At 45.0% G+C, this 144,179-nt stretch overlaps 6 protein-coding genes across 16 annotated transcripts in view; 1 reads left to right on the plus strand and 5 right to left on the minus strand.

Moving 5' to 3' along the window:
- Positions 1-26,422: 26,422 nt before the first annotated feature.
- On the minus strand, positions 26,423-52,654 carry LOC137534737 (zinc finger protein ZFP2-like). Its single transcript, XM_068256360.1, has 3 exons — positions 52,614-52,654; positions 47,779-48,277; positions 26,423-28,156 (listed from the first exon to the last, which is right to left on the minus strand). The coding sequence occupies exons 2-3, from the start codon at positions 48,191-48,193 to the stop codon at positions 26,967-26,969; spliced, it is 1,605 nt and encodes a 534-aa protein (XP_068112461.1). The 5' UTR covers positions 48,194-48,277; positions 52,614-52,654; the 3' UTR covers positions 26,423-26,966.
- A 9,202-nt stretch (positions 52,655-61,856) lies between these two features.
- Positions 61,857-74,548, minus strand: LOC137536410 (oocyte zinc finger protein XlCOF22-like). Of its 2 annotated transcripts, none has more exons than XM_068258602.1 (5): positions 74,449-74,548; positions 71,530-71,608; positions 71,304-71,401; positions 70,761-71,199; positions 61,857-62,928 (listed from the first exon to the last, which is right to left on the minus strand). In XM_068258602.1, exons 2-5 carry the CDS (start codon positions 71,561-71,563, stop codon positions 61,916-61,918), a joined length of 1,584 nt encoding a protein of 527 aa, XP_068114703.1. In that variant the 5' UTR covers positions 71,564-71,608; positions 74,449-74,548; the 3' UTR covers positions 61,857-61,915. The 2 variants fall into 2 exon arrangements, with proteins under 2 accessions (XP_068114703.1, XP_068114704.1); XM_068258603.1 differs by lacking the exon at positions 74,449-74,548 and adding an exon at positions 74,204-74,319.
- A 4,139-nt stretch (positions 74,549-78,687) lies between these two features.
- Positions 78,688-91,778, minus strand: LOC137534723 (gastrula zinc finger protein XlCGF57.1-like). The gene is made up of 4 exons (XM_068256340.1): positions 91,727-91,778; positions 87,676-87,833; positions 85,720-86,281; positions 78,688-84,496 (listed from the first exon to the last, which is right to left on the minus strand). Exons 3-4 carry the CDS (start codon positions 86,201-86,203, stop codon positions 83,403-83,405), a joined length of 1,578 nt encoding a protein of 525 aa, XP_068112441.1. The 5' UTR covers positions 86,204-86,281; positions 87,676-87,833; positions 91,727-91,778; the 3' UTR covers positions 78,688-83,402.
- A 2,960-nt stretch (positions 91,779-94,738) lies between these two features.
- Positions 94,739-108,732, minus strand: LOC137534729 (zinc finger protein 271-like). 4 transcript variants are annotated; one of them, XM_068256349.1, is made up of 5 exons: positions 108,646-108,732; positions 100,621-100,706; positions 100,406-100,503; positions 100,021-100,312; positions 94,739-96,651 (listed from the first exon to the last, which is right to left on the minus strand). In XM_068256349.1, the coding sequence occupies exons 2-5, from the start codon at positions 100,652-100,654 to the stop codon at positions 94,859-94,861; spliced, it is 2,217 nt and encodes a 738-aa protein (XP_068112450.1). In that variant the 5' UTR covers positions 100,655-100,706; positions 108,646-108,732; the 3' UTR covers positions 94,739-94,858. The 4 variants fall into 4 exon arrangements, with proteins under 4 accessions (XP_068112450.1, XP_068112449.1, XP_068112451.1 ...); XM_068256348.1 differs by lacking the exon at positions 108,646-108,732 and adding an exon at positions 102,027-102,070; XM_068256350.1 differs by lacking the exon at positions 108,646-108,732 and adding an exon at positions 102,009-102,032.
- On the minus strand, positions 106,216-119,432 carry LOC137534725 (zinc finger protein 605-like). 2 transcript variants are annotated; one of them, XM_068256342.1, is made up of 5 exons: positions 119,020-119,432; positions 112,965-113,385; positions 110,966-111,063; positions 110,782-110,878; positions 106,216-108,888 (listed from the first exon to the last, which is right to left on the minus strand). In XM_068256342.1, the coding sequence occupies exons 1-5, from the start codon at positions 119,023-119,025 to the stop codon at positions 107,099-107,101; spliced, it is 2,412 nt and encodes an 803-aa protein (XP_068112443.1). In that variant the 5' UTR covers positions 119,026-119,432; the 3' UTR covers positions 106,216-107,098. The 2 variants fall into 2 exon arrangements, with proteins under 2 accessions (XP_068112443.1, XP_068112444.1); XM_068256343.1 differs by lacking the exon at positions 119,020-119,432 and adding an exon at positions 117,884-117,938.
- Positions 119,433-119,621: 189 nt separating this feature from the next.
- Positions 119,622-144,179, plus strand: part of LOC137534742 (zinc finger protein OZF-like) — a 33,559-nt gene continuing 9,001 nt past the window's right edge. Inside the window, exons 1-8 of one of the 6 annotated variants that reach the window (XM_068256369.1) lie at positions 119,622-119,697; positions 122,378-122,497; positions 123,611-123,784; positions 124,376-124,454; positions 124,707-124,804; positions 124,893-125,124; positions 126,912-127,055; positions 143,248-143,331. In XM_068256369.1, the coding sequence (XP_068112470.1) occupies positions 122,420-122,497; positions 123,611-123,784; positions 124,376-124,454; positions 124,707-124,804; positions 124,893-125,124; positions 126,912-127,055; positions 143,248-143,252 (810 nt within the window). In that variant the 5' untranslated portion in view covers positions 119,622-119,697; positions 122,378-122,419 and the 3' untranslated portion in view covers positions 143,253-143,331. Of the gene's footprint in view, positions 119,698-122,377; positions 122,498-123,610; positions 123,785-124,375; positions 124,455-124,706; positions 124,805-124,892; positions 125,125-126,911; positions 130,141-141,962; positions 142,010-143,074; positions 143,148-143,247; positions 143,513-144,179 lie in introns of those variants that run through there. The other 5 variants (XM_068256368.1, XM_068256365.1, XM_068256366.1 and 2 more) reach the window with 5 other exon arrangements.

Below are 144,179 nucleotides of genomic sequence, written 5' to 3' on the forward strand. Positions count from 1 at the left end.
CAAAAAGTCTAGAACTGACCCGAACGGTTCTCACTCACTTCTTTACAGTCCCATAACCATGAAAAACTTTTTGACATCTTCTACTCTCTTCTTCACCCCCTTCAACTATCTTCTCCATAGTCCTGCCTCATCTTCCAACTAGTGTTGGGCGAACATCTAGATGTTCGGGTTCGGGCCGAACAGGCCGAACATGGCCGCGATGTTTGGGTGTTCGAGCTGAACTCCGAACATAATGGAAGTCAATGGGGACCCGAACTTTCATGTTTTTTAAAGCCTCCTTACTTGCTACATACCCCAAATTTACAGGGTATGTGCACCTTGGGAGTGGGTACAAGAGGAAAAAAAATTAGCAAAAAGAGCTTATAGTTTTTGAGAAAATCGATTTTAAAGTTTCAAAGGGAAAACTGTCTTTTAAAAGCGGGAAATGTCTGTTTTCTTTGCACAGGTAACATGCTTTTTGTCGGCATGCAGTCATAAATGTAATACAGATGAGAGGTTCCAGGAAAAGGGACCGGTAACGCTAACCCAGCAGCAGCACACGTGATGGAACAGGAGGAGGGCGGCGCAGGAGGAGAAGGACACGCTTTGAGACACAACAACCCAGGCCTTGCATGCGGACAAGAAGCGTGCGGATAGCAATTCGCTTTTTGTCGGCATGCAGTCATAAATGTAATACAGATGAGAGGTTCCAGGAAAAGGGACCGGTAACGCTAACCCAGCAGCAGCACACGTGATGGAACAGGAGGAGGGCGGCGCAGGAGGAGAAGGCCACGCTTTGAGACACAACAACCCAGGCCTTGCATGCGGACAAAAAGCGTGCGGATAGCAATTTGCTTTTTGTCGGCATGCAGTCATAAATGTAATACAGATGAGAGGTTCCAGGAAAAGGGACCGGTAACGCTAACCCAGCAGCAGCACACGTGATGGAACAGGAGGAGGGCAGCGCAGGAGGAGAAGGCCACGCTTTGAGACACAACAACCCAGGCCTTGCATGCGGACAAGAAGCGTGCGGATAGCGATTTGCTTTTTGTCGGCATGCAGTCATAAATGTAATACAGATGAGAGGTTCCAGGAAAAGGGACCGGTAACGCTAACCCATCACAGATGTTCATTGTTCATGTTACTTGGTTGGGGTCCGGGAGTGTTGCGTAGTCGTTTCCAATCCAGGATTGATTCATTTTAATTTGAGTCAGACGGTCTGCATTTTCTGTGGAGAGGCGGATAAGCCGATCTGTGACAATGCCTCCGGCAGCACTGAAACAGCGTTCCAACATAACGCTGGCTGCTGGGCAAGCCAGCACCTCTATTGCGTACATTGCCAGTTCGTGCCAGGTGTCTAGCTTCGATACTCAATAGTTGAAGGGTGCAGATGGATTGTTCAACACAGCTACGCCATCTGACATGTAGTCCTTGACCATCTTCTCCAGGCGATCGGTGTTGGAGGTGGATCTGCACGCTTGCTGTTCTGTGGGCTGCTGCATGGGTGTCAGAAAATTTTCCCACTCCAAGGACACTGCCGATACCATTCCCTTTTGGGCACTAGCTGCGGCTTGTGTTGTTTGCTGCCCTCCTGGTCGTCCTGGGTTTGCGGAAGTCAGTCTGTCGGCGTACAACTGGCTAGAGGAGGGGGAGGATGTCAATCTCCTCTCTAAAGTCTCCACAAGGGCCTGCTGGTATTCTTCCATTTTGACCTGTCTGACTCTTTCTTCAAGCAGTTTTGGAACATTGTGTTTGTACCGTGGATCCAGAAGGGTATAAACCCAGTAATTGGTGTTGTCCGGAATGCGCACAATGCGTGGGTCGCGTTCAATGCAGTCTAGCATGAATTGAGCCATGTGTGCCAGAGTCCTGCCAGAATCCTCATCATGCTCTTGTGAGCGTTGTGATAGTTGTTGTGATGCATCATAGTTGTCACCTTCTTCCTGGTCTGCTTCTGCTGACCATTAGCGCTGAATTGTGGAAGTCCAACGTGCACCACTCTGGCCCTCGTCAGTGGTGGCATGAAATTCCTGCTCCAACTCCAGCTGTTCCTCCTCCTCTTCTTCGTCATAGCTGCTGGGGCCAGCGTTTCCTGAGGCGGATGGCCTGATGTTGGTATCATCACGCTGATCGTTTTCTCCTTCAGATTCCCCCAGTTGCATCATGACAGCTGTTTCCTTGATTTTCAACATTGACTTCTTCAGTAAACACAGCAGTGGTATGGTAATGCTGACTGAAGAGTTGTCACTGCTCACAAGCAACGTGGATTGCTCAAAATTTTGGAGGACTTGGCAGAGGTCCAACATGTTGGCCCAATCGGATCCACAGAAGCTTGGCAGCTGTCCGGATGCGCCTCGGTACTGCGCCGTCATGTACTGGACCACTGCACTCTTCTGCTCGCAAAAGCGGGCTAGCATGTGCAGCGTAGAATTCCAGCGCGTAGGGACATCACACAGCAAGCGATGGTGGGGGAGATTGAAGCGCTCCTGCATCTTGGCGAGTGCCCCCGAAGCAGTACTGGAATTTCTACAATGTTTGGCCACTCGTCGCACCTTCAACAGAAGATCGGCCACGCCTGGGTATGTCCTCAGGAACCGCTGAACTACTAGGTTCATCACGTGCGCCAGGCAAGGGATGTGTGTCAGCTTAGCCAACCTTAAAGCGCGAATGAGATTACTCCCATTATCACACACAACCATGCCCGGTTTCAGGTCCAGCGGTGCCAGCCACAAATCCGTCTGTTCCTTTATTCCCCTCCAAATTTCCTCCCCTGTGTGCTGCTTATCCCCAAGGCAGATCAGCTTCAGCAACGCTTGCTGACGCATGCCAACAGCTGTGCTGCACTGCTTCCACGATCCTACTGCTGCTGGGTTAGCGTTTCCGGATGAGGTACAGCTTTGAGATGCGTTGGAGGAGAAGGAGTCAGAGAGGTAGGTGCTGCTGTTGTTATCCAGTGGGAGGGACGGCGGTGCAGCTGTTTGCGGCGTGGGCAACACCCGCGCCGTAGCAGGTGAGGAATCGCTGCTAGGCTCCACAAGGTTCACCCAGTGCGTGGTAAGGGAGATGTATCGACCCTGGCCGAACGCACTCGTCCAGGTGTCAGTGGTGAGGTGAACCTTGCAGGCAACGGCATTCTTCAAGCTTCGGGTTATTTTGCTGACCACGTGCTCATGCAACTCAGGCACTGCAGAGCGCGCAAAGTGGTAGCGGCTGGGAACCACGTAACGTGGGATGGCCACTGACATCATGCCCTTGAAGCTGTTTGTCTCCACCACTCGATATGGCAGCATTTCGCAGGCCAGGAGCTTGGCTATGCTGGCTGTTAGTACCACGGCCCGGGGGTCATTTGCTGGCAATTTCCTCTTGCGCTCAAGCATCTCCGAGACAGACAACTGAACCGTAGGGCTGCACACTGAAGGGCTGTTGGTTGTTGTGTTTGATGAAGACTGGGAGACCTCAAGAGCTTTATTCCGGAAAGTGACAGTGTCAGCGTCGTCTGATGTTTGTGAATGTTGTTGTGAACCACGCAATGGCTGGGCTACTGCTGCTGCTGAGGAGGGTCTGGTGGTGAGTCTGGTGACCCCAAGGGAGGCAGTGTTGCTGGTACCCTGTCTTGGCGCCCACAGAGTGGGATGTTTGGATACCATGTGGTGGGTCATGCTGGTGGTGGAGAGGTTGTTAATATTTTTCCCCCTGCTCAGGCGGGTCTTGCACACCTTGCAAATCACCATGGTACCATCCTCACTGCAGTCTTCAAAGAAAGGTCAGACTTTGGAGCACCTGCCTTGCTGGCGATTTCTGTTTGCGCCTCTTTTGCGTCTCACTTGAACTTCCACGCTTGTGGTGCCTGAAATTTCGCGCCGCCTACCTTGTGGCACAAGGCGAACTCGTGCAGCAGTGGGTTCTTCAACCGACTCATCTGTGCTGCTACGACGGCGATGTTCTCCTTCACATACAAAATCTGGGTCTGTGTCCACATTGTCCATACCCTCCTCCTCTTCCATCTCCTCAAACTCGTTATATATGATTGTGGGCCGCCGCCGTGGAGTAGAGCTCCCCAGAACAACCTCTGCGCAGCTCACTCCAACGTCGTCTTCCAGATCTTCTCGGCCGACCTCCTGCAATTGAAACCCCTCCTGCCCAACTTGCTCTGGGATTTGGGTTTCAAAGTCCTCAGACTCGCCTTGCATTTCAGTGCGCGGTGCATTTCCCACAGTAAATGGTTGTGAATCCGGGCACAACATTTCTGGCTGTTCCATTGACCTTTGAAAGGTGGAAGTTTGTTGGGCTGGGAATAGCTCCTGCGAATACCCCATTGTGTCCTGAGGAAATTCTTCGGACTGGTTATTTGGCAGTTGTGTGCGTGGTGTCGCTGCCGGTTGTGTCAGCTTTGTGCCCACTGGCTCCTTGTAACTGGCTGAGGACTCGGACCTCATGCGTGATGTGCTGGTGCTGCTTAACCCACTGCTGGACGCTTGAGAGGTCATCCAATTAATTATCTGGTCCTGTTCTTTTGGATTTGTGAGGGTTGATTTCCTGGACAACATGGGCGGTATTGAGTGGGTTTTCTTCGGTGCTCCACTGTGGCCTGTACGTGAACCGTCAGGGGAAACACCTCTTCCCTTGCTCCTCCCTCTTTCACAGGATTTCTTCTTCATTTTACTTATCCTTAAAGTACACGCTGACTGGCAGCAGTACAGTGGCAGTACAGAAATGCTATACAGTGGCGGGTGAGCGGTGTACTACTGTTCCCAGCAGAGACACAGAGTGGCAGTAAACACAATGCTATACAGTGGTGGGTGAGCGGTGTACTACTGTTCCCAGCAGCGACACAGAGCACAATGCTATACAGTGGTGGGTGAGCAGTGCACTACTGTTCCCAGCAGCGACACAGAGCACAATGCTATACAGTGGTGGGTGAGCGGTGTACTACTATTCCAAGCAGCGACACAGAGCACAATGCTATACAGTGGCGGGTGAGAGGTGTACTACTGTTCCCAGCAGAGACACAGAGTGGCAGTAAACACAATGCTATATAGTGTGGGGGAGCGGTGTACTACTGTTCCCAGCAGCAACACAGAGCACAATGCTATACAGTGGTGGGTGAGCGGTGTACTACTGTTCCCAGCAGCGACACAGAGCACAATGCTATACAGTGGTGGGTGAGCGGTGTACTACTATTCCCAGCAGCGACACAGAGCACAATGCTATACAGTGGTGGGTGAGCGGTGTACTACTGTTCCCAGCAGAGACACAGAGTGGCAGTAAACACAATGCTATATAGTGTGGGGGAGCGGTGTACTACTGTTCCCAGCAGCGACACAGTGCACAATGCTATACAGTGGTGGGTGAGCGGTGTACTACTATTCCCAGCAGCGACACAGAGCACAATGCTATACAGTGGCGGGTGAGCGGTGTACTACTGTTCCAGCAGAGACACAGAGTGGCAGTAAACACAATGCTATATAGTGTGGGGGAGTGGTGTACTACTGTTCCCAGCAGCGACACAGAGCACAATGCTATACAGTGGTGGGTGAGCGGTGTACTACTGTTCCCAGCAGCGACACAGAGCACAATGCTATACAGTGGTGGGTGAGCGGTGTACTACTATTCCCAGCAGCGACACAGAGCACAATGCTATACAGTGGTGGGTGAGCGGTGTACTACTATTCCAAGCAGCTACACAGAGCACAATGCTATACAGTGGCGGGTGAGTGGTGTACTACTGTTCCCAGCAGAGACACAGAGTGACAGTAAACACAATGCTATATAGTGTGGGGGAGCGGTGTACTACTATTCCCAGCAGCGACACAGAGCACAATGCTATACAGTGGTGGGTGAGCGGTGTACTACTGTTCCCAGCAGCGACACAGAGCACAATGCTATACAGTGGTGGGTGAGCGGTGTACTACTATTCCCAGCAGCGACACAGAGCACAATGCTATACAGTGGTGGGTGAGCGGTGTACTACTATTCCCAGCAGCGACACAGAGCACAATGCTATACAGTGGTGGGTGAGTGGTGTACTACTGTTCCAGCAGAGACACAGAGTGGCAGTAAACACAATGCTGTATAGTGTGGGGGAGCGGTGTACTACTGTTCCCAGCAGCGACACAGAGCACAATGCTATACAGTGGTGGGTGAGCGGTGTACTACTGTTCCCAGCAGCGACACAGAGCACAATGCTATACAGTGGTGGGTGAGCGGTGTACTACTATTCCCAGCAGCGACACAGAGCACAATGCTATACAGTGGTGGGTGAGCGGTGTACTTCTGTTCCCAGCAGAGACACAGAGTGGCAGTAAACACAATGCTATATAGTGTTGGTGAGCGGTGTACTACTGTTCCCAGCAGCGACACAGAGCACAATGCTATACAGTTGTGGGTGAGCAGTGTACTACTGTTCCCAGCAGCGACACAGAGCACAATGCTATACAGTGGTGGGTGAGCGGTGTACTACTATTCCCAGCAGTGACACAGAGCACAATGCTATACAGTGGTGGGTGGGTGAGCGGTGTACTACTGTTCCCAGCAGCGACACAGAGCACAATGCTATACAGTGGTGGGTGAGCGGTGTACTACTGTTCCCAGCAGAGACACAGAGTGGCAGTAAACACAATGCTATACAGTGGTGAGTGAGCGGTGTACTACTATTCCCAGCAGCGACACAGAGCACAATGCTATACAGGGTGAGCGGTGTACTACTGTTCCCAGCAGAGACACAGAGTGGCAGTAAACACAATGCTATATAGTGTGGGTGAGCGGTGTACTACTGTTCCCAGCAGCGACACAATGACTGGGGGGACCCTGGCTAGCCTGGCTGGAGAGAGAGCTACCCTGCCTGCCTACCCAAAGCTAAACCCACAGACAAATGGCGGAGAAATGACGTGGATCGGGTATTTATTTACCCGAACCACGTGACCCGTTCGGCCAATCAGAGCGCGTTCGGGTCCGAACCACGTGACCCGTTCGGCCAATCACAGCGCTAGCCGAACGTTCGGGGAACGTTCGGCCATGCGCTCTTAGTTTGGCCATATGGCCGAACAGTTTGGCCGAACACCATCAGGTGTTCGGCCAAACTCGAACATCACCCGAACAGGGTGAAGTTCTGCAGAACCCGAACAGTGGCGAACACTGTTCGCCCAACACTACTTCCAACCACACGCTTGTCTGCAGAAGACTTTGCATCATACTTTGGGAACAAAATTAAAACAATACCTTTAAAAGGAAAACCTTCAGGGGCGGCACCAGGGGGTGCTTTGGGGGCTGTGCACCTGGTGGTCACTCAGTAAAATGAATCTGTGTACTGCAACTAGCCAGTAGCCAATCAGAGAAGAGTTAAAGTTTACCTGAGATGAAAGAAAAAAAAATGATACACACATTGGGCGTCCTTCACCTCCCTCGCTGTCCTCCCGGGCAGCCTCAATCCTCTGCTAGCCTGCCTGGTTATTCCTCAGGCTGCACATGTGCAGTATTCCCCAACTAAGGGACTTAATGGGCCAGCCACCAGCTACCTTCAGTTACCTGTTCATATCTACTGTCTGTGTATTACACCCCTGCTAAATTCATGAACATTTGGCCCTGCCCATGACCCATCATTACCACGCCCATTTTCTAGTACATGGACACGCCTAATATCTGCAGCTTCGTGCGCTGCTGGTCAACAGCTACCCCAGTAGTGGATCCAGACTAGTGTTGAGCGAACAGTGTTCGCCACTATTCGGGGTTCGGCAAAATTTGGGGTGTTTGAGTTTGCCGCGAACACCATCCGAACAACTCAGTGTCCGTGATAAATGCTCGGCGCCCGGCTCGAACTTGCCCCTGATTGAACGCTCGGCAGAACGTACCAGAACGTTCTGACGAACACGCGCCTCGCGCTGTGATTGGCCGAGCGGGTCACGTGTTCGGGTGCATAAATAGCCAAACGCGCATAATTGGCGCCACTTGGTTTGGGGTTTAGCTTTGGGTAGGTAGGGAGTTTAGCGTAGCGTACTGTCTGCCAGTGCCAGCCACAGGGCCCCAGCCTCCAGCCTCACCACTGACAGCAGCACCCAAAGAGCCTCACTGCTAGCCAGGCCAGACACAGGGCCCCAGCCTCACCGCTGACAGCAGCACCCACAGAGCCTCACTGCTAGCCAGGCCAGCCACAGGGCCCCAGCCTCACCGCTGGCAGCAGCACCCACAGGCCCTCACTGCCAGCCTCAGGGCCCCAGCCTCACAGCTGACAGCAGCTGCAGCACCCACAAGGCTGTTAAAAATCCACACGTATTTTCAGTGACTTTTGCAGCATATTGTTTATTAAAAAAAACACTTTCAGTGCCGCCAAGTGTGATCACTTGTGTACCACCAATCCACACGTATATTCTGTGATTTTTTGCTGTATATTTTTTTTATTAAAAAACACTTTCAGTGCCGTCAAGTGTGATCACTTGCGTACCACCAATCCACACGTATATTCTGTGATTTTTGCTGTATATTGTTTATTAAAAAACACCTTCAGTGTCGCCAAGTGTGATCACTTGCGTATCACCAATCCACACGTATATTCTGTGATTTTTGCTGTATATTTTTTATTAAAAAACACTTTCAGTGCCGTCAAGTGTGATCACTTGCGTACCACCAATCCACACGTATATTCTGTGATTTTTGCTGTATATTGTTTATTAAAAAAACACTTTGAGTGCCGTCAAGTGTGATCACTTGCATACCACCAATCCACATGTATATTCTGTGATTTTTGCTGCATATTGTTTAATAAAAAAACATTTCATCTTGTCTCCTTTATATTGATCATTGTTCAACTTCTGTATGTTTAAAAAAATCTTTTCAATAAACAAAAGTATAACGAAAAAAAAAAAATATTTCATCTTTGTGACAAGTAATGACCTATGAGGACTCGGAGATGGAAGAGGTTTTGGACGATGATCGCACAGACCCAGATTGGTCACCAGCAGCAAGTGGCCGTCAGGAAGATAGCAGTACAGATGAGTCAGCTGAAGAACCCACTGCATGAAGAGTTTGCGTTGTGCCACAAAGGAGTCAGGGAACATCGGCCACAACAAGCGCACAAGTGAGAAGCAAAAGAGGCACGCGCCAAACTCCCAAGCAAAGCAGTAGGTCCTCCAAAGTCTGGGATTTCTTTGAAGACAGCAGCGAGGATGTAACCATGGTGATTTGCAAAGTGTGCAGGAAGACACTGAGCAGGGGAAAAAATGTGAAAAAGCTCAGCACCACCAGCATGCGCCGGCACATGGAAGTCAAACATCCCACTCTGTGGTCAAACGCTCGCTTCCAGCCCCCAGCAACACTGCCTCCGGTGTGGACACCAAAGTTTCCTGACACCCAGGCAGCAGCCCACAGAACAGCATTCACCCAGTTCCACCTACAACACCGATCGCCTGCAGAAGATGGTCAAGGACTACATGTCAGATGGCGTAGCCGTGTTCAACAATTCATCAGTCCCCTTTAACTATTGGGTCTCTAAGCTAGACACCTGGCACAAACTGGCAATGTACGCAATAGAGGTGCTGGCTTGCCCTGCAGCTAGCGTTATCTCCGAACACTGTTTCAGTGCTGCCGGAGACATCGTTACAGATCGGCGTATCCGCCTCTCCACAGAAAATGCAGACCTTCTGACACATATTAAAATGAATAAATCGTGGATTGGAAATGACTTTGCACCACCTCACGACCCAGCACCATTAACATCTGTGTTGAGTTAGCGTTGCCGCTGTCTTGTTAAGGAATATCTCATTCTACTATATTTATCACTGCATGGCGACAAAATGCTTTGCTGTACGCATGCATTTTGTCACCATGCCAGGCCTGGGTTGTGTCACAAAGCATGGCCCTGTGCTCCTGTAGTACCTCCTCTTCCATCCTGTGTGCTGGGTTAGCATTGCCGCTCTCTTGTTAAAGAGTAACTGTTAGCCCCAAAACTGGAAAATTAAATCTCTCTTGCAATGTTTTATTTACTATTTAAATGAGCCAAAAAGGCATTGTAGAAGTTAAAAATCAATATAATTTTTTTACTATGTATCCTTTTACCCCAGCTCCGGACGCAAAGCCGCATATCAGATACTGCTGAGCATGCATAGCATACCTAGCTCTGCCCGACCCCCCTCTTCCCCCCAGGACCAGGTGCCGATATATGCTTACCCCAAACAGCTGACCGCTCTGACACGGAGAGAGAGTGGGAGCACTTCCAGCGCCGCCACCGCAGAGCAGCCGCCGCCGAGTCACATGTGAGAGATGCACGTGCATCTCTCACATGTGACTCGGCGGCGGCTGCTCTGCGGTGGCGGCGCTGGAAGTGCTCCCGCTCTCTCTCCGTGTCAGAGCGGTCAGCTGTTTGGGGTGAGCATATATCGGCACCTGGTCCTGGGGTAGGGTTGCCAGGTCGGCTGATGGAGAAAACCGGACAGGGGGTGGAGTTAGGGGCGGAGTCAGAAGCGCACTTTTATGTAGAGTGGGGCTAAGCAATGGGCTTTTTAAAAAATTTTTTTACAGTATTTATTTCGCACTGACATCTTCTGCAGCACATTACAGAGTACATAGCCATGTCACTAACTGTCCTCACCAGTACATGCACATAAGAGACCACTTTTCACCAGTAAATGCACATAATAAGAGACCGCTTTTCACCAGTAAATGCACATAATAAGAGACAGCTTTTCACCAGTAAATGCACAAAAGAGACAGCTTTTCACCAGTAAATGCACAAAAGAGACAGCTTTTCACCACTAAATGCACATAATGACAAACAGCCAGTGTTCCCAGTATATGTAGCCAGGGATATATGTGCCCAGTATATGTGGCCAGGGGGTATATATGTCCCAGTATATGTAGGCAGGGGTGTAAATGTCCCAGTATACGTAGGCAGGGGTATATATGTCCCAGTATATGTAGCCAGGGGGTATATGTGCCCAGAATAGGTAGCCAGGGGGTATATGTGCCCAGAATAGGTAGCCAGGGGCTATATGTGCCCAGAATAGGTAGCCAGGGGCTATATGTGCCCAGAATAGGTAGCCAGGGGCTATATGTGCCGGGAAGCAGGGGGCTATATGTGCCCGGAATAGGTAGCCAGGGGGTATATGTGCCCGGAATAGGTAGCCAGGGGGTATATGTGCCCGGAATAGGTAGCCAGGGGGTATATGTGCCCGGAATAGGTAGCCAGGGGCTATATGTGCCCAGAATAGGTAGCCAGGGGCTATATGTGCCCAGAATAGGTAGCCAGGGGCTATATGTGCCCAGAATAGGTAGCCAGGGGGTATATGTGCCCGGAATAGGTAGCCAGGGGCTATATGTGCCCAGAATAGGTATCCAGGGGCGGGGGGAAGGGGGGCAATCTCCCCCCCCTTCTTCCCTCACCTTAGGGTGCTGTCTCTCTCCCCCGCTGTCTCCCCCAATATTGATGTGCAGGCTGGCGGGTGGCTGCGGGCGGAACTAACCTCTGTGTCGCAGGCGCCAGAAGTTCGGGTCCCGCAGCCACTGAGTTTCGACTCAAAAAAGATCCGGATCAAAGATCCGAATCATTCATGAGCCGGACAACACTATTCAGACTGATAGTGTTGTCCGGCTCATGAATGAGATTCTCAGCGGCTGCGGGACCCGAACTTCCGGCGCTGGAGCGACACAGAGGTAAGTTCCGCCTGCAGCCACTCGCCAGCCCTGCACATCATATTGGAGGAGACAGCGGGGGAGAGAGAGCACCCTAAGGTGAGGGAAAGGGGGGGAGATTGCCCCCCTTCTCCACCGCTGCTCCCAGCTCTCTCTCTGCTGCGCTGTTCTCCTCCTGCGCTGCGGGGGGGCTCTAAAACCGGACAACTTAATTGTCCGGTTTAGCATGTTTTTTTACACTGGACACAGCGCACAAAAACCGGACTGTCCGGTGTAAAACCGGACACCTGGCAACCCTATCCTGGGGGGAAGAGGGGGGTCGGGCAGAGCTAGGCATGCTATGCATGCTCAGCAGTATCTGATATGCGGCTTTGCGTCCGGAGCTGGGGTAAAAGGACTTATAGTAAAAAAATTATATTGATTTTTAACTTCTACAATGCCTTTTTGGCTCATTTAAATAGTAAATAAAACATTGCAAGAGAGATTTAATTTTCAGTTTTGGGGCTAACAGTTACTCTTTAAGGAATATCTCATTCTATTATATTTATCACTGCATGGCAACAAAATGCTTTGCTGTACGCATGCATTTTGTCGCCATGCCAGGCCTGGGTTGTGTCACAAAGCATGGCCCTGCTCTCCTGTAGTACCTCCTCTTCCATCCTGTGTGCTGGGTTAGCATTGCGCTCTCTTGTTAAGGAATATATCATTCTATTATATTTATCACTGCATGGCGACAAAATGCTTTGCTGTATGCATGCATTTTGTCGCCATGCCAGGCCTGGGTTGTGTCACTTACAAAGCGTGGCCCTGCTCTCCTGTACTACCTCCTCTTCCATCCTGTGTGCTGGGTTAGCGTTGCCGCTCTCTTTTTAAGGTTGTAGTACTACAACTGCTTTCCAGGATCTCATTTGCCCCCCCCCCCACACACACACACACACACACACACACACTATTCCCAAGCCATTTTGCAGAAGTTTCCCTCATTTTTAATGGTTTTTATGACCTGCAATGCATAAATATTCGGGTCCCCATTGACTTTCATTGGGTTCGGGATTCGGCACGAACACCCCGAACATCTGGACGATGTTCGCCGAACCGCCCCGAACATTTTGATGTTCGATCAACACTAATCCAGACCAGCACCTGCATAGCACCCTCAATAAAAAAAAATCTTGGAGAAACCCCTGCAACCCTGTCCAATCAGCTCCATCTTTCTTCATTAATCTCTAAAGCACACCTCATCATGGCTCCCAACTATCCCTTTTTTTGGAGGGACAGTACCTCTTTGGGAGCCCTGTCCCTGTTTCCTCCTCCTTTGTCCCTTTTTCATGACTTTCTCCCTCTTTCTATGCAAATATATATATTTCTCTACTAAAAAAAATGTGTTTGATTACCTCTAAATGTTATTCCCATCCTTTAAATTAATATATTATTAATTTTAAAATGTTAATATGAAGGAAAATGAACCAGGATAGAAAGGACCAGTGTGGTTTGAATTATAAAACAACCTATTTTTCGAATGAAATCTTTCTTTATGGTATGTGTGATTAGGGGTGTGATGAGGGCGTGATCAGGGGTGTGGCAGGGGCGTGGCTAAAGTATCCCTCTTTCTCATCTCAAAAAGTTGGGAGGTATGCCTCACTACCTGTGCTCTGGCCCTATTCCCTCTTATCTTATCCCCCAGCCCTCCTCTCCTTCATTCCTGCTTTAACAATTATTTTCAACCTATTCATCTCAACTGGCATTTTCCTTTCTTCATTTAAAGCAGAACTGTAAATTGCTTTAACAATATGAGTTTCACTTAGGTGGGGCTTTTGCCAGCCCCCTGCAGCTCGGCCACCGCTGCTTTGCTATGCTGAAGTCATGGATTGTTCATGGATTTTTTTTATGTAAACTAAAAAAAAGTGTTTCTTCAAATTTGATGCCCTTAAATATTTGTTTTCTACTTGCTCACATAATAAAGGAAATAGTGATGGTGAAATGGCTTAGTGATTCATGCTGGTAGTTGTATTGTACGAGTAGAGTACGCACAGGACACCAAGATGCCCTGAATTGTGAACAAAGAGAAGACTGGCAGCCAGAGCTGTATTTATAAAAAGTTAAACTAAAAAGCAGCAACATAAGGGCCTTCATTCAATTTAGTTTTTCTCCTAGATAGTATTTTTACAACTTATCAGTAAAATGCCTCTTGCCTCGATCAGTAGGTGACACCCCCTTTCCTGCAAGAAATCTTTGCCTTCTCTCAAATACAGCATGGGGGGTGGGGTCTGTATGGCGGATATTGTGGTGAAACTCCTCCCACCGTGTGATGTCATGACCATGGTCCTGACAGTTGCTGTCTGTGAACCTCATTGCATTGTGGGAAATAGCAGCTTTTTCCAACTGCCAAGCAAGAAAGTATCTCCCTCTGTGCCCAGAACTCTCAGTAACAAACATTCGGTACAGCTCACCTGGCAGGACTAATGATGCCACCACCGGCAGTGATACATTTCAGAATGTAAATCAGGGAGAGGAAAGATTTTACAATGGGCTAACACTGACTAAATAATCTTTACATGAATATTGTAAAAAATAAGCCATTTTATTCAATATGGTATTTTCACTGCAGTTCCTTTTTGAGCCACCAGCAAATAAGAAAATAATTTTGAAAGCACTTTTCTTTGTGTACTTTTTTGTTTCAATTGCAGAGTGCTGAAAAATATTTGAAACAAAAGATAACAAGGTTTCTCCTTGGAGAAAAATTGAATTGAACTGAATAAGTGCCATGGGGCCTGATGCATGAAGCAGTGGTAGAGATGTTGGCGAACCGTTCGCCAGCGAATCTCTATGGGCCGCTACTACTTCCAGGTTGCTATTAGTCCTTGTAAGATTGCCATGTGCTGCTTGCCCATGGTAATGTTACCACTAGAGATGTAGGCGTACGGTTCCCGAACCGTTTGCCGGCAAACACCTCACCCTGTACTACTTCCGGATCGCTATGACCCATAGTAGTACGGCTGCGCTGGGCCGGCGGTGCGCGTCTTTGATCGCGTGCCTGTTGCCGGGCACTCTCTGTGCATGAACGTGACATCACTCATGACGTCACACACATGCGCAGAAAGTGCCCAGCAACAGGCGCGCGATCAAGGACACGCACCGCCGGCCCAGCGCAGCAGTACTACTCCGGGTCATAGCGACCGTAACCAGGGTTACTTGTGTGTTGCTATGGTAACGCATGGTACACGTGTGGTGTACCACACATTACCATTAACATTGCTAGCAATTAGTATTAGCGTTGCTATGGTAACACGTGGTACACCACATGCTGCCCTAACAGAGTAACACTCATTGCCCCCCTGCCATTATTACCAGTAAAATCGTTGTGTACTATCTGTGCATGACAATTTTACCACTACTTTGTGCATCAGGCCCAAGGTTTCTTATTGGAGGCAAGGTGATGATGCTGAACTGTAGCTGCAGTGCTGACCACAAAGAGTCCATCTCTCTCAGTAGTAGGAGGAGTCGGGCTGGATCAGGTGATCTGCTCTGTGCTGGGTAAGGAAGTGGAGGCTCCTCAGTCTGTCAGTCCATGGGGGACAAGTATCAGTGGTGGTCATTACCTATAAAATGATTTCTCAAAATAAATAAATACATTATCTTTTCTTACAAGGCTTGTAGTTTTCCACTGAGAAGAGGTCCAGGGGTCATCTGCAGAAATGGATCTGTGCGTCAGGCTTTTGTAGGCTCCTCATTCATCACTTCTGCCTTTACATTATCCTCCAAACACGTTTCTTCAGCATTTTGAATAATGCCGTTGCCATCCCATAGTACAGGGGTCAGGAACCTTGTTGCCTGAGCGAGCCATAAACGCCACATATTTTAAAATCGAATTCCGTGAGAGCCATACAATATGTTTCAAACTGGGGCAGTGCACATGTGCAGCAGAGGGCTCACGTCCCTGTTTCCATGGTGATGTGTACACAGTTGATCCTCTGGGACACGGAAGTGTCAGACACGTCTTCAGCTTCTCTTGGGTTCAGCAACATCAGCAATTTCCCAGAGAACCAGACAGGAGAAATACCGACTAACAGCTTGTACAATTAGCTAGCTGACTTGGGGGTCGATTCACTGTGTAGGACGAGATCGCCACACTTTGGCATAATAGGCTGCCTTGTCAAGTGACAGACAGTCTAATGGGCCAATCAAAGTGCGGGGATCTCGTCCTTCAAAGTCACTGGACCGGACAGGGTCCAGGGTGGGACAATTGGAGCAGCTGTTAGTTTTGGGGGGAGTGCGAGTAAGTTAGTGGTGCATGCTACAGCAGTAACATGCCTACTTTGAAAATTTTACATGCGCTGTCACACTAAGCTGTGCTGCTTGAGCAGTGAAGCTTAGTGAATCAACCCCTACTGATTTGTCTGTGAGCCAGATGCAGCCATCAAAAGAGCCACATCTGGCTCCCGAGCCATAGGTTCCCTACCCCTGCCATAGTAGAACCAGCCAAGCTCCACATCATAAAGAAGTGGTTTAGTAACAGCCGTACCTGATTATCAGGCATTCTGGCATTTTCCGCTTTAAATATTTCATATCCGGTTTCCAGTGTTTAGCCAAAGTCTAATTTTGCTTAAAGTGGACCTGAACTCAGAACTTCCTCTCTGTTCTAAAAGATACACAACAGCATAATAACCTTTAGGCTGGTTTTACAGTGGGACGTTACAGGTGCACGTTAGAGCAGCCTTTAACACACCCCACCGCACAGCAATGAAAAATCAATGGGCTGTTCACAGTGCCCACGTTTGCGTTACAGTGTAATGCTGCGCCATAATATAACGTACTGCATGCAGTACTTTGTAAGCGGCAGAGCCGCGTTAGACTGTTTGCACATGCTCAGTAACGTTGGGGAGAAGCGGAGAGCGGCCAGGCACATGGCTAATTAATATTCACTGCACTCAGTGACGTGCAGTGTTTACTTCCTGGAGCGGCCGCTCTGTGCGGCGATTGGCCAGCGGGACCACGTGATGCCGCATGCTTCCAAGAGTGCACATCACGGCATCACGGACGCCAGAGTGAGCTGCACAACGCGGCTCACTCTGACGTCCAAAGCAGGAAGCACCAGGCGTTGCGTTAGGGGCACGTTGTGCGACCATAACGTCCCCTAAAACGCAACGTCCTGGTGTGAAACCAGCCTTAAAGAAAAACATTTCTTTGTTACAGCCGATACAAATCCTACAGTAAATCTGCAGTGTTTCTACTTCCTGCTTTCATGGAAGCAGACATTTTGTTAACATACCGTGTTTTCAAATGAGCTTACCTGCCTTATCTGCCAGGGCAGTCAGCTGACACAGGAAAGAGATCAAATGACAACTTGTGATTAGACACAGATGAGAGGGGGGGGGGATTAGACAGGCTAAACTCTCTAAATACATACAGGGTGCATTTCTCTATGTTTTCCTTCAGGAGTTCAGGTCCACTTTAAAGGGAACAAAGTGGAAGGCATATGGAGGCTGCCATATTTATTTCTTTTCAAACAATACCAGTTGCCTGGCAGTCCTGCTGCAGTAGTGTCTGGATCACACACCTGAAACAAGCATGCAGCTAATCCTATCAGACTTCAGTCAGAAACTCCTGATCTGCATGCTTGTTCTGGGTATTAAAGGGATACTGTAGGGGCGTCGGGGGAAAATGAGTTGAACTTACCTGGGGCTTCTAATGCTCCCCCGCAGGCATCCTGTGCCCACGCAGCCACTCACTGATGCTCCGGCCCCGCCTCCGGTTCACTTCTGGAATTTCAGACTTTAAAGTCTGAAAACCACTGTGCCTGCGTTGCCGTATCCTCGCTCCCGCTGATGTCACCAGGAGCGTACTGCACAGGCACAGACCATACTGGGCCTGCCCACTACTCTCCTAGTGACATCAGCGGGAGCGAGGATACGGCAACGCAGGCACAGTGGTTTTCAGACTTTAAAGTCTGAAATTCCAGAAGTGAACTGGAGGCGGGGCTAAAGCATCGGTGAGTGGCTGCGCAGGCACAGGATGTCTGCGGGGGACCATTAGAATCCCCGGGTAAGTTCAACTAATTTTCCCCCGACCCCATCTACAGTATTCCTTTAAGCGGTGTGCACACTTTAGACTATAGCTGTTTGAAACAGCTCCAAAACGATTGATCGTAAACAAATTTGCATGTAAAAACTTCACAAATGATCATCTAAACTAACGACTATCGAGAGACATCAGTGGAAAATGCTGGTATATCTTACCAGATCTGATTGAATGACAACAGTGTATATGGATATCGTTAGATAACAATCAGCATGCGCAAGTTCAGAATCCATCATTCAACAAACTGAGTCTGACATCACTTCTCTATGCGCAACACAAAATTCAGAATTAATTGTTTGCTTTACTATAAAGCCAGTTGTTATATGTTGGATGAGGTTGTTGGTTTATGAGATCTGCATTCCAGTTGGGGGGTCGATTGCTTGTGAATCTGTTATTCCTAATGATCATTATCACAAGTGTGTACATAGCTTTAGAGGATCAGCAGGACAGCCAGGTGCTGCAAAAATCATCATTCCATCTCTTATAGTTTTTGAGATATTCAAATTCTTATAAAAGTGAAAAGTTCACTCAGCTTCCCTACAACATCGCAAAGGCTGAGTGAACTTTTGACCTTAATAAAAACATAAATATCTCTTAAAGTATAAAGAGAGAGAATGACGATTTATGCAGCTGAAATGAGCACAAACGCAGCATTACCCAACCATACCAGTTTCAAGTATATAGGCTACTGTAGGGGGTTTGGGGTAATGTTTTCTGGGAAAAAAAACAAGGGCTATTATCTTTGATATAAAAGCATCATAAAGCATCATGCGCCCTATGGAAGAAAAGCGCTTCACAAATGTTATTGTATTGTGTTATTGTATTATCACAAATCTCAATTTTTGCAATAACTAAGCTGCACAGAGTTGGTAACAGAGGATGGATGGTTTGTTGGCATGTGTTTTGGGAATGAGTGGTGAATCCTTGAATTAAAGGATAACTGATACGAGAAGTATATGATGGCTGCCATACTGATTTCCTTTTAAACAATACCAGTTGCCTAGCAGCCTTGCTGATCTATTTGGCTGCAGTAGTGTCTGAATAACAGCAGAAACAAGCATGCAGCTAATCTTGTCGGATCTGACAATAATGTCAGAAACATCTGATCTGCTGCATGCTTGTTCAAGGTCAATGGCTAAAAGAGGCAGCGGATCAGCAGGGCTGCCAGGCAACTGGTATTGCTTAAAAGGAAATAAATATGGCAGCCTCCATATACCTCTCACTTCAGTCGTCATTTAATTCAAAGTTGCTTCTGTAGGTGAAACACTTTCAAGAACATCTGATCCGACTGTTCCTTATGCGGATCCCGTGATGATAGTTAGGTTAATCTCCATCTTCATCCTCTTTCCACCTTTTTCAGATGTTCTGTCTGCATAATTTTGGGGGCCAGTATATCTCTTAAAACTCTGATTATGGGGCCTACTCCCATATATAGCATACTAGTATTTGACATCTTAAATATTGTTATAGTAAACTCTGATATAGTAACTCTGGCTATACTAAACTCTGTCCCCAGGACTTCTCTGCAGAGGAGCACAACAGGCTGTAATGCAACTATTAGGCTTGGTTCACACATAAATCTGTGCATTTGTGGTCCAGTCCAGTACTGTCAGTTTTACATCAGTTTTCTATCAGTTTTACCTAACTGGACCAGAAATGTACACCTTTTATGTGTAAACACACCCAAAGACAACTGAGAGCATTCATAGAAATACATACAAAACTGATGTCAACTGTCAAAAACTGACAGGACAGGATTGGACACCTTTTTCCGTATGAACCAAGCCTTATGTGTGGCAGAGCCTATAGGGAAGCATGGACTCTCCCTGCATGCTTATTTCACATCATCAAACATAGGGCTTGATTCACTAAATCGTGATAACTCAAATATCACACCTTATCAAGATATCACACCTTATCAAAGTTAACATGCCTTACCAGAGTAGCATAGTGAGCGCTACAATCTTATGCCTGCTAATTGGCAATGGCACTCGTCCTGCCCTGAGCCCCTGCGGGTTCGTAGCACTCGCTATGCTACTCTGATAAGGGGTGTTAACTAAACATAACATAATGGGCTTGATTCACAAAGCGGTGCTAACCTACTTAGCACGTCTAAAGTCTTTACACGTGCTAACCAGGGTGCTAAGTAGGTTAGCACCGGATTTCTCAATCAGATCGCGCGCTAAGTACCGCACGCAAAGTTTTACGCGCACAAAGTCCTATGCGCGCGCTAAGTCCCATAGGGTTTAATGGGCACTTCGCGCGGAGCGCCCTGCGCTCTGTGCAGTGCGCGCGTAAAGTTTTGTGCGCGAAAAGCTCATTTAGGCGTGCTAAGGGTGTTTTCACAGGCGTGCTAACAGTTAGCACCGCTTTGCGAATCAAGCCTAATGTGTGATATCTTTGATAAGGTGTGATAGCTTTGATAAGGTGTGATATTTGAGTTATCACGGTTTAGCGAATCAAGCCCATAGTGTGAAAAGGCTTTAGGATGCTAGTGAAAGTCAAATATGACTGTGAGGCCTCATTCACACCTAAAATCAAAAATGCAAATGTTTTGCATTTTGTGCGCTCCCCCCCCCCCTCCCGGCGCTCCACTGCGCGCTCATTTCTGGTAAAATCGCTTTTCGAAGCGCTTTACCAGAGTGGATTTGTAATTCACTCCCTGACGCAAGTCAGGTAGTGAACCCTTTGACCCAGAAAAGAATAAATACAATGGGCCTGATTCACAAAGCGGTGATAACTCAGTTATCACGCCTAAAAGACTTTAGGCATGATAACCTTTGCACCGCTGCGGGAGTTTCGTGCGAGTTTCATTTTATCACGCCTAAACTGAGTTTAGGCGTGATAAAGGGCTTTTCACAGGTGTGCAAACACTTTGCACCGCTTTGTGAATCAGGCCTAATGTATTTATCCTAAAAAACCGCGAAGGCAATAAAGCGGTTTTGTGAGTGTTTAGCGCTCTTTCTATACCTTCCATTATAGCAAAAACGCCCCAGAAATGGTACAGGCACCGCTTTGCTGAACGCACAAACCTTGCTGATATGAACCTTCTCATAGAGATTCATTGCACAAGCGTTTTGTGGGCGATTTTAGAAATCACCTGCGCTTGAAAAAAGGCCGAAAACGCCCCTAGTGTGAACGAGCCCTTAGTGAGAAAACAAGTTGCAGTTGTTCCTAGTGCTTGTGTTCTCTTTTATGGTTTCAGCACCTTTGCCCCAGTTAATTCAAACCACTGAAAGTGAGCCCGAAGTGAGAGTGATATGGAGGCTGCCATATTTGTTTCTTTTTAAGCAATACCAGTTGTCTGGCAGCCCTGCTGGTCTATTTGGCTACAGTAGTGCCTGAATTACACACCTGAAACAAGCATGCAGCTAATCTTGTCAGATCTGGCAATGTCAGAAACAGCTGTTCGGCTGCATGCTTGTTCAGGGTCTATGGCTAAAAGTATCAGAGGCAGAAGATCAGCAGGCAAGCCAGGCAACTGGTATCCCTTAAAAATGTACGCATTTAACCAGTAATGCGTAAAAATGTATGTGTAAATGTTCCTGCACTAGCGGGAATGCGTAAGAATGTATGCAATGCGGCCCGCTGACCTCCGAGGTCGGCAAGCTGCCAGCGGGGGACTGGAGCAGCAGTGAGTGACTATGAGGGCACAGGATGGCTGCATGGGGCTGGTAGAAGCCCCAGGTAAGTGAAACTCATTTTTTTTATTTTGCTTGGACCTTCCCTTTAAGAGGAAATAAATATGGCAGCCTCCATATAACCCTCACCTCGGGTTCACTTGAAAGAGCAAGCCGCATGCTGAGACAAGGTAATCCCTCCCACTAAACAGAACACTCTTCAACAGCAGTGCATTGCACATGAGGAATGATGATCTTAATGTGGCTTAAAACTGAGAATTCTATCTATGCTTTAAAACATTAAGCACGGCATAAAACTAGCAAAAAGCTAATTGGAAGGCTTTGTTCCACTTCACTAAAGCTAATTGATAACTTTACCAATGTGGTGTCAAGCCGTGCTTGATCATGAGCAGTTCACATTTACAAAGAAGGCTAAATCAACACTACAACAGCTTAATGCACAAATGATCAGACTGTCTACTGTAACTAAAGGCTCGTACACACGCGCAATTATTCCGCCCAACTATCCTCCAAACTTGGTCTGCTGGATGATAGTTGGGCGTGTGTATGCATGGCAAATGACTAGACGAATGACTGATAACAGAGTTTGCCCGATCCAATAGGCGGATCAATACACACAACTGCTGGGCTAATATTGTGCAGTCAGCTGTGTGTGTACAAGTTGTCTGAATGATCTGTACTTGCTTTGAATGCGGCCATATCGCACAGTCCGTCGTTTTGGTATGTAAATGAGTTGGTCATTTAGTTGCTTTGGCCGTGTGGAAATACAGTTCATGTAGCGGGTTGTTGTGTGGTTGGTCACGTTGTCGTGTGCTTTGTTGGATGTGTGTACAAGCCTTAAAGTGTACCAGAGATGACGGATATTAAAGATTTTTACTTTTACCTGGGGCTTCCTCCAGCCCCATAAGCACGGATGCAAACCTCGCCGTCCTCCTGAGTGCCTCCGTTAAGCAGCAATCAGCCCCGGTATTCGGCTCAGTGACCTCAGCAGTGCCCTCTGCGCATGCATGGACCTTCTGCACAAGCGCAGAAGACCCAGGCTGACGTCACTAAGTAAGACTGGGCCCGGCTGAGCCGAATACTGGGAGCTGATCACGGAGGCAAGCAGGAGGACGGCGAGGGGCACATCCGTGCTTATGGGGCAAAAGGAAGCCCCGGGTAAGTAAAAATATTTAATATCCGTTGTCTCTGGGTCACTATAAGCAATTACTGACCATATAAAGTAGAGGCATTTTTCTTCTCCCCCTTTTCTGGATACAGGGAAACTTCATATTTATTTATCCTGCACAATCACAATCTGATGGTTTTAGAAGGAATCTGATCAGTTAGCTCCTGTGTGAAGACGAAGCGTGAACTTTTAAACCTTCTAATAACTTGGAAAGCCTTTACTGCATATATATTTGTCTATTATTTTTATGCTGTGTTTAATGTTTTAGACCAAATATGAAATTTGAGTTTCAAACAATGAATGACGACACTATTAAATTAAGAGACAAATTAAACAAAATGTATGTATTATTCTACTAAATATTAGAAGCCTATGCAGTTTTGCTCAGATTACTCCCACACAGGCCTTCCTGGCATTTAACGTCCCCAGGATTTCTGTGCAAAAAGTGATCCAGTTAATTTTCATAGCTTTTTTCCCCTGTAACTTGCCAAAATGTGTCAAGCAAGGGTCTTCTACACAGTGCAGGAGAGTATTGAGTGTATGCATGTTTATACTGTTCACAGCATATTTTGTATTGACGTGTATAACTGCCAATACTGCTAGGGAGGCTAGTTAGGTTGATGAAAGGAAAGCTGAAGTGAGAGGAATAGGGAGTCTGCCATACCCCTGGCCGCTGCGTTTCCCAGCCTTATGCTTCCCCCGCTGCATCACCACGCAAGTCTATGGAGACTTACACACCTAAAGGACCACTATCGTAAAAATCGTAACATTTAAAATAAACGTAAACACATACAAATAAGAAGCAAGTTTATTCCAGAGTAAAATGAGCCATAAATGACTTTTCTCCTAGGTTGCTGTCACTTACAGTAGGTACTAGAAATGTCACAGAACCAACAGGTTTTGGACTAGCCCATCTCCTTATGGGGGATTCTCAGGGTTTTGTAAATTTTCAAAAGCACTTAGTGAATGGCGGTTGCTCCGACCAACTGCCAAAAAAGTGTGCAGCAAGCAAGGAGGCTGGCCAGCATCTTTGTATAAATCATTTTCAGGGAATGTCTTTATAAAGATAAGAAACCGTGCTGAGAATCTCCCATGAAGAGATGAACTGGTCCAAAACCTGTCGGTTCTGCCAGATTTCTACTACCTACTGTAAGTGACAGCAACACAGGAGAAAAGTCATTTAGGGCCCGATTTAATCTAGAAGAAACATACTTCTTATTTGTATGTGTTTACATGTATTTTAAATTTCACAATTCTTTGCGATAGTGGTCCTTTAACCACTTTGTCCTCCTTGACGTATTTATACGTCAAGGAGGACAGGCGCGCTCCCGCGGCCGATTGCGCGCAAGCACGCGCACTCCCGGCCGCGGATTCGGTAGTCCAGGAATCAGTGAATCGGGCTATAGTGCCCGATCACTGATTCCTCTCCCCCGCAGAAAAAGTGACAGCTTCTCTCGGAAGCTTCGCTTTTTCTAATTACCATGTCCCTCTAAGCGTACATTGTACGCTTAGAGTGACGCAATGTAAACAAACTCAAGGTTGCCATCTTGTGGCCAAAAAGTAAAACTACACCTAAAAATAAAAAAACACATAAATATTTACCTAAGGGTCTAAACTTTTTAAATATCTATGTAAAGATGAAATATTTCTATTTCTTTTTTTTTATAAGCATGTAAATAGTGATGGATGCAAAATGGAAAAAAAGCACCTTTATTTCCAAATAAAATATTGTCGCCATACATTGTGATAGGGACATAATTTAAATCGTGAAATACCCCAGACAAATGGGCAAATACAATACGTGGGTTTTAATTATGGAGGCATGTATTATTTTAAAACTATAATGGCCGAAAACTGAGGAATAATGAATTTTTTCCGTTTTTTTCTTATTCTTCCTGTTAAAATGCATTTACAGTAAAGTGGCTCTTAGCAAAATGTACCCCCTAAACAAAGCCTAATTGGTGGCGGAAAAAACAAGATATAGATCAGTTAATTGTGATAAGTAGTGATAAAGTTATAGGTTAATGAATGGGAGGTGAACATTGCTCAGATGCATAAAGTGAAAACGACTGAGAGCTTAACCACTTGCCGACCGCGCACTCATACCGTGCGTCGGCAAAGTGGCAGCTGCAGGACCAGCGACGCAGTATTGCGTCGCCAGCTGCAGGCTGATTAATCAGGAAGCAGCCGCTCGGGCAAGCGGCTGCTTCCTGTCAATTCACGGCGGGGGGCTCCGTGAATAGCCTGCGGCCCGCCGGTAGCTCGCAGGCTAAATGTAAACACAAGCGGAAATAATCCGCTTTGTTTACATTTGTACGGCGCTGCTGCGCAGCAGCGCCGTAAGGCAGATCGGCGATCCCCGGCCAATCAGCGGCCGGGGATCGCCGCCATGTGACAGGGGACGTCCCGTCACTGGCTGCACAGGACGGATAGCGTCCTGTGCAGCCCTGATCTCCGGGGGGGGAGCAGGTAGGAGAGGGAGGGGGGAATTTCGCCGCGGAGGGGGGCTTTGAGCTGCCCCCCCCGCCAGCCACATGCAGGCATGAGAGATCGGACCCCCCCAGCACATCATCCCCCTAGTGGGGAAAAAAGGGGGGTGATCTGATCTCTCTGCCTGCTACATGATCTGTGCTGGGGGCTGCAGAGCCCACCCAGCACAGATCACTCAGCACAGCGCTGGTCCTTAAGGGGGGGTAAAGGGTGGGTCCTCAAGTGGTTAAAGAGAACCCGAGGTGGGTTTATAGAATATTATCTGCATACAGAGGCTGGATCTGCCTATACAGCCCAGCCTCTGTTGCTATCCCAAACCCCCCTAAGGTCCCCCTGCACTCTGCAATACCTCATAAATCACAGCCATGCTGCTGACAAACAGCTTGTCAGAGCTGGCTGTGTTTATCTCTATAGTGTCAGTCTGCTGCTCTCCCCGCCTCCTGCAGAACTCCAGTCCCCGCCTGCATCCCTTCCCTCCCTGCTGATTGGAGGGAAGGGACTGGGGGCAGGGACCGGAGCTATGCAGGAGGCGGGGGAGCAGCTGAGACTGACACTACAGATGTAAACACAGCCTCACAGCATGGCTGTGATTTATGAGGGATTGCAGAGTGCAGGGGGACCTTAGTGGGGTTTGGGATAGCAACAGAGGCTGGGCTGTATAGGCAGACCCAGCCTCTGTATGCAGATAACATTCTTTAAACACACCTCGGGTTCTCTTTAAGTGGTTAAAGTGTAACTGTCGGACATAAAATCAAATAGCAATTCTTTATTTTTATCTGGTAAACAAGTAATGAGGATGCTAACCAGGCAATCTAAAAGTTAAAATCAGTATTACTTTTCTTGTTGATCAATGATCATTCCCCAGTTTACCGGACTCTTATTTGGTACACACAAAATTTGGTACACAAAAAGGAAGTTGCAGGTAGCATGCTGGGTTGTCCCTTTTTGCTTCTCTACTTCTCCTCAGACTTTGCTAATGCAGCCTGATTGGCTGAAGCCTCTTTCCCTCCTGTTTCCCCTCCCACACCTCTGTTCCTCTCTGATTGGCCAATATTTTTCATGCCGAGACAGTGCACTTTCTATAGTGGAGGGTGGCCAATGCATACACAATCAGGTAGAGGAGAGTAAGGGAGGAAAGGACATTAGGATTGGCTTCATAAAAGCCACAGGTAAAATGCTAAGAAGCATTTTCTCTTTTTTTACTGTAGAAAAATCAAAACGCGGACAGTGCAATACATATGTTATGTAAGTAGAGCAAGTGCCGGTATTTATCTACTTATATATGTGTTTTTTTTCTGCGATAGTATAATTGACAACTCCTCTTTAAAAAGAAACAGATATGGCAGCTTTCATAGCCCTCTCACTTCAGATGTGCTTTAAAGTATTTGTCTTGCGAGGATAACCCCTCCCACTAGTGAGCACGCATTTTCAGTTTGCTTAAACGGATGGATTAAAAAAATTAACAAAGACAGGTTGCACAACAAAAAGGCACTGTATTGAAGGTACAACAAATGAAACAAAATGAATCAATTCTCTCACCAATACATAGCAGCAGTATTAGCAACGTCTCCGTAGTTCAGTTCAGATTACTAGCACAATAAAAGTGTCCTTTCTTAGATAAACATTTCCCACTTGATGAACAGGTGATCTAAGCAGATGTCCCTTGTGAAAGAAACATTTCCCACATCCTTAGTGGGAAAAAGGATACTCACGTCTTTGCCTTTTCTGGTGCGTAATTAGGTTTCCTTTGCAAGCAAAAGATTTCCCACACACTGTACAGCAAAAAGGACGCTTCCCTGTGTGTATTGTCTCATGCAGAAGAAGATGTGCCGTCTGCTGTTTTTCCCCGCAGCTATCCTCCAGTCTTCCTGCACTCCTTCCCTCCGTTCTCTCAGGCAGGTAAACGGGCACGCTAACCCCTGATTCGCACCACTGCCTCCATTCCTCCGCTGCTTGCACAACAGTCACAGAGAGCGGGGAGACACTCCCCCTCACTCCGTCATGCCTGCTTTCTCCCCCCAACGCCTGTGCCTTTTCTGGTGTGTGATAAGGTTTCCTTTGCAAGCAAAAGATTTCCCACATTCTGTACAGCAAAAAGGACGCTTCCCTGTGTGCATTGTCTCGTGCAGAAGAAGATGTGCTTTTCGAATGAAAGACTTTCCACATTCTGAACATTGGAAAGGACGCACACCACCGTGAATTCTTTGGTGTCTAACGAGATCTCCCTTCCTAAGAAAACATTTCCCACACTCTGAACAGGCATATGGACGTTCGCCTGTGTGACTTATCTGGTGCTTAAGAAGGCTTCCTTTACAAATGAAAGACTTTGTGCACTCTGTGCAGGAAAATGGTTTCTCCCCTGTATGACACTTGACATGGCTATCTAGGCTTTGCCTGTCTAAAAAAGATTTGTAACAGGTGGAACATGAAAAGGGTTTTTCCCCAGCGTGAACTCTCTGGTGCTTAACAAGGCTTGACTTTGCTCCATAAGATTTCCCACACTCAGAGCAAGTATATGGCCTCTCGCCAGTATGAACTCTCCGATGTGATATAACTTCTGGTTCTGTTCTAAATGATTTCTCACACTCAGAACAGGGAAAGGACTTCTCTCCGGTGTGAATTCTCTGGTGCATAAGAAGTTTTGACTTTGTTTTGAATGATTTCTCACACTCAGAACAAGGATAGGGCCTCTCGCTGTTGTGCACTATCTGGTGAGTGTGAAGATTTGCCTTTGTTCTGAATGATTTCTCACACTTAGTACAAGAATAAGGCCTCTCGCCGGTGTGAACTCTCTGGTGTGCAACAAGATCTGATTTCCACTTAAACCACTTCTCACACTCTGAACAAGATAATGGCGGCTTGTGTGCGTGCGTCTTCTGATGCGCAGCTAAAGCTGCTTTGGATTTACAACATTTGCTGCATTCAGGACAAATAAGTTTCCGATTGTGTCTACGTGTGGCATGATGCGGTTTGTCACAAGGAAATTCCTCCACATGAGTCTGATCTGTTGGTGTACAGGCTCCGGGGTATACATGAGTCTGATCTGTTGGTGTACAGGCTTTGTGGTATACATGATACATAACAGAAGGGGCAGTTCGTGATTTCTCATAAGACTGCTTGTGCGCCTTTTGTTTCTCTCTCGGAGGACACAGTGTAGCTTGTTTATATTCTGTGGATTCATCTAGATGGAGAAAAAAAATGACTGATACATTCACTCATGTTACAGTTGCATCTTCTGCAGTTAGGAGTCAAGTATGCTAATCTAATGTCATTAAAGTGAACCCAAGTTGAAAGTGATATGGAGGTATGTAGATCAGGTGTTTCTGACAATATCCAGGCAATTGGTGTTGTTTACATGGAAATAAATATGGCAGCCTCCATACTACTCTCACCTCAGGTTCACTGTAAAGGTAGTCTGAAGCAGATTTAAACACAAAAAAAAAAAAAACCAAATACTTACCTAAGGAGAGGGAAGCCTCTGGGTCCTATAGGGCCTTCCCGTTCTCCTCCTGGTGTCTTCTTTCTCCTGAAGGCTCCCCAGTTAGCAGTCCATGGCAACTCATTCGTGAACTACTCTCTTCCGCGTTGGGTGGCCTCGGGCTTCCGAAGACAGGCCGCTCCGTACTGCGCACGAGTGAGCGCCCTCTCTAGCAGACTCGCGCATGCGCAGTACAGAGATGTCAGTCTTCGTAAGCCCGAGTGCTTCTTCAAGATTGCTGAAGTCTCCTGCGGCGGGAGATTGAAATGTAGGAGCCTGCGGGGAAAGAGGACCCCAGGAGGAGAAAGGGAAGGCTCTATATGGCCCAGAGCCTTCCCTCTCTATCTGTATGGTTTTGTTTTTTTAAATACGTTTCAGGCTCACTTTAAGTAAAAGATCTATGCACACATGGACACTTTGCACATTATCAATAGTGATGGTCGTGTCTAGAACTCATGGAGAAGCATGTGATCAGTTTGGTCAGGTGACAGATATGTAAGTCTCTGATTTGCTAGTCATGATTGTGTACTAAAGCTGGATGTGATCACAGCAAATCAGAGCTGTGTACATCTATCAGCTGACTGAATAAATCACATGCTTCTCCATGAGTTCTCCTAGACATGACCATCACTAATTACCAAGAAAAGATATAGCCAATGCGATGCTAATAATTTTTAAAGTGATGCTGATGTATCTTCATAAATAACCAGTAACCACTGACCACACAGTGCTCTCCACACTTGGCCACCCACCATAATATTACCATAAATTACTGGCCTACCACTACCTCCTAAGTGTCAGACAGGAAGACCGCTTGCAATTTCTTCATACACTGGTGGTGCCTGGCCATCCCTCTACAGGCCAGTAACCCAGGAATAGTACAAGAGTCTGCAGCACACCCTACATAGGCAAATCCTGATTACTTTATTGGCAAGAAGTGAGGTGCAGCATCTGAGGCATTTCACAGCTATGACTAAAGACTTTGGGTTATTCACTTGATCTCCACACTTTTCTTCTAGAAGATAATTTTTTAATCTTCTGTTGGAACTAATTTTTTATCTATCTGTTATTGAAAAAATACTAAGGTCCCATTTCCACTACAGGGAGTGCAGAATTATTAGACAAGTGGTATTTTTGAGGAATAATTTTATTATTGAACAACAACCATGTTCTCAATGAACCCAAAAAACTAATTAATATCAAAGCTGAATATTTTTAAAAGTAGTTTTTAGTTTTAGCTATTTTAGGGGGATATCTGTGTGTGCAGGTGACTATTACTGTGCATAATTATTAGGCAAATTAACAAAAAACAAATATATACCCATTTCAATTATTTATTTTTTACCAGTGAAACCAATATAACATCTCAACATTCTCAAATATACATTTCTGACATTCAAAAACAAAACAAAAACAAATCAGTGACCAATATAGCCACCTTTCTTTGCAAGGACACTCAAAAGCCTGCCAGCCATGGATTCTGTCAGTGTTTTGATCTGTTCACCATCAACATTGCGTGCAGCAGCAACCACAGCCTCCCAGACACTGTTCAGAGAGGTGTACTGTTTTCCCTCCTTGTAAATCTCACATTTTATGATGGATCACAGGTTCTCAATGGGGTTCAGATCAGGTGAACAAGGAGGCCATGTCATTAGTTTTTCTTCTTTTATACCCTTTTTTGCCAGCCACGCTGTGGAGTACTTGGACGCGTGTGATGGAGCATTGATGCAGACTTCTTCCTGTGCCACTGCTTGAAGAAGGTGTCTTCCAGAAACTGGCAGTAGGACTGGGAGTTAAGCTTGACTCCATCCTCAACCCGAAAAGGCCCCACAAGCTCATCTTTGATGATACCAGCCCAAACCAGTACTCCACCTCCACCTTGCTGGCATCTGAGTCGGACTGGAGCTCTCTGCCCTTTACCAATCCAGCCATGGGCCCATCCATCTGGCCCATCAAGACTCACTCTCATTTCATCAGTCCATAAAACCTTAGAAAAATCAGTCTTGAGATATTTCTTGGCCCAGTCTTGACGTTTCAGCTTGTGTTTCTTGTTCAGTGGTGGTCGTCTTTCAGCCTTTCTTACCTTGGCCATGTCTCTGAGTATTGCACACCTTGTGCTTTTGGGTACTCCAGTGATGTTGCAGCTCTAAAATATGGCCAAACTGGTGGCAAGTGGCATCTTGGCAGCTGCACGCTTGACTTTTCTCAGTTCATGGGCAGTTATTTTGCGCCTTGGTTTTTCCAGACGCTTCTTGCGACCCTGTTGACTATTTTGAATGAAACGCTTGATTGTTCGATTATCACGCTTCAGAAGCTTTGCAATTTTAAGAGTGCTGCATCCCTCTGCAAGATATCTCACTATTTTTTACTTTTCTGAGCCTGTCAAGTCCTTCTTTTGACCCATTTTGCCAAAGGAAAGGCAGTTGCCTAATAATTATGCACATCTGATATAGGGTGTTGATGTCATTAGACCACACCCCTTCTCATTACAGAGATGCACATCACCTAATATGCTTAATTGGTAGTAGGCTTTCGAGCCTATACAGCTTGGAGTAAGACAACATGCATAAAGAGGATGATGTGGTCAAAATACTCATTTGCCTAATAATTCTGCACTCCCTGTACAGCGAATCTGCATGCGTTTTATGCATGCAGATTCGCACAAGCAATAGAAGTGGATGGGCCTGTTTCCACTTCTGCGTGATTCTGTGCGGTTTGTCGTGCAGAAAAAATCTGCACGGCAGGCCCATCAGAATTCGCACACCGCACACGGCACGAGATTAGTCGGTAATGTAACTAAATAGGAAAACCCCAAGCGTTTTAGTCTTGCAGTTTTCCCGGCGTTTCTGCATGCGTTTTCGTTTAAAAACCCATGTCAATGCCTGCCGGCATTGATATGGTTAAAAACGCATTGTGAGAACCGCGAGCGATTCCGCATGAAAATCCGCAGAGAAACGGCAACGAAAATGTAACCGCATGCGGATTCGTTGCCGCGATTTTCCCCTTAAAATCGCGCCGCACAAGTGGAAACTGGCCCTAAAAGGTAGGTGAAAAAGTACTGTCAAATTTATTCTGACTATTTTCTTGCTTGCTGGTGTTTCAAAAGCCATTTTATTACTTTGGGCCCTTTTTCACTAGCTGCATTTTTGCCAAAAACGCATGCACCTGCTGATTCTGAAGTGCAGCCTGTTTAAAATAAGAATCTTGGGTGGCCTTTTCTACTGCTGCGTTCCGATTTTTAAAAAACCACAAACGCAAGTCTGTGCGATTATGATGCGTTTTGCGTTTAAATGTAAAGTATAGGAACGCATGAAAAACGCATTAAAAAGGAATTTTGCGTTTTGTATTGATTTAACCACTAGTATCTATTTTCAAGACACTTGCCAATCAGAAAAACGGAAACCGCAAACTCATAAAAAACGCACATCAAAATTGGGAAAAACGCATGCGTTTGCAGTTGCGTTTTGCAGTGAAAAACGGCCCTAAGGCAGGGTCTCTCAAATCTGTCCATGTGACTCCCCAACAGTGCATGTTTTGCAGGCATCCTCACCTATGCAGAGGTGGGGTAATTAGTGTCTCAGCTAGGTGGATTCCATGAAGCTGAGACATTAATTACCCCACCTGTGCATAGGTGGGCTGCCTGCAAAACATGCAGCTTTGGGGAGTCACGAGGGCAGGTTTGAGAAACACTGTACTAAGGTGTTACATTTTCACCTAGGAGAAAAAGTGAATTTGCCCTTTGCATCTGAAACACGTCAGCTGCTGTATCTGTCTTCTTGGATGTGCCAATAAAGTATCTGGATTTTACCTCATCAAGGAGTTCTTCGGGCTGTAGTACTATTCCCACCACCTAAAATGTCACACATAGACACCAATAGAATATGAAAGTTACTTTTTTTTAAGGAACTCTTCGTTTATATAGATGTCACAGTTCTCCTGACCAGAATATTGCACACGGTCTCTCCACAGTCACTGATCTTTAAACAGCAGTTCCTGCAGATGATCCAGTCCTTCAAATGACAACAGTAGACTTACCATTAGAGCAAAACAAATCCAGATCACAGTGCCCTTCACCCAGAGGCTGATGGGATCACACCAGTGTAACATACTACAGGATATCCCCTTTCACCGGGCTTCTTTGTACACCATCTTAGTTACAGGACAGCAGTATGCACATAGGGATTACTCTCACTCCAATCTCTGGGTCCCCAGACTCCTCCACTTAGCTTATATCATCCTCCGTAACTTCTTACAAACTGATTGTGAAAGGTGGTGTGCTGTAGTAGTATGATCCCATCAGCCTCCCGGTGGTGAGTGTTGCGGTCTGGCTATGGACAAAGTTGCACTATGATTGATGCTTTGTTTTTTGCTTTGTGGTGGATATACACCATGCAATTTTTACTTCAGATTCTACTTTTGATCCAGAAAATGCTAAGATTGGCCCAAACATTGTACAGCCTACTGATTGCCTACAACTGATTCCAGTTCAAAATCAATCTCATTCTTGATTAATAGACTGGAAAAAAATTCATCTCAAAGGTTCTTTTCTGGTGATATCGATCAAAGTACCGGCTATTGTTCCATGTGTATGTCTTTTTGATCCATTTTCGATCGATATCCAATTGGAAAAATGAACAGACATCTGATTGGAATTTGAAAAAAACATGTGTACACTAGCTTTCTTCTATAGCTGATCTATGTCAGATCTGAATATCAATCTGATCAATTGCTCACATAGAATGAGAAGTAAAAATTGCATGGTGTGTACCCAACTTTAACTTGAGGGGCATCATTGAAACTGTTGTGATCTGGAAGACTAGATCTACCAGAGGAACTGCTGTTTAAAGTGAATCCAAGGTGAGAGTGATATGGAGGATGCCATATTTGTTTCCTTTTAAACAATACCAGTTGCCTGTCAGCTCTGCTGATCTATTTGGCTGCAGCAGTGTCTGAATAACACCAGAAACAAGCATGCAACTAATCTTGTCAGATCTGACAAATGGCAGAAACACCTGATCTGCTGCATGCTTGTTTAGGGTCTATTGCTGAAAGCATTAGAGGTAGAGGTTGAGCAGGATAGCCAGGCAACTGGTATTCCTTAACCACTTGCCGACCGCACACTCATACCGTGCGGCGGCAAAGTGGTAGCTGGAGGACCAGCGACGCACATCTGCGTCGCCAGGTGCCTCCCTAATTAATCAGGAGCGGCCGTTTCCTGTTAGATCACGGAGCGGGTCTCCGTGAATAGCCTGCGAGCCGCTGATCGCGGCTCGCAGACTAAATGTAAACACAGGAGGTAGGTCAGGTAGGAGAGGGAGGGGAGAATTTCGCTGCGGAGGGGGGCTTTGAGGTGCCCCCCCTGAAAACCTCAGGCAGGCAGGAGCGATCAGACCCCCCCTGCACATCATCCCCATAGGGGGGAAAAAAGAGGGGTGATCTGATTGCTCTGCCTGCAACCTGATCTGTGCTGGGGGCTGCAGAGCCCACCCAGCACAGATCATAAAAAACAGCGCTGGTCCTTAAGGGGAGGGGGGGGGTAAAGGCTGGGTCCTCAAGTGGTTAAAAGGTAATAAATATGGCAGCCTCCATATCACTCTCACCTTGGGTTCACTTTAAAGTACGTATGATCACAGATATGTAAATTGTTCAGCCCTTGTGGCTTTTATCCACAATTGTTCTACATGATCTACAGGGGCTAGGATTATCACATGGAGTTTTTCACTAAGAACAGTGGCATTAATGATGCACTGTTCACATTGCACATATCAGCACATTTTTATTCTATGGGATGGAGATGCACCTTCCTCAACATCAGCTGCTGAAATAGAAGCAAGATATTATACAGAAGAATATGGTGTACAGTATCTCCTCCTCATGTGTTGGTACTATGATGTTATACTGAGGAATAGAGATGGACCTTTCATATGGTGTACAGTATCTCCTCATTTGTTGGCACTATGATGTTATACTGAGGAATGGAGATGGGCCTTTCATATGGTGTACAGTATCCCCTCCTCATTTGTTGGTACTATGATGTTATACTGAGGAATGGAGATGGGCCTTTCATATGGTGTACAGTATCTCCTCATTTGTTGGTGCTATGATGTTATACTGAGGAATGGAGATGGGCCTTTCATATGGTGTACAGTATCTCCTCCTCATTTGTTGGTACTATGATGTTATACTGAGGAATGGAGATGGGCCTTTTATATGGTGTACAGTATCTCCTCCTCATTTGTTGGTACTATGATGTTATACTGAGGAATGGAGATGGGCCTTTCATATGGTGTACAGTATCTCCTCCTCATTTGTTGGGAACATGATGTTATACTGAGGAATGGAGATGGGCCTTTCATATGGTGTACAGTATCTCCTCCTCATTTGTTAGTACTATGATCTTATACTGAGGAATGGAGATGGGCCTTTCATATGGTGTACAGTATCTCCTCATTTGTTGGTGCTATGATGTTATACTGAGGAATGGAGATGGGCCTTTCAAATGGTGTACAGTATTTCCTCCTCATTTGTTGGTACTATGATGTTATATTGAGGAATGGAGATGGGCCTTTCATATGGTGTACAGTATCTCCTCCTCATTTGTTGGTGCTATGTTATACTGAGGAATGGAAATGGGCCTTTCAAATGGTGTACAGCATTTCCTCCTCATTTGTTGGTACTATGTTATACTGAGGAATGGAGATGGACCTTTCATATGGTGTACAGTATCTCCTCCTCATTTGTTAAGAACATGATGTTATACTGAGGAATGGAGATGGGCCTTTCATATGGTGTACAGCAGGGCTGCCCAATAGGTCGATCGCGATCTACCGGTAGATCGCGACCGCCTCCTTGGTAGATCGTGGCCTCTTGGCCGCGTCTCGTTAATGTTTGTTGCGGCCAGCAGCTCGTGTTTAGCTGCTGGCCGCTGGCCAATAGAATGCATGCAGGCGAGGAGAGAGGGAGGAGAGAGGCGGCGCGTCCGCTGCGTCATGGCTGGGGGCGGCGGCGGGCAGCCTGTGTAATGTGCGTGTGTAACGTGCCCGGCGCCGCCCCCAGCCATGACGTAGCGGCCGCGCCGCCTCTCTCTTCGCCGCCGCTTCTCTCCTACATCCCATTGGCCTGCCAGAGTCTCTCCTCGCCGCCTCTTCTCCTCCGCCTGCAGGTACATATACCTGGCTAACCTACACTGGGGGGCCCTATACCTGGCTAACCTACACTGGGGGGCCCTATACCTGGCTAACCTACACTGGGGGGCCCTATACCTGGCTAACCTACACTGGGGGGCCCTATACCTGGCTAACCTACACTGGGGGGCCCTATACCTGGCTAACCTACACTGAAGGGACCTATACCTGGCTAACCTACACTGGGGGGCCCTATACCTGGCTAACCTACACTGGGGGGCCCTATACCTGGCTAACCTACACTGGGGGGCCCTATACCTGGCTAACCTACACTGAAGGGACCTATACCTGGCTAACCTACACTGGGGGGCCCTATACCTGGCTAACCTACACTGGGGGCCCCTATACCTGGCTAACCTACACTGAGGGCCCCTATACCTGGCAAACCTACACTGAGGGCCCATATACCTGGCAAACCTACACTGAGGGCCCATATACCTGGCAAACCTACACTGAGGGCCCATATACCTGGCTAACCTACACTGAGGGCCCATATACCTGGCTAACCTACACTGAGGGCACGCAACCTATGCTGCAGGCACATATACCTGGCTAACCTACGCGGCGGGGGGGGGGCGTGCTTAGCATTTGAGACGTTGGTAGATCTCCTGGCCTCGGCAAATTTAAAAGTAGCTCGCGAGCCGAAAAAGTGTGGGCACCCCTGGTGTACAGTATCTCCTCCTCATTTGTTGGTGCTATGTTATACTGAGAAATGGAGATGGGCCTTTCAAATGGTGTACAATATTTCCTCCTCATTTGTTGGTACTATGATGTTATATTGAGGAATCGAGATAGAGCTTTCATATGGTGTACAGTATTTCCACCTAATTTGTTGGTGCTATGATGTTATACTGAGGAATGGAGATGGGCCTTTCAAATGGTGTACAGTATCTCCTCCTCATTTGTTAGTACTATGATGTTATACTGAGGAATCGAGATGGACCTTTCATATGGTGTACAGTGTCTCCTCCTCATTTGTTGGTACTATGATGTTATACTGAGGAATGGAGATGGGCCTTTCATATGGTGTTATTTAAAGGAAAATAGAATGGTGTGGCACTTCTCCTTTAAGAGGTATACTGCTTCCAGTTTCTGAGCGAGTTTGGTGTGGCCGAAGTGGTCAATCTGTTGCTGACAGGCTGTATGCTGCATGTGATGTTTACATAAGACGTGTGCTCCGCTCTAACAGTTGAAGGAAGGAACTTGAACATTGCATAAAAAGAAACAGGATGCGTGCATCTTCCGTCTATAGCATATACATTTATTGCCAGTGTTCAACATTCAGGTCGTACATCATCAATTTATACAGATATAGGTGTGACCAAGATTCTTCGGGGACTGTCACCCTATATATTATCACCCAACCCATCTTTCATGGGTCCAGCATACTTGAGAGTTCCACCTTATCGTTCAGGCCTAACGGGCCCAGGGCTTCAGTTTGTAGGATCAACCACGTCTCCCTTCTTAGCAGAAACCTATCCCTGTTGCCACCCCGTCTCACCTTGTCTATCCTCTCCAAGCCTGCAAATTTCAAGCCCTTGACATCCCCTTTATGTTCTTCCCTCATATGAGCAATCAAACGCGCACAACCTTTACCACTCTTAACTGATCCTAAATGCTCCCCCACTCGTTCTTTTAGAGGACGTGTGGTCTGACCGATATAGAAACGTTTGCAAGGGCAGAACAGGACGTAAACCACATACTTGGTTTGGCAAGTGATCAAATCATTAACCACCAACCACTCTTTTCCCACTTGAACCACCTTCTGAGGAATCATCCGAGGGCAGAACTTACAATGTCCACAACGGTAGTTGCCCTTTGGCATATCTCTGTTTAACCATGTGTCCCTCTTGGGAGAAACAAACTCACTTTTTGTGAGCATGTCTCCAAGGGTTGGTGCTCTTCTAAAGGCCACCCTCGGGGGACCACCCACAACCTGTTTTAGGGATTCATCTCTCTCTATCAGCGACCAATTAGTGAAGATAGCTTTTCTAACCATATTTGCCATAGGTGTATAATCAAAAGTGAAGGTCATGCGGTCCTGCGTGGACTTCGATTTATGTCTGGGGACCAAGAGATTGTGTCTAGATTGACATTTGGCCCTTACATACGCCTGCTCTAGTAATGCGGCGTCATACCCCCTAGCAGATAAACGCCTGGTAAGATCCGCTGCCTGTATTTCAAATTGTGTCTCATCTGTATTGTTTCTTCTCAATCTTAAATATTGGCCATATGGGATGGCCTTAATGACATGTTGGGGATGAAAACTTTTAGCATGAAGGAATGAATTAGTTGCTGTCGGCTTTCTGTATCCCTCACAACACAACACATCGTTCCTGACCATAATTCGCAGGTCAAGGAACGTCACCGCTGTATCACTCTTCTCAGCGGTGAATTCCATGTTAATTGTGTTGTTATTAATATATTGTAGGAAGCCGTCAAACTGTTCGTCCGTCCCAGACCACACCACCAGGACGTCGTCCACGTATCTCGACCATTGTCTGATGTGCCCGCGGAATGGGTTTTTGTCCGAGAGCACAGCAGACTCCTCCCACGCCCCCAGGAAGAGGTTCGCGAAGGAGCATGCCACAGGGGTCCCCATGGCCGTACCCGCTATCTGATGGTACCAATGTCCATCAAACAGAAAGGCGTTGTGTCTCAACACAAAGCCTAGGCATTCACAGACAAAGTCGATGTACTCATCGTCTCTGTTCGTGCGAGTCAGAAATAGTCTGACGGCCTTAATCCCCAATTCTTGGGGGATACGGCTGTACAGACTGACCACATCAATGGTGGCCAGTCTGTCCCCGGGGACCCACGTGGCATGCTCCACCATCTGCAGAACCTCCAACGTATCCCTCAGATATGAGGGCACCCCCTTAAGGAGGGGGCGCAGGAGATGGTCGAGATACCTGGACAGCCTCTCCGTGAGAGACCCACAGCCAGAGACAATGTGACGTCCCGGCGGCGCGGTCACAGACTTGTGCATTTTGGGTATATGGTACCATACCGGGCGGCGAGGATAGAGAGGAAGTAAATCACACGCCAATTTTTGCGAAAGATAACCCCGCTCTGCGCCCCTGCGAAGCAGAGAACGCAGTTGAGTTTGATACTTAAGGGTTGGATCTCCTTGGAGAGGACAATAGGTGGATGTGTCGCTCAGTTGCCTCTCGGCTTCATTCTTATACTGAGTTGCTGACATAATAACCAAGTTCCCACCCTTGTCCGCTCCCCTTATCACCAACTCCTCATTTTGTCTCAACCACCTAAGGGCCTTTCTCTCCGCGCCGTCCAGATTGGGCACCATAGCTTGGTATATCTCAGCCTTTATGTCCTTCATAACTTTGTCGAAAAAATGATCTATACTTGATCCCGGGGTAACTGGGAATGGTTGTATAGACTTACAGGCTCTAAAATCACTATTACTACCCAGACTAAGTGTCTCTGGCCCCCCAAAGTCTGTCCAGTCATGCCGGCCTCCTTCCACCCATAGTTCCTCCACTATCTGTCTAAGCTCCTCATCCGTGGGGTCCCACTGAACCAACGGGCTGAACCCCAAGGTATCAGTACCATTCCCCTGTCATTTGAGGAGGCTGGGCTGAAAGCAAGAGTTGAGAGAACCCCTCTACTGGTCCACTGGTAGCTTCGGGTAAAGACCCTTGCAAGCCAGTGTTAAGACCTGTTGTCACTGGTGTTTAATTCTGATCAACATCCGTCCGGGTGGGCTCTTTTTTAAATCTCTGACAGATCACGATCTTCCTCGTGGACTTATAAAGATCTATCATGAAGGCGACTATATCGAAGTTCCTTGTTGGACAAAAATTCAAGCCTTTAGACAGGAGGGAGAGACATGCTGATGGAATCTCTATCCCAGAAATGTTCATGACTGGTGGACCATCCGTGACTACATTCCCTTCCGTTTCTTGCTGTTGGGCTTCGTGTTCCCTCTCCCTTCCCAATGTACGGTCTTGGACCTTATTTCTGTGTCTACGTCCTCGTCTGGCTCTACGTCTAAAGGGCCAGACTCTCCTTTAATTACTGCTTCGGCCCCTTGATTATTTTCTTCTTTGTTACTCCCACCTTTTGGACCCTTTAAAGGTTGTTTCTTCTGTGGTCTCCTCTTGGGTTGGGTGATAATATATAGGGTGACAGTCCCTGAAGAATCTTGGTCACACCTATATCTGTATAAATTGATGATGTACGAATTGATGATGTTAGGTGTGAGCATCTCGCTAGGGAACATTATGAGCTCTCTTGTGTAACGATTGTGGAACTTTCCCCGTGATCAGCGCACAACGTGTGCGCTGACACGGCGGAAATCCTCCACAAGCGTATAATTTGCAGGAACCCAGCAAAAGGTGCTACGCACCCGTAGAGGGAAAATTCCTGTCGGCAGATGGCGCTGGGGAGTGCAGAGGAACCAATCCTCTGTACCTCCACAAATGCCAGACAGGAATTGTACAAAACGCAGAACGCAATCGCAAGAGAGGCGATTGCGAATGAGAATGAGCAAAGGGACAGGTTGTATGTGTGTGTGCCAATCCAGTCGCCACCCCGCAACCGCACACACACAACAGCAGATATGAAATAGGAACGCGATCGCGAGAGGTGCGATCGCCAGACAAGACACAAGGCAGAGCAGAAGAGAATACGAGGGTAGCAAAGGCACAGCAAATACAATAAGGAGATACGGAAAATAACAACCGCTAGCTAACCGCGAACACCGCACTCATTCGCAACAGTGCACGCGGTTATGCGCGATCTCCACGTGATAAGCACAATAGAGACAAGCACGCCTAACTAACCATAAACAGACAAACATGAAACAGGGGACGCGAGCGCTTGCTTAACAGTTACCTCACCGAGCCTGTAGCAAGTGCAGCGGACAAGACAGACACACGAAAAACAAGAACTAGGCAGGAAGGATCCACCGCTCTTCCGCCAGAGCAAGTGTGATCCAAGCAGGAACACAGATCAGAAAGATCCACAGCCGCTAACGCTAGCGGCTAGTGCGATCTCAGCAAGACAGAACGATTCGCTATCAACCGCCGCTGGTGACAGCGCAATCGCGACCGACAAGACAGAACAGAAGGATCCCCAGCGCTCGCACAAAGTAGCTAGCGCGATCCCAGGAGACAGAACAGAAGGATCCCCAGCGCTAGCACAAAGTAGCTAGCGCGATCCCAGAAGACAGAACAGAAGAGATAGCTGGTAGCAACCGCTGCACCAGCTATACTCCAAGAACATAGATCAGAACCATTTCCTGTCAACCACCATAGGGACAGGACAATGGCAAACAGGCAAGACAAGACAGAACAGGCAATACAGATAATACAATCCTAACAGCACTAGGGAAATCTGCCTAGCGCAGACTTAGGAATTACTCTAAGCTGATGTTCAAACAGAGAGCAAGGCTGACACCCCACCAGGAGTGTTACATAGGACGAAATCCTTATGAATAGCGAAGCATTGTGGGAAAGACATAGTACTTATAGTACACGCCTCCAATGACTGTGGCCAGGCAATTTGCATGACAACATATGCAAATTCCTCTGCAAGCACAAGCTGCAAAACTGACAGAAGCTGTTCTTTCCAGAGTCCTGCAGCATGCAAACCTACACAATGGTCAAAAGGCTGGCTGCCTGCACAGGCAGCTGAGCAAATCATCACAGTACCCCCCCCTCCAGGGTCGAATTCCAGACGACCCTCAAAACTGCTATTAGCAACAGACTCAAACTGAAGACTCATGAAGGTCGGGGCAGCCCGACAAGGTCCAATTCCAGAGTCAGTCCACCCGAAACCGACCTCATCGGAAACAGAAGCCACCGAAACATGCCCATCAGTACTACCAGTCTCAGTATAACACCCATCAGGACTGTGACCGCCAGAGAAGAAGCCATCGACACCCTCCAGACAATACCCACCACCTTCCAAGGAGCGTCCGAAAATACCAAACCTGCCACAATACCTGTTCGAAGTGTCCCTTACAACACAAAAGCCATCGTTGATCTTATCCAGGGGACCAAGCAAAATTTCTCCCGGAATCTCCCAGAACCTTTTGAAGCTCCACAGAGATCCCAAGAGGGCAGAACAATCACCAGGCTCACATGGAGAATTACCAAGAACCCCCATGGAACCAATGACAATTCCGGATTCAGAATTACGAGGACACCCATCAAGATCAAGACTTTCAGGGACCACTTCTGGGCATGCAAGCAGGCAGGCTAAATCAGAACATGTCTCCACCGAGGAAGCATCTGAGTATGCTGGTAACCGAGGCACACTTGGGCTTTCTGGGTCACAGAGCACACTGGGGTACACCAGCACAGGAGAAACCTCAGGACATGTCGGGGAACTGCCAACCTCAGAGTCCGGCATGAGGAAACCAAAACCAGGACCGGGCAGAGAATCATCACGAGCATTGGTCTCAAGCACTGGACTTTCAAAAGAAGACTCGGATTCAAATTCGGAAATTTCTGTGACTGCAATATCATCATTGACTACACATGACTGAAGCTCCACCAGAGCTGAAAAGGTAGCCAGCAAGGCAGCAATGCCTACGGAAGAGGGCAACACCTCAGAAAGACTTGGGGGACAGGAGACATCTCCTACAAGTTCTGCACCCTTTGGGAGGAACTCGGAGACCTCCAGAACATCAAACAAGACCTCAGGAACATCATTTTTCAAGTTTTCTAGGAAGGATTCTGAACTATCCATGTTACAGGGCAAAACTGGAACTTTATTTTGTGGACAGGGCAGATGTCCCAGGAATGGTTCCACCATAACCTGAGACTGGATCTCATCATCATGAGGGGAATGTACAGGTATATTTACTGGAACACACACTGACTCCCTAACTTCATTCTCACTGTACCCAGAATTCTGTGTGGCAGTCAAACTAGCTTTTAACTCCAAAACTGCAGAAAAACAAGTAAAAATAGCAGCAATACCTAGACGAGCCTCTAGGGGCAGGGCAGGAGATATTGTACAAGGCAATGTTGACTCATCCAGAGTACAGGGTGGAGAGTCAAAACTTCCCTCAGAGCAAGAAAGGGACTCACAAATGTCAGTGTGATTGGACATCATATTGTTATTCATGGTACAGGGCAGGTTCAGAGAAAGCGTCTCTGAATAAGGCAAATAGGGTTCAGCATCAGATTCGCAAAACCGAAGCGCTGTCTCACTCTTAGATTCGGCTAACAAAGTCGAATCCGAGGAATCAGAACGCAAAACCTGCGAATCAAAATTCACTTTAGGTTGTGAAACTGACGCTTCTATAGCGCAAACCTCCGCGATCTCCGGAGCAGACTGCAAGGCATCTAGGACCGAAACGCTGGAGCAACTGTCCCCAGGCAACGGGCCCTTACAGGTGTGAACAGGGTGAGACAGAGACTTATCTGCAGAAGAAATAGTGACATCAACAGGACAAACTTTATTAGGCATAATAATTTTACTTTTGACGCTGCATGGTCGAGAAATTTTCCCCATAGCAGGGTCACAGACGGAAGATCTCAAAGATCTGTTTCTAAATGACAAAGGATCCCACACATCCTTGAGGAAACCGGCAGACTCATGCCGATCACAATCTGCAGGAACATCCGAGAAACAGGCATCAGATCGCACAGATTAAACTGCACACTGTCAGGAGCGAATCCTTCAGGATTCGCACAGGAATCAACCACAGCGGCACACTCATTCATTTCAGATTGCACAAAGTCAAGACTCACATGCTTTACCCCAGAAAGGCAGGAACAATCATCCGACAACGATGTCTCTTTATTGGAATCAATTGGTTGGTGTGTGTGCAACTCATCCAAAATCGTTTGCCATACATAGATCACCAGATCCACATCATCCTTGTCACATTCATCGGAATCAATCAGCAGGTACATTGAATCGAGACAAGCATTCAAGACATTTTCGCTTTTTGCGATGTAAAAATCGCAAAAGGCTTTCCAATCAAAATCGAATTCCTCCAGCAAGGCCCCAACATCCCAGGAAGCAAATGGGGGTTCAAACAGGCCAGTATCCAGATAATCTCCATAGGGTTGGAGTTCAGGAACAAGAACAGATTTTTTAACTGCTTTAATGTAGTGTGCGATCCTACCTATAGCAGGATCCACATAAGCTTTGGATTGGGGCAAAAAAGCCGGAGACGGAACAACATCATTACAAACATCAATAGGGAGTGTTTTATTCCGATGCTTGCGTTTTTTAGTTTTTCTCTTTTTCGCCACTTTGCATGTCTGCTGTTTAAAACCTGAAGTGGCAACAGACACATTGAACTGATTGTCATACTGAAAAGTTTTGCATGGAAGGGAAAGATCAGCTGACTTATCAGCAGCTACACACTCAATCAGAGCAGGTGGTAAGCCAGGCAGTTTAAACCAGTGAGAGAATATCTCTGCAAGCAACTGATACAGATTACCATTCCAAGAATTGATTTTTAACAGATTATAAGCCCAGGTGAACAGATCGTCTTTTAAGAGCACATAGGCAAACAGAAGAGCCGACGTGGACGGATCAGAAATCTGAAAGGTGGGATTCAGACAAAACCTCACACATTCAGAAAGAAATTCCGCCTTGGTCTCTGAATTAAGCCTTTTAAAGCTCTTAAAGACACAGGACCCAAACTCTACAAAATCGTACAAATCGGAATTTCCGTCTACACTGGGGTTTTGGGTTGGGCTGTTCATACTGTAACGATTGTGGAACTTTCCCCGTGATCAGCGCACAACGTGTGCGCTGACACGGCGGAAATCCTCCACAAGCGTATAATTTGCAGGAACCCAGCAAAAGGTGCTACGCACCCGTAGAGGGAAAATTCCTGTCGGCAGATGGCGCTGGGGAGTGCAGAGGAACCAATCCTCTGTACCTCCACAAATGCCAGACAGGAATTGTACAAAACGCAGAACGCAATCGCAAGAGAGGCGATTGCGAATGAGAATGAGCAAAGGGACAGGTTGTATGTGTGTGTGCCAATCCAGTCGCCACCCCGCAACCGCACACACACAACAGCAGATATGAAATAGGAACGCGATCGCGAGAGGTGCGATCGCCAGACAAGACACAAGGCAGAGCAGAAGAGAATACGAGGGTAGCAAAGGCACAGCAAATACAATAAGGAGATACGGAAAATAACAACCGCTAGCTAACCGCGAACACCGCACTCATTCGCAACAGTGCACGCGGTTATGCGCGATCTCCACGTGATAAGCACAATAGAGACAAGCACGCCTAACTAACCATAAACAGACAAACATGAAACAGGGGACGCGAGCGCTTGCTTAACAGTTACCTCACCGAGCCTGTAGCAAGTGCAGCGGACAAAACAGACACACGAAAAACAAGAACTAGGCAGGAAGGATCCACCGCTCTTCCGCCAGAGCAAGTGTGATCCAAGCAGGAACACAGATCAGAAAGATCCACAGCCGCTAACGCTAGCGGCTAGTGCGATCTCAGCAAGACAGAACAATTCGCTATCAACCGCCGCTGGTGACAGCGCAATCGCGACCGACAAGACAGAACAGAAGGATCCCCAGCGCTCGCACAAAGTAGCTAGCGCGATCCCAGGAGACAGAACAGAAGGATCCCCAGCGCTAGCACAAAGTAGCTAGCGCGATCCCAGAAGACAGAACAGAAGAGATAGCTGGTAGCAACCGCTGCACCAGCTATACTCCAAGAACATAGATCAGAACCATTTCCTGTCAACCACCATAGGGACAGGACAATGGCAAACAGGCAAGACAAGACAGAACAGGCAATACAGATAATACAATCCTAACAGCACTAGGGAAATCTGCCTAGCGCAGACTTAGGAATTACTCTAAGCTGATGTTCAAACAGAGAGCAAGGCTGACACCCCACCAGGAGTGTTACATAGGACGAAATCCTTATGAACAGCGAAGCATTGTGGGAAAGACATAGTACTTATAGTACACGCCTCCAATGACTGTGGCCAGGCAATTTGCATGACAACATATGCAAATTCCTCTGCAAGCACAAGCTGCAAAACTGACAGAAGCTGTTCTTTCCAGAGTCCTGCAGCATGCAAACCTACACAATGGTCAAAAGGCTGGCTGCCTGCACAGGCAGCTGAGCAAATCATCACATCTTGGAATTAACATCTCGTTATCTGATAATTTTAGACTAAGGAGGATGTATATGTATGTTTCAAGGTGTTGAAATTTATTATTAGGTCCCTTCCTTGTCCCATGCTATTTCCCCCTCTTCCCCCCCCCCCTTCCCCCCTCTTTTTTGCTTGTTTGGAACTAATTGCTCCACAAGTTTGAGTGACAACTCAGAGATATATTGAATGAATTTACGAAGTTTTTGCTCCCCAGTCCCAGTACAAATTTTAATGGTGTGTCACTTATGCACAATCACTAATTTTATTATTCCCCAGTGGGCGAGCTGGGGACGCTCATTTTTGGGTTACTAAAATATATGTGATGCCTAAAAAATAGGGCGCCAGATAGGGAATAAAGTACATATACCTTTTTCTTCTATATTTTAGTTGGCGCACTCTACTGGCAAATTATTGCCATGCATGTGGACTCCCCAGCGATATGACATAAATATGCATGTGCTGAGGTTGAGCCGCTTGGGATGCGCGATATAGTACATATAGCCATGCGACCAATTTTCAGCATGGATTGATCCCCGCCGGGCACCGTTCGCATCACGTAGCGTCCCCCGCCTGTTCCCATTGGTGGAATTCAGAGCTCCAATCAGGGCCGGCGCTGTGACGCCATAGTGGAGGCGGACCCTCCCGTATGTATACAGTGGCCGAACAGCGCCGGCCTGTAGTGGAACACGGCGTGACCAAGCATCCAGGAGGACGCGAAACGGCCGTCGCCAGGCCCACATCTGTCCCGCACTCCCACCTCCCATGCTGACAGGCTAGTATCAGGAACTGTAAGGTACCACATCTTTAATATTAACAAGTTGTTTATGCAACGATGGAATGATGCTATGCACAGAATTCACCTGAATGTTGAACACTGGCAATAAATGTATATGCTATAGACGGAAGATGCACGCATCCTGTTTCTTTTTATGCACCTTTCATATGGTGTACAGTTCTCCTCCTCATTTGTTGGTGCAATTATGCTATACTGAGGACTGGAGATGGGCCTTTCATATGGTGTACAGTATCTCCTCCTCATGTGTTGGTACTATGATGTTATACTGAGGAATAGAGATGGACCTTTCATATGGTGTACAGTATCTCCTCCTCATTTGTTGGGAACATGATGTTATACTGAGGAATGGAGATGGGCCTTTCATATGGTGTACAGTATCTCCTCCTCATTTGTTGGTGCTATGTTATACTGAGGAATGGAGATGGGCCTTTCAAATGGTGTACAGTATTTCCTCTTCATTTGTTGGCACTATGATGTTATACTGAAGAATGGAGATGGGCCTTTCATATGGTGTACAGTATTTCCACCTAATTTGTTGGTGCTATGATGTTATACTTAGGAATGGAGATGGGCCTTTCAAATGGTGTACAGTATCTCCTCCTCATTTGTTAGTACTATGATGTTATACTGAGGAATCGAGATGGACCTTTCATATGGTGTACAGTGTCTCCTCCTCATTTGTTGGTACTATGATGTTATACTGAGGAATGGAGATGGGCCTTTCATATGGTGTACAGTTCTCCTCCTCATTTGTTGGTGCAATTATGCTATACTGAGGACTGGAGATGGGCCTTTCATATGGTGTACAGTATCTCCTCCTCATTTGTTGGTTCTATGATGTTATACTGAGGAATGGAGATGAACCTTTCATATGGTGTACAGTATCTCCTCCTCATTTGTTGGTGCAATTATGCTATACTGAGGAATGGAGATGGGCCTTTCATATGGTGTACAGTATCTCCTACTCATTTGTTGGTTCTATGATGTTATACTGAAAAATGGAGATGAGCCTTTCATATGGTGTACAGAATCCCCTCCTCATTTGTTGGCACTATGATGTTATACTGAGGAATGGAGATGGACCTTTCATATGATGTACAGTGTCCCTCCACCACACACACACATACATACACTTCAGTTAGGCTTTAGTTTTAAGTTTTTAAATGGAGAAAATACATTGTCATATTCATTTTGTAGGATGTACAGTATATCTTACCCATGCTGGTATGTTCATAAATTTCCTCCTGTTTAACTGTCACCATTAGTATGTCATCTACCATAGGCTGTTGATCACTCCTCACACATGTTTCTTCTTCTTCTTCCTTTTTAATTGATCTCATAATTTCACCCTTCCCTGTAGGCTGCTGATCATCAGTCACATCCAACTCTTCTTCTTTAACTACCACACTTATTACACCATCAGCAATGAAATGCTGGTTGCCCTTCAAATTAGTCTCATCTCTTTCTTCTGGAGTCATCATCATCATTTCACCAGTCTCTGTTGGCTGTTGGTCACCTCTCACAAATGTCTCTTCTTCCTTTCTAATTGCCTCCATCATGCCACTCTCCTCCATAGATTGCTGATCACACCTCATATACAGCTTTTCTTCTTCCTTTTTGATAGTCTTCATCGTGTCGACCTCGTCTGTAGACTGCTAGTCCCATCTCACATACATGCTTTCTTCCAAAACTTTCATATGCCTCCGTTTTTCAACCTAAACCCACAAAAAATAATACAGATATAAAATATTTTGGTCTCCCTCAGTTAATACCTGCCTCCTGCAGGCATTAAATACTAGTTTTAACTTAACCTCTTACCGACTGCCTAACGCAGGACAGAGGTGGTGGAGAGGCTCTGTTGTTCCTCCACGACACCATATGGCGTCCCCATCAGTAAATACAGCAGGCCCCAGTGATCAGCCTGCCAGCCAGCGATTGGTGCTGGCAGGCCGTTTCTTTTTATTTTTTAGTGCAAATGTATTTATATAGCGCTGACATCTTATGCAGGGCTGAGTATAGCCTTATCACTTAACTGTCCATACCATAGGCATATGTCTATGTATGTATTGTGTAGTTTATGTATCGTAGTCTAGGGCCAATTTAGAGGAAAGCCAATTAACTTATCTGTATATGTTTTTTTTTTTTTTTGCTCTTTTCTTTTTAATATAATAAAAACTACAAATAGCAGCAGCAATCCAATAACACCAAAAAGAAAACTATTTGTGAGAAGAAAAGGAGGTAACATTTATTTGGGTGCTAAGTTGTATAACTGAGCAATAAATCATTAAAGTTGTGAAGCTCTGAATTGTAAAAAATAGCCTGGTTACTAGAGGGACATAATATCTGGTATATTATCTAATATATCTGGTTGTCAAGTGGTTAAAGGAAACCCGAAGTAAGAGGGATATGGAGGCTGCCATATTTATTTACATTTAAACAATACCAGTCGCCTGGCAGCCTTGCTGATTCTGTGTCTCTAATACTTTCAGCCATAGACCCTGAACAAGCATGCAGCAGATGAGGTACTCTGACTCTAGTTTTACTGGATTAACCATATTCTTGTTCCAGGGTTTTGAAACCACCAGATGCCAGAAAATCAACAAGGCTGCCAGGTAATTGGAATTGTTTATAATGAAATAAATATGGAAGCCTCCATAGCCCCCTCACCTCAGGTGCCCTGATTTTTCTCGAAAAAATGGGATAATCGAATCGAATGAAAGTTGAAAATATTTTTTCTTTCGATCAAGAAATTCGAACGATCATTTAGATCGAATAAAAGGGATAATCGAACGTTTTTATTGTACCATGTATGGCCACCATTAGAATAGAAAGAGGTCAGTTTTTGAACATAGATTGATGTTTCTAAGGCTCATACACACATGCAACTTTTCCACCCAACAATCGTCCAAACTTGGTCTATTGGACGATAGTTGGGCGTGTAAATGTGTGACAAACGACTAGACGAGAGACTGACAACAGGTGGTTTGCCCGATCCAACAGGCGGTTCGACTCACACGACTGCTTGCTATCGTGCAGTTTGCCGCGTGTGTACAAGACGTTTGAATGCCGCCATATTGTGAAGTCCGTCATTCGCTTGCGTGAACAATATGCAAGTGAATTGGTTGTTCAGTTGGTTGGTGCGTTGGTGCGTGGAAAATACATGTCGTTGGGTTTATTGTGTGGAAAAGTTGCATGTGTGTACGAGCCTTAGCATTCTATCCTGATAAGCAGACCCTGCAAGGTCTAAAAACTTTGGTTGTCTCTAATCTTTGCAAACAATAGTGCACATAACAGGCTGGGGCCTGAAACCAGCATATAGCACAATAGGGCAGCGCAGGCAAGTCCTGGAGCTGCCACCACCAGGAACTCGCCCCCAACTCTCCTTCAACTTACCAAACACAAAAGGAATTGCTCACTCCCAGACAGCACTCTGCCACAGATTAAAAAAAAACAGTAAAAACTTAAAAAGTAGATTTAAATATAAAATAAAACTTTGGAATATCTTAAAAAGTCATTTTTAGGAGGAGGAGGATAGATACAATGGTTAATTTCATTAATTCATTTTCACCTCGGGTGTCCTTTAACCTCCTGAGCGTTATGCTGCTCAGGAGGTTTTGTTACTTTTTGCCCGGAAAGTAAAATAATAGTCTCAAATGACTGTAAACCCTTTAGCTAGCACTAGGCTAGCTAGTAAAGGTGTCCGGCACCCCCTGATCCCTGCCGCTCCCCCGTTTATACATTACCCAGCCTGGATCCAGCGATCGGCGCAGCCTCCCCGGACAGCTCCGGTCTTCACTTTGGGGAGGATCGCACATGACGTCATGTGCAAACCCGATCCTCCCCATAGAGCTGTGCAGGGAGGCTGCGCGATCGCTGGATCGGGGGGGGGGGGGGGGGGAGGAGGAGGGTAATGTATTAACGGAGGGGATTGCAGGGAGCGGCGGGTGCCCGTCACTTGTACTAGCTAGCCTAGTGCTAGCTAAATGGTTTACAGTCATTTGGGTCTATTATTGTATTATGGGGGAGTCCTGGGGCCACAGACCGGTATGCCCAACACAGTGTCGGGCATACCGCTAAGGAGGTTAAAGCAAATCTGAAGTGGGGAAATCCACTTCAGGTTGGATACATAACTATGTAGAGGGAAATTTCTGGATACCATAGAGCCTTCTCCATCCGTGGTCCGACCCATCGTTCCTGCGCCGCCCGATTGAAGTCACTCGTCCTGCTAGTTCTCCTACACTCCTCAGGCAGCCTTCGGAACGTCTCACGTCCCCAAGTACAGATGTGCTGGTCTTCAGAAGTCCTCAGGGACACAAATGGTTCCGAGGCTGCTCAAGGAGTGCCAAAGAGCTATTCCTGCTAGCGGGTCGAAATAACTTCAACGGGGATGGCAGAGGAACGATGGGATGGACCGAGGATCGGGATGGATCTATGGTGTCCAGAGCCTTCCCTCTACTTAAAGGACACCTGAAGTGAGGGGGATATGGAGGCTGCCATATTTGTTTCATTTTAAGCAAAACCAGTTGCCTGGCTATTCTGCATGCAGCAGATCAGATGTTTCTGACATTATCGTCAGATTAGCTGCTTGCTGGTTTCATGTCTATATTAAGACACTAATGCAGCCAAAAGGATCAACGACAGCCAGGTAACTGGTATTGTTTAAAAGGAAATAAATATGGCAGCCTCCACATCTGTCTCGCTTCAGGTTCCCTTTAAGTATGTATAAAACCTGTAGTGAGATTGATCACTTTAGAATCCCTTTAAGGTGCCTGCTAATGACACAATCTTTACAACACATAATACCCATTCAAAAGTATATTCACTCTTCTGCTACAATTGAACAACAAAAAGGGGATATTTTTAGTGGGCATCATCAGAGTGAAAAGGGGAGTTTTGAGGGCCTTCTTGAAGATGTTGAAGGAGGGGGCTGCCCTAATGGGTGGAGGTAGGGAGTTCCATAGTGTTGGAGCAGCTCTTGAGAAGTCCTGGAGGCGTGCATGGGACTGGGTGATGCGGGGGGCGGTCAGGCGAAGTTCATTGGAAGAGCGGGGCTAGGTGTGTACCTCTGAGTAAGATCGGAAATGTAGGTTGGACAGGTTTTGTGGATAGATTTGTAGGTCAGACACAGGATCTTGAATCTGATTCTGGACTGGATAGGAAGCCAGTGGAGGGATTCAAGGAAAGGATGCGCCATGGTGGAGCGATGGGAGAAGTGGATAATTCTGGCTGCCGCAATTATGATGGACTGCAGTGGGGCTATTCGGGTCATAGGGAGACCAGACAGAAGGGCATTGCAGTAGTCAAGGAGGGAAATTATGAGGTCATGGGTGAGGAGTTTGGTGGTGGCAGAGGTCAGGAAAAAGTGAATCTTACAGATGTTACGAAGGTGGAAGTTGCAGGACTTTGTGAGGTTTTGGATGTGGGGAGTGAAGGAGAGTGCGGAGTCCAGGCTGACACCCAGACAGCGGGCTTGAGAGGTAGGACGAATTGTAGTATAGTTAACAGTGACATGCACATCTGGGAGGTTCATGGATGGCCGGGGTGGAAAGATCATAAATGCCGCTTTGTCTAGATTTAGTTTCAATAAGTTATATTGAATAAGGATGTGGGAGCTGCTCATACTTTGGATGAGCTGCACTACAGACATGTTACCCTATCATGCACCATAATCATTATGCACTGCTTTCACACTACTATCTCACAGCTCCCAAGATTATGACTTGGTATTTACATTTTCACTGCAACTCCCCCCAACCCCCACTCACTCTTCTCCTCCATTGCACACTTTTTACAGCTCCCTTTCCCATTCATTGGCTTACTGTGAACCACAACACATATTTGCCAGTGAGCATAACTGTGAGGTCATTAGAGTGTAAGCTCCTCTGATGCAGAAACTGATATGCATGGATCATTGATCTCTGTACAGAGGTGTGGACCATAATGAGCGTTATTCAGATGAACTTCAGGCAACAAGGGAAAGCATTACAGTATATTCAATGTGAATATATTTGTTTTACATAGCGTGTTAAATATAACACAATCTCTCATTACCTTTCCTATTGCCAGTTCCAGCTCCTCTCTCTGCCTCTTCCCACTTTACTGATAAGCCTTCCTGTCTGTGCGTTCCACTTAGTATGGGTGAGATCACCACCTTGTGGAGAGTAGAGGCACAGCAAGCACAAGAAGTAAGCTGCCTTTGCACTGGCCACCAGATGCGACTATCAGATCACATCATATCAATCCCTGCCATGCACTGATGAGGACCAACAGTCCGAAACAGACTGTGTGCATGTTGGGTTGATGTGGTTCTGTAAAATGTATAAGCTATAGGTTTGCTATATACCAGCAATTCTGGGTGTAAGCCTGGGTTCAGGGGCATATAGAGATAATTTGCATATTAAGTAGTTATGCATTGTGGGAAGCCACAGTTGCTCCTAAATTATCACAAATACCTTCTGTTTTAACCACCCTGTCGTTCAATTTCCCCAGGATTTCCGTGCAAAAAGTGTTTCAATTAATTTCCAATAATTTTCAACCATTTTTTTGCAATCAATTTGCAATCAATACAGGTTATAGCATTGAATTCAATTAAAAAAAGTGTTTGCTAGAAGATGTTGATGATGCTGTGTGACCCTGGTGTCATCAACACCGATCGACGGGGGACATGTGATCGCCGAGGGAGAAGCAAAATCCGCCAAGGGACATTGAAGAAGGCACTGGGGAAGCTTGAAGGGATCAGCACGCCAATGGTGAGTATAAGACCCAGATGTATAGGTAGCCAGATGTGCAGCCAGGTATAGTTAGCCAGATGTGGAGCCAGGTATAGTTAGCCAGATGTGCAGCCAGGTATACAGTGAGCCAGGTGTTTAGCCAGATTTATAGGTAGCCAGATGTCCCCCCCTCCCCGTCTCAGCCCGTTGAGTAAATTGATCTACTTACCCGGGGGCTCTCTCCAGCGACGGCTGCAACAGCACTTCCTCTTTCACCAAGTCTCGTTCTCTGTACAGTTACATTACGAGACTTGGTGACATCACCAAGCCTCGTAATGTAAATGTTCAGAGACCGGGACTTCGGAGATGGAGGAGGGTGTGCGCCGCAGCCGTCGCTTGGAGAAAGCCCTCGGGTGAGTAGATCTATTTACTCAGTGGGCTGAGATGGGGGGGGGGGAGAGGATCGGGAGTGGGAAAGGATCAGGAAGGAGGGGGGAGGAGGGGGATAGGCCACCCGCACGCCGCACAGAAGGGGGATCCCCCCCCCACCTGCATAGCCGCCGCACAGAAGGGGGAACCCCCGCACGCACATTCTCTGCCCGCCGGTCCGCTGCCCAGGGATTCGCCAGGGTGGTTGGATGCTTGTTCTGCACGCTGGGGTAGCACAGATCGCTACCCACAGCGTGCAGACAGGCATCCAGCCATCCTGGGGAATCCCTCCGATGAGAAAAAAATGCAGCCGGCGGGGCAGAGAAACAGGAAATCTCCCTGTCGGCATGGACGTTTTTTGCAAGTTTTTGCTGGACGAGCTCAGCTCGTCCATACCGCCAGAACGTTTAAAAAGGCATAGATCCCTCACTGATCAAAATGTAATCAGAGAGGGAACCATTAAGAACTGGATGGAAATTGGAGCGGTAAGAAGCGGTAAGAAGCATGCCTGGTTGACAATTGGAGAGACTTCTGCCCGAAATCAGTCAAATTTATCGATCCAGTATGTTCTCAGGCCGACGTGGTAAATTGGGTGCATGGCGGTAACAGCGTGCAATATTGCAACGACCAATGAAAGCGACAACACCCCTGACCACTATCCCTCCTAATGTCGTGCCTCCCCCATCCTCGGTGCCATGCATTCAAATCTCACCTGTTCCAGCTGCCGCTAGGGATGATCAATGAGATGCAAATTGTTCCAAAATTATGCAAATATGTATGCAAATGTATGCAGTTTAAAATTGGACCAATCAATTTAAATCCAGGTTTAAGGCCTCATTTCCACAAACTTTTTAACTATGTGCTCAGCAAGCAGTTGCCAGGCAGCAGTGAGCAGTTGCCAGGCAGCAGTGAGCAGTTGCCAGGCAGCAGCGAGCAGTTGCCAGGCAGCAGCAAGCAGTTGTGAGAGTTTGAGAGGCATTTCACTGCCTGTAAACAGTTTGTGGAAAAGAGGCCTTAGGGCCCGTTTCCACTATCGCGAATCTGCATGCGTTTCCTGTATTCAGATTCGCACAGCCAATACAAGTAGATGGGCCTGTTTCCACTTGTCAGTTTTCCTGAGCCTTTTTCTGTGCAGGATTTTTCTGCACGGCAGAGCCCTCAGAATTCGCCTGCGTGTGGAATGCATGCGAATCGCTGCTAATGTATTTAATAGGGAAATCGCCTGCGGCTTTGGTATGCGAATTTTCATGCAAATTCGCATGCGAATTCGCATGGAAATCAATAGAAATGCACACCGGCACTGCCATGGTTAAATTCGCATACAGCGTCATTTATGCGAATTCGCATGAAAATTCGCATACACCCACATGCGAAATTCACATCCGAATTTTTACTGCGGCGATTCGCACCGCACAAGTGGAAATGGGCCCTAAATGCATTGGTCTATTTTCAAGCTGCATGCATTTGCATAAACTCAGAGCATTTTGCATATCTGTGATCATCCCTAGCTGCTGCAAGTGTTCAGCTGCTCCTGCTTCCCCATTCACACCCTATGAGGCCGATTCCAAATAGATAGCAGGATGAAATCAATTAAAAGTCTGTTGAAAGTCTGTGGAGCCACCACCACCTGCCAGGCCCCCAGGTCTCCCCTATTTAACCACTTGCCGACCGCACGCTTATACCGTGCGTCGGCAAAGTGGCAGCTGCAGGACCAGCGACGCAGTACTGCGTCGCCAGCTGCAGGCTGATTAATTAGGAAGCAGCCGCTCGCGCAAGCGGCTGCTTCCTGTCAAATCACGGCGGGGGGCTCCGTGAATAGCCTGCGGGCCGCCGATGGCGGCTCGCAGGCTAAATGTAAACACAAGCGGAAATAATCCACTTTGTTTACATTTGTACGGCGCTGCTGCGCAGCAGCGCCGTAAGGCAGATCGGCGATCCCCGGCCAATCAGCGGCCGGGGATCGCCGCCATGTGACGGGACGTCCTGTGCAGCCTGGATCACCGGGGATGAGCAGGTAGGAGAGGGAGGGGGGAATTTCGCCGCGGAGGGGGGCTTTGAGGTGCCCCCCCCCGCAACACCCAGGCAGGCAGGAGAGATCAGACCCCCCCTGCACATCATCCCCATAGGGGGGAAAAAAGGGGGGCAATCTGATCTCTCTGCCTGCAACCTGATCTGTGCTGGGGGCTGCACAGCCCACCCAGCACAGATCACTCAAAACAGCGCTGGTCCTTAAGGGGGGGTAAAGGGTGGGTCATCAAGTGGTTAATGTGCTCCCCTCCCATCGTATGTACTCCCCAAGGAGCATAACTACACTAAGCCAGGCTCCCCTGCAGAGAGCTGTCAACTAGCCAACCCCCCCCCCCCAGTATTTTAATTATCTGAGACTGATCACCATCACCGTGGGCCTGCTCCAGTATGTAATGCAGAACAGTAGCTGGGCTTTATACATTACCTTCTTCCAGTTCCAGCACCAGGATAGGTTCTCGTTCCTCTCAGTGTAGCTCATCGCCGCATGGTGCAGCCACACATAGTGATTGCTCTGAATGCATGTCACATTACATGCAGAAACTGAGGCCACTAGGTGATTGGCTCCATGGAGAGGTTATGATCTGGACTAAAGAGAAGTGTTTCACAAAATAGTAAATTGCTCTCTGCAAGCAGGGAGGTTTCCTACCTCTTTAAAAGAAGGAATGATCAAGCCCCTTCTTAAAAAACCTTCCATGGATCCAGATGCAATGAGCAGCTACAGACCTGTCTCCAACCTCCCCTTCTTAGGTAAAGTTATTGAAAAGGCTGTCTATCTGCAACTTGAAACCAGGCTGTCAGTAAACAACATCCTGGACCCTCTACAATCTGGCTTTAAGAAACACCACAGCTGTAAAACAGCCCTCATCCAAGTCTGCAACGATCTGCTCATGGTAAGGGACAGAGGGGAATGCTCCACCCTAATCCTGTTGGATCTCTCAGCGGCTTTTGATTAGAGATGTCGCGAACTGTTCGCCGGCGAACGGTTCCAGGCGAACTTCGGTGGTTCCCGTTCGCCTACCAAAGGCGAACTTTCCCGGAAGTTCAAATCGCCCCATAATGCTCTGTTGAGCAAAATTTTGACCCTCTACATCACAGTCAGCAGGCACATTGTTGCCAAACACACTGCTCTCAATGCTGGAGGCCCTTCCTCCCTCCTCCAAGCAAGGTCCTTATACCATTTGACTCACTTGTCTGCCTACACTAATTAGTTAAGGGACAGCTGCTACACACTCTGCTAGGGAGATTTTAATTAGCTTCTTGTGGGCCCCTCCTCCCTCCACCTATTCCCTCCTACCAGAGGGAGGAGAGTCTCATCTGCCAGGGAATTCCAGTATTTCAAAAACCAGCTTACATACCGTGACGAGGATTTGAACCCAGGTCTCAGTGTATGGTAGGTAACTAACATATCCATTATACCACCAACAATACTAGCTGAAAGTAGCTGAAAGTAGCTTAGCATGTACCATTTATGCTCAATACAAGAGAAAAATTAGACAAGACAAATAACATTTATATCACACTTTTCTCCTGGCAGACTCAAAGCACCAGAGCTGCAGCCACTAGGGCACACTCTATAGGCAGTAGCAGTGTTAGGAAGATTTGCCTAAGGTCTCCTACTGAATAGGTGCTGGCTTACTGAACAGACAGAGCTGAGATTTGAACTCTGGTCCCCTGTGTCTGAGGCAGAGCTCTTCACCATTACACCATACAGCCACTGCTTACGGATCTCTCTCTCTCTCTCTCATTGTATTTTTGAGCATAAATGGATTGAGCCTTTTGTGTTCAACAGTTGTCCAAAGAGAACCCCAGATAGCCAGGTAGATTCATCTCTCTCTCTCACCAACACTACATGCTGAAGCCAGCCTAGCATGTACCATTTATTGCTCAAAAATACAATTCCACGGAAAGGGGAGAGAGAGAGAGAGGAAGGAGAGAGAGAGAGAGAGAGGAAGGAGAGAGAGAGAGAGAGAGAGAGAGAGAGAGAAAGAGAGAGAGAGGAGAGAGAGAGAGAGAGAGAGAGAGAGAGAGAGAGAGAGAGAGAGAGAGAGAAAGGAAAGAGAGGAAGGAGAGAGAGAGAGAGAGAGGAAGGAGAGAGAGAGAGAGAGAAAGGAGAGAGAGAGGAAGGAGAGAGAGGGGGCCATATGCAATTCACTTTTTCACCTGAGTTTTCTCCTAGGAGATAATTTTTCATCTTCAATTTAAAATAACTTTTCAGCAATTTTCAACTAAAAAAGTACCAGAAAGTAGGTGAAAAAGTACTATCAAAATTGTTTTGAGTATTTTCTTGCTTTCTGGTGGCTTAAAAAGTATTTTATTGACAAGTTTAAAATTATCACTTAGGAGAAAACTCAGGTGAAAAAGTGAATTGCATATGGGCCAGAGAGAGAAAGAGAGAGAGAGAGAGTAGGAGACCTTAGGCAAGTCTTCCTAACACTGCTATCTTGTCTAATTTTTCTCTTGACAACTGTTGAACACAAAAGACAAGGCCATGTCTGGCTACATATCTGTAAGCAGTTGGCTGATGGTGTAATGGTTAAGGGGTCTGCCTCTGACACAGGAGACCAGGGTTTGAATCTTGTCTCTGTCTGTTCAGTAAGCCAGCACCTATTTAGTAGGAGACCTTAGGCAAGTCTTCCTAACACTGCTACTGCCTATAGAGTGTGCCCTAGTGGCTGCAGCTCTGGTGCTTTGAGTCTGCCAGGAGAAAAGTGTGATATAAATGTTATTTGTCTTGTCTAATTTTTCTCTTGTATTGAGCATAAATGGTACATGCTAGGCTACTTTCAGCTACTTTCAGCTAGTAGTGTTGGTGGTATAATGGATATGTTAGTTACCTACCATACACTGAGACCTGGGTTCAAATCCCCGTCACGGTATGTAAGCTGGTTTTTGAAATACTGGAATTCCCTGGCAGATGAGACCCTCCTCACTCCGGTAGGAGGGAATAGGTAGAGGGGTAGAGGGAGGCCTAAAATAGGAGCTTATGTGAAAACTAGATTTTTGCCTGGGACTTTTGATGTGTATTTCATTGAATCATGTCTGCCTCCAAGTATTAGAGCCCTTGAAATATGTTTTCTATCATTTTTCCAGCTGTCAAAGAATTTTTTCTATATTTCAAAGTTCGCCTCCCCATTGAAGTCTACAGGGTTCGTGAACCGAAAATCAGAGGTTCGCGACATCTCTACTTTTGATACAGTTGACCTTGAAATCCTGCTTAACAGACTGCAGGAGTACTGTGGCATCAGTGGATCAGTCCTCCAGTGGTTCAGATCATTCCTGACTGACAGAACACAGAGAGTATCCCTAGGACCTATAATGTCCAAACCTGCACCTCTACAATTCGGAGTGCCACAAGGATCAATCCTATCCCCTCTACTGTTTGCAATCTACATGTTGCCACTCGGTACACTTATCCAATGACATGGCCTGACGTACCACTGCTACGCCGATGACACACAGCTATACCTGTCCTTCAAACCTGGTGGAACAGATCCTACTCCAAAAATAAACTCTTGCTTAGCTGAGCTACAGGCATGGATGAATGATAACTGGTTGAAACTGAATGCTGACAAAACTGAGGTCCTTTTTGTCCAAAGCCAGCGCTCACCATCAAAACAGCTCTATCCTAAAGCAACACCAATCAGGATTGGGAATTCAGACATAAACAGCTCCAACCTTGTGCGCAGCCTTGGCGTACTAATCGATGGGGAATTGAGTTTCAAGAAACCTAATTTCATCTGTAGTTAAATCTTCCTACTTTTATCTGAAGAACATTGCAAAGATTAAAACATCTGATTCCCCCAGAGGATCTTCCAACCCTAGTTCACGCCTTCATCACATCACGGCTGGACTACTGCAATGCCCTTTATGCTGGCCTCTCCAAAAAGGACCTGCGTCGCCTGCAATTAGTGCAGAATGCTGCTGCCAGATTGCTAACAAACCAGCCTCGCCACTGTCACATTACACCGATCCTTCGCTCACTGCACTGGCTACCAGTAGAATGGAGAATACTCTTCGAGATTGGACTGCTGACATTCAAATCCCTGCACAATCTGGGCCCTGGATACATGAAGGACTTGCTGAAGCTGCACCACACCTCTACCAACCTCAGATCAGCAGGTTCCATAAACTTGGTCACTCCCAGAGTGCACCTCAAAAAATCTGGAGATAGAGTCTTCTGTCATGCTGCCACTACTCTTTGGAACTCCCTGCCACACCCAGTAAAGACAGCACCATCCCTGGAGCTATTCATATCCAGACTGAAAAGCCACCTGTTTAGCCTGGCATTTCCGGCCTTATAAAATTCTTCCTCTGTACCACGATGGTCTGAGCCATGCTTATGCGCTTTGAGTCCTATGGGAGAAAAGCGCTCTACAAATGTTATTTGTTGTTGTTGTTGTTATTAGGCTGCTACTGAGCAGAGGCAACAAAATATTCAGTCAACTTTATAAATGTTTAAATATAAAATAAAACCATGGGATATCTAAAAAAGTCATTTTAGGAGTAGGATAAATACAATTGTTTATCTCATCGGTTTATTTTCACCTCTGGTTCACTTTAAATACAAGATAAAACCATTGGATCCCAAGAAAACCATATTTAGCAGCAATATGATAGATACAGTGGTTTATGTCCTCAGTTTAATTTCAGTTCAATTCTGCTCTAAAGACTACCAGAGTTCAGTATAACTATAAAACTAGCATTACTCAGAACTTGAAGGAGAGAAAGGAACCTCCCGAATGTGACTTATTTGGTGTTGAAGGGAAATGTTTGTATTAGTAAAAATCCTTTACTGCATTACATGCATAAAAATGATGCACTTCTCTGAGTCGTTTTTGCTGTGAAGAAAATTTTTAATTTGCTATAGAGCTGCCCTGGGTGTTAAAAATGATGCTCGGTTCACTTTAAAGGAACACTATCAACACCCAAGTGTTCTAACATGACAATGTACAATTACTTTTTAAGTAACTGTGTAAACATTTTCCTATTTTTCATGTTAAATATCAGAGGCAAAAGCTTTAATTCATTGTGCGTAGGATTTAGCTCTATTGGAACAAATCATTTGCAAAAGGGGTGTCTGCCTCAATGCACAGCCAGTGTTTTTTGCATATCAGACTACAGAGTATTTTTCCCTGAAAGCAAAAAAGTATGAAAAGCTGTGGTGTCAAGTTTCACACACGCAATAACAAATGTTTATAACAAGTTACATTTCCTCTGCTCTCCTGCAGACAGTTCAGAAACAGACAGCTGCTGAGAACTTTCTCACACACAGGATTAACAGATGTAGTGTGAGGGAACTCCCCCTCACTCAGCTGTCAGATTTGACCAGACTTATTGTCATTTAAGAGTGAAAGGAATTTGGTACAGTAAACAAAGGAAATAAACAAGTGAACTGTATACATCATTATTTACCAGCGCTTAAGGAACTTTCTCAATCCCAGGTTTAAAAAAAAAAAAAACATGTTAATCGATAGTGTAAGAATTAAGCCATCTAGCAGAACTTGACTGGCAGAAAAAGAGTACACTGCAACTGAATATCAGCTAATTTGTCATGAATCAGCTGATTCCGTTCCTCTGCCAAAAATGATGGCAGAATCAAAGAGGAGACTGGGAGAATCTCCTATCTTATCTATAGACCCATCTCTACCTGGTACCTCTGCTGCAAGTGGTCTGAACAGCCCCCCTTCACAAGTGAAACAGCAGAGGGAGTGGAGTCTGACCCTTCTCTCTCTCTTCCAGAGCTGCTGCAGGACAAGATTTAAGGCTGCTAGCTGACCTGACCAGATAAGAACATCAGAGCCCAGCGAGCCAAGTTAACTTTACAGATGTCAGGGGGATACGAATGCTGTCCTGGGCGGTTTAATAAATGTGAATAAGTCAGCGCTGCCACCCGAGTACAGAGGGAGCAGCTGATTTGTCGTGAATCACAGTATACTATTTTTATGCTTGTCAAGCAGAGAAGTCGTTCTACTAGATGGCTTAATACGTCAGTATTGAGTTTTAATGAAAATGTAAATATTTCCAGTACTCTGAACTTTAAAATTGTAACCTGTGTCTCAGTATGTCTCTTTTACACCTTTCCCACAATCTGCACATTATAAAAGACACTAAAATTTGTAATGTCTCTGCATCATAATACTTTATTTTGTATTAAACTTTTCCACTCTGCGAAAGCAAAAAAGTATGTTAATTTGTGTGAATTCTTAGGTGTATATGCAATTGCTTTTTCCGAAGGAATCTTTTCCCACACTTCGAACATGAAAAAGTACGTTCGCCTGTGTGACTTCTTTGGTGTACTTTAAGGTTTCCTTTCCGAGTGTAACATTTCCCACACTCAGCACATGAGAAAGGCCACCTCTCTGTGTGGCTTCTTTGGTGTTGAAGAAAGTCTTGTTCATAATAAAAACCTTCTCCACATTCTGTACATGAAAAATTATGCTCTTCTGTGTGCTTTTTCTGGTGAAGAAGAAGGCTTGTTCTGAATATAAAATATTTCCCACATTTCACACATGAAAAAGGATGCTCACCAGTATGGATTCTTTGGTGTAAAAGGAGGCCTCCTTTTCGACTGAAGCCTTTCCCACACTCGGAACATGAGAAAGGATACTCAAATGTGTGAGTTCTTTGGTGTGCGTTAAAGTTTGATTTCTGACTGAAACTTTTCCCACATTCTGAACATAAATAAGGCTGCTCACCAGTGTGACCTCTCTGGTGCTCAATAAACCATGCTCTCCTAATGAATGTTTTTCCACACTCAGAACAAAAAAATGATTTCTCACTTTTGTGACTTTTCTGATGTACTTTAAGGTATGTTTTACAAATGAATTGATTCCCACACTCTGAACATGAAAAGGGCCGCTCTCCAGTGTGAATTCTCTGATGTACAACCAGAGATGAGTTCCTTGTAAAACTCTTGTCACATTCAGTACATGCAAATCTCTTATTATCACCTGTAGGTATAATGGTATGTGATGTAGCAATAGAGGCTAACTGGCTTCTTAGTGTAACAGGAAGTGATCTGTAGGCAGATTCCTCAGGATTAGAGGGATCCGGAGATCTGTCCTCATGGTAAAGTCTGTGATGTGTATTTCCAGTAATGGGGTTTCCTCCTGGAGAATGTTGTGTGAACCCATTATCTTCTGTATTCTCATCTGGAGGTGAGATAAGATGCTCTGGTGTGTTCCTGATGTAACGTCCATCTGGTGAGGGAATAATAATATTTATAGAACATGGGAAAGCTAATTCTTTAACAAAAATAAAACTGGTGATTCCACATTTGGCAAACAAAAACAGCAATGCACCATGCATGCGCACAGCCCACTATGACTGTTCAAACAATTCACAAAGTACTTCCTGGCCACCACAACATATGAAGGAGCCAATAGCGGTGCTTGTTCTGATATTCAAATACTAAACTTTGCTGAGGGCTTATTTTAATTTTTCCACCCATGATTCTGATTATTCTGTACAAATCGACCAATACGAAACCAGAGTCATATATTAGAGTATACAGCAGATAGTTGGTGCTATGATTTTCATATTCTTTCATATGGTGTACAGTATCTCCTCATTTGTTTGTACTATGATGTTATACTGAGGAATGGAGATGGGCCTTTCATATGGTGTACAGTATCTCCTCCTCATTTGTTGTTACTATGATGTTATACTGAGCAATGGAGATGGGCCTTTCATATGGTGTACAGTATCTCCTCCTCATTTGTTGGTACTATGATGTTATACTGATGAATGGAGATGGGCCTTTCATATGATGTACATTTGTTGGTACTATGTTATACTGAGGAATGGAGATGGGCCTTTCATATGGTGTACAGTATCTCCTCATTTGTTGGTACTATAATGTTATACTGAGGAATGGAGATGGGCCTTTCATATGGTGTACAGTATCTCCTCCTCATTTGTTGGTACTATGATGTTATACTGAGGAATGGAGATGGACTTTGCATATGGTGTACAGTATCTCCTCCTCATTTGTTGGTGCTATGATGTTATACTGAGGAATGCAGATGGGCCTTTCATATGGTGTACAGTATCTCCTCATTTGTTGGTACTATAATGTTATACTGAGGAATGGAGATGGGCCTTTCATATAGTGTACAGTATCTCCTCCTCATTTGTTGGCACTATGATGTTATACTGAGGAATGGAGATGGACTTTGCATATGGTGTACAATATCTCCTCCTCAAAACAAAAGAGAGCCCTATAGTGTAGTAAGGGCTGGTGCACACCGAGCGGCTTTTTCAGCGTTTCTGCAGCCGCTTGCGGCTGCGGATCCGCTTGGTCAATGTATCTCAATGGGGTGGTGCACACCAAAGCGGGAGGCGTTTTGCAGAAACGAAAAATGCTGGGGTGAGGCATTTTTTGGATTTCGGATGCGTTTCTGCCTCAATGTTAAGTATAGGAAAAACGCAAACCGCTCTGAAAAACGCCTGTTCAGAGCGGTTTTGCCGGCGTTTTTGTTACAGAAGCTGTTCAGTAACAGCTTTACTGTAACAATACATGAAATGTACTATACTGAAATCCGCTGCAGCAATCCGCAAAACGCTAGCAAAACGCCATAGAAAAATAAGAAAAAGCGTTTCAAAATCTGCTAGCATTTTGCGGATCTGCTAGCGGGTTTTGGTGTGCACCGGGCCTAAGTACTGGTATTAGGATGAAGAAAGTGAAGGTAAGTATAATTAAACTCACAAACCAGGGTTACCACATAGGCAACCACTGTAAAAGCAGGTGGGGAGATTAGACCTGACCCCATTCAGGATTAAGAAGTCGCTCTCTGTAGATAGGAATAAGGGGTAGCACCCCTCCACCAAGGGTGGACTCAGACAATATGCAATCAAACAGAGGAGCCAAAAGGATAAAAGTAGCTAAAAATGTTAAAAGCTAGAGGGGGCAGTGGTGGAATTACCTCCTCCAAGTAGACACAAGTTGTATTTTACACCAATATAGTTTATTTACATACTCCCAGAGTCAGTGCAACACGTTTCACGGGCTTGACCCCGCTTCATCAGGCAATATAGACAGGAGTAAACAGCTGTGGGTCAGAGACATTTGGCTAAGTATGAGATGCATAGTAATCTTGTAAAATAATGAATTGCAATCAACAGATCTTATTAAATTGGTTTGTAATAAATAAATAAATAAGTGTGCTTGAACTGGCAATATGTGTGCAATATAACACATGTGGGGGAAAGAATATAAAGCACAGGCTACGAAAAATAAGTGTGGTGTAGGTGGGAGCAGTCACCCATATGTGAGGGGAAAATTAATTAAAAGTTTAAAAACATAATAAAAACTCTAAAAGGGCCAAGAAAACTATGCTGCAAGGCAAGACAAGACAAGACACATATGGGGGACTGCCCCCACCTACACCACAACACACATATTGCCAGTTTAAGCACACTTATTTATTTATTACAAACCAATTTAATAATATCTGTTGATTGCAATTCATTATTTTACATTACCATACATCTCATACTTACCCAAATGTCTCTGACCCACAGATGTTTACCCCTGTCTATATTGTCTGACGAAGCGGGATCACGCCCATGAAGTATATAAATAAACTATATTGTTGTAAAATACAGGGTGGGCCATTTATATGGATACACCTTAATAAAATGGGAATGGTTGGTGATATTAACTTCCTGTTTGTGCCACATTAGTATATGTGAGGGGGAAACTTTTTCAAGATGGGTAGCGACCATGGCGGCCATTTTGAAGTTGGCCATTTTGAACCTAACTTTTGTTTTTTCAATAGGAAGAGGGTCATGTGACACATCACTCTTATTGGGAATTTCACAAGAAAAACAATGGTGTACTTGGTTTTAACATAACTTTATTCTTTCATGAGTAATTTACAAGTTTCTCTTTGTTTACAGCCATTGACATGTCGCCGAGATTAACACGTGAGGAGCGGATAGAAATTGTGTTGATGTCTGGTGAACGCAGTAACCGGGTCATTGCAGTAGATTTCAATGCAAGACACCCTTCGAGACCACCCATCTCTCATGCTACAGTTAGCAAACTCCTAAGCTTCGTGAAATTGGTTCAGTGTTGGATTTGCTAAAATGTGGCCGCATGAAATCTGTCACTTATGAAGAAACATCAGTGGCTGTCCTAGTTTCATTCAGCAAGAGCTCACAGCGTAGCACTCATCGCATGTCACTGGAGAGTGGCATTAGTCGAACATACCTTCGACGGATATTAGCTACTCACAAATGGCACCCTTAAAAACTCCAGCTACTGCAGCATCTCAACGAGGATGACACAGATCGGGGCACTGAATTTGCAGAATGGGCAAAACAAAAATTGGAACAGGATCCTCAGTTTACGCAGAAGATTTTGTTCAGTGATGAGGCAAACTTTTATGTGAATGGTGACGTTAACAAACAAAACCCACTGGTCTGACACTAACCCACATTGGATAGATCCCTCCAAGACTGTTGGAAGCAAAAAATTGATGGTATGGTGTGGTATATGGGGTACAAAGATAGTGGGGCCATTCTTCATCAATGGAAACCTCAAAGCCACTGGATATGTGAAATTGCTACATGATGATGTTTTTCCCTCTTTATGCACTGAAGCTGGAACGTTCCCTGAGTTTTTCCAGCAAGATGGTGCACCATCACATTATGGGTGTCAGGTCCGAGCATTCCTAGATGAACAGTTTCCTGGAAAGCGGATTGGTCGTCGTGGGCCAGTTGAATGACCCCCAAGGTCTCCCGAACGGACTCCCTTAGACTTTTATCTTTGGGGTCATCTGAAGGCAATTGTCTATGCTGTGAAAATACGAGATGTGCAGCACCTGAAACTATGGCTAATGGAAGCCTGTGCTAGCATTTCTCCTGCGGTGTTGCTATCAGTGTGTGAAGATTGGCAGAAGAGGGTAGCATTGACAATCCAACACAACGGGCAGCACATTGAACACATTTTAAAAGTGGTCAGAAACTTGTAAATAACTCATGAAAGAATGAAGTTACGTTAAAACCAAGCACACCATTGTTTTTCTTGTGAAATTCCCAATGAGTTTGATGTTTTACATGACCCTCTTCCTTTTGAAAAAGCAAAAGTTGGATTCAAAATGGCCAACTTCAAAATGGCCGCCATGGTCACCACCCATCTTGAAAAGTTTCCCACCTAACATATACTAATGTGCCACAAACAGGAAGTTAATATCACCAACCATTCCCATTTTATTAAGGTGTATTCATATAAATGGCCCACCCTGTACAACAATCTTGTGTCTACTTGAAGGAGGTAAGTCCACCACTGCCTCCTCTAGCTTTTAACATTTTTAGCTACTTTTATTTTTTGGGTGCCTCTGTTCGATTGCATAGTATCTCCTCCTCATTTGTTGCTACTATGATGTTATGCTGGGAAAAGGAGATGGACCTTTCATATGGTGTACAGTATCTCCTCCTCATTTGTTGGTACGATGATGTTATACTGAGGAATGGAGATGGGCCTTTCATATGGTGTACAGTATCTCTTCATTATTTGTTGGTACTATGATGTTATACTGGGGAATGGAGGTGGGCCTTTCATATGGTGTACAGTATCTCCTCCTCATTTGTTGGTACTATGATGTTATACTGAGGAATGGAGATGGCCCTTTCATATGGTGTAAAGTATCTCCTCCTCATTTGTTGGTACTATGATGTTATACTGGGGAATGGAGGTGGGCCTTTCATATGGTGTACAGTATCTATTCATTATTTATTGGGAACATGATGTTATACTGAGGAATGGAGATGACCCTTTCATATGGTGTACAGTATCTCCTTCCTCATTTGTTGGCACTATGTATCCCCTCTTCATTTGTTGGTACTATGATGTTATACTGAGGAAGGGAGATGAGCCTTTCATATGGTGTACAGTATCTCCTCCTCATTTGTTGGCACTGATGTTATACTGAGGAAGGGAGATGCGCCTTTCATATGGTGTACAGTATCTCCTCCTCATTTGTTGGTACTATGATGTTATACTGAGGAATGGAGATGGGCCTCTCATATGGTGTACAATATCTCCTCCTCATTTGTTGGTACTATGATGTTATACTGAGGAATGGAGATGGGCCTCTCATATGGTGTACAATATCTCCTCCTCATTTGTTGGTACTATGATGTTATACTGAGGAATGGAGATGGGCCTCTCATATGGTGTACAGTATCTCCTGCTCATTTGTTGGTGCTATGATGTTATACTGAGGAATGGAGATGGGCCTTTCATATGGTGTACAGTATCTCCTCCTCATTTGTTGGTACTTGATGTTATACTGAGGAATGGAGATGGGCCTTTCATATGGTGTACAGTATCTCCTCCTCATTTGTTGGCACTATGATGTTATACTGAGGAATGGAGATGGGCCTTTCATATGGTGTACAGTATCTCCTCCTCATTTGTTGGTACTATGATGTTATACTGAGGAATGGAGATGGGCCTTTCATATGGTGTACAGTATCTCCTCCTCATTTGTTGGTACTATGATGTTATAATGAGGAATGAAGATGGACCTTTCATATGGAGTTTATATATAAGGTTGGACTGTTGTTTATAGTCCTTTTTCTGGAAACCTCCCACTTTAATTAGATGGCCCCTAATACATTACTATATAGTTTTCCAGATGTATTGGTTATCCCCTCTGGTGTTTTTCTATGATGTTATATTCATACGCTCCAGCCAGGAGTTGTGGTGTCCACAATAGAGTTGGGGATTATAGTCTACTTCCCTCCTATTCTCTCTCTTCTACCCTGTCATATGCTTTGTGTAATTAGGGGTGATAGCAATCCCTGGAATCCTACAAGCTTAATGTTTTTTTTATATTGTATATGTATGTGTATTTATGTGATATGATGTGCAATACACTTGAGCCTTCCCCCTTTCCACCCTGGCGATTGTCCTTTAAGAGTATCCCATTTACCTATTTAGGTGCGGTGGGAAGGGGAGTGGCCTCTTAGTATTTAAAGATTGACTTGTACATGTCATATGAGCTACGACTAAGAACCGGTAGGATCAGAAATGTGTCAGCTTACATGCTGCCATGCTTTTTTCCTAATTTTTCTAATGAAGATTTAATAAACTAATAACTATGTTTATTTTATGGAAAGAGTGCGGAGGATTTTGTTTACTAATACTTTACTATAGATCCAGAAGTGCTCAATAAACCAAGCATTTATAGGTCCACTTCAGTTTGTAAATCCCCAGTAGTCTGAAACTCTGACATATCATTCAATAAAAATTTGTTTTCCTACTTTTTATTACTCATACAGTTATCATATTTGCTTTTGTGCATAAGTAGTATTATTCATTTAGAAATTACAAGTTCCCAAAGTACATTTTTTTTTGCTCTGAGAGCTGCAATTGCATTTTATTCATAACGAGTGTATTTCTATTTTATTGTACCTAGGAATGATTTCTGAGTAGCTCTCTGTTTTCTGGAGTATCTGCACAGAGAATGTTTACATTCCTCACTTGATACAATTAAGTAAACACAAGATAATGTTATCTCAAGTTCGGATGTGTCTAGCTTTCACTGCAGGGAGCTTGTAAGTCCTGTGTTTAACTAGTTGAATGTTGTTCTAGTAAAACAAAAATGGTGTAGTATATAATATGCTGTAAATAATCTATTAGAGCAAAGAAGAATGGCTGGGTTTCATTCCGCTTTAAAGAGAACCAGAGACGAAGCACCCTCATGTATTTTACCATATATCAATGGGAATATGACAGTAAACACCTACTCTTCTCTTTGTTTCTTTCTTCACTGCTCAGTCTGACTGTTATCAGCTCTGATAAGAATCCCGACTGAGCATTCAGTCTAGCTTTGCCCCGAATGATTATGGCTGAGTCAGTCTTCTGTGATGACTTTTTAAGCCCAAGTCTGCCCCCTTGTCTCTCTGATTTCCTGCTATGAGGATACATAGCAGGAAATCAGAGCCAGGAGGGGGCGGGCTTGGGCTTGAAAAGACATCACAAAAGACTGACTCAGCTATAACCATTCTGGGGCAAAGATAGACTGAATGCCTAGTCGGGGATTCTTATCAGAGCTGCTAACGGGCAGACTGAGCAGTGAAGAATAAAACAGAGCAGAGTAGGTGTTTATTGTCATGTTCCCATTGATAGATATGGTAAAATACATGAGGGTGCTTCGTCTCTGGCTCTCTTTAAAGGACACCCGAGGTGAAAATAAACTAATGAAATAAAGAGTTGTTTCTATCCTCCTTCTCCTAAAAATGACTTTTTAAAATATTCCAGTTTTATTTTATATTTAAATCTACTTTTTAAGTTTTTACTGTTTTATTGTTTTTGCTTAAAGGCGTCATCATGGGGATATGAGGACAATAAGTGCTACTTACCCGGGGCTTCGTCCAGCCCCAAGCTTCCAGCATGGCCCTCGCTGCAGCTCCGCAGTGAGCCGTTCGCCTGTGAAGCTTCCCGGTCCCCGGCGCTGATGTCAGGCCAACCTGGAGGTCGGCCTGAACTGCGTCTGCACAAGCAGCGCTGTCAATCACCGCCACATGGACCGAAGCGTACTGCGCAGGTGCAGAACACAGGCGAACGGCTCACCGCGGAGCTGCAGCGAGGGACATGCTGGGAGCTTGGGGCTGGACGAAGCCCCGGGTAAGTAGCACTTATTCTGCTTATAATCGCCCTGATGATTCTTTTAATGACACATTCATTGAAGTATGCCAGACATAAAATCTATGAACTATTGTCCCTTTTTATCTCTTTCCTGCTCTCAGTAGCCATTTTCTGCTAGGGAAAGTGTTTTAGTTGTAATTTCTTATCAGTGATGGTCACACTGTAGTCTGACCCAGTCCTGACAGGAACTGCCACTTACATACCTAATGTTTAACTCTTTCAGGCAGAGGAATAAAAAAAAGGAACACAGCTAGGCAGTGTGTGCTAGGCAGTGCACATAAACATGTCCATCTCAACATGTCACCTCGGGTATCCTTTAAGATGTGGGGCATTTATAGTTATATTTTCAAAGACAATTTAGGGATTTCTTACCTGAGCTGATATCTAAAGAACATTCTACTTTTTTAATCATCCTCTTCATTTGACTCTCTTTTGTGGACTGCTGGTCACTCCTTGCATCCATCTCTTCTTCTCCCTCTTTAGTTGTCCTCCTCGTGTCATCCTGCTCCACAGGCTGATGGTCACTCTTCACATACGTCTCTTCTTCTTCCTCTTTCATTGTCCTCATCATTTCACCCTCCTCCGTAAATTGCTGATCACCCCTCAAATACGTCTCTTCTTCCTCCTTAATTGTCCTCACCATGTCACCCTCATCCATAGACTGCTGATCACCCCTCACATACGTCTCTTCTTCTTCCTCTTTGATTGTCCTCATGATGTCAACCTCCTCTGTACACGGCTGATCACCCCTCACATATGTCTGTTCTTCTTCCTCTTTAACCTCAACTATAACATCAAGTTGTTTGTAAAACTAAATCGACATAAAGGAAAAAACAGCAATGAAGTAAAACAAAAAATCAGAATCTTGTATAGTCAGGAGTCACTTTTCAGTTCTACACCCTCACTTCAACCTACCTCATAATGGGCAGGGATGGTGTGATCTTCCTGTGTACAATTCTGGGAATAAAGAGGACCTGTACATCTCTCTGGTGGGTTTCTGTTACTGGATCCATCTGTAGGAAACACACACACACACACACTGACTGAATACATTGTCTCTATGTATTTTCAGATGATGGTGGATCTAAGTGGACCCACCGTATTGCTCTGTCCTTTGCAAGAAATGAAAGTCTCCTCTTACCTGGTGATGTGAGAGGCGTCTGATTCTCCATCATGGTGTCCTTGTAGAGGTCCTTGTGTCCTTCTAAATACTACCGCTTCTGTGTGAAGATATAGACAAGGACATCCTATCACTTTATAGAATGTATGTGCATTTGGCTTGCAGACTCTTCTGATGCAGAGAAGTGATTAACGGAGAATGAGGGAGTTTGTGTATTACTAATGGTGAACTTTGATTAAAAAACACACAAAGCCCCATGCAAAAGCCAATGTACCCTCATAAGCAGAGCGCATTTACCATAAGGCACTGTAGGCATGTGACTACGGACGCCTGATGATGGAGGGGCGTCTCACTTCCCTCCCCAGCGCCTCCCTCCTTCCCTATGCAGAGTCCTGATGAGAGTGTAAATGAGAGTTTACTCACCAAGCTCTCGTCATTCCACTGACGAGATCTCCCTTCAGTCAGGGGCACCTCTAGCTACTTAATACTGAGGGTACCTCTGGTTACCTAATGCTAAGGGGCACCTGTAGCTACCCATGACTGGTAAAGGATAAGTGACACCTGGGCCAGCCAGCACACTTGCAGCACGGTTCGGTAGGGCTTTGTGGGTTCCTCGGAGGGCAAAGTTTAGGGTGCCAGGACATCTGTGCCTATAGAATCCTGTGTTGTAAATCCAGGACTGCTCATAAGTGAATGTTACTGTATTACATCTGAATCTTCATAGTGTAATATCAATGCTACAACAGATCATGGGGCTGATTCACAAAGCTTTTCTGTTGCATTATCTCACCTTACTTATTAACTCACAATTTATTTCTCCTTAGATGACTTAACTGATAGGTTATCGCTTCTTATTTGTTTATCTCATGAATTATCTCTCCTTATCTGTTTATCTCATGAATTATCTCTCCTTATCTGTTTATCTCATGAATTATCTCTCCTTATCTGTTTATTTCATGAATTATCTCTCCTTATTTGTTTGTTCAATAGCTCTGCTTAAAGTGGCCATACATCTATCGACTTGGCGGCCGATCGACCATTTGATTCAATACCTTTTCTATCAGGACATTGGCCGCATGTATTGGACAGCTGCAAGATGTCGTGGCCGTCGTGGACGATCGGATGCGCAGTGGTGATGGTGAGGAACGCGATGAACTTGCCAAAACCCCTGCTTTGTCCCGCCAATGTCAAGTGTACCCCCCCCCATTACTTTCACCACTGGCTCAGGGCTCTGTCCTCCATTTATACACGAGCCCAAATTACTCCGGCAACCACATGGGGCGTGTGTACAGACTGAGCACGGAGCCCAGAGCCAGGCAGACACGGACAGGTAAAGTGCACTGGGCATATTTGACATTAGGGAGGACAGCGCCAGGCCGGCAAGATGGCGGATGCAACGTCACAAGGCCAATTCCGGATCATTTTCAGTATGAAATCGATTGTTAATCGGCCTGCGGTGTATGGGCAGCCGACAGATCAATCTCTAATCAGATTTGATTAGAGAGAGATTTGTCTCTTGGTTGAATCTGCCCATCATTGCTAGATGTATGGCTACCTTTACAGTTAAGGTGAAAAATAAGCACCGTAAGCTGTGAGAATTACTCCCACGTGTCCACCCTTGCAAAAGTATCATCAAACAAGGACAGTATAGCAGGACAGCCAGGTAATGTGTATTGTTTAAAAGTAAAAAAACAACAATATGGCAGCCTCCATATTCCTCTCACTTCATTTGTTGTTTAACCTCCCTGGCGGTAAGCCCTAGCTGAGCTCGGGCTAAGCTGCCGCAGAGGATTTCTCAGGCCCTGGTGGGCCGATTTGCATAATTTATTTTTTTTACACGCAGCTAGCACTTTGCTAGCTGTGTGCACAAACCGATTGCCGCCGCTCCCTGCCGATTCCCGCCTTGCTGCGCCGCCCCCCCGACCCCTTGTGCAGCCTGGCCAATCACCACCAGGCAGCGCTAAGGGGTGGATCGGGACTCCCTCCGACGCCATGACGTCATCCCGATCGTCGGCATGGCGACAGGGGAAGCCAAACAGGAAATCCCGTTTTAAACGGGATTTCCTGTTTGCTCTGATCGCCGGAGGTGATTGGAAGAGGAGGAGGGATGCCGCTGCACAGTGGCTATCATATAGCTAGCGCTAGGCTAGCTACATGATTTAAAAAAAAAATTTTTAAAGTGCTGCACCGCCATCCTGGCGATTTTATTGTAACGCCAGGGGGGTTAAAGGGAAGGTCAGAGGTGATTAAATATAAAAAATAAATCTACTTACCTGGGGCTTCCTTCAGCCTCTTGCAGCCGTCCTGTACCCTCGTCGCAGCTCCGCTCATTACTGGTGGCCCGGGTCCCGTCCGGTGCAATATGCCTACTGCGCTCCAGCATGCAGCTCATGGAGTCATACTGACGTCATTTGGACTGTACTGCACAGGTACAGTAGTTCTGCGCCTGCGCAGTACAGTCCAGATGACGTCAGTGCGACTCCGTGAGCGCAGTAGATGCCGACATGGCGGGGTCACCACCAGCAGGGACCGGGGGCCACTGCAGCTGTTGCGAGGGCACAGGAGGGCTGCCAGGGGCTGGAGGAAACCCCAGGGAAGTAGATTTACACAAAATGACATAGTCCCCATTACAGTTATAAAATAGATACTAAGTACTGGGCAATTCCCCATTATTTCCCATTAATTATGTACATACATTTTATCTCTGAAAAGGATTTCACAGTAGCCCCATCCCAAAAAAGCTGGAAGGTTTTTACTGTGGCTAGTAAGGGATAAAGTCAGGGCTGACCCTGTAGTCACACAGGGAGGGAGGAGGAAGAAGGAGGCATATACGGCATGTGGTGGGGGAAGAGCCTAGGCTTGTGTTTAGGCGAAATCCTTGCTGATGGGGAAGGGACATGGATAATTACTGGGTATAAATATGCAATAAAATAGCGTTACCTCCCCTGTTGCCAGTACCAGCAATGTACTAGTAGAGAGCAGCCTGCGGAAGACTATGCTGTGCATTATTTCTGTAGTAATATATGCTGCATAATACTACTCTCTGTACTTCCTCTAAAATGGAATTTCCTGTCCGTAAGCGCTCCATCTTGTGGACAATAGGGGAAACTGCAGCCATTGTTGCTCTTTCTTACTACGTCCCGGCGTTATGTTATGCAGGTTCTTCCATCATCAGAGCCAGATAAACTAACAAATCAAAATATGGTGATATGACGTGGTGTTGCTGTTTGGATTAAAAATAAATATAATTCAAATTCTGGCTATATAATTCAGGTGAGGTGATGAAAATAAACACAACTTTGTCAGAATTTGCAACCTTTATCATTCTTCCTCTGTGGGGTGCAAATTCTGACAGGTTGCATAAAAAGCTACTTTTGGTGAAAATATTTGCAACCTCTACCATTCTTCCGCCTCACATGAACCTTACAAACTTTCTGCCAAACACTAACCTGCCCTACATTGTGTCTAAACTACCCTCCACCCATCTCATGCCTAACCTACCCTATTCCAACCTGTGCCTGTAACTAACCTCCACCTATCCCATGCCTAACCCACCCTATCATGTGCCTAAAACTACCCTCATAAATTCCCGTGCCTAACCTACCCTATCATGTGTCTAAAACAACCCTCCACCCATCTCATGCCTAACCTGCCCTCCAGTCATCGCATGCCTAACCTACCCTATCCTGTGCCTGAAACTACCCTCCACCCATCCCATGCCTAACCCACCCTATCCTGTGCCTAAAACTACTCTCCACCCATCCCATGCCTAACCCACCCTATCCTGTGCCTAAAACTACTCTCCACCCATCTCATGTCTAACCTACCCTATCCTGTGCCTAAAACTACTCTCCACCCATCTCATGCCTAACCTACCCTATCCTGTGCTTAAAACTACCCTCCACCCATCCCATGCCTAACCTACCCTATCCTGTGCCTAAAACTACCCTCCCCCCATCTCATGCCTAAGCTACCCTATCCTGTGCCTAAAACTACTCTCCACCCATCCCATGCCTAACACACCTTGTCCTGTGCCTAAAACTACTCTCCACCCATCTCATGCCTAACCTACCCTATCATGTGCTTAAAACTACCCTCCACCCATCCCATGCCTAACACACCTTATCCTGTGCCTAAAACTACTCTCCACCCATCTCATGCCTAACCTACCCTATCCTGTGCCTAAAACTACCCTCCCCCCATCCCATGCCTAAGCTACCCTATCCTGTGCCTAAAACTACTCTCCACCCACCCTATCCTGTGCCTAAAACTACTCTCCACCCATCCCATGCCCAACCCACCCTATCCTGTGCCTAAAACTACTCTCCACCCATCTCATGCCTAACCTACCCTACCCTATGCCTACAACTACCCTCCACCCATCCCATGCCTAACTCACCCTATCCTGTGCCTGAAACTACCCTCCACCCATCCCATGCCTAACCCACCCTATCCTGTGCCTGAAACTACCCTCCACCCATCCCATGCCTAACCCACCCTATCCTGTGCCTAAAACTACTCTCCACCCATCCCATACCTAACCCACCCTATCCTGTGCCTAAAACTACTCTCCACCCATCTCATGCCTAACCTACCCTATCCTGTGCCTAAAACTACCCTCCACCCACCCCATTCCTAACTCACCCTATCCTGTGCCTAAAACTACCCTCCTAACTCCCATGCCTAATCCACCCTATCCTGTGCCTAAAACTACCCTCCCCCCATCTCATGCCTAAGCTACCCTATCCTGTGCATAAAACTACTCTCCACCCACCCCATGCCTAACCCACCCTATCCTGTGCCTAAAACTACTCTCCACCCATCCCATGCCTAACCCACCCTATCCTGTGCCTAAAACTACTCTCCACCCATCTCATGCCTAACCTACCCTATCCTGTGCCTAAAACTACCCTCCACCCATCCCATGCCTAACCTACCCTATCCTGTGCCTGAAACTACCCTCCACCCATCCCATACCTAACCCACCCTATCCTGTGCCTAAAACTACTCTCCACCTATCTCATGCCTAACCTACCCTATCCTGTGCCTAAAACTACTCTCCACCTATCTCATGCCTAACCTACCCTATCCTGTGCCTAAAACTACCCTCCACCCATCCCATGCCTAACCCAGACTATCCTGTGCCTAAAACTACTTTCCACCCATCTCATGCCTAACCTACCCTATCCTGTGCCTAAAACTACCCTCCACCCACCCCATGCCTAACTCACCCTATCCTGTGCCTAAAACTACCCTCCTAACTCCCGTGCCCAATCCACCCTATCCTGTGCCTAAAACTACCCTCCATCCATCCCATGCCTAACCTACCCTCCAGTCATCCCATGCCTAACCTACCCTATCCAGTGCCTAAAACTACCCTCCACCCATCCCATGCCTAACCTACCCTCCAGTCATCCCATGCCTAACCTACCCTATCCTGTGCCTAAAACTACCCTCCAGTCATCCCATGCCTAACACTAACCTCCCCTGTCCTCTGTCTGACACTAATCTTCTCCTATAGGATGCAAATATTGATGCAAAGAGGTATAAAGAAACCTTAATGAGTTTGGCTATTTTAATAACCTAGCTTGACAACAGTGAGCATTAACATTACAGACAACTACACATGTTCATTTCAGGCAAATCATGCTCTCATCAGGCCTCTGTATACATAAATATCTCACAGGCCCAACCGGCAATGGAAGGCCAGATATTTTGTAAGAGAAAAAGCACAAAGTAGCATCTGGACCAACAGGGGTGGCGCCAGGGGGTGATTTGGGTGAAGAACCCCCTAAAATTCTTCAAGCACCCCTAAAGCACCCCCCAGCGTGAACTGACTTTCGGCGTCTAATAGACGCAGTGTTAGTTCACCAGCAGCAGCAGCCCACAGCTCCGGCAGCGGCAGAGCTACAGTAAAATGGTGTCTGAAGCCCTGCTCTGGAGACTTCGAGTCTGCAGTGCAGGGCTTCGGGCGCCATTTTACCGTAGCCCTGCTCTCAGTGCGGGAGTTTCAGTTGCTGGCTGGCAAAGGATCGTGGGAGCTGCACACCAGAGGTCTACAGCAGGTGAATCCTCTTTTTTTTTTTGATGTATTAACAAGTGTATTTACTGGGCAAGTCTGCCACATGGTTGAAGTGTTCTCTGATCAAGTCTGCCACACATGATTGAAGTGTTTTCTGATCAAGTCTGCCACACATGATTGAAGTGTTTTCTGATCAAGTCTGCCACACATGATTGAAGTGTTTTCTGATCAAGTCTGCCACATATGATTGAAGTGTTTTCTGATCAAGTCTGCCACACATGATTGAAGTGTTTTCTGATCAAGTCTGCCACACATGATTGAAGTGTCATATGTGGCCCACATACAGTATGATTGAAGTGTTTCCTGAATTTGCCACATACGATTGAAGTGTTTTCTGGTTAAATCTGCCACATGATTGAAGTGTTTTCTGATTAAGTCTGCCGACGTGACTGAACGTATTTTCTGGTCAAATCTGCTCACATGACGTGTATTTTCTTGAGAAAACCTGCACAATTATGTGAATTTTCTGGGGAAAGGGTCACCAAAACTTGGACCCACTGTATTTGTGTTGCACTTTTAAAGGGAACCCGAGGTGAGAATAATATTGAGGCTGCCATATTTATCTCCTTTTAAGCAATACCAGTTGCCTGGCTGCCATGCTGGTCCTCTGCCTCTAATACTTTCAACCATAGACCCTGAAAAAGCATGCAGCAGGTCAGGGGGTTCTGACAATATTGTCAGAACTGACAAGATTAGCTGCATGCTTGTTTCTGGTGTAATTCACTTCACTACTGCAACCAAATAGATCAGCAGGGCTGCCAGGCAACTAGTATTATTTAAAAGGAAATAAATATGGCAACCTCTATTACTCTCACCTCGGGTTCACTTTAAATTACAGTTAGCTCCGCCCTCATCCGGTCGTGACCATGCCCATTTTTTTTGCCCATTTTTTGCCACACCCATTTCATCAGCTACCCCAGAAGTTGGTCCAGCACGTGCATAGCACCCCCCCCCCCACCAAGCAGATGCATACACACAATTCCCAGAACTAGCATCTAATGAACGTGCACTCCCTGCTTAGCCACATAGTGTTCATTAGACACTTGTATCCATTCATTGTCTGAAAGAGCAACAGAAACTTAAAGCAAACCTGTAAGTTTTAGAAACGCAAAAGTGGATTTTATTATTATTTAGTATTTATATAGCGCCAACATCTTCCGCAGCACTGTACAGCGTATATAGACTTGTCACTTAACTGTCCCTCAGAGGGGCTCACAATCTAATACCTTCCATAGTCTACAGTATGTATATATCATGTAGTGTATGTATCATAGTCTAGGGCCAATTTAGGGGGAAGCCAATTAACTTATCTGTATGTGTTTGGGATGTGAGAGGAAACCTGAGTGCCTGGAGGAAACCCACACAGAGTCAGAAAGAACATACAAACTCCTTGCAGATGTTGACCTGGCTTGGGCTCAAACCCGGAAATCCAGCGTTGCAAGGCGAGAGCCCCTAACCACTACGCCACCGTGCTGCCCACCCTCCAAAGCAGGGATGTCAAACTCCCGTGCTCAAGTGCTAAAGTCCTCACCCCTTTTTGGCACATTCAAATTTGTTAATGGGACTGAATCAGGGAAGGTGTGGTTTATGAAGTCAAACATATTTCTCTATTTCCCAGAGCATCTTAAACACTGGCATGGATATAGCCCTAGAGGACTGGAATTTAGGGTTGGCAATGCTTAGAATTCATAGAGAAGCATGTGATCAGTTTAATCAGCTGATAGATTTGTAAGATTCTGATTTGCTGTGATGACTTCCTAGTTTAGCACATGATCATGCCAGGCAAATCAGAACCTTACAAATCTATCAGCTGATCAAACTGATCGCATGCTTCTCCATGAGTTCTACTAAGCATTGCCATTCCTGCTGGAGTTGGACACATGTGCTCCAGAGGCTTCCTATGCCCTCTGTTGTGACCACCGATCTAGCGATTCGACCCTCTGGTTTGTGGCCACGCTCACATCGGTGAACACTGCACAGGTGCAGGACAGCTTATGCCTGCACAGTAGCATGGAGCCGCTCGGGCTCAGCGGAAAAAGCCAAACCTGTGCAGCTCCTTACAACTGAGCAGGTGCGAGGTATCCTAAGCCTGCACAGTGCGGCCACGCTCATTCATGGATGGAAGCATAGTTGCACAGCTCTCAACAATCTCCTGTCATCAAGATTCTGAGGGGGTCCCATCACTAATTCTGTGGAGGTGAGGAGGGTGGAATTGGGTCATCGAAATGACGGCACTGCTAAATTTAAGCAGTGCAATGTTTTAGGCTTGTCCATATTCACCGTGATAAATCACTAAGTCTCATTCAGTGCAGGATTTGTGCCTTGGTGCTAGATTTGTAATACGAAGAGGGGCGGGCCATAAATAGATGGCATAATAAGGGAGCTGTGGTGGAAAAAAAACACGGTACTGCTCAGAGAAGCAACAACAAATCAAAACATGGTGCCAGCAATCGAGAAAAAAACACCAATATCTCATTAGAATTATGCCTCCCCCATTTTAATTTGCCATGCCCACTGCATCCGGCACATTTACAGGCATACCATCATTATGTACTGCATGTTTGTGTCACCCCTCACTGGCATCATATGTCTCCCACAAAAAAATAAGGCACATCACTATTTTCCCTTCCTCTTCCTGTCTGAAAGTGTGACTTTAGCAGAAAGGCATATTTTCAGGCTGTGATCACAGGGACTGAGGGAATGAGGAGATGTATATATATTACACTATCGGAATAGTACTGGTGAAATATATTAATATCACACTTTTCCCACAGGGCTGAGGCCACATAAGTACCAAAGGACATAATTACAACGGTAATCATAAAAGTTCACACGTGGTGGGAGTCTGATTGTTGGTACCCCCACTTGTGAAAACAAATGTCTTAAAAAGCAAACAATGAAGGCTCCTATGTTGCAATGTTTTTGTGCTTTACCACATATGAATAAATGATATTATGTCCATCATTTCCTCCTTTTACACAATCCACATTGTAGTCATCTCACATATATGAAGTATGCTATGTGCGGGGTTCCATATGCAGTGATGCATCATCCCGCACTTGTCAGCAATACTTAGTAATGCATATGTGGGGATCTAGATGCGACGTGCGAACGTCACCCCGCACTTATCAGCAGTCAGCTCTTACCATATATGAAGTATGCTATTTGCGGGGTTCCAGATGCGGTATGCATCATCCCGCACCTATTAGCAACATTTTGTAATGCATATGCAGGGATCTAAATGCGACGTGCAAACGTCACCCCTTCAACAATCAGACACCCACCACGTGTGAACTTTTATGATTACCGTTGTAGGAATGAGGAGATGAACAGACATTGCAGAGAGGTATGTGGATCAAGCATGACCTTACCTCTGTGCTTACCTTTGGGTCAGGTGTCCTTTAAAGTGGACCTGAACTCTTGCACAAGACACAGGGAAAACAAAGAGAAATACACCCTTTATGCTTTTAGAGAGAAGAGCTTGTCTAATTCCCCCTCATCTGTATGTAATCACAAGTGTAATTTGATCTCTCAGCTGTGTCAGCACAGAAATTCGGTAGTCCTCGGCAGACAGCTAGTATGTAAACACAGGATGTTAACCCTTTGTCTGCTTCCATGAAACTGCAACAGTAAGCTGTAACAATTTTTTTTCCTTTAAATGTTTTTATGCTGTTGCTAATTTTTTGGAGCAGAGAGGAAGTTCTGAGTTCAGGTCCGCTTTAAAGAGAAACCGTAACCAAGAATTGAACTTCATCCCAATCAGTAGCTGATACCCCATTTCCCTTGAGAAATCTTCACCTTTTCACAAACAGATCATCAGGGGGCTCTGTATGGCTGATATGGTCATGAAATCCCTCCCACAGTGTGATGTCAGGACCATGGTTCTGACATCACACTGTGGGAGCCTTGTTGCATTGTGGGAAATAACAGCTGTTTACAGCTGTTTCCAACTGCCAAAAAAGCAAGCAGCATCTCCTTCCACTGACATCTCACCTGCCAGCATTAAAAATGTCACCCTGTGATAAATGTGAGAATGTAAATCAGAGAGATGAAAGATTTAACAATGGGCAAACACTGACTAAATCATTTAGACAAAATTATTGTTAAAATTAAGCACTTTTTTTTTACATAATTTTTACTGGAGTTCCTCGAAGTAACGTGGAGGTGGGGACCAAGCCTTTATATCTTAACACTCAATCAACGGTGCTTTGTGAGGTAAGTGGAGCCTCCTCTTGCAAGGTACCCAGGTATAGTATAGGGAAAAGGAAGAAGCACACTTGTTTGAAAAAGGGTTTAGCTGGAATATAATAGGGGGATCCCACACCCCCACCAGCTTCTTTACTAGCCTCCCTGGCATTATGCTTATTTCCAGATTTAGGTTCTTAAAGTCATGCAATTTTTTCACAAGCTTTTAGACCCTAAAAAACAGAAACAAAACATACCACAGAGAGATCTGCAGCAGCTCCTGCAGATAACTCACTCAGGGACGGGATTACCGCTCTGAGATGCGGCTTTCTGTTCAGAGCCTGACTCTGAATTACCGTTAAGGAGGCTAGATTAACCCTCCTGTCGGTCAATTGTTCTGCGGCTGCGCGGCCGCAGGAGGTTTTTTAAGCCTAATTTTTTTTTATTTATCATGTAGCTAGCCTAGCGCTAGCTACATTATTACCCCCTCCCTGTGGCCTCCCTCCTACCCCTCTGTTCGCCGCCGGCGAACAAGCCCATCCGGAAATCCTGTTCTAAACGGGATTTCCTTCAGGGCTTCCCCCGTTGCCATGGCGACGAACGGAGTGAAGTCATCGTGACATCACAGGGAGTCCCGATCAACCCCATAGCGCAGCCTGGCGGCGATTGGCCAGGCTGCGCAAGGGGTATGCGGGGGGGGGCTGTATCACAGCGGGTAGCGGCGCATCGGCAACGAGCGTCGGCGCCCGACCCGAACACACGGTTAGCTAAATGCTTGCTGTGTGTTCTAAAAAAAAAAAATTATGAAAATCGGCCCAGCAGGGCCTGAGAAATCCTCCGCGGCGGCTTACCCCGAGCTCAGCTCGGGGTTACTGCCAAGAAGGTTAACACACCAAAAAAAATTAACCCCTGCTGACGTGTAGGTAAGTGGACAATTATTATTTTTTCTGTCAAATTTTGTGCACTCAAATATTGCAGATGTACTGGTCAATCAAGACTGAATATGTGACATTCAGGACAACCGTAGCATTTTCCTTCTCAATAAAACTGATGACAATGGATATTTATTTGTTCTCTATCTACTAAACAGTGTTATTATAAACCCTGAACATAAAAAAGGGTGCACAATACATTTTCTTATTCGCACAATGCAACATTTCCCACACTCTGAGCATAGAACAAGGATGCCACCCATGTGACTTCACTGCATCACATGTGCGAAAAAAGAATGCATTATAAGGTGGGGGAGTTTTGGTTCAGAAGACGATTTGATTTGAAAGTTAAACTTCACCAGTACTCTGAACATAAAGAAGGATGCTCTCTAGAAAGGACTAGTCACATGCTAATTTTATGACTTGCATGCAAATTTAAAGATGGTTACATGCAGCTTGAAACTGGGCCAATTAAATTCAGCTGCAGCTGATTACGATTGGCCAGATTCAAAACTACACTAAATTTCCATACAAGCTGGACAAATTAGCATCTGACTGATTCTCTCTAATGCTCACCTATGTCATTTCTCTGGAGTCTGAAAAGGTGCTTTCTAAACATTTCCCACACTCTGCACATTACAAAAAAACACACTAATTTCTGACTTCTCTGGTGTATTGTAATACTTTTATTCTCACTAAACATTTCCACACTGAGAAAATGAACGCTCTATAATATGACTTCTTAGGTGTACGTGAAACTGATTTCTCCGAATGAATCCTCTCCCACACTCTGCACACGAAAAAGGCCGTTCCCCTGTGTGACTTCTCTGGTGTACTTTAAGATTTCCTTTCTGAGTGAAACTTTTCCCACACTCTGTACAGGAGAAAGGCCACCTATCTGTGTGAATTCTTTGATGCTGAAGGAAGTCCCTTTCATAGCTGAACCCTTTCCCACACTCGACACACGAAAAGTTATGTTTCTCCGTGTGTTTCCTCTGATGCTGTAAAAGACTAGATTTGAAAGCAAAAGATTTTCCACAATCGGCGCACGAAAAAGGATGCTCACCAGTGTGGACTCTCCGGTGTAAGAGGAGGCCTCCTCTGCGGTTGAAACCTTTCCCACACTCTGAACATGAAAACGGACGCTCAGCTTTGTGAATTCTCAGGTGGGCACCAAAGTTCGATTTCTGACTGAAACTTTTCCCACATTCGGAACATGAATAAGGCCGCTCGCCGGTGTGACTTCTCTGGTGTTCAAGAAACCACACTTTCCGATTGAAGCCTTTCCCACACTCTGAACATGAAAATGGATGCTCACCTTTGTGACTTTTCTGGTGTACCCTAAGGTTTGATTTGTGGCCAAAGCATTTCCCACACTCTGAACACAAAAAAGGCCGCTCGCCAGTGTGCGTTCGCTGATGTATGACCAGAGATGAATGCCTTGTAAAACACTTGTCACATTCAGAACACGGGAAGCTCTTATTATCACCTGTAAGTATAACAGTATGTGATGTAGCAGGAGAGGATTCCTCATAATTACACTGATCAAATAACCTATTTACAACATGCAAACCTGGCTGGATATTTGGAGTAAAAGGATGTGATGTGTTAGAAGATTCTACAGGATGAGAGGGATCCGGTGATCTTTCCTCATGGTAAAGTCTGTGATGTGTATTTCCAGTAATGGGGTTTTCTCCTGGAGAATATTGTGCGACGCTATTATCTTCTGCATGATCATCTTGAGGTGAGATAAGACGTCCCTCCGGGGTGCTCCCCACATTCTGTCCATCTGTTGGGGAAATAATAATAGTTATAAAACATTAATTATCCTATGTGCAGACAGCAGGCATGTATGTGGCTCTAGGAGTGAATGATGTCACAGAACTGGTATGTGCTGGGGAATAGATAATGGGGTGCACATCTCTTCCTGTGAAAAGAGTTCCCCCACCAGCTGCCCCCAGCATTTCATATGGTGTACAGTATCTCCTCCTCATTTGTTGGTACTATGGGGTTATACTGAGAAATGGAGATGGGCCTTTCATATGGTGTACAGTATCTCCTCCTCATTTGTTGGTACTATGTTATACTGAGGAATGGTGATGGGCCTTTCATATGGTGTACAGTATCTGCTCCTCATTCGTTGGTACTATGATGTTATACTGAGGAATGGAGATGGGCCTTTCATATGGTGTACAGTATCTCCTCCTCATTTGTTGGTACTATGATGTTGTACTGAGGAATGGAGATGGACCTTTCATATGGTGTACAGTATCTCCTCCTCATTTGTTGGTGCTATGGTGTTATACTGAGGAATGGAGATGGGCCTTTCATATGGTGTACAGCATCTCCTCCTCATTTGTTGGTACTATGATGTTATACTGAGGAATGGAGATGGGCCTTTCATATGGTGTACAGTATCTCCTCCTCATTTGTTGGTACTATGATGTTATACTGAGGAATGGAGATGGGCCTTTCATATGGTGTACAGCATCTCCTCCTCATTTGTTGGTACTATGATGTTATACTGAGGAATGGAGATGGGCCTTTCATATGGTGTACAGTATCTACTCCTCATTTGTTGGTACTATGATGTTATACTGAGGAATGGAGATGGGCCTTTAAAATGGTGTACAGTATCTCCTCCTCATTTGTTGGTACTATGATGTTATACTGAGGAATGGAGATGGACCTTTCATATGGTGTACAGTATCTCCTCCTCATTTGTTCGTGCTATGATGTTATACTGAGGAGTAGAGATAGGTCTTTCATATGGTGTACAGTATCTCCTCCTCATGTGTTAGTACTGTGAGGTTATACTGAGGAATGGAGATGGTAGTTTTAATCAGGCACTGTATTCACAGTTTTCTAATACAGTAGAATATTCCCACCTTAAAGTGGGTTTTTTAGAGCCCGATTCTGAAATAAAAGAATAATATGGATACTCCTGAGCAATGGATGTACAGTGATGATAGTTACATGGAGTACAGTATGGGGTTTTCAAGGGTTGCTTACTTAAGCTGATATGTAGAGGACATTCTTCCATTTTAATTGGCACCATCATTTCACCCGCTTTGGTGGATGGCTGATAACCTCTCACAAACTTCTCTTCTTTGTATTTAATAGTACTTATCTCTTGCTGATCACCCCTCACATATGTTTCTGGTTTTTCTTCTTTAATCTTCTTCACCATTTCCCCTTCCTCCACAGACAGCTGATCACTCCACAAATACGTCTCTTCTTCTTTAGTTGGCCCCATCGTGGTATCGTCCCCCACACACTGATGATAATTCCACACATAACTCTCTTCTTCCTCTTTAATTGACATGATAGTGGTACCCTCCTCTGCAGACTGTTGATCACCCCTTACATGGGTCTCTTCTTTTTCCTCTTTAATTGTCCTCATCATGTCACCCTCTTCCACAGACTGCTGATCACTCATCATATACATCTCTTCTTCTTCCTCTTTAATTGTGTTCATTGTGCCACCATCCACCATAGACTGCAGGTCACCCCTCTCATATGTCTCCTCTTCTTCCTCTTTAACCTCAACTTTAATATCAATCTGTTTTTCATCCTAAAAAGAAAAAAAAGAAAGAATTAAAGTCTGGAGTCACTTTGCAGTCTTGTCCCTTAGTTCCAAATACCTGATAATGGTGGGGGATGGTGTGATCTTCCTGTGGAGAATCCCGGGAATAAAGAGGACCTGTACATATCTCTCTGCTGGGTTGCTTACATAAAGTTGTTATAGGAGAGGAGTAGTGAAACAGGTAACTATAATACACATTTCCCAACACACCTTTTAAAGTCTCTTTTAGTCTCCTATACTTTCCTAGTGGTTTGGGTCATCCCAAGCTGCTTGGTTACTCTACTGTAAATATTGTAAATAGTCTGTATATAACCTGAATGGGGCAAATAAACACTGAGGTTAGCAAATCACAGGACTGTCTCCAGACTTGCTTTGCTCTGTGGTTGTCCCAGTAGGAAACAAGCAACCCTCCCCCAATGTTACAGTGGGTACTATAATCAAGGAACTTAACAATGGGAGGTACTCATTAGCGGCGGAACATATTTAAGGGGACACTGTAATGGGGATATGCAGAAAAGAGGACATTACAATGTGCAGCACAACATTGGGAGTATTCCGTCTAACATCTAAGTATTAGACTAAGGAGTCAGAGCTGAGGAGTCAGAGCAATTTTGGGTACATGGAGTCGGAGTCGGTGGTTTCATAAACTGACTAGTCGGATGATTTTTGTACCGACTCCACAGCTCTGGGGAGCACAGCAATAAGGGCACCACAATCAAGGGACAACATAATGGGACGCACTTATAAGGAGAGAACAATAAAAGAGAAATTATGATAGAGCATACCATTTTTTTTTAGCCATATAATAAAAGAAGCACGATAATGAAGACGCTATGATGATGGCTACCATATTGGGGAAACTATAATGGGGAAGCATCACAATGGGGGCACTAGAAAGTGTGCACTATTATAGGGACAATGGGCTTGATTCATGAAGCTGCACTGCTAAAGCAGCGCATCTTATGTGATGGAGCAGCCGCTAATGCCTGCCATGTAAGGAGCGTGCCTTCCTTAGGAGCGTGCCTTCCTTATATAGGAGCGAGCGTGCCTTCCTATACATAGTAACTATGTATAGGAAGGCACGCTCCTATCTAAGGAAGGCACGCTCCTTTAAATATCAGCGAGCGCTGCTATGTAAGGCATGCATTAGCGCCCGCTCCTTCACATTAAGGTGCGTGCTTTAAAAGTGCAGCTTAATGAATCTAGCCCATTGTGATGTACCAGAACATTATTAAGTGCAGCTTGCAGATGGATTTGTAACTGCCTTAGTTTTCCCATCATTAGACTTATAGGAACCTGACACACACACAAATAATTCAGTGACCGTAGAGACAGCCTTTGCTGTTACTGGATAATATCCCATGATCTCCAGAACTGCTCACCTCTCGTGTTAGCACTCCAGTGATCTTGGCTGTGAGTTGAATATTCTTGTTGTTCCTCTCAGGTGTCAGGCAGTGAGGTTTATGCACTGTGATGGGTTGCAGCCAATGAAAACTAGCTGTTGGGTTTCAGTAGTTCATCAGATGTCCTCTTCACAATCCTGTGTTGAAACACATAATAACAGTGACCACAATGTGACAATGTCCCAGAATCCTCCTCACCTCTCCAGTCATCTGTGTGGTTTATTAGAGTCAATCTCCACTTCCATTTTGGAGCTCTCATGACTCTTCCAGGTTTTCATCTGTTGGAACTTGGTGGAAACCCAGAGTCTCTTTATAATCATTTCTAGATATACTTGATCCTTTTTTTCTCGTGTCTTTTGGAGTTTCCTTTGATAGTGCCATAGGCATCTTGTATAAACCTATATTTTTGTACACAGCAGGAAAAGGCAGCACTTCTATGGACAATCTACAATGTAAATGACTAGCTGCAAAAGTGTGTAAAGACTTCTTATAGACAACGTGCACACCTTGCATTCAAACCAGATGCACCAAATTACCATTGTTGGAGGATTTTAGTTTCCAAAATAGTTTGCATGCAAAGTTCTTGACCCTCCTACCATGATGAGGTCATCCTTTGTTGGAGGGACCCTAACCTACAACTAAATTAAAAATCATGAGATAAGCTGGCTGTCTAAACCCAGTGGTGACTTCTTCAATCTCATGGTAAGAAGTTTAGTACAGTATATAGAATCTGGATAAAAACAGGAGCACTCTATGGTGCATTAACCAAATTTATTCAACTGCAGTTAAAGGAAGTACACTTCCAAGAAGGAAGAAGAAAATGTGCATATCACAATCTGTGGAGGCAGAATACCCCTCATGTCTCTTTCTTTCTTTCCCTCTAATGCTGTGGCCAGCAGTGTGGGTGTCCAGGTGACAGCAAGACTTAAGCGAGTGGTTGGTGGTGGGCAGGTTCTACTTTGAATGTGCCTGCAGTGTCATTGGCTGATTTAGCCAAGTTTAAGCCATCATTTTTATGTAGCTTAAAGGAGTCATCAGGCGAAAAAAAAAATGAGTTTCAAGTTTCACTTACCTGGGGCTTCTATCAGCCCCATGCAGCCATCCTGTGCCCTCGTAGTCACTCACTGCTGCTCTGGTCCCCCTCCGTCAGCTCGTTTAGTTTTTGCCGACCTCTGGGTCGGCGGACCGCATTGCGTACATTTTTACACATTCCCGCTGGTGCAGGAACAATAACGCATAAATTTGTATGCATTAGCGGTTCAACGCGTAAACTTTTACGCGTTCAACCTCTAACGCGTAAAAATGTATAGCAGCCGCTGTGCACGCCATAGTAGCGCTAGTTGTTATGTAAGGAGCGTGCCTTCCTTAGTTATGCGCGTTGCTTACATAGCAACAATAGAAGATGAAGCCGGCACCATTAATAAAGTATTATGCTCTTTTATTAGACTGTCATTGTTACAATCTGTCACACAACGCGCGACGTTCGCTTACATAGCAACATGCGTAACTTTACATGCAGGAGGTCCGGAGAAGTATTGCGACACTTCACTAGAGACCCCTACTATGTTAATTAACATGGTTACAGTAACTAAGTTAGCGGCCGTTAGTGAAGTATCGTGGTCATGATATTTCACAGGACCACCCACATTTAAAGTTACATGTGTTGCTAAGTAATGTGCGTAACAAAGGAAGGCACACTCCTTACATAGCAACGCGCACTGCTATGTAAGGCATGCATAGCGGCCGCTATTCTTGTTAACAAGTGCTCCCATTGAGCTGCACTGCGTTAGCAATGCAACTAAATGAATCAAGGCCTATGAACAGTAATACAAACTTTTCAACTAAACCCTAATGCTAACTCATTAAACCATTCCTAACACAATCACTTCACCCAATTTAACGGTAAAACCCTGGTACACACATGCAATTTTGATTGGCCAACTTGATCAACTCCATATATCATGAAGGCCAACATATTTTAAATACTATGAACAGATTGTGCAGGTAGGATCTTAGACTACATGGAAGTGGTAACATGCCAATCAAAAATGAACGTGTGTACCAGACTTCAGCCTAACGAATATTTCTGTAGATACTACTCTAGTACAGTATCACCCACCACATTAACCTGTAGCTTCTCCCCCAAGTCCATCAGTCTTACCATCTCCCTCCACTACTTATCCACTCAACCCAATCTCTTGTGACTTACTCCATGGCTATACAGTTCAGTAATGACAATTAGTACAGCAGTACTAATATATCAGAACCATTTACATGAATGATATAAATAGCAGTATCGTGTAGTACACACCATAACATTTACAGTGACTGCTATGGGGCCCTTCATCTGGGGCCCCCTCAACCTGCCTGCCCTCCCCACACCTGATCCACTTTCCCTTGTAGTGGAAGCTCACCTTCATCCTCCTCAACCTGCCTCCTTTCTGTCTATTCTAGTACTGAAATCTCTAAATCTTTCCAAGCCCCACAGCAGGGACATCGCACCCTCATACTGCCGTCCAACTAGCCAAGGATCAGCAACAAACAGCAATTACAAGAGAAACTTCTCTCTATGTCCATCAGCACCATAGCATAGTATATACAGCACCATGCTGTACACACCAGAAGCCATGTGGGTGTGTGACTGTTCTGTTCCCATATGATGCAATAGGGAGAGGGGCATCACTGAGCTGGGTGAACTGTCACTAAAAACGAGTTATTATGGTGAAAGTCCTGTGGGAGGAGTTATGCATAATGTGATTGAGGGAACCAAGGCATGTATAAAAAAGATGGAGCGTGAGGAAGAAAGAAAGAGATGTACAATGTGAGGCGGGTGAGTAGGGAACATATAGTGTGAGTTGGACCTGCAGTGAGTAGAGTCCAGGGTTAATTTATTGAAAGGGTTAATGCCCTAGGTTATGCTCTTATTTATTAATACATATTGTGTGGAATATATTATAATCTGCAATGCACAGTCTTATACACTGCACATAAACTAGTTGTGGTCGTGGTCGGGGCTGAGGCTAAACAGATGTGTTGCTAGCCTGCAAGCTAACAACGTATCTGTTATTACAGAGGGGAGCGAAGTGGACGATGCATGATGGAGAGTCTTCTGGTGGGGGGGGGGGGGGGGGGTGAGCGGGAGAACAATGTGCTTGAGGGTCACCAGGGTGTCGGATATCACTAAGGATCTGCAATGCCAAACCTTCAGGTGACATTAGAGGGCTCCCGTCTACACGCTAGATTAACACTAAATTGTCAATAGCAACCCCCCTAGGCAAGTTAACTCTAGTATGTGTACACAGCTTTATACACACAGAGCCGCATCTGCTGAGAAGCAGCATAAGTACAGAGGTCCCCGATCATGAAGCAAGAGGTCTCAGCACCCGGCACTGAGCGCGGGTCACCGAAACCAGGCCCCCCATAGCAGCAATGTAATGCTGTGTGGTGCGCGTAAGGGTAATTCGGAACTTCGGCCGTTGCAGGACTCCCGATTACATCTCCCTTCGAACAGCGACAACTGAGAAGGGGAATAGTATTTACCGCCCCCGGGGAGTTTTGTGGCAGCTGGGAGAGCCGTCCATCGAATCTCCTGGCACCCAACTCACCGGCGACACGTACATACATAGATCCGCCTCCATGAACCTGGTGGAACATCTTGGACCTGCTGAACTCTCCTGCTCAATCACAGGCCATGCTGCTGGCTCTCCTCCACCCTCACAGCAACAATAGCCTGTAAGTTAGCAAAACGCCTGTACAGCATTGGGCCCCAAATCAAGACCTGATCCCTGTGGGCAACAGAAATGTAGCATATGTACACACCTTTAATCCTGGGGAAAGTGTAGGTGGGGCAGGAGATGTATCAAAAGAGGGAGTGAGAATTGAATACATTTCTCTGCTATCAGACCTCATGGAAATAAGCAAACACATTATTCTCCGCTACGTATATAAAAACAGCTGCTGATTATGTAGGAAGTGACGCAAGGGGGTTATTAGGTGTAAATATAAATAAAATATAGTTATATCTCGTTACCTCATTGGCTGCCAGTTCCAGCAATGTCTTCTCACAACTTCCTCTACATGGAAATTCCAGTCTGTATGTTCCACCCCTTCCTGTCTGTGAGCGCTCCATCTTGTGGTGAATAGACAAACTGCAGCCATCATAATACTGCTTTGTGCTACGTAAATAAGGGGGCTTATATTGGTGTACAGTGATTTTCATTGCATTTTCTAATATAAATGGGAAAGTGTCTGTGTCCTTTTATAGTCAATGAAGTCACTGAGAGAATCTCAATACAGAGAGGCTGGATTCTTATCAGTTTGGCAGCAGATTTGAAGAGAGAAGATAAAGTCCACAACCATGCAGATACAGGGTGTCCAGTCCTTAGCCATACAGATATGGCATTTCCAGCCCACAGCCATGCAGATACAGTCACATAGATACAGTGTTCCTAGACAACCATGCAGATATAGCATTTCCAGCCCACAGCCATGCAGATACAGTCACATAGATACAGTGTTCCCAGACAACCAGGCAGATATAGCATTTCCAGCCCACAGCCATGCAGATACAGCATGCAAAATCCACAGATGTGCAGATACAGTGTGACAAGACCACAGACATGCAGCTATAGCGTGCCCAGTCTACTGCCATGTAGATACAGCATTCCAGTGCTCAGCCATGTAGATATAGCATTTCTAGATGCCCACAGCCATGCAGATACAGCATGCCCAATCCACAGATATGCTGACACATTACAGCAGTATTGTGCAGTGCTGGATGCAAATGTTGCTAGAAGAGATGAACAATGAGATGCAAATAAAACTGTCTTGCATGCAAATTGTATGCAGCATAGAAATGAGCTGATCTTTATTGGCCCAATTACAAGCAGCACGCAATCTGCAAGAACTTTGCATAGAAGCCAGAAATATTAGCATCTCACTGACCATCCCTAGTTGTGATTGTGGCCAGCATTTGTCAGCTGTGGGCCCAGGAAAGACTGATAAAATTAGCACTGTTGATGAATGTGAACAGTCTGGCCATTCAATAATAAGCTTTAGGGGATTGGGAGAACACAATGGGGTTGATTCACTAACAATGATAGCGCGAGTAACCTCGTTACTCGCGTTATTTAAAGAGGAGCTGTCAGCCATACTATCTCAGAAAAAAAAACACATGTATAAGTAGATAAATACTTGCTCTACTTACATGACATACGTATTGCACTGTCCACGTTTTGATTTTAGTGATTTTTCTACAGTAAAAAAAAGAGAAAATCCTTCTTAGCATTTCCCATTTTAACTGTGGCTATTTTGAAGCCAACTGATGTTATTTTCTCCCTTACTCTCCTCTGCCTGATTTGCCCATCCTTCACTATAGAAAGTGCATTGTCTCAGCATGAGAAATATTGGCCAATCAGAGAGGAACAGAGGTGTGGGCGGGGAAAACACGAGGAAAAAGAGGCTTCAGCCAATCAGGCTGCATTAGTTAAGTCTGAGGGGGAAGTAAAGAAGCAGAAAAGGACAACTCAGCATGGCCTGCAACTTCCTTTTTGTGTACCAAATTTTGTGTGTACCAAATAAGAGTCATGTAAACTGGGGAAGGATCATTTATCAACAAGAAAAGTAATAGTGATTTTAACTTTTGGATTGCCTGGTTAGCATCCCTATTACTTGTTTACCAGATAAAAATAAAGAATTGATTTTTGATTTTATGCCCGACAGTTACACTTTAATCAGTCTGCATGATACATGCGCTAGTGTCAGCGTAGCGCGTAATTAACATCAGTGAATTGAGCGCATGCTATGCTGCTGTAGTGCAGCATAGCGAGCGCTAGAAACTTTACGCCCACTATTTGCTAATAACGGACTCCACTTGTCCCGCCCTGAGCCCTGCCGGGTCCAGTCACTTTAACCACTTCACCACCACAGGTGCGTATATGTACGCTCCTTTCAACACCCTTTCCCCACCAGGAGCGTAGATATACGCACCTCCCGCCGCTACCGCCGCTTTCCGCGCTCCCGCTCGCTCATGCGCGTGCTCCCACGCTCGTGCACGCCGTCGGCCGCTCGCCCGGAGATCAATGAACGAGAAAAAACGTTCCCGTTCGTTGATCTCAGCCCCTCAGCAATTATCGGCTGCTTCTATGAGAAGCAGCGCGATTATTGTGGGAAAAAAAAGTTTCCCAGCCTCATTGTACTTCCTGTTAGCGTACTTCCTACGCTTACAGGTCGCATTCACAAAAAGTTACTGTGGCCATCTTGTGGCCAAAAAGTAAAGCTACACCCAAAAGCATTTTTAATATACAAATACATAGTTTTACATTATAAATTCACTCATTACCTCCCACTCTCCCCATTTTTTTTTTTGTAATAAAAAAAAAAATACAATAAAAAAAATACATAAATAGTTACCTTAGGGACTGAGCTCTTTAAATATTTATGTCAAGAGGGTATAACACTGTTACTTTATAAACTATGGGCTTGTAATTAGGGATGGACGCAAAACTGAAAAAAAATTCACCTTTATTTCCAAATAAAATATTGGCGCCAAACATTGTGATAGGGACATAATTTAAACGGCGTGATAACCGGGACACATGGGCAAATAAATTTAATGGGTTTTAAATACAGTAGCATGCAATATTTTAAAACTATAATGGCCGAAAACTGAAAAATATTTTTTCCTATTTTCCCATTACAACACATTTAGAATAAAATAATTCTTGGCATAATGTCCCACTTAAAGAAAGCCTAATTGGTGGCGGAAAAAAGCAAGATATAGTTCATTTCATTGTGATAAGTAATAATAAAGTTATAGACGAATGAATGGAAGGAGCGCTGAAAGGTGAAAATTGCTCTGGTACTCAAGGGGTAAAACCCCTCAGTGGTGAAATGGTTAAAGTATGTGATCCCCACACTTTGATTGGCCCAATAGGCTACCTGTCAAGTGACCCCAATGTGTCCAACCCGGCTCTACATTATATATAAATAATTTGTGGGGAAGGATGAGCTTTCAATCAACAATACTTTAAATCAATCAAAATAGCCAATCAGACACAACAGTTTATTTCTTATGTAAATGAAACACATGTAAAATGCTGACATTCTGTATTACATTTTTTAAATATAAAAAGAACATATGCATATGTTCACATCACTGGCATCAGTGGGAATGTGTTTTCTGATGTGCAATAAGACTCCCTTTCCCTGTAAAATGTTTCCCACATTCAGAACATGAAAAAGGCCGCTCTCCTGTGTGTTTTCTTTGGTGTATAATAAGTGTACCTCTCCGACTAAAACCTATCCCGCACACTGAACACAGAAAAGGACGTTCGCCTGTGTGCCTTCTCTGGTGCAAATGAAGTTCTCTTTTCTGTATGAAGTGTTTCCCACACTCTGAACATGAAAAAGGAAGCTCTCCTGTGTGCCTTCTTTGGTGTATAATAAGTTGTCCTTTCCGACTGAAGCTTTTCCCACACTCTGAACATTGAAAAGGCCGTTCACCGGAGTGAATTCTCTGGTGGATGAGTAAGTTCCCTTGAGAAGAGAAACACTTCCCACATTCTGAACACAAGAAAGGCCGCTCCCCAGTGTGGCTCCTTTCATGTAGGAGAAGGACTTGTTTCAGCATGAAACCTTTCCGACAAACTGAACATGAAAAGGGACGCTCTCCTGTGTGCTTTCGTTGGTGCACAAGGAGATCTTGTTTAGAATATAAGCATTTCCCACACTCAGAACATGAAAAAGGATGCACACTTGTGTGACCTTTCTGAGGTGTAGGGTTGTCACCTTTCACAGGGAAACAAGATTTTGACCTCTGATGTTTTATTACAATGTCTCTTCTTGAGAAACGTTTTCCACATTTCAAACATGAAAAGGGACGTTCACCGGTGTGACTTTTCTGGTGAGCGTTAAGGCTCGACTGTCGTATAAAACATTTCCCACACTCTTCACATGAAAAAGGCTGCTCACCTGTGTGAATTCTTTGGTGTGTAACAAGGGCTGATTTTGCAGGGAACCCTTTCCCACACTCTGAACACGAGAAAGGATGCTGGCCGGTGTGGCTTCTTTGGTGATGTAGAAAGGATCGTTTAGAAGTGAAGCTTTTCTCACATTCTTCACAGTTATACCGCTGTTCACCTGTGTGCTTCCTCTGGTGATGAAGAAGGCTGGATCTGACAGTAAAACATTTCCCACACTCCTGGCATGAGTAAGGATGCTCACCCGTGTGAAGTCTCCAGTGTGTCTTAAGAGTTGATTTGTGACTGAAACTTTTCCCACACTCTGAACATGAGAAAGGCCTCTCCCCTGTGTGAGTTCTCTCATGTATAACTAGGCGTGAATGTTTAGTGAAGTACTTGTTGCAGTGTGAGCATGGGAAATTCTTATCACCTGCGGGTCTAATAAGATGTATTCTCTGGTGTGCGACAAGCTGGACTTTTCGAGGGAAACACTTCCCACACTCAGGACAAGAAAAAGAACTCTCTCCTTCGTGAATTTTCTGGTGAGAAGTGAGGTACGGTTTGCGGCTGAAGCTTTTCCCACACTCTGAGCATGAAAAGGGGCGTTCCCCACTATGCATTCTCTGGTGCAGAACCAGAGAGTATTTCCTTGTGAAACACTTGCCGCATTCAGTACATGCAAATCCCATGTTATCTGCTGTCACTATAATAGTGTGTGATGTAGCTGTAGAGGATTCCTTATAATTTCCCTCATCTAACAGCCTATTTACACCATAAAATCCTGGTTGGATATTACATGTAGCAGGATGTGATGTGTCAGAGGCTTCCTCAGGTTTAGAAGGATCCAGCGATTTCTCCTCATGGTAAAGTCTGTGATGTGTATTTCCAGTAATGGGGTTTCCTCCTGGAGAATACTGTGTGACGCCATTATCTTCTGCATTAAGATCTGGAGGTGAGATAAGATGCTCTTGGTTGTTCCTGATGTAACATCCATCTGGTGAGGATATGAAAATAGTAATTGAGCACAGGGAAGGCTAATTCTTCAACTAAAGTGAAAATGATTCCACCTTTATCAAACAAAAACAGCTACAATATGCACCATGCGCGGTGGTTAAAATGATTCACTAACTCCCATACTTCCTGGCCACCACAACATATGAAGGAACTAATAGCAGTGCTCGTTGGAATTTTCAACAAGAATTCACAGTGGTTTGTACAAACGGACCAATACAAAGCCAAAGTGGGAGATTAAAATATACTACAGATACAAAAGAACAAGATGTTATCCTGAGGAATGGAGATGGGCCTTTCACATGGTGTACAGTATCCCCTCCTCATTTGTTGGTACTATGATGTTATACTGAGGAATGGAGATGGGCCTTTCATATGGTGTACAGTATCTCCTCCTCATTTGTTGGCACTATGATGTTATACTAAGGGATGGAGATGGGCCTTTCATATGATGTACAGTATCTCCCTCTCATTTGTTGGCACTACGATGTTATACTGAGGAATGGAGATGGACCTTTCATATGGTGTACAGCATCCCCCCCTCATTTGTTGGTACTATGATGTTACACTGAGGAATGGAGATGGACCTTTCATATGGTGTACAGTATCTGCTCCTCATTTGTTGGGAACATGATGTTTTACTGAGGATTAGAGATGGGACTTTCATATGGTGTACAGTATCTCCTCCTCATTTGTTGGCACTATGATGTTATACTGAGGAATGGAGATGGGCCTTTCATATGGTGTACAGTATCTCCTCCTCATTTGTTGGTACTATGATGTTATACTGGGGAATGGAGATGGGCCTTTCATATGGTGTACAGTATCTCCTCCTCATTTGTTGGTACAATGATGTTACACTGAGGATTAGAAATGGACCTTTCATATGGTGTACAGTATCTCCTCCTCATTTGTTAGTACTATGATGTTATACTGAGGAATGGAGATGGACCTTTCATATGGTGTACAGCATCTCTTCCTCATTTGTTAGTACTATGATGTTATACTGAGGAATGGAGATGGACCTTTCATATGGTGTACAGCATCTCTTCCTCATTTGTTAGTACTATGATGTTATACTGAGGAATGGAGATTGGCCTATCATATGGTGTACAGTATCTCCTCCTCATTTGTTGGTACTATGATGTTATACTGAGGAATGGAGATTGGCCTATCATATGGTGTACAGTATCTCCTCCTCATTTGTTGGCACTATGATGTTATACTGAGGAATGGAGATGGGTCTCTCCTATGGTGTACAGTATCGCCCCCTCATTTGTTGGTATAATGATGTTATACTGAGTAATGGAGATGGGTCTTTCATATTGTGTACAATATCTCCTCCTCATTTGTTGGGTACATGATGTTATACTGAGGAATGGATATGGGCCTTTCATATGGTGTACAGTGTATCCTCCTCATTTGTTAGTAGTATGTTGTTACAATGAGGATTAGAAATTGACCTTCCATATGGTGTACAGTGTATCCTCCTCATTTGTTGGTACTATGATGTTACACTGAGGAGTAGAAATTGACCTTTCATATGGTGTACAGTATCTCCTCCTCATTTGTTGGTACTATGATGTTATACTGAGGAATGGAGATGGATTTTTCATATGGTGTACAGTATCTCCCACTCATTTGTTGGTACTATGATGTTATACTGAGCAATGGAGATGGGCCTTTCATATGGTGTACAGTATATCCTCCTCATTTGTTGGTACTATGATGTTACACTGAGGATTAGAAATGGACCTTCCATATGGTGTAAAGTATCTCATCCTCATTTGTTACTACTATGATGTTATACTGAGGAATAAAGATTGGCCTTTCATATGGTGTACAGTATCTCTTCCTCATTTGTTGGTGCTATGATGTTATACTGAGGAATGGAGATGGGCCTTTCATATGGTGTACAGAATCTCCTCCTCATTTGTTGGGAACATGATGTTATACTGAGGAATGGAGATGGACCTTTCATATGGTGTACAGTATCTCCACCTCATTTGTTGGTGCTATGATGTTATACTGAGGAATGGAGATGGGCCTTTCATATGGTGTACAGAATCTCCTCCTCATTTGTTGGGAACATGATGTTATACTGAGGAATGGAGATGGACCTTTCATATGGCGTACATTATCTCCTCCCCATTTAGAAGCATGGTAAATACAATGTTGCCATTTCTCTGGTAAGGCATATAGACTGATCTACTATATAGTTTATAATATTTAAGGCTTATGCTGTTGGTTACTTGATGAGGAAGGTACAGTGATGATCTTTTAACTTCTTGCCGACCGATCCACGCCAATCGGCATGAACGCAGCGGCAGCCCCAGGACTGCTCCATGCCAATTGGCGTGAACGGCCTTCTATGGGGCTAGCAGGATGCACGTGGAGCTCTGCTCCGCCTTCAGTCTCCCAGCCGCTCGGAGACTGTTAGACGGGGAAACCACCGTCTAATATACCTGTACAGCTCTGCGATCTAAGGCAGGTGTGACACGGCTATCCCCCTGGGGGACAAAGTGATCGTTGGTGATAGGCTGAAGCCTACCACAGCCAATCGCAATGATAGGCTGACTGGGGGAGGGAGGGAAAACTGTTTAAAAAATAGGCATTTTATAAAAAAATATATATATATATATATATATATATATATATATATTTTTTTTTTATTTTTTTTTTGTAAAAATAAATAAACATTGGGTGAGCGATCAGACCCCACCAACAGAGAGCACTGTTGGTGGGGGAAAGAAAGGGGGAGGGGGGAGGAATCACTTGTGTGCTGAGTTGTGTGGCCCTGCAGCGAGCCCTTAAAGCTGCAGTGGCCCAATTTATGAAAAATGGCCTGGTCTTTAGGGGGTTTAACACCGCGGTCCTCAAGTGGTTAAAGAGACTCTGTACAAAAAAAAAGGGCCCCTGAGGGGTACTTAACTCAGGAAGGGGAAGCCTCTGGGTCCGCTTGAGGCTTTCCCCACCATCCTCCATCCCACAGTGGTCTCGCTGTGCCCCTCAGAAGCCACAGCTGGCAATTTGTAAGGCTGTGGCACAGGCACAGTAGCGCCTGCAGTATTTACCTTCCCCAGGCTCCAGCGCAGGCACAGTAGCGGCTCTTGGTTTGGATCAGGCAGAAATTGCTGATCCCTGTCGGGTCCGTTCAACTGCGCAGGTCCCGGGGAAGGTAAATATTTACATGGTCGCCATTCGGAGCGGCCCAGCGAGACCACCGTAGGATGGGGAAGCCCCAATTGGATCCAGAGGCTTCCCCATTAAAGATAAGTACCCCCAAGGGCCCTTTTTTTAAAACAGGTTTTCTTTAATGATTAATAATGAGGATTTCTCAAGTGTTACATACCTGAGCTGATAACTGTTGAGCATTCTTCCTTTTTAATTGGCATCATCGGTTCACCCTTTTTTGCCTGTTGATCACCCCTCACATAAGTCTCTTCTTCTTCCCCTTTAACCGTCCACATCATTCCACCCTCCTCTGTAGATTGCAGATCACTCCCTCCATACATTTCTTCTTCTTCCTCAGCTTTAATTGTCCTCATCATGTGTCCCTCCTCCACAGACCACAGGTCATCCTTGACATGTGTCGTCTCTTCTTCTTCTTCAACCTTAACTTTTACATAAACTTCGTCTTCACACTAAAAACACAGAGAGTAATACTTTTCAGTCATTGAACTGCAATGAATAAGTAATCTCATACATCATGGAGTCTCAGTTTTGCATCTGATTACCTGGTTATGTTGTGTATAATTGTGAAAACCTTGTATACAATCCTGGGAATAAAGAGGACCTGTACATGTCTCTGGTGGGTTTCTGTTACTGGATCCATCTGTAGGAAACACACACAGAATTAATACATTATCTCTGTGTTTATCAGATGATGGAGGATCTGGGTGAACCCTCCATACCGATCTCTACTATAAAAGACATGAAAGTCTCCTCTTACCCGGTGATGTGAGGGGCGGCTGATTCTCCATCATGATGTCCTGGTTTCTGGTAGCGATCCTTGTGTCCTTCTAGATACTGCCACTTCTGCATATAGACACAGACAGTGACAACCAGACAGCTTATAGGAAGCTGACACACAATGATACAGTGACCATACAGACACATTCCTTGCAGTGACTGGATAATATCCCATAATTCCCAGCACTTCTCACTTTTTCTGTCAGTAGTCCAGCAATTGTGGTAGTGATTTAAAAATGTTTTGTTAGCATTTGCCTCAGATGTCAGATAGCGAGTAATTCTAAACATTATAACTGCACAGTGACTCCTGCTGTACAATGTGTTGCCTTCACTAAAAAGAAAGGGAACCTTGAATTGGGCTATTTAGATTACGAAGGTTAATAATTCATACCTAACGGTAGTGACAGTCATGTCTAGAACTCATTTGCTAGTCATGATCATGTGCTAAAGCAGGATGTAATCACAGCAAATCAGAGCTTTGCAAATCTATCACCTGATCAAATAAATCACATGCTTCTCCCTGAGTTCTCCTAGACATGATTATCCCTATCTGACAGAAACCTGAAGTGAGAAGTATATGGATTTATTTATTTTTGCCTGGCAGCCCTGCTGATCTATTTGGCTAAAGCAGTGTCTTAATCTCACCAGAAACAAGCATGCAGCTAACCTAGATTTGAAAGAAAAAAAAAAGTCAGAAACACTTGATCTGCTGCATGCTTGTACAGGGACTATGGCTTAAAGTATTAGAGATCAGCAGGACAGCCAGGCAACTGGTATTGCTTAAAAGGAAATACATAGTAATTCTCACTGCAGGTTCCCTTTAATGAGATGTTAGGTAATTAATTATCAGGCTTCTGAATCTGTTGACCTCTGTGTATAGTTCCCATTTGCCAAGTGAAATTCTCTTTGTGTGGAGCAAGAAATTGCCTCGCCATTTAAGCGATCTCTATAACAAACCCACCACCATAGCTATTGACAAAACTACCTTCGCTCAGATCAGTAAAGCACTGCAGCCAGGTAATGTGAGCACTATATATACACAGGAAAGGTATCAGACGATATGCCATGTTCCTCATATGTGTAGCAAGTATGGAGGGGACTCAGTAATATTCTGGTTGCAAACATAAAATAATTCTAAACTTAATTCTAAAGATGAGAATACTTTTTTTTCTGGTATTGCTATGAGAAGAAATCAGCTGTGATATCCCAAAAATTTGCACCAGGCTAATCATATTTGCGAGGCTAATAACTGATCCCATTGATTAATCAACTTGTCATGCAAATGAATCAATAGCTTCCAGAGTATGATAACTCGCAGTGAGCTCTGATGATTGCAGAATGCAAAAATAGCCCACTTAGATTTCTCACCACTTTCCTGCTCATTACCTCCTCTGCTGCCAGGTCCAGCAATGTCTCCTCTCTACTTCCGCCCACCTCAATGCTCCTTCATTTCCTGCCCGAGGGGTTCCACCCTTTCCTGTGTGTGACAGTTCCACCTTGTGGAAGCTAGGCAAACTGCAGCCAAATTTCCCATCTGCCTTCTTATCATCAGTTATATTTACATCACATCTCTGTTACTTATCGAGTGACTGACTAATAAAATCTTACCGGTAGATGTGATGTCCCAAGCACCGCCATCTAAAGTGTGAATAGTCCTCATTACACTGCAAAAAGCTGCAAAGTTATTTTTATGGCAGTGTAGTGACTCACCTGTCTGAGCTGGCATGCTCCTTCACTAGCATACCTCCCAACTTTTTGATATGAGAAAGAGGGAAACTTAAGCCACATTCCTGCCACACCCCTGTCCACGCCCCCGTCACACCCCTAGTCACGCATACCATAAAGATTTCATAGGAAAAATGTGTTTTATCATTCAAACCACACTGTTCCTTTCTATCCTGGTTCATTTTCCTTCGTATTAACATTTTACAATTAATAATATGCAGTTGTGTTCAAAATTATTCAACCCCCAATGCTGTTAAGGAGCAAAAAAGGATCCGCAAACCAGGCCGGGTTGACGTATAGAAGGCTGATATTTTATTGAAGAAATCCACAGACAGTGCAATAAAATCACAGGATCAACTCACGCGTATCGGGCCTACCATCTGCCCTTAATCGTAGAAATCTTACAAGGACTTTTTTGAGAACCAAATGCAACTAAAATGACATCAATTGTTTTTGTAATACAGTATTAAATGTTTTTTTTTTTTTTTGTGTGTGATTTCTTCAGTGACACAATTATTTAACCCCTTAAAGACTACCGCTCTTAAGAAGAGAGGTTCATTCAAGTGGTATTGAAAACACCTGTGGATGTTAACGAGCAGCAATCAAGCATAATAAGCACCAAGTAGGCAGATTTAAAATGACTGTGATACTCAGCTCCTTCTAGACATTTACTGGTGTGTTTATAAACATGGTGAAGTCAAGAGAATGGTCCAGGAAGACAAGAGAAGAGGCGATTTCTCTTCACAGGAAGGGCAATGGCTATAAGAAGATTGCAAAGATGTTAAACATACCAAGAGACACCATACGAAGCATCATTCGCAAATTCAAGGCAAAGGGCACTGTTGAAACGCTACCTGGTTGTGGCAGAAAGAAGATGCTGAGTTCAACTGCTGTGCGCTATGTGAAGCACAAAGTAGAGAAAAGTCCCCGTGTGACTGCTGAGGAACTGAAAAAAGATTTGTCAGATGCGGGTACTGAAGTTTCAGCTCAGACAATAAGGCGCACACTGCGTAATGAAGGCCTCCATGCCAGAACTCCCAGGTGCACCTCCTTGTTGTCTCCAAAGAATAAGAAGAGTCGACTGCAGTATGCCAAAAGTCATGTGGACAAACGACAAAAGTTTTGGGATAGTGTTCTGTGGACTGATGAAACAAAATTAGAACTGTTTGGGCCCATGGACCAACGCTATTTTTGGAGGAGGAAAAACAAGGCCTATGAAGAAAAGAACACCTTGCCTACTGTGAAGCATAGCGGGGGGTCAATCATGCTTTGAGGCTGTTTTGCTTCTGCAGATACAGGGAAGCTTCAGCGTGTGCAAGGTACCATGAATTTTCTCTTCAGTACCAGGAGATAGTGGATGAACATGTGATGCACTCCATCACAAACCTGAGGCCTGGGAGACGTTGGACCTTTCAACAGGACAATGATCCCAAGCATACCTCCAACTTCCAAGTCTACTAGAGCATGGTTGCAGATTAAAGGCTGGAACATTTCGGAGTGGCCATCGCAGTCACCAGACTTAAATCCGGTTGAGAACCTCTGGTGGGACTTAAAGAAAGCAAGTGCAGCGCGCAAGCCTAAGAATGTGACTGAACTGGAGGCTTTTGCCCATGAAGAATGGGCTAAGATACTAATAGATCGTTGCAAGACACTTGTGTCAAGCTATGCTTCACGTTTAAAAGCTGTTATAACTGGAAAAGGATGTTGTACTAAGTACTAAGAATAAATGTCACTTGGGGGTTGAATAAAACTGATAATGATGTGAGCACAGAAAAGACATTTGTGGTTATTTCATTATAAATGTTATATTATATTTGTCTGACTTACAAGTGGCTCTTTGATTTAATTGTAAACAAGATGACTGAAATGATCAAAATCAATGTCAAACTGGCCAAAACACTCAATTTCACAACTGTATCAATTTAAGGGATGGGAATAAAGTTTAGAGTCAAACATATTTTTTAGTACAGAAATATATATATTTACATTGAATATATATACATTGAAAGAGGGACAAAGTCCTGAAAGAGGGACACATGAGGATGAAAGAGGGACAGGGCTCTCAAAGAGGGACTGTCCCTTCAAAATAGGGACAGTTGGGAGCTATGCATTAGTCTATGGCTCAGTGCATTCCTGTCTACATCTCCGCTGCGCTGGCCACATCTGCTCAGTGGCCGGATGCTGTTGTAATAACATCTGCCAGGTCACTGAGAAGATGTGTCCAGTGGACATGAAGATAGGAACGCAGTGAGCCCAGAACACTAATAGATGAGTGAGCCAATCGGAGCATACGAGTCGCTGCACTGCCCAAAACTTTACAGGGGCTCCAGGACTACAATAAAGTTGGGGGGAGACCTGAGGGGGGCTGACAGCTGGCTCAGGAACCCTGGGTTAATTCCCAAGGTTGCTCCTATGGAAGAACCAGCCCTGATTCTAACAAATGTGAAAAGGAACTAATTCCTCATTAGAATGATGCCACCCTCACTCAGTTTTGTTTGCCATGCCTCTCACTATGGGAGTGATTCACAGACTTTATCTCTTCTTATTGGTTTATCTCATGATTTGACACTTTTTATCTTACCTGAGGTGCCAAGTACATATTGGACCCCACGCTGTGAGATACTCCAGTTATACATTGCCTGATGAAGCGGGATGTTGCCCGTGAAACGCGTTGCAGTATTGTTTTAGGAGTATGTGAATAAATTATTGTTTCTTCAATCAACAGCATCGTGTCTGTTTATTGGGTGTTGTCTGGGCCAGCACCTCCACCCGAATATTTTTTAAACCTTTTAGAATATTTTATCCTTTTGGCGCCTCTGTATCTCCATATATCAAGTTATCCACCCTTGGTGGAAGGGTGAAAAAAAAACCATTTCTTCCTTCTACAGAGAGCGACATCTTAGCCCTGAGTGTGGACAGGCCTAATCTCCCCACCTGCTCATACAGTGGTTGCCTACTTGGTAACCCAGGTTTGTAAGTATATTACTTACATTTCATATTTCCTTTTTTCCAAAACATACTACACTATACTGGGCTCTCAGTCTCCCTTTTTCTAATCCCTACCATAGGCATATGTCCATCATAGTCTAACGTCATTTTTTTTTTATAGTTTATGCACAACTTAAATATTGAATGTATTATGAGTTACCATGTAATTCAGTCAAGTAACAACTCAAGGAATGAATGTTTTAAAATTACATTTATTTACACAAATGTGAAACGCAGATAATCAGAAACACAATGTGAAAACCATTAGTGTAACAGCCAGAGGTAGACAACAAAAAAAATCAGCTACACAGAGGAAATGCAATTCCATACACATGCATGCTTTGTATGAAAGCAGTGTTCCAGAACAGGACCCCTCTAACTCAGCAGTTGTGCCTCAGTAAGGTGACCTGCAGTGGGAAGGGAGGGAGCTGCATATATACTGTACTATATGGAGGATGGGGAGAGGAGCAGTGTGTGCTGTATTAGAGAGAGTAGGGGGGAGAGGAGCAGTGTCTGCTGTTCTTGTAGAAAAAAAAAACAGACAATGGGACGTTACTCACATACAAAGTAGCTTTTATTAAAAGCTCCAAGATTTGCAATGCTTTTCACGGGTCACTATCCCGCTTCATTAGGCAATAGTTTGGAGGGTACACTGCTGCATAATATGTTAGTGCTTTATAAATACAATAAATAATAAATAAATACACAGTCAGGTCAATATCCTGGCTAAGCGCCTCTGTCAGAGGAGCTTAGCCAGGATATTGACCCAACTGTGTACCCTCCAAACTATTGCCTGATGAAGCGGGATAGTGACCCATGAAACGCGTTGCAAATCTTGGAGCTTTTAATAAAAGTTACTGTGTATGTGAGTAACGTCCCATTGTCCGTTTTGGTTTTTTTCTGTACGAGGGAGGTGAGTCCACCAACTTCCCCGTTTTAAACAGTTTTTAACCGCTTTTACTCTGTTATACTGTTTTACAAATCAACTAGTCCACCCTTGGTGGAGGGGTGTATCCCCCTTTTCCTATCTACAGAGAGCGACTTCTTATACCTGAGTGGGGTCAAGTTATAATTCTCCCCACCTGCCTATCCAGTGGTTGCCTTTTGTGGCAACCTATCCTTGTGAGTATAACCATTGCTTGATTACACACTTTATCATCTGCTACTAAGGTACTACACTATAATGGGCTCTCGGTCTCGCTTTGTGTTTTTCAAGTTGTCTTTGCCTCGTCGTTTGTCGACTGAGAGAACTACCGATTGCAGCCCACAACATGGACTTCATTGATAAGAGAGCAAGCCACAGGGAGGACCTTTTGGCTCAATTTAAGATTTCCTTTACACTACAAGAAGAGGATATTACTGATCCTCCTCCAGAAACCACAGTTCCTGATATAGACTTGAAACCAATATTCAACAATCTGTAGAGAACCAGGTCTCAGTGAGTCTCCGTATTTCAGTGATCCTCTGTATAGTACCAAATCTCAGTAACATTCTGTAGTACTGAATTGACAGGGGAATTGTTAAGAACCAAAACACACAGGATCTCTGTAGAGAGCCAAATCTCAGGAAACATTTGTAATGTGAGCAAAAGTTGTGTGACTCAGGGACTTGTGTTGTCTTCCAACATCTCATGTAAAATCAAGCAAAATGCTGAGCTAAAATAACTTTTCACACCTGCACGCATGCTCCATAATACATTTTCTATGGACAGAACAATTCAGTCTAAGAATCACAGCACACACACATCACTGGCGTCCGCGAGAATGCGCTTTCTGGTGTATAATTAGACTCCCTTTCCGTGTAAATTTTTTCCCACAGTCTGAACATGAAAAGGGGCACTCCCCCGTGTGTCTTCTCTGGTGAACAATAAGCTGTCCTTTCCAACTAAAACATTTCCAACACTCTGAACACGAGAACGGCCGCTCACCTGTGTGAGTTCGCTGGTGTACAAGAAGCTCTTTTTTCTGAATGAAACATTTCCCACACTCTGAACATGAAAATGGCCGCTCCCCTGTGTGCCATCTCTGATGTCTGAGAAAGGCTGTTTTCCAAGTAAACTGTTTCCCACATTCTGAGCAAGAATAAGGACACTCGCCAGTGTGAATTCTCCGATGTAAAATTAAGTTACCTCGACAAGAAAAACTTTTCCCACACTCTGGACATACATAAGGCCGCATTCCTGTGTGGCTCCTTTGGTGTAGGAGGAGAACATGTTTCAAAGTGAAGGTTTTCCCGCAATCTGAACATGAAAAGGGACGCTCTCCTGTGTGCCTCCTTTGGTGTACAAGAAGGTCATGTTTAGAATACAAACATTTCCCACACTCTGAACAAGAATAAGGGTGCACACCTGTGTGACTCCTCTCCTCCCGTTTCACACCGACACATGATTTTGATCTCTGATGTTTTATTACCGTGTCTCTCCTCGTGAAACGTTTTCCACATTCTAAGCATGAATAAGGTCGCTCACCGGTGTGACTTTTCCGATGCGCGATAAGGCTGGAATTCCGAGTGAAACATTTCCCACACTCAGCACATGAAAAAGGCCGCTCCCCTGTGTGAGTTCTTTGGTGAGTAACAAGGGCTGATTTTGCAAAGAAGCCTTTCTCACACTCTGAACATGAGAAAGGATGCTGGCCTGTGTGAGTTTTTTGGTGCTGAAGAAGCGCCCCGTTAGAAGTAAATGTTTTCTCGCACTCTGCACATGAATACGGCCGCTGGTCTGTATGGCTCTTCAGATGGAGAAGTAGATAGGACTTGGCAGTGAAACCTTTCCCACACTCCTGACATGAGAAAGGGCGTTCTCCCGTGTGAAGTCTCTGGTGGGTTTTAAGAGTTGATTTGTGACTGAAACTTTTCCCACAATCAGAACAGGAAAAAGGGCGCTCTCCGGTGTGAGTTCTCTCATGTACAACAAGGTGTGAATTTGTATTAAAGTGCTTGTCACAATATGAGCATATAAATCTCCTATCCCCTTTAGGTTTAATCGTGTGCTTTTTCTGGTGCATAAGAAGCTGTGCTCTCCGAGAGTAACGATTCCCACACCCTGAACATGCAAAGGGGCGCTCTCCTTTGTGACTTTTTTGGTGTGAGTTAAGGTTTGATTTGTTACTGAAACTTTTCCCACACTCTGAACATGAGAAAGGCCGCTCTCCACTATGCACCCGCTCGTGTAGAACCAGAGAGTACTTCCTTGTAAAACACTTGTCACATTCTGAACACTGAAACCTCTTATCTCCTGTAGGTGTGACAGTGTGTGATGTGGCAGGAGAGGAGTCCTCACTTTTACACTGACCTGATGACCTGTTTACACCATCAAATCCTAGATCAGTATTTGTGGTAACAGGATGTGGGCTGTCAGAAAGTTCCTCAGGATTAGAGGGATCCGGTGATCTCTCCTCATTGTAAAGTCTGTGATGTGTATTTCCAGTAATGGGGTTTCCTCCTGGAGAATATTGTGTGACGCCATTATCTTCTGCATTATCATCTGGAGGTGAGATAAGACGTCCCTCTGAGGTGCTCCCCACATCCTGTCCATCTATTGGGGGAATAATAATAGTTATTATAGAACATTCATTCTCCTGTGTGCAGGCAGCAGTCATGTATGTGGCTCTAGCAGTAAGTGATGTCACAGAACTCTGGCATGTGTTGCAGGAGTGCTGGGGAAGAGATAATAGGGTGCACAGGTGGTTTCCTGTTAGCTGGGGACTGTACAGTGTTGCTTTGTGTGGTGCCAGGTGCTGGGCTCCTGTTAGCTGAGACTGTACAGTGCGAATGTGCCTGCCCACCTTCTACCTCTGTTGCAGAGGATGGAAAAGATCAGGAGATGGCTCTGTGCTGAAAAAGGAACACCCACTTTGTTGGGCGCTCTATACTTGATGCACAGATCTTTGGGTCATGTGACTAACTATTCCCAATGGAAGTTCTCTGGAACAGCTGCATTAAATGAGAAAACTGTGAGTAATAGCAAATGATTTTCACCTTATTCTGTTGGTCATATTAAAGGGGCACTATGGCAAAAAATATGCTGTTCCATTATCCCCAGCATCAGTTGTTTAATAGGGACAGCATGATTTTCTCCATAGAGCTTGTGTTAAAAAATAGCTCCCATAACCAACTCTGCTCTTGTACACAGCTTATCTGCATCATTACATCAGCTCTGCCTGATGGGGGGATGCGACGGGGGACTGCTATCAGCCTTCCGTGTCTCTGACACAGCTGATTTATTACTCGGCTCACACACTTTGTTGTTGCAGACTTCTCACATGTAACTAAACAGTCTCTAAATATTGTGAAGCTGGCAGGAATAGAACCTGTTTATTTAAGTTACTTTGTAGCTGTGAGAAGCCTGACACAACAGTGTATGAGCCAAGTAATAAATCAGCTGTGTCAGAGACATGGAAGGCTGATAGCAGTTAGAAGAGAGCAGATAACAGCCAGCCCCTGTCACATCCTCAATCAGGAAGAGCTAATGTAAAGACGCAGACATGGGCGTCCTCAGCATAGGAAAAGAGGGGTCAGTGTTCCCCCAGCCAACAGCCACCCCCCCTGACCAGTAAAACCAGCAGCAGCCCGGCAGAGAAATGCCTGTCCCCGTCCTGTGCCCCAACCGACTCCTTGTGTCCGCCTGCTGTGTCCCCGCTGCCTATCATGTAACAAGCAGTGTCACGTAGACCTCCAATCAGCTGGCGACCAGTGAGAAGCGGGTGCTAGTACCTTGGAGACACGGTACTGATATGTGGAAGCGACGTCATATGGGGTACCATGCGTGCGCTTCTCACTGGTCACTGGCTGATTGGAGGTCTGAGTGACGCTGCCTGTTACATGCTTTAGGCAGCGGGGACATGATACAGCAGGCAGGCAGTGCTGATCTGAGGTCTGACATCACTGTGAGTGAGGTAGGAGTCCTTGTCACTACCTAAAACTGGGGGTCCCCTGTCACCACCTAAACTGGGGGGTCTCTGTCACTGAACTTGGGGGTTCCCTGTCACTACCTAAACTGGGGGCTCTCTATCACTAAACTTAGGGGTTCCCTGTCACTACCTAAACTGGAAGGCACCGGTCACCGGCATCTGTGTCATAGGCGCTCACAATCTAATCCTTACCATAGTCCTAGTCTAATGTCCCCCCCATTGCTAAATTTATGAAAAGGTGGCTTCACCTGTGACCACACTCATATTCTCATCCACGGCCACGCCTAATTTTTGGCAAGGCGCACTATGCGTAACGCACAACTTGCCCCCCTCCCCCCCGAAAATTTTCTGCGGATGCCCATCGACCCAGATCAGCTGTGTACAAGAGCAGATTTGGTGTTAGGAGCTTTTTTTTTTTAACAGCATAATGTTTGTCTTAGTGCCCTTTTAACTGGTGGAGCATGTGCTGTCATGGTCTTTTTATGAATAATAATGCGGATTCCTCAAGAATTACTTACATGTACTGATACTTAGATGACATTCCTTCTCCATAGACTGCTGATTATCTCTCACACACATGTCGTTTTCCTCTTTAGACTCTGCTTTCACCTCAAACTAAAGACAGACAATGGCATCTTTATATAACATGAACAGTAAATAACTAATAACTAATTGACCAAACAGTCTTCATTTAGCATTTACCTGATAATGATGGGAGATGGTGTGATCTTCTTGTGGACAATCCTGGGAATAAAGAGGACCTGTACACCTCTCTGGTGGGTATCTGTTATTGGATCCATCTATCAGAAACACACATACACACACATACTAGCTGAATACATTGATCTTTCTTTTAAAAGTTGCAGCTGTTGTTCATGTTCAGGTTAAGAGTAAAATGTGCCCTATGTATTGTAAATGCTTCTCTCTCTGCACCTTAAAGACCTGAACCATATTTCCCTGTTTATCACTAATTCATGTCCGGGGGCTAATTATACTAAGTCTGAAGCACCTGAGACCAGGCTCTCAACAATTGTGCAGCACAGTCAGAATGTATAGCTAAGTTATAAATTACAATAATCTTACAATGCTGAATACTTTGGGAGCTTATCCTATTTATATAACAGAAGGCAGGGGTATGAACTTTGTGTATAAAATGTTAAAAAGCATACAACTTCAAGAGTTACAGGCAATCCAGTTATAAATGTAGCCTTTCATTTTTTTGTGCCTCAAATGTCAGTTTTCATAGTGAAAAAACACAGGTCATCCATAGCTTATTAGTTAACCCCCTTGGCGGTATGATTCTTTCTGGATTTTAGGGTCTACATTTTTTTTCATGCTTTCAGACACTAAAACCTGGAAAAAAATCATGCTGCTAGGGAGATCTACACAGCCCCAGCAATCACTCACCTCTCTGGGCTCCAGTGCTGCAGTTTTCCCTCCGTTCTCCGTGGTGCTGCAACCCTAAAGTGAGATTGCCGGCTGTCATCATGACGACAGACGGCGATCTCACCGGGGGAAGCAGAGCCTTGGAGGAGCAGAAGAAGAATGGTGGCTGATGTCAGGATCCCCCAGGGAGGTGAGTTGAAATGCCCGCTGCGCGCATTGCTCTGCATAGAGCCTCCGGCGGCTACCCCGAGAGCAGGTCGGGGCTACCGCTCTGAGCTGCAGTTTTCCGCGCCGACCGTAGCTTGAGGTTACCGCCAAGGAGGTTAAAGGGCAACTAAAGTGAGCGGTATATTGAGACTAAAGCAATGTGAAGTATCTCAGTGCTGCAACCCAATAATTTCCAACATCAGGGAGTCAACCAGTCAACACCCTTATCCACCTAAAGGGTCAACCCAGTGCAGCAACAAACTGGCTGGGTCTCTATCTGGATTTTAAGGCCTATTGGCCAATTTATTGCAGTAACAGTGCAAAGCACAACGTTTCGACCCAACCGGTCTTTATCAAGTGCTTCAATAAAGACCGATTGGGTCAAACCGTTGTGCTTTGCACTGTGTTACTGCAATAAATTGGCATTAGGCCTTAAAACCCAGGTAGAGACCCAACCTATTTGTTGCTGCGGGTATATTGAGACTGCCATATTTATTTTATTTAAAGTAATACTAGTTACCTGGCTAGCATACATTTGAAATTGGCGCAGGAAGACTTGGGCGCAGGATACAGCCGGTATATGGCTGATCCTGCTGCTGCACAAGTCCCGGCCGTGTTAATTACTATTCCCCCTCCAGGCCGCCATGGATGGTGGGGAATGATATAATTCAGCTTCCAGCTATTGCTGGAGACCGAATTATTGTGTTTTAAAATCAACTTCAGCTCCGTCTTCTGACGTTACTCACTGAGTGCCACTATAGATGTAATTCCTATTACAGGCTATGGTGGCACCGGTTGCGTCCAAATCTTCCTGCACTGAAAAGCACTGCTCCGACCTGGCTATCCTGCTGATCCTCTGCCTCAGATACTTTTAGCCATAGACCCGGAACAAGCATATGCATATCAGATGGTACTGACATTATTGTCAGATCCGACAAGATTAGCCACATGCTTGTTTCTGGTGTTATTCAGATGCTACTGCAGCCAAATAGACCAGCAGGACTGCCAGGCAACTGGTATTGTTTAAAAGGAAATACATATGGCAGCCTCCGTATACCTCTTACTTCAGTTGTCTTTTAACAATGAGGCTTTTTCAAGGGCTACTTACAAGAGCTGTTATGTAGAAAACCTTCCTCTTTTTTAACTGGTATAATCATTTGCCTTTCTTTTGCGAACTGCTGATCATTCTTTAAAGGTATCACTTTCTCTTTATTTGTCCCCATCATGGCCTCCTCCTCTGTAGGCTGCTGTTTTACTCTCTGATATTCTTCCTCTTTAAGTGTCGCCGTAATTACACTCTCTTCCTTTGACTGCCAATTACCCTCGACATTTGTCTCCTCTTCCTCTTCCTCTTCCTCTTTAATTGTCCTCATCTTGTCACTCTCCTCCATAGACTGCTGATCTCCTCTCATATACAGATTTTCTTCTTTAATTGTGCTCATCATTTCACCCATGTCTGCAGATAGATGATCATCTCTCACATATGTCTCTTCTTGGTTTCCAACCTTGATTTGATCACATTCTTCACACTAAACACAGACAATAACATATTTAAAGTGTACCTGAGATGGGATGGTACAAAAGAAATATACATACCTGGGGCTTCCTCCAGCCCCCCTCAGCCTTCCCGTTCACTCGTAACTGGCCCCAAAAATTTCCTCCAGATGGGGCCAGTCGGTTAGGCGCAGTCCGGCTGAACACGCTTCCCTGTCTTGCTTCCGTGGCCAGGAGCATTCTGCGCCTGCGCAGTCATACTGTGTAAGTGCAGAACAGTCCCAGCCACAGGAGCGTGGTGGGAGCGCACGCAGCTGGGCCGCACAAGTGCAGTTGGCCTTTGGACCGGAGGACTTTCCAGGGCCAATTGCAGATGAACGAGAAGGCAGAGGAAGACGGCGTGGGAACAATCAGGCTGAGGGGGGCTGAAGGAAGCCCCAGGTATGATATATAGCTAATTAATAAAGTGAGTAGGTTGAATATGACTTTGGCCCTTCAGAAGCACTTGCGCCCAGGGATGGGCTCCGGATAAAATTTCATTCAGATTTCATCCTCTAATTAGTGCACCTGAGCGTGTATGTGTGTGTGTGTGTGTGTGTGTGTGTGTGGGGGGGGGGGTTAAACTTACCCAGCAGCCTTCTTCTTTAACCTGTACGAAAGCGCGTCCCACGCCACGTCACATGACTACTACGCTTCCTCCTTCAACCCGGAAGGAGGAAGTATTTGTAGTCACATGACGCGGCTTGGATTGCAGCGTGGGACGCCCCATGGGACGGGTTAAAGAAGAAGGCTGCTGGGTAAGTTTAAAGGGAACCTGAACTGAGTAAAATTATTTAAAATAAACACATGAGGTAACTTAAAATGAACATAACATAGTTACCTCGTCATCAGTTCCTCTCAGAAGCTCACCATTTTCTTCTTACACTGATCCCTTCCAGTTCTGACATTTTGTCAGAACTGAAATATATCAGTTGCTGTCAGTTATATATCAGTTGCTGTCAGTTATAGTTGAGAGGACAACTGGTGTGCAAGGTAATGTCCATGTTTCCATATGGCTTAACAGTGTGCTGACCAGAAAGCAGTTATGGGGCAATGGCCATTTTCAAATGGAGGATGGAGAATTCCCTTGATCACAGCTGACAAACAGGACATGGGAGAGGAGAAAGAGATTGAGGAGTAGACTACACTGGAGGTAAGTATGACTTGTGTATGTTTACTTTGAATTTTAATTTTCAGTTCAGGTTTTCTTTAACACTCCCCCCCCCCCCACACACACACACACACACACACACACACACACACACACACACACACACACACACATAGAGACACACACACACACACACACACATGCATACACACACACACACACACACACACACACACACACACACACACATGCATGCATACACACACACACACATACATATATGCATACACACACACACACACACATTAGAGGATGAAATCTGAATGAAACTCAATTTTATCCGAAGCTCATCCCTGCTTAAGCCTCCGAGTACTTCCAAAGATAAGTGAATCCGTAATGCGCACACACAAGTCTGGGCTCATGCATGCACAGTACGGATACACCCATCCTCGGAAGCACTCGGGGACACAAGTACTTCCAAAGTCTTCTGAGGAGTCCAAAGAGCATGTAACTGAAACGGGGACAGCGGTGAAGGAAGGGCATGGAGAAAGGACGGGGAAGGTTCTACAGGATCCAGAACCTTCCCTATACATAGGTCAGTATCTAACCTGAAGCTAGTTTCTTCACTCCAGGTTTGCTTTAAAGAAAGCATTAGTGTTAAATGAAATGTTAACACTCACAGTGTTTTTCTTTTGTCTGACTCAAAGTACTTGAGAGCTGCATCCACTGAAGGCTCAGCCAGAAGCCTCTCTGGAGCATTAGAGTTTTGCCCAATGACTGCTAACCAAAGAGGTACTGGCTCCAACCAGGATTTAAACCCCGGTCTCCTTCACTAAAATTGGTGTATTTAAAGGGGCACTGTGGCAAAAAATGTAAATTTTAAAGTCTGTACAAACACATACAAAAGAAGTACATTTTTTCCCCAGTAAAATGAGCCATAAATGACCTTTCTCCTATGTTGCTGTCACTTACAGTAGGTAGTAGAAATCTGACAGAACCGACAGGTTTTGGACTAGTCCATCTCTTCATGAAAGATTCTCAGCAAGGCTTTTAGTCTTTATAAAGACACTCCCTAAAAATAATTTAAACAATGATGCTGGCCAGCTTCCCTGCTTGATACACAGGTTTTTGTCAGTTGAATAGAGCAACTGCCATTCACTAAGTGCTTCTGAAAATAAATAAAACCCTGAGAATCCCCCATGAGTAGATGGGCTAGTCCAAAACCTGTTGGTTCTGTCAGATTTCTACTACCTACTGTAAGTGACAGCAACATAGGAGAAAAGTAATTTATGGCTCATTTTACTCTGGAAGAAACGTACTTCTTACTTGTATATGTTTTCACATATTTGAAATTTTAAAATGTTTCGCTATAGTGCCCCTTTAACCAGTACACTCTCCAGCCACGGATTCTGGTTCGGACCTCATTCAGAGTGTAGAAGAAATGTGTTTGTTTGCACGGTATAGGACTAAAAGAATATAACCTTCAACTTGGAAAATATAGTTTATTCTGATCCAATCAATCACTCCCTGATCAGAATCTAATTGGATTCTGATGAATTCCTTCAACACATAACATATTGATTATTAACAGACGAGTAGACCCAAGCCCGTTTAAAAACTGGCTCTAGGGTCTGTTTCTCGCCGCCGCCCACCGCATGTTACTGCGCACGCACGTGCACCCGGCCGCCCGCTCACTTGCCCGCCCGGCTCCCTGACCCCGTCCTCCTGTCTCCGTGCTGCGCACATGCGCAGTAGCAAAAAGCACAGACCAAGATACACAGAGGCAGCACACGCAGGGACAAAGGGGTTTTATTATAGAGGATTCCAGCATGAAATCTACTGTAAATTGATCAAACTGCAGTATTGCACTGGTCAATGCCCATCGATCTACTGCCCTGCCCCCAATGGACAGTCATTTTCTGCCATGTCTGATCAATAATTTTAATCAGTTTTAGGTCAAAATCATTTGCAATTTGATTGATGGGACACTTTGCTCCAGGCAAAAACACACACTGCTACTAATACAGAACAAATGTTGCCAGCGTATCTATGAACAGCAGTTCTCCATGGCTTCTCATGCAATGGCAGCCAGCTCAGTGCAGTCACCAGGGGAGCCCTCCATCCCCGTCCCCCACCAGTAGCATTTGTAAAGCACACAGCGGTAGTGTGTAGTGCACAGTCCCACATGAAGGTAAGCCAGACCCTCCATCACACTGCCAGCACCAGCCATGACAGAAGCGGTTACCGTACTTCATGTATGTGAACACCTGCAAGAATATACTAAGGGTGCCAACTGTTAAAGAACAACTGTAATGAGAAGAATATTTAGGCTGCCATATTTATTTCCTTTTCAGCAATACCAGTTACCTGGCTGTCCTGCTGATCCTCTGCCTCTAATAATTTTAGCCATAGCCCCAGAACAAGCATGTAGCAGATCAGGTGTTTCTGACATTATTGTCAGATTTGACAAGATTAGCCACATGCTTGTTTCAGGTGTGATTCAGACACTACTGCAGCCAAATAGATCAGCAGGGCAGCCAGGCAACAGGTATTGTTTAAAGGGAACCTAAACTGAGAAGGATATGGATTTTTCCTTTTAAAATAATACCAGTTGCCTGACTCTTCTGCTGATCCTGTGTCTCTAATACTTTTAGCCCTCCACAAGCGTGCAGATCAGGTGCTCTGACTGAAGTCAGACTGGATTAGCTGCATGCCTGTTTCAGGTGTGTGATTCAGCCTCTACAGTAGTCAAAGAGATCAGCAGGACTGCCAGGCAACTGGTATTGTTTAAAAGGAAACATCCATCCCTCTCAGTTAAGGTTCCCTTTAAAGGGGAACTGAAGAGAGAGGTATATGGAGGCTGTCATGTTTATTTCCTTTTAGACAATACCAGTTGCCTGGCAGCCCTGCTGATCCTCTGCCTCTAATACTATTAGCCATAGCCCCTGAACAAGCATGCAGCAGATCAGGTGTTTCAGTGGTTCAGACTTATAAGTCTGATCTGACAAGACTAGCTGCATGCTTGTTTCTGGTTTTAATCAGATACTACTCCAGAGAAATAGACCAGCAGGGCCGCCAGGTAACTGGTATTGATTAAAAGGAAATAAACATGACAGCCTCCATATACCTCTCTCTTCAGTTCCCCTTTAAAAAGGAAATAAATATGGCAGCCTCCGTGTTCTTCTCATTACAGTTGTCCTTTAAAAAATATAGCCTGTGGAGTACAATGGTGGATTATTTCCAACCATATAAAATACATATATTATTCCCATTTGTGTTTAGCAGCAGCTGGTGATGGGGAGGGGGACATAGAAGGTTAATGGAATTGTATCTATAGAATACATGCATACACTACAATATTAAATACACTAATATCCTTTTACCTCCTCTGGTGCCAGTTCCAACAATGTCTACTCTCTACTTCCTGCCACTTTACCTCTAACCTTGAACTTCCTGTGACTATGCTCCACCTCTTCCTGTCTGAGAGAGACATCTTGTGGAGAGTGGGAAAACTGCATCCATCAATACGCTGCTTTGTTGGCAGTTTTCCAGTTATGTTTCAGGGGTTAGATGGTGCATCGTATGCCAAAACCCATTTTAAGTTCTGGGCGAGACAGGTCAATTGCCTAGGTGAAATGTTGAAAAGGGGAGAAGTGGGCCCATGCAGAGTGTGCAGCGAAGTGGAGGGGTGACGTGAACCACCACTCTAGGATACATCTTCCTGCTAGGCATCCCAATCTCCATGGATGCAGCATCACCTGTCATCATAATGGGTTACAGGATGAAAACATTAAACATGGCTACACAGGGACATTACTGCGTAAAACAATAGTACACAAAACAGCGATACAATAATAACAAATGATGCACAAATTGCAAGGTAGGGATAAATAAAGAAGACAAGTCACTGAGTCCATATGGTTGCAGAGAAGAACACAGAGGGAACAGGGCCTTGCCAAATAGGCTTATAGTCTAGACTCTAAGGGGTGAGGGAGAGGGATTCATAGGGTATCAACAACCCGTCTGAAGCTCTTGATTTGTACTGTAGTTTCCTGACCTGGCTCGTGAAACTCTCTGTCTCCTTCTATGCTTGTTTAACCTTGACCTGTGACCTCTACTGCGTCTGTTTGCTGCCTGCCCTGACTCCAACGCATCACCTTGAAAGTTGAATACACCTGTATTTTCTGCCTGCCTTGACCGCGGCCTGTGACACCAACTACTCCTGTCTGCAGCTAGCTCTGACTTTGGCTTGTTACTTGTCCTCAGCTCTTTCCACCCCTACCAGTACCTCTAGATTCATCTGCAAGTCAAACTGTTTCCTGTACTCCCTGGGGGTGCAACCTCAGATGCTGTGAACTAATGGTCAGTGGCAGCAAAGAATTTGTCACCCACTTGAGGTGACGGTCCATCATCTCTTGTACCAGGTGGCCACTTACACTCTATACCTCTCACCAACCACTGGTGACCGAGACAAAAGCCCATGTGCTTCCACACTCACCTACCGAGGATTCTTACTTACATGCATTCTTCCACAAGCCGTGCGATGTCAGACGATTTATAATAAGAGAGCATGTCATTCCTGAACAACTGAGGAGCAAAGCAAACGCAGGCATTTGGTTACAAATAGGCTGGCCCTACAGTTGTGATCAGGGGCGTAGCAATAGGGGTTGCAGAGGTAGCGACCGCATCGGGGCCCTTAGGCCAGAGGGGCCCCGAAGGGCCCTTCCACAACTACAGTTTTAGCTCTCTCTTGGTCCTGTGCTCATAATAATCACTTCTATAGATACTTTGAATAGTGGTAATCCTTAACAAGCTGTTCCCCATCCCCTTCTTGCACCTCTGACCCTGTAGTTGCCGTTGGCAGGTTTTGGTGCGCCATATCAATTGTTATGTATAGAGTGCTTGGGGGGCCCCATTGTAAAACTTGCATCGGGGCCCCCAGCTCCTTAGCTACGCCACTGGTTGTGATATATAATATGCCTGGAACAGAGAAAATAGACGTGCTAAAACAGATGTTACACCATACAACTGATTAACTGAAATTTTGCCTGCAGTTCTTCTATTTTCCACAAGATGGTGATCTCACTATACCAAGTGGAACGCACAGAAGGCAATGTTGGAACGCATACATGGAACGCACCTAGAGAAAGTGACAGGAAGTAGAGAAGAGGCATTGCTGGGAATGGCTGCAGACTAGGTAATAATATATTATTTTGTGTATATTTATACCAAGTAGCCACCCTCCCTCATCACCAGAAACTGCTTCTAAATACACGGCTACATGCTGGTATACTATTACTATACAAATGCATTGGCACGGACATATTCTATATTGCAGCACAGTGCTATCTATTACAGTGACCAGATTTTTCTTGGCTCAACCTGGGACAGAGGTGGCGTGTGTGTGTGTGTGGGGGGGGGAGGTGGTAGTACGGCAGATTTTTCTTGGCTCAACCTGGGACAGAGGTGGCGTGTGTGTGTGTGTGTGTGGGGGGGGGGGAGGTGGTAGTACGGCAGATTTTTCTTGGCTCAACCTGGGACAGAGGTGGTGTGTGTGTGTGTGTGTGTGTGTGTGTGTGTGTGTGTGTGTGTGTGTGTGTGTGTGTGTGTGTGTGTGTGTGTGTGTGTGTGTGTGTGTGTGTGTGTGTGTGTGTGTGTGTGTGTGTGTGTGTGTGTGTGTGTGTGTGTGTGTGTGTGTGTGTGTGTGTGTGTGTGTGGTTAGTACGCTGCACCAAAAAATGGGCGTGTCCATGATCACAGTAGGAAAATGTGGATGGAGTGTGGATGGAGTGAACTGTAATGTAACTCTGAGGCAGTGGGCCAGATAGGCAATGTGACCCTAAAGGTAATTAGGCAATGTTCCCCAGACACATGAGTAAAAGCAGTGTTCCCACAATGATGTGGTGAAATGGGAGATTTGCATCATGGATGACAGTCCATGACATGACATGACTATTTAGTCTGTAAAGTGCTGCAGAAGATGCAAGTGCTACATAAATACATAATAATGATATGGTGGGACATTACACTTTGACTATGGCCGGGATTGGATTGTAAGCTCCACCAAGGACATGGCTACATTCTCTGTCAAGTGCTGCCTTAGATGCCAGTGCTATATAAATACATAATAATATCGTAGGACATTAGACTATGACTATGGTGGGATTAGACTGTGCATGTAATCTGCAGAAGCTGCTGATGCTACAGTATTAGCATACCATTTAATAACCATGAGCCCACAACATGCCAAATGCTGCAACAATAACCCCAAAGTAGAAAATGCAGTCTCTATGACCATCAAATAACTGCAGCAACTGTTACCTCTGACACAGGAACTGCAATAACCGTTACCTCTGACACATGAAATGCATTAGAAAACGATTACTCCGACTCCGCAAACGGTAAATGAGGCAAACATTACCTCATGCGGCCACAGAGTCTCACGGCTGGGACACTCAGCGGCCAAAAGTGGGACATAACCTGGGACACATTGCGGCCTGGGACAGGGGACCCTGAACCTGGGACGTGTCCCAGGTAAAATGGGACGTCTGGTCAGTGTATATCTATGTACCTCAGTCTTTGCACTGGAGGACTAACAACAAAATGAGCAAAGTGTACATGTACATGTGCTATTTTAACCACACTATATATATAAACATATAAACCAAACTAAAATAAAGGTATATGCATAGCTCCCAACTGTCCCTCTTTTGGAGGGGCAGTCCCTCTTTGGGAGCCCTGTCCCTCTGTCCCATTTTCTCCCTCATTTGTCCCTCTTTCAATGTAAATATATATATTTCTCTACTAAAAAATGTGTTTGATTGACTCTAAACTTCATTCTCATCCTTTAAATTGATATATTACTAATTTTAAAATGTTAATATGAAGGAAAATAAACCAGGATGGAAAGGACCAGTGTGGTTTAAATTTTATAAAACAACATATTTTTCTTATGAATTCTTTATGGTATGCGCGACTAGGGGTGTAATGGGGGCGTGATTAGGGATGTGGCTTAAAGTGAATGTTTTTCCGGATTAAAAAAGAAAAAGCCAGATACTCACCTAAGGAGAGGGAAGGCTCGGTCCTAATGAGCCTTTCCCCTCCTCTCCTGGTGCCCGGTCCCGCGCAGGATCCCCCGTGGCAGTATTCGACCAGTTCGGTCAAATACTGCCACTTCTGCATGCCTTCGGGAGCTTTCGGAAGCCTTCGGGAGCACTCGGGCTCCCGATGACGCGGCCGCTCCATACTACGCATGCGCGAGCGCCCTCTATGACGCACTCACGCGTACGTAGTTTGGAGCGGCCCGTCTTCTGAAGCCTGAGTGCTCCCGAAGACCTCCGAAGTCCCTGCGGCGGCGGACGCGAACGGGGGAGCCAGCGCAGCACCGAGGGCACCGGGAGAGGAGAGGAAAGGCTCATTAGGACCGAGCCTTCCCTCTCCTTAGGTGAGTATCTGACTTTTTCTTTTTTAATCCGGTACCCATTGGCTGTGTCCCTCTTTCTCATCTCAAAGTTGGGAGGTATGGGTATATGACAGATGACATCATGTACTGTAGGATTTTGGAGATAGGATGGATATTATTTGAGTTCACACGTTCACATACGTACAGTAGAATCTCATTATAGTAAACTCAGTTGCCAGGCGACTCCTGACCATGCATTGTATGAATATGCAATGTATAACAAATCCTGATATAGTAAACTATTTGGCCAGGTCCTTTGGAGTTTACTATAAAAGAATACTACTATAGTAGGTTTACTGTTATGTAGTGTTGATTTTTCTTTATTTTCAATAATAGGTAGCAGAATTACTATAACTTATTGAAATATGAAAAGCCCTAATGCTCACATAATTCATAGCTTTGACTCTATCTACAGATAGCACCTTTCTGTGTAGATCACGCGACCACATCAGTCAGGATGAACACGGACTGGAGTCACATGACAGAGAGTATACTAAACCTCGCCCTGGAGATCATCTACCTGCTGACTGGAGAGGTGATGAGAATCACATGACAGTACTCCTATTTCTACTAATAAGATACAAAACTAACAGGAAAGGATTGTGGGAGGGTCACATAACATCACTCTTTTTTTTCCTACTAGTGAAGCACAAAGGAGGTGAAATATATATATATTACCATTGTTCCCCAGGTAGCCTTCGAGTATAGAGAGATAGTGATACCTCCTAGTATAGGTAGCCATGGTATACGTATCTAGAGGAACCCTCAGTGTGGGTAGCCAGAGGGGGACAAGAATAGGTAGCCATATTAGTCCCCAGTATACCAGTATAGGTAGCCAGATAAACCCCCCAGTATTAGGAAGCTCCGCGGTATAGGTAGCCAGGGTGGCCAGCAACACCACCAGCAAAGTATAAGATAGGTTAGCACACCCTCTCCTTTGTTATGAAGTTTTACTCTTCAAGGATTAATTAATTAACACAAAAATAGCTGACAGTTGTTTTGCGGCCTCGAATATTGGTCTGCACTATGTTCTGATGGAGGAGACACTCTGGAGCTATTGATGTAATGAATAATTAAACTTCCTAGCAAAGGAGCTGGTGTGCCCCTACAAGTATAGGTAGCCAGATTAGCCCCCCCCCCCCCCAAGTATAGGTAGCCCCTACAAGTATAGGTAGCCAGATTAGCCCCCAAAGTAAAGATAGTCCCGGCAAGTATAGGTAGCCAGATTTGCCAGGAGAGCTAGAGGGAAGTAACATACCTTTCCGGGCTCCACCAATGATTTACCTTCATCATGCATTCCAAGTCTCTATAATTACAGTGTCCTTTCTCCTTTCTCACCACCTAACCCACGTGATGAGAGGGTGCATTGCAGTCATGGATACAAGGACACTATGAGGAAAGTAGATTATTGGTGCAGCTTGGAGAGGTGAGTCACCTCCCTCCAGAGCTCCGCTCACTACTCTGCAATTTAGGGAGCACACCGCAGGTCTCCACAAGGCACGCAGCAGACCCCCTTATTAATGACTGAGACCATAGTGCCCCCCTTTGCTATGGGCCCCATAGCAACCACTACAGCTGCTATGGTGATCCTTACTATATATAGTGATACTATATATAGTGATAATTGTAACTATTTATGCTTGCACAGGATTATGAAATAGTGAAGAAGACATCTAAGTTATTGGCACTCAGCAGAAATCTCCATGGTCCTTCCCTCATCAAGATGCTCCCACCTAATTCTTTGACCCCTGAGAAGAGACAAATGCTAGGGAAGAAGATTTTAGAGGTTAACTGCAAGATCACTGAGCTGCTGATGGGGAAGGTGAGCAGTGCTGGAAATTATGAAATGTTAATCAGTAACAGCAAGAAATGTATCTGGATGTTGACATTATCATTGTGTGTCATAATCTTTTAAAGTAAATCTGAAGCAATTTCAAAAACAAAAAACAGATACTCGCTTAAGGAGAGGGAAGGCTCTGGGTCCTATAGAGCCTTTCCATTCTCCTTACGGGCCCCTCGTTCCCCTGCAGTATCCTCTGCTCAAATCTACCACCGTGGGAGACTTTGTAAGTCTTCATGAGCCCTAGTCCTCCCAAACACAGGTGGCTCTGTACTGCGCACGCATGAGTGCGTGATAGAGGGCGCGTGAACACTGAGGGGCAACCCATCTTCAGGAGCCCGAGTGCTTCCAAAGACTTCCACAGCCCACTCACAGCAGAAGAGAGCAGTCTCCGACCCATTGGTCATAGGTTGCTAACAGGGAAGGCTGCGGGGAACTCGGGGACTGTGAAGAGAATGGGAAAGCTCTATAGGACCCAGAGCCTTCCCTCTCCTTAGGTAAGTATCTGTTTTTTTGTCTTCAATTTCACTCCCTTTAAGGTTTCAGGATGTCACTGTCTATTTCTTCATGCAGGAGTGGCAATATTTAGAAGGACACAAGGACCCCTACATGGACACCATGATGGAGAATCAGCCACCCCTCTCATCAATGGGTAAGAGGAGAGTTTAATGTCTAGTAAAGGAGAGTGCAATATGGAGTTTCCAACTTATTATTATTAGTAATATGTTTACTTAATTTATATAGCACCAACATATTCAAAAGCACTGTACAATGTACAAAAACATACGCTAATGGGGAGCATAGATACATGAGCAGTTCAACATACTATGCAATCACAGCAATACCCACATCATCTGATAAACACATAGAAACAATGTATTCAGTCAGTGTGTGTTTCCTATAGATGCATCCAGTAACGGAAAACCACCAGAGGATTGTACAGGTCCTCTTTATTCCCGGGACTGCACACAGGAAAATCAGTTCATCCCCCACCATTATCAGGTAGGTGGATTTGAGGATCAAGAACTTAAAAGTGTCTCTAAACCAAACTGTGTATTCACATCATTTTTTTTTTATTTTATGGGTTTAGTGTGACGAAGAACTGAACTATATAAAATTTCAAGTTAAAGAGGAAGAAGCAGAGACATATGTGAGAGGTGATCAGCAGTCTACAGAGCAGTCTACAGATGAAAGTCACTTGATGAGAACAATTAAAGAGGAAGAAACAGATACATATAGTAGAGCTGACCAGCAATGTACAGAAGAGGGTGACTTGATTGTGATAGTTAAAGAAGAGGAACCTGCTCCAGACACAATAACAGGTGAGTAAATTTGAAAGGTCGGTCTCTATTCCTCAGTATAAACTCATGTTTCCTACAAATGAGAAGAAGGTACTGTACACCATATGAAAGGCCCATCTCTGTTCCTCAGTATAACATCATAGTGCCAACAAATGAGGAGGAGACACTGTACACCATATGAGAGGTCCATCTCCATTCCTCAGTATAACATCATAGTGCCAACAAATGAGGAGGAGATACTGTACACCATATGAAAGGTCCATCTCCATTCCTCAGTATAACATCATAGTACCAACAAATGAGGAGGAGATACTGTACAGCAGCCTTTTTCAACCTTTGTACCCTGGAGGAACCCTGCAAATAACTTTTGGATCTCAAGGAACCCCTGCAAATAATTTTTTAATCTCCAGGAACCCATACATTTATTTTTCCGGAGGCATCATCTTTAAGTGTAGGTAAGGCTGTTTATTTCATTACCCCCTATTACACTGCCACTCATTATACTGTGCTCATTACTATTCTGACCCTCAATTTAGTGCTTCTTGTTACAGTACCACCTATTATAGTGTGCTCTTTTATACTTCTTCCACAATGAGGGAAAATGCCAAGGAACGCCTGCAGAGTCCTCAAGGAACCCTCGTTGAGAAAGCCTGCTGTACACCATATGAAAGGCCCATCTCCATTCCTCAGTATAACATCATAGTACCAACAAATGAGGAGGAGATGCTGTACACCATATGAAAGGCCCATCTCCATTCCTCAGTATAACATCATAGTACCAACAAATGAGGAGGAGATACTGTACATCATATGAAAAGGGCCATCTCCATTCCTCAGTATAACATCATAGTACCAACAAATGCGGAGGAGATACTGTACACCATATGAAAGACCCATCTCCATTCCTCAGTATAACATCATAGTGCCAACAAATGAGAAGGAGATACTGTACACCATATGAAAGGCCCATCTCCATTCCTAAAGGTGGCCACTAACAGTCCAATTTCTAGCGAAAAATCGTTAGAGCGATCAGAAATTCTGATCAGATTGGTTGGAAATAATCTCAGTTGATGGGCACAATCGATTATGAACGATTATAAAAAAAATTGTCCGACTTGATTTTTGTCAAACCAAGATTTGGATTTTCTTGATTGGTTGTGATAGATAGGAAGCAAAGATTGGTTAGTTGATGGTGTAGTGATTTTTCTTCCGATCAGAATTTCTGATCGCTCTAACGATTTTTCGCTAGAAATTAGACCATTAGTGGCCACCTTCAGTATAACATCATAGTACCAACAAATGAGGAGGAGATCCTGTACACCATATGAATGGCCCATCTCCATTCCTCAGTATAACATCATAGTACCAACAAATGAGGAGGAGATACTGTACACCATATGAAAGGCCCATCTCCATTCCTCAGTATAACACCATAGTACCAACAAATGAGGAGGAGATGCTGTACACCATATGAAAGGCCCATCTCCATTCCTCAGTATAACATCATAGTACCAACACATGAGGAGGAGATACTGTACACCATATGAAAGGCCCATCTCCATTCCTCAGTATAAAATCATAGTACCAACAAATGAGGAGGAGATACTGTACACCATATGAAAGGGCCATCTCCATTCCTCAGTATAACATAATAGTACCAACAAATAAGGAATAGATACTGTACCTTATCTCCATTTTCATCATTGCAATGTTACCAATGTATCTATACCATAATATGGTGCACAGATTTTTTGTGTCTTATGTCTTATCTGGATTCTGTTTTAATATCGGTATCACTTTATGCTCAGATTCTCAGAATTCATATGTAATGAAAGGGAACTTTGCTTTAACCCAAAGAGATCCCACCTTAGAAAAGGCCTATTCGTGTTCTGAGTGTGGAAAGTGTTTTTCTCTCAAAGGAAACCTCAACCAGCATTTGAAGGTTCACTCAGGTGAGAAACCATTTTCCTGTTCAGACTGTGGGAAATGTTTTGTTCAAAAATCAAACCTTCTTGCACACTGTAGAATTCACACAGGAGAGCGGCCATTTTCATGTTCAGATTGTGGGAAAGGTTTCATTCATAAAGCACACTTTGTCAAACACCAGAGAATCCACACTGGCGAGCGTCCTTTTTCCTGTTTGGAGTGTGGGAAAAGCTATGTGCAGAAAGAAGACCTTCTGAGGCACCAGAGGAGTCACACAGGTGAGCGCCCGTTTTCATGTTCCGAGTGTGGGAAAAGCTTCATTCACAAAGGAGACCTTCTTAGACATCAGAGGGGCCATACTGGTGAGCGCCCTTTTTCGTGTTTGAAGTGTGGAAAAGGTTTCATTCACAAAAAAGACCTTCTCAGACACGGAAGAAGTCACACTGGCGAACATTCTTTTACCTGTGCAGAGTGTGGGAAATGTTATGCAGAGAAAGGAAAACTAATTCTACATCAGAAAAAACATGTCCAGTGACGTCAATGATCTGAATGGTGGGAATAAACAGGTCATCAGTAGAAAAAATGTGGTAACAAAGAAGCATTCCTATAAACCCCCTCCATCCAACATCTATAGCGGAATCTGGTGGGTGAAGTTACCTGCTAGCTTTGTTTTTGTCATTTTAAGGGCATGAAGTGAGTAGATTGTACTGTCATCATCACTGGCTCTCCTGGTTAGTTTTGAATGGACCTGCCCAATTGGTTGTGCATTTCCTACATCGGATCAGCTGACCCTAATGGATGATATGAAATATCCAAAAGGGGAGGGGACATCACTCCCCCTCCCCTGCAGTGGTGCAGGCCTGGGACCTTTGATATAGAAATCTTGCCACTGTAGTTCCTGAGAGATGTAAGAGAAAACCCTTAGGTTGTTTTTCACTTCTGTAGAAAAATAATACCTGTTTGTTTACCTTTTTGCATGAACGATGCACTTCACATGTAGAAGTAGAAACATTTTCAATAAAAGAGGTGTTTTTAAGATGATATAGAGAGGTATCATATAGACAGGTAATTGCTGGCTTGGGTGCTTGAAACCCTTGTCCCAGCCTTTACACTAAGCTGTCATGTACAAATTATTTACCTACAGACGTGAAAAGTCATTCTAGTCACATGACCACAGAGGATGGGGACTATGCTAAGAGAGCATAGAGGTTGTTGGGAAGAGATCTTTACCTGCTCTCTCCCTCACCATCTCTCTGCCCTCCCTTTGCTTGGTCTTTCTCTCCCTTACTATCTGTCTCCCCTCACCATGTCTGGTCTCTATCTCTCGCTTACTATCTGTCTGCCCTCACCATGCCCTTTCTCTCACCTCTCCCTCTCTCTGCCCTCTCCTTGCCCAGTATCTCTTTGAGCTCAAAAGACTGAGCCCAAATTATGATAAAAACAATGTAATTCAGCATCCAGCAATACCTGGTAGCCAAACTCATCTTACCCAAGTGTCAATGGCGTCCTGGAGAGGGAATAGTAATTAACGCTGCAGGGACTTTTTCAGGAGAATAGTTAGCCGTTTTACGGCTTTAACCTATGCTCACATTTTTTTTGCACCTTAATTTCATGTATGCCTTCAAGGACACATCCATTGAGAGTGCGTAGAGACATCCTATTTTGATTGGCCAATTTTATCATGAAGGCCAACAAATTTACTATGAACAGATTGTGTAGGTAAGCTCTCATATTACATGAGGAAGGCATACAGCCGAAACTCGAGTCGGGAGAGGAGTCTACGCGTTTTATTACGTGCAATAAACAAGCTCTGCTTCTAGCTGTCCGGTGCGATTTTATTGGCGCACGGAACTACAGTGCAGTGCAGCACGCACCCTACTGGCAGTAGGGCTTGACGGACCGGAAACAGGAAGTGGTAGAGCGAGCTAGCTCTTATCCCCCGCCGCTGTGATATCGGGATTACTTGAAATACAGAGATTGGGATTACAGCAAGTATTTGGGCAGCTAGATGTAACCTCTATTAAGGTACTGTACTGTCATCTGCTTACATCTCGAGTGGGCTTGCATAGCCGGAGGAAAGTTCCACACCCCTTTTTGCGCTGAGGTACTATACACATTTTCTCATATTACATGGAAGTGGTAAAATTGGCCAATCAAAATTGGATGTGTGTTTGCACCTTGAGCTGATCTGAGTGAGTTATGGAAATAGACTTGCAGGTGTCATAATCGGCATAAAAAGGTATTAAAGCTGGGTACTCATTGCAGATAACAACTTCGCCAAGGCGAGTAGATAAATACTTGGCAGGCCGAAGATGTTGATAATGACCACCTCTGCCGAGGATCCAAGGTATGTACAGCAGCCGTCGACCCCCCCCCCCCCCAATCGCTCGGCCAGCGATCAGAGACTGATGGTCACTTCAGTCACGCTCACTCGACTCCCACGTTATGTGACACCTGCCCCATTGCACCAGTATAACACCCCCCCCCCCACACACACACACACACACACACCACCATATAGCGTCAGAACACATTACTTGCCTGCAGACTAGTGACGCATCTGTCTGCACAGTCTTGGCTGTGCTCTGCCGCTGATGCCTTCTGGGCGACATAGGCATTAGACATTATGTATTTCTGCTATTTAACTAGCAAGGAATGTACGAAGGCATATTTGAAGGAAATCGTATGGTGTGCACACATGTCCAATCTTGGCTCATTTCACCACTTCCAGTAGTATGAGAGCTTACCTACACTATCTCTTCACAGTATTGAAAATCTGTTGCATCTCATATTACAAGGAAGTTGTACAAATGGCTAATCAAGATTGGATGTTTGTTCCAGGCTATAGAAACTGAACATACACCTACAGGTAACCATACATCTAGCAATGATAGGCAGATTCGACCAAGAAACAAATCTCTCTCTGATCGAATCTGATGAGAGATCTGTCAGCTGCCCATACACCGCAGGCTGATTCCTGATCAATTTCATGCTGGAATTGATCCGGAATCGGCCTTGTGATGCCGCATACATTGCCTTGATGGTCTGACGCTGTCCCCCTAATGTGCAATGTACCCCCCCACCCCCAGTGCACTATACATACCCTGTCCGTTGCCACCGCTTGTCCTCCGCTGGTCCCGGGCATTGTCCCCCATCCATACACGCTCCCCACGTGGTTGCTGGATGAAAGCGGGCATGTATGTGATGTCACACACACGCCCCTGTTACTCTGGCAACCACATGGGGTACGTGTATGGATGGAGGACAAGCGGTGGCCAAGGACAGGTAATGTATAGTGCACTGGGGGAGGGGAGGGCACATTGCACATTAGGGGGACAGCGTCAGGGATTTTGTCGCTTGTCCTGATATCGCTTGCCATTACCGCCACAAACGTGATTGAGCAAGTCGGCCCTACATCTTGTAGCATGTCCGACCAATCAGTGTGACCAATTTCGGGCTTAAATTGGTTGCATTGTAGATCTGGCATGCAAGTCACCTGATATATGGCCACCTTACGTGATTTCATTCTACCCAAATGCCTGAACGCCTGAACAGTGAGATCCTATCTGTGTGCTCTGTGACTGCGCTCCAAACCCATAACTAGGCGTTACATACGACTCATCCTGTGATGCCTTTGCTTCAGAGTCACCATTGATTGGCTTGCATGCAAACTTCATGCAAATGGCATTCAGCTTGGAATTCCACGCTGAATGCAATTTGCATGACCTTTGCTTGCAAGCCGGAATTATTAGCATCCCATTGGCCATCTCTGGTCACAGTGTTATTTTATGTCAGCTAAAACCAAGGTTGTTATTTTACTAGTGTTGCTTGAAGATGTAGTTTCATTGTTTTACTCTTGTATTTTGTGCTTTTTTTCCACCACTGTACTGCCTGTTGATGTCTTGTTCTATTTTATGAAAATGATGACATATTAATAAAATAACAGATCTGGGATCTCCTTAAGTGCCTGAATTCTCTCATTGCTCTGCTGTGCCTGTGGGATATAAATCACTGCAGGGAAGAGTTCCGGTGATCCTGATAGGTGGTCGCATGCTCCACCCCAATAACAAACCCCAACCCCTTTCTTTGTGTTCCTGTAAGGCTTGGTGGTGTATTCTCCACAGTCAGCATGCAACGCATGAGCTGACGTGGAGGAGGTACACACACTAGCACAAGGAAACAGGCTATCCCTAGTATAGTGGAGGGGAGGACTGACTCCAAAAGGAGATTGTGGCGCACAGAGCCGGTGCAGATCCGACAGCCACAAACAATACTTTCGCGATAACGTCTCAGCGCAAGGTAGCGCTGAGCGCATAAACCAGAACTGAGGAGATCAGGACAGGTAGACAGAATGAACGCTTGCTAGCTAGCCGCTACTTAGTGACAGCAAACGTCCAAAACAAGACAGACTGGAATGAGGCAGCCAATGCGATTGCAGCGAAGGCGTGCCTCACAAAGACAGGACAGGATAGTCAGGAAATAGCAGGATCAAGATAGATGAATGTAACACAGACAAAAATACAATAAGTATGTTTTCCTAGCGTATTACAATTACAGCTATCAATGAAACTATTTGTAACGTCTGACTAACATATGTATATATCGACAATGAACCGATATATGACATAAGCAGGAACACTGACTTGAACTGGAGCAATACAGGGAACAGGACTCAGAAGGATTCGCTATCTCTTCGCAGAGATGAACGCAATCCACAAACAGTAACAGAACAGGATTCAGAAGGATTCGTTATCTCTTCGCAGAGATGAACGCAATCCACAAACAGAATCAGGAGCAGGGTAACTAACTCAGCACGGGTGATCACGATATGCGCAAACTACCAAAACGTGCTGGAAAGCTGACTGACTGAACACAGGATATAAACAGTTTGTGTAAGTATACATCAGCGACACTGATGTATCAACATAACACGAATACAAATAAAATAATAAACGTGCTGGTATGCATATATATTGGCAATGAACCAATATATGATGCAAGACCAGCAAAGTATCTTTAGAACAAGAAACATGATCGGGGGCTGAAGCAACAGCAAGACAGGCTTAAACTGAAGCTATGAAAACCCGAGGAGTCCTGCAGGAAGCAGATCTTTATACTGAGGTCATCCATTGGGAGCAGACATGCAGATTCCCACACAGGTGAATGATAATCAGTCACAAGCTGACAGCAGGGAAAGGCAGACCAAGCTATGCAGCTTGCATGGAAAGAGATCAGAACTGCCTGAGCTGCAGCACTACTACTTCCAGCAATACCTGCTGCAGCAGCGATCATGACAGTACAGCCGCCCTTAAAGGCGGATACCAGACGCCTCTCAAAACTGACATTCCCAAGGAGACAACCTAACTGATAATTCATGATGACCGGGACAGCCCGGCAAGACCAAATTCCAGAATCAGTCATCACAAGACTGGACCCATCAGAACCAGAACCTACAGAACCATGCCCATCAGTACTACAAGTCTCAGTGTGACACCCATCAGAACCATGATTTCCAGAAGAAAGCCCCCCGAAGCTCTCTGAGCGATACCCACTGCCTTCCAGGGACCGTCCAAAAATGCCAAAGCCTTTGCAATGCCCACCGGAACTGTCTTTACCAACACAAAACCCACTGTTGAACCAGTCCAAGGTACCAGGACAAGCTTCCTCAGAGATCTCCCAGAACACTTTAAAGCTCCAAAGAGATCCCAAAAGGTCAGAACATAGCAAAGAAATGAACAGCGCTACTTAAAAACAGATGAGTGCTCACCTGCAAAAAAGTGCACACCCCACTCATGGGATTCAAATACACAATGAGCATACACATGACTTGTCTACCACTTGGAGGATGTTAGTTTCACTAACAATTTGCAATTTGTTAGGTACTTGTCCCTCCCACTGTCGAAGAAGTCTTTCCTCCATGGGAGGGGACCTAACACTAACTAAATTCTACCTATGCATATGCATAGCCTGGGCGCGCTACCAGTAAAATTGAGAATTGCGCAAAAAAAGTGGGATCAGCGCATCACCAGGCCGCCTCTGAATGGCCTCAGCTCAGAGATGCGCTGAGCCCCCCCAGAAACTGCAAACGCACCTTGAACCCAAACAGAGGCTCTGCATATACACCAAAGGAAAACTATTAAGTGGGAGCAGCTGACCAGAAATAAATCAATCAAACATAGCAAAGAAATGAACAGCGCTACTTAAAAACAGATGAGTGCTTACCTGCAAAAAAGTGCACACCCCACTCATGGGATTCAAATACACAATGAGCATACACATGACCTGTCTACCACTTGGAGGATGTTAGTTTCACTAACAATTTGCAATTTGTTAGGTACTTGTCCCTCCCACTGTCGAAGAAGTCTTTCCTCCATGGGAGGGGACCTAACACTAACTAAATTCTACCTATGCATATGCATAGCCTGGGCGCGCTACCAGTAAAATTGAGAATTGCGCAAAAAAAGTGGGATCAGCGCATCACCAGGCCGCCTCTGAATGGCCTCAGCTCAGAGATGCGCTGAGCCCCCCCAGAAACTGCAAACGCACCTTGAACCCAAACAGAGGCTCTGCATATACACCAAAGGAAAACTATTAAGTGGGAGCAGCTGACCAGAAATAAATCAATCAAACATAGCAAAGAAATGAACAGCGCTACTTAAAAACAGATGAGTGCTTACCTGCAAAAAAGTGCACACCCCACTCATGGGATTCAAATACACAATGAGCATACACATGACCTGTCTACCACTTGGAGGATGTTAGTTTCACTAACAATTTGCAATTTGTTAGGTACTTGTCCCTCCCACTGTCGAAGAAGTCTTTCCTCCATGGGAGGGGACCTAACACTAACTAAATTCTACCTATGCATATGCATAGCCTGGGCGCGCTACCAGTAAAATTGAGAATTGCGCAAAAAAAGTGGGATCAGCGCATCACCAGGCCGCCTCTGAATGGCCTCAGCTCAGAGATGCGCTGAGCCCCCCCAGAAACTGCAAACGCACCTTGAACCCAAACAGAGGCTCTGCATATACACCAAAGGAAAACTATTAAGTGGGAGCAGCTGACCAGAAATAAATCAATCAAACATAGCAAAGAAATGAACAGCGCTACTTAAAAACAGATGAGTGCTTACCTGCAAAAAAGTGCACACCCCACTCATGGGATTCAAATACACAATGAGCATACACATGACCTGTCTACCACTTGGAGGATGTTAGTTTCACTAACAATTTGCAATTTGTTAGGTACTTGTCCCTCCCACTGTCGAAGAAGTCTTTCCTCCATGGGAAGGGACCTAACACTAACTAAATTCTACCTATGCATATGCATAGCCTGGGCGCGCTACCAGTAAAATTGAGAATTGCGCAAAAAAAGTGGGATCAGCGCATCACCAGGCCGCCTCTGAATGGCCTCAGCTCAGAGATGCGCTGAGCCCCCCCAGAAACTGCAAACGCACCTTGAACCCAAACAGAGGCTCTGCATATACACCAAAGGAAAACTATTAAGTGGGAGCAGCTGACCAGAAATAATCAAACATAGCAAAGAAATGAACAGCGCTACTTAAAAACAGATGAGTGCTTACCTGCAAAAAAGTGCACACCCCACTCATGGGATTCAAATACACAATGAGCATACACATGACCTGTCTACCACTTGGAGGATGTTAGTTTCACTAACAATTTGCAATTTGTTAGGTACTTGTCCCTCCCACTGTCGAAGAAGTCTTTCCTCCATGGGAGGGGACCTAACACTAACTAAATTCTACCTATGCATATGCATAGCCTGGGCGCGCTACCAGTAAAATTGAGAATTGCGCAAAAAAAGTGGGATCAGCGCATCACCAGGCCGCCTCTGAATGGCCTCAGCTCAGAGATGCGCTGAGCCCCCCCAGAAACTGCAAACGCACCTTGAACCCAAACAGAGGCTCTGCATATACACCAAAGGAAAACTATTAAGTGGGAGCAGCTGACCAGAAATAAATCAATCAAACATAGCAAAGAAATGAACAGCGCTACTTAAAAACAGATGAGTGCTTACCTGCAAAAAAGTGCACACCCCACTCATGGGATTCAAATACACAATGAGCATACACATGACCTGTCTACCACTTGGAGGATGTTAGTTTCACTAACAATTTGCAATTTGTTAGGTACTTGTCCCTCCCACTGTCGAAGAAGTCTTTCCTCCATGGGAGGGGACCTAACACTAACTAAATTCTACCTATGCATATGCATAGCCTGGTCAGCTGCTCCCACTTAATAGTTTTCCTTTGGTGTATATGCAGAGCCTCTGTTTGGGTTCAAGGTGCGTTTGCAGTTTCTGGGGGGGCTCAGCGCATCTCTGAGCTGAGGCCATTCAGAGGCGGCCTGGTGATGCGCTGATCCCACTTTTTTTGCGCAATTCTCAATTTTACTGGTAGCGCGCCCAGGCTATGCATATGCATAGGTAGAATTTAGTTAGTGTTAGGTCCCCTCCCATGGAGGAAAGACTTCTTCGACAGTGGGAGGGACAAGTACCTAACAAATTGCAAATTGTTAGTGAAACTAACATCCTCCAAGTGGTAGACAGGTCATGTGTATGCTCATTGTGTATTTGAATCCCATGAGTGGGGTGTGCACTTTTTTGCAGGTAAGCACTCATCTGTTTTTAAGTAGCGCTGTTCATTTCTTTGCTATGTTTGATTATTTCTGGTCAGCTGCTCCCACTTAATAGTTTTCCTTTGGTGTATATGCAGAGCCTCTGTTTGGGTTCAAGGTGCGTTTGCAGTTTCTGGGGGGGCTCAGCGCATCTCTGAGCTGAGGCCATTCAGAGGCGGCCTGGTGATGCGCTGATCCCACTTTTTTTGCGCAATTCTCAATTTTACTGGTAGCGCGCCCAGGCTATGCATATGCATAGGTAGAATTTAGTTAGTGTTAGGTCCCCTCCCATGGAGGAAAGACTTCTTCGACAGTGGGAGGGACAAGTACCTAACAAATTGCAAATTGTTAGTGAAACTAACATCCTCCAAGTGGTAGACAGGTCATGTGTATGCTCATTGTGTATTTGAATCCCATAAGTGGGGTGTGCACTTTTTTGCAGGTAAGCACTCATCTGTTTTTAAGTAGCGCTGTTCATTTCTTTGCTATGTTTGATTTATTTCTGGTCAGCTGCTCCCACTTAATAGTTTTCCTTTGGTGTATATGCAGAGCCTCTGTTTGGGTTCAAGGTGCGTTTGCAGTTTCTGGGGGGGCTCAGCACATCTCTGAGCTGAGGCCATTCAGAGGCGGCCTGGTGATGCGCTGATCCCACTTTTTTTGCGCAAAAGGTCAGAACGCCCTTTAGGCTCACATGGAGAACTATCAAGAACCCCATGGAACCTATGGCAATTCCCGAGTCCCGAGGGTTACAAGGACCAACATCAAGATCAGGGCTTTCAGGGACCAGAACCATCTCTGGGCATGCAGGCAGACTGGCAACATCAGAACATGTCTCCCATAAGGAAGCATCCGAGTATGCTAACACCTTAGACACACTTGGGCATTCTGGCACACAAAGCACATCTGGGCACACTGGCACAAGAGAAACCTCTGGGCATGTCAAGGAACTGTGAGCCTCAGGGTCAGCCAAGATAGGACCAATACCAGGACTGGCCAAAAAAAATCCATCATGACTAGACTTCGCAACTACTGGACTCTCACAAAAGAATGCAGCATCAGACTTAGATGTCGCTGATTCCAGCAAGGTTATTAACAATTCAGGTTCAGGGGCACTAATAAGACAGGACAACTCTTCTGATGTACGCACTGAACTAGATAGGGACTCCACAACTTCCTCTGGACTGGACAGAGACTCATCTAATACACTGGATTGGAGCTCATGAGGGGCTGCAGAACAAGTCAGTATTGCAGAAACCCCCACTGGACTAGGCAAATCTGAGGAATTCCCTGGACAGGAAGGGAACTCCGGAATCCTGCCACACCGGCCAGAGAATCAGAATTTTCCAAGATACCAGGCGGGTTTTCAGGAACACTTACTAAATCAGACTGAAATTCTGAGACTTCTGTTATTTTGACCAGAGAATCAGAATTATCCATGTTACAGGGCAAGACTTCTGAAACATTCAGAGGACAGGGCTGGAGTTCCTCGGCTGTTACAACACTGGAGAGGGACTCAACAACATTGGTTAAATCAGACTGTGTACAGGGCAAGGTATCTAAGACACTTGCTGACGAGGACAATATTTCAATGACTTCTGCTTCATCAAGTTTATTTAGAGTGGACTTTAATTCTAAGACAGCTGCTAAACAAGTGAATATTGCTGCAACACCCACTGAGGTAAGCAGTGCCTCAGAGTCTTCTGCTAGATGATTTGAAGTACCCAAAGTACTGGGTGAAGCATAGGACTCTGCGACTCCAGCTTCACTGGAAAGGATCACTGAACAGTCCATATTGCAGGGCAAAACCATGGAAGCACCTGCTGGACAGCATAAGGATTCTGTGACCTGAGCTTCATAGGAGAGATCTACTGCACAATTCATGGTACAGGGCAAATTTACTGGAACATTTTCTGAACAAGGTAATAATTCTGCGATTTCCGGTTCACATAGCAGATGCTCTGAGCTATTCACGATACAGGGCAAATTTACTGGAACATTTTCTGAACAAGGTAATAATTCTGCGATTTCAGGTTCACATAGCAGATGCTCTGAGCTATTCACGATACAGGGCAAATTTACTGGAACATTTTCTGAACAAGGTAATAATTCTGCAATTTCAGGTTCACATAGCAGATGCTCTGAGCTATTCACGAAACTAGAGCGAGGTGTAGAAACAGGAAGATCAAGACACAATGTTTGCGCAACTGAATCACCATTCATTTGTAAAATTGGGAAATTCAGATGCTGGGGTTCTGAGGTTTCTAGGCAGGATTGCTGGGACTCAGAAGATAATGTAATGCATCTATTGGCATCTGGACAGGAGTTGAACTTTATTAACACAGGTAATTTCTGCAGAAGTGTTTGCAGAGGCAGGCAAGATTTTTCTAATGTCTGTTTCACTGAACAAAGAGTCATGAGTACTGGCTAGGCTGGACTCGGAAGTCAGCAGGACCTCTGGATTCTCTGCTGAGAAATTTGCGCAGGGCAAGGTTAAGAATGTATCAGTGGCTTCTGTTTTACTGGTAAGTAACACTGAGTTATCCATGGTACAGGGTGGAATTGCAGGAACTTCAAATTCACACAAAAAGAGCTCCGAATCACCTGCTGAATCAGCCAAAGGTGCTGAAGCAGGCGGTTCAGAACGCCAAATTTGCGAATTCGGAGTCACATAAAAATCATCCAAAATCAGTTCCCACACATCAATCAATGGAGCCACAAAGTCATACCTACACACACCAATCTCTATTAGGTTATAGGCCGACTTAATGCATGCATTCAATACGAATTCACTTTTTGCACTGTAAAATTGACAAAATGAACTTGAATCATTCTTCCATTCACAGACCAGGGCTTCCATCTCTCCCTTCTCGAATGGGGGATCCCATGCATACTTAGCTGAACATTCAGGCTGATCACAGTTTGCAGATATGATTGTGGCAGGGACATGTATTGGGTTAATTAGCAGGTGATTGGCAGATTCCTTATTCTTAAGAATCTCCAATACCTGTAGCAAGTGTTGAACTGTAGTGTATGCAAACTTCCCTTGGTTCACAAATAAGTTGATTTGTTCAATACTCTGTAATATCTCCTCATAATCATACTCAGATAATTCTTTTAAACAAAAATCTTTATTTTCCCTAGCCAGGGATGAAAGTTCATTAGTAGTTTCATAAGTCCATTTAACTCCCCTGAAAGACAATTGCATTTCATTATCTGTTAATGGCAGAATTTCATTATAGGTCTCAGTCGCTAAGGATAACGACTCTGCAGATCGGACACGTTTCTTAGAACGTTTGCGTTTTGCCTTAGACCCTGCTGCCTTTGGTGATTTATTCAAAGCTGCAGGAAAATTATCAGGAACACTCTCTGCTTGCTGATCATTTTTGCAAACAATTGAAAGGGCAGCTGATTGGCCTGCTGCCAGGAGTTCATTTAGAGGAAAAGGCAATGGATCTATGTGCAACCAGTTATGGATCACAAACGCTAGAAATTCCAGCGGTTTCTCTTTCAAATCCGAATGATCGAGGACATCAAAAGCCCACTGGAACAATTCCCCTTTAAACAAAATATAAACTAGCTGGAGTGCCCAGGTTGAAACAGGAGTCGCTTGGAGATCGGGATTGGCCAGGAACCTGGCACATTCAGAGAAAAACTCATTTTCTGTTTCAGAGCTAAGTTCTTCAAATTTCTTAAAGGAACAGGAACCATAATTAACAGTGTCATACTTTCTGGGAATCCCCCCACACAATGGGGATTGGTAATGGGGTTTTCTTAATGTAAGGCTTGGTGGTGTATTCTCCACAGTCAGCATGCAACGCATGAGCTGACGTGGAGGAGGTACACACACTAGCACAAGGAAACAGGCTATCCCTAGTATAGTGGAGGGGAGGACTGACTCCAAAAGGAGATTATGGCGCACAGAGCCGGTGCAGATCCGACAGCCACAAACAATACTTTCGCGATAACGTATCAGCGCAAGGTAGCGCTGAGCGCATAAACCAGAACTGAGGAGATCAGGACAGGTAGACAGAATGAACGCTTGCTGGCTAGCCGCTACTTAGTGACAGCAAGCGTCCAAAACAAGACAGACTGGAATGAGGCAGCCAATGCGATTGCAGCGATGGCGTGCCTCACAAAGACAGGACAGGATAGTCAGGAAATAGCAGGATCAAGATAGATGAATGTAACACAGACAAAAATACAATAAGTATGTTTTCCTAGCGTATTACAATTACAGCTATCAATGAAACGATTTGTAACGTCTGACTAACATATGTATATATCGGCAATGAACCGATATATGACATAAGCAGGAACACTGACTTGAACTGGAGCAATACAGGGAACAGGACTCAGAAGGATTCGCTATCTCTTCGCAGAGATGAACGCAATCCACAAACGGTAACAGAACAGGATTCAGAAGTATTCGTTATCTCTTCGCAGAGATGAACGCAATCCACAAACAGAACCAGGAGCAGGGTAACTAACTCAGCACGGGTGATCACGATACGCGCAAACTACCAAAACGTGCTGGAAAGCTGACTAACTGAACACAGGATATAAACAGTTCGTGTACGTATACATCAGCGACACTGATGTATCAACATAACACGAATACAAGGAAAATAATAAACGTGCTGGTATGCATATATATTGGCAATGAACCAATATATGATGCAAGACCAGCAAAGTATCTTTAGAACAAGAAACACGATCGGGGGCTGAAGCAACAGCAAGACAGGCTTAAACTGAAGCTATGAAAACCCGAGGAGTCCTGCAGGAAGCAGATGTTTATACTGAGGTCATCCATTGGGAGCAGACATGCAGATTCCCACACAGGTGAATGATAATCAGTCACAAGCTGACAGCAGGGAAAGGCAGACCAAGCTATGCAGCTTGCATGGAAAGAGATCAGAACTGCCTGAGCTGCAGCACTACTACTTCCAGCAATACCTGCTGCAGCAGCGATCATGACAGTTCCATTCTGTATCAGTGTAATAACATCCAGGCCTGGATTTACTTCATGAGAGCCTATAGGCACAGACATCCTGGCACCTTAGACTTCGCCTTCCATAAACCTACAACCCCCCAACAAACTTCTCCCTTACTTGCCTTGCCCATCATAGATAGCTACAGGTCCCTTTAGTATCAGGTAGCCAGAAGTACCCTCAATATTAAATAACTAGAGGTGACCCCAAGTATTAGGTAGCTAGAAGAACCTCAGTATTAAGTAGCTAGAGGTGCCCCTGACTGAAGGGAGATCTACAGGGAAGGAGGGAGGCACTTGGGAAGGGGAGTGAGCCACCTTTCCATCATCAGGCGCCTGTTGGCATGTACCTACAGTGCCTTATGGTAAATCCGGCCCTGATAACATCTGTCACAAGGATTCACCTACTGTGTTTCCCCGGAAATAAGACCTCCCCCGAAAATAAGCCTTAGCTAAATGGGACACTATTCAAGATGTTCAGCGCCCTTTGCCCTTCACACACTGCATGCTGGGTCAGCTCCGTGACCTTGCTCCCCTCTCATCATAATCAATGTGCACCAGGGATGCATCAACTACATGCACATTGATTATGACAAGAGGGGAGCGAGGTCAGACCCAATGTACAGCATGTGAGAGCCAAAGGGCACCAAGCACCAATCATCTTGAATAGGATGCTGGAGCAGTTACAGGGAACAAAGGGAGACGCAGCCACAAGGGAGGTGTGGTAAGAGACTACACACTTCCCCATACACTAACATAGTGTCTACCCCTTCCCTGAGAGTAAGCCCCCGCCAAAAAAATAAATACATTTTATATATATATATATATATATATATATATATATATATATATATATATTTATTATGAGTAGTAGCATATAATTTTCCCATTGCTCCTATCGGCAGCATCAATACAACCAGCTACTGTATGTGTGCGGCTTTGATCCTTCCACTGCCAGGACACAAGAGGAGGGAGGTGCAGATGGACAAGAGTCCATATCTCCCAACCTGGGAAAGTCCCAGCAAAATCTGGACAGTTGAGCGCCATGCTTCTATTACCTAGATTTGGTAATATTATACAATTAAAATTGTATCATTGATGGGTACCACTACCTACCATAGTAATTTACAATCTACTGTATGTGAATGCACCATGCAGTATGATGATAGCTGCAGTCCCCCTATTGTCCACAAGATGGTAACCTCACTTCCACCTAGTGGAACGCATAGATAAGAAGAACAGAAGAACTAGACAAAGAAGTGGCAGAATGTACAGACAGGAAGTTCCAATTTTGGTTGAACAGAGAGGAGAAAACAGAGAAGAGGTGTTGCTGGAACTGGCAGAGATGGAAGAAGAGGTAATAAATAAGCTATGTTATACCAGTAAATTACTGGCTTTTGGGAACGAGTCACTGTCACTTCTCCATGCTTTTCTCCTTCCTATAGGAAGAAGATACACGGATGCTTTCAACCCAGAGTGGCAGCTCTGCTTAAAAGGACACCTGCACTGAGAGGGATATGGAGGCTTCCATATTCATTTCTTTTAACCAATACAAGTTGCCTGGCATCCTGCTGATGCTGATCTCTTTGGCTGCAGTAATGCGTGAATAAATCACACACCTGAGCGTGTTGCTAATCCAGTCAGACTTCAGTCAGAGCACCTGATCTGCATGTTGTTCAGGGTCTATGGTTAAAATTAGATGCAGCGGATCAGTAGGACAGCAAGGCAATGAGCATTGTTTAAAAGGAAATAAATCTGTCAGCCTCCATATCCCTCTCAGTTTTGGTGTCCTTTAATGATGAACTACCCTGACCTGATGTCCCGTTTTACCTGGGACACATCCCAGGTTCAGGGTTCCTTGTCCCAGGCTGCAATGTGTCCCAAGTTATGTCCCACTTTCGGCCGCTGGGTGTCCCAGCCGTGGTAGTCTGTGGCCGCATGAGATTATGTTTGCCTCATTTACTGTTTGCGGAGTCGAAGTCATCATTTTCTGCTGCATTTCATGTGTCAGAGGTAACGGTAGTTGCATTTCATTTGTTGGAGGTGACGGTTATAGCAATTCATGTGTCAGAGTTAACAGTTGCTGCAGTTAGTAGTTGATGGCCATAGACACTGCATTTGCTACTTTGGGGCTATTGTTGGAGCATTTTGGGGACTCATGATTATAAAAGAGACGCTGTAATGGAAAAAAGTTCCCCTGGGGGGTACTCCCCTCGATAGGGGGAAGCCTCTTGATCCTATCGAGGCTTCCCCATCCTCCTGTGTCCCACGGCGGTCTCGTTGCAGCCCACTGAATGCACAACCGACAATTTGTCAGGATGTGCAATATTTACATTTGCCTGTTCCAGCGGGGGCGCTGTTGCAGCTCTCCACTCGGAAATAGGTGGAAATCTCTGTCAGGTCCGGGGATTCAAACTGGGTGACATCACTGGAACACAGGGACCATGAGAGGAGCAGGAAGGCTCTATGAAATCCAGAGCCCTCCCTCTCCTTAGGTGAGTATCTGTTTTTTTTCCAGCTTAACATTAGTTTTAATGTTAATGTATTAAAATGTATTATATTTGTATTATATTTTCTATAATCTTTTGAGTTTAGGGTGAAATGATGAGGACAATTAAAGAGGAGGAAGAAGCAAGATATGTTAGGTGTGATCATCGGTCTATGGAGGAGGGGGGCATGCTGAGGACATTTAAAGAAGAAGAAGAGACGTATGTGAGGAGTGATCAGCAGCGTGTGGAGGATGAAGTAATGCAGACCATGAAAGAGGAGGAAGAAGAGCCGAATAGTCGGTGGTGTATGGGTGATGGTGTTATGGTGGTGACTATTAAGGAAGAGGAATCTTCTCTTGATGGCAGGACAGGTGAGTAATAATATAAATATTATTTAGCAACTTTTCTTATGTTCATTTTGTGGTACTATTCCAAATAAGCATTATAAAACTATAAGCTTGCTATACACCAGCGGTTCTGGATGTAAGCCTGGCTCTAGGGGCATAAAAAGATAATTTGTATATTCAGCAGTGGTGCATTGTGGGTAACCACAATTACACACTTAAATCTGAATTATTTTTAATACCTTCTGTTTAAAGAAGGCAAACCACACTGAGCATTTGTAACGATCGGTGAAGCACAGAGAGGATCTGATTACCGGTGATCTGCAGTATCATGGGGAATACAGATGTATACCAGATTATAAGTGATCTGCAGTATCACCGATAATCCGATATACTAGCTAACCTCTGTTCACCTGAGTAGAGTGTAGTGTTTGGTGTGACAGTAACACTTTGAGGACTAAGCCTCAGTGCAGCAAGGAGTACTGCACAGATTCCTTCCGCAGACCTGAGCTCTCCAAGACGTGAGGAGTCAGGCTGACAGTAGGGAGGATATTCTGAAAGTAACCCTCAAGAGGAAGGGTCACTAACAGCGCGAGGAACCGCCTCTAACAGCAAGGTCTATTCTCGAGGTCGGACAAGCCAAGTCGTACACACACGGGCAGATAAGGTACAAGATCAGGAGGCAAAGGCGGAG

This window comes from Hyperolius riggenbachi, chromosome 10 (assembly GCF_040937935.1).
Source record: "Hyperolius riggenbachi isolate aHypRig1 chromosome 10, aHypRig1.pri, whole genome shotgun sequence".
NCBI classification, from domain to species: Eukaryota; Metazoa; Chordata; class Amphibia; order Anura; family Hyperoliidae; genus Hyperolius; species Hyperolius riggenbachi.

Coding starts and splice junctions, on each gene's coding strand:
- LOC137534737 (XM_068256360.1), bottom strand. CDS start 48,193: ATGAAGACTATCAAAAAGGAAGAAGAAAAGCTGTATATGAGGTGTGAT. Junction 28,157..47,778: donor TTATGAACATACCAGCATGG/GTAAGATATACT, acceptor TTCTCCATCTAG/ATGAATCCACAGAATATAAA.
- LOC137536410 (XM_068258602.1), bottom strand. CDS start 71,563: ATGATGGAGAATCAGACGCCTCTCACATCACCAG. Junction 71,402..71,529: donor GACGCCTCTCACATCACCAG/GTAAGAGGAGAC, acceptor TGTTTCCTACAG/ATGGATCCAGTAACAGAAAC. Junction 62,929..70,760: donor TTCTTTAGATATCAGCTCAG/GTAAGAAATCCC, acceptor TTCCCTCACCAG/ATGGACGTTACATCAGGAAC.
- LOC137534723 (XM_068256340.1), bottom strand. CDS start 86,203: ATGGTGGATGGTGGCACAATGAACACAATTAAAGAGGAAGAAGAAGAG. Junction 84,497..85,719: donor TCCTCTACATATCAGCTTAA/GTAAGCAACCCT, acceptor TTTCCCCAACAG/ATGGACAGAATGTGGGGAGC.
- LOC137534729 (XM_068256349.1), bottom strand. CDS start 100,654: ATGATGGAGAATCAGCCGCCCCTCACATCACCGG. Junction 100,504..100,620: donor GCCGCCCCTCACATCACCGG/GTAAGAGGAGAC, acceptor TGTTTCCTACAG/ATGGATCCAGTAACAGAAAC. Junction 100,313..100,405: donor ATTATACACAACATAACCAG/GTAATCAGATGC, acceptor CTGTGTTTTTAG/TGTGAAGACGAAGTTTATGT.
- LOC137534725 (XM_068256342.1), bottom strand. Junction 111,064..112,964: donor TTTTCTACATAACAGCTCTT/GTAAGTAGCCCT, acceptor TGTTTCTGATAG/ATGGATCCAATAACAGATAC. Junction 110,879..110,965: donor CCATCTCCCATCATTATCAG/GTAAATGCTAAA, acceptor GTCTGTCTTTAG/TTTGAGGTGAAAGCAGAGTC.